Source organism: Amia ocellicauda, chromosome 7, assembly GCF_036373705.1.
Source record: "Amia ocellicauda isolate fAmiCal2 chromosome 7, fAmiCal2.hap1, whole genome shotgun sequence".
NCBI classification, from domain to species: domain Eukaryota; kingdom Metazoa; phylum Chordata; class Actinopteri; order Amiiformes; family Amiidae; genus Amia; species Amia ocellicauda.
The window spans coordinates 37,480,372-37,602,267 of NC_089856.1; the positions used below are offsets into that span (position 1 = coordinate 37,480,372).

At 40.4% G+C, this 121,896-nt stretch overlaps 9 protein-coding genes across 9 annotated transcripts in view; all 9 read left to right on the forward strand.

Moving 5' to 3' along the window:
- The window catches only part of LOC136753884 (vomeronasal type-2 receptor 1-like), a gene marked incomplete at its 5' end in the record, with an annotated part of 913 nt that extends 683 nt beyond the window's left edge, over positions 1-230 (forward strand). Inside the window, one exon of the mRNA XM_066710266.1 lies at positions 1-230. This exon is cut by the window's left edge and continues 683 nt beyond it. Coding sequence (XP_066566363.1) covers positions 1-217 — 217 coding nt within the window.
- A 20-nt stretch (positions 231-250) lies between these two features.
- Positions 251-2,134, forward strand: LOC136754126 (extracellular calcium-sensing receptor-like). Its single transcript, XM_066710456.1, has 3 exons — positions 251-495; positions 609-732; positions 963-2,134. The coding sequence occupies exons 1-3, from the start codon at positions 364-366 to the stop codon at positions 1,874-1,876; spliced, it is 1,170 nt and encodes a 389-aa protein (XP_066566553.1). The 5' UTR covers positions 251-363; the 3' UTR covers positions 1,877-2,134.
- An 11,800-nt stretch (positions 2,135-13,934) lies between these two features.
- On the forward strand, positions 13,935-17,215 carry LOC136754127 (extracellular calcium-sensing receptor-like). Its single transcript, XM_066710458.1, has 5 exons — positions 13,935-14,192; positions 14,427-15,242; positions 15,350-15,577; positions 15,690-15,813; positions 16,044-17,215. The coding sequence occupies exons 1-5, from the start codon at positions 13,935-13,937 to the stop codon at positions 16,955-16,957; spliced, it is 2,340 nt and encodes a 779-aa protein (XP_066566555.1). The 3' UTR covers positions 16,958-17,215.
- A 28,532-nt stretch (positions 17,216-45,747) lies between these two features.
- LOC136753402 (extracellular calcium-sensing receptor-like) lies at positions 45,748-49,460 on the forward strand. Its single transcript, XM_066709475.1, has 5 exons — positions 45,748-46,005; positions 46,234-47,049; positions 47,162-47,389; positions 48,206-48,329; positions 48,547-49,460. Exons 1-5 carry the CDS (start codon positions 45,748-45,750, stop codon positions 49,458-49,460), a joined length of 2,340 nt encoding a protein of 779 aa, XP_066565572.1.
- A 9,865-nt stretch (positions 49,461-59,325) lies between these two features.
- On the forward strand, positions 59,326-64,804 carry LOC136753885 (extracellular calcium-sensing receptor-like). The gene is made up of 6 exons (XM_066710268.1): positions 59,326-59,534; positions 61,059-61,350; positions 61,557-62,372; positions 62,478-62,705; positions 63,178-63,301; positions 63,524-64,804. Exons 1-6 carry the CDS (start codon positions 59,326-59,328, stop codon positions 64,435-64,437), a joined length of 2,583 nt encoding a protein of 860 aa, XP_066566365.1. The 3' UTR covers positions 64,438-64,804.
- Positions 64,805-82,791: 17,987 nt separating this feature from the next.
- Positions 82,792-85,778, forward strand: LOC136753886 (extracellular calcium-sensing receptor-like). Its single transcript, XM_066710269.1, has 5 exons — positions 82,792-83,049; positions 83,274-84,089; positions 84,193-84,420; positions 84,514-84,637; positions 84,865-85,778. Exons 1-5 carry the CDS (start codon positions 82,792-82,794, stop codon positions 85,776-85,778), a joined length of 2,340 nt encoding a protein of 779 aa, XP_066566366.1.
- A 1,451-nt stretch (positions 85,779-87,229) lies between these two features.
- LOC136753403 (extracellular calcium-sensing receptor-like) lies at positions 87,230-95,236 on the forward strand. The gene is made up of 6 exons (XM_066709476.1): positions 87,230-87,333; positions 87,669-87,957; positions 88,107-88,916; positions 89,004-89,231; positions 90,186-90,309; positions 94,323-95,236. Exons 1-6 carry the CDS (start codon positions 87,245-87,247, stop codon positions 95,234-95,236), a joined length of 2,454 nt encoding a protein of 817 aa, XP_066565573.1. The 5' UTR covers positions 87,230-87,244.
- Positions 95,237-102,709: 7,473 nt separating this feature from the next.
- On the forward strand, positions 102,710-107,983 carry LOC136753404 (extracellular calcium-sensing receptor). The gene is made up of 6 exons (XM_066709477.1): positions 102,710-102,768; positions 102,898-103,189; positions 103,338-104,153; positions 104,250-104,477; positions 104,884-105,007; positions 105,251-107,983. The coding sequence occupies exons 1-6, from the start codon at positions 102,725-102,727 to the stop codon at positions 106,162-106,164; spliced, it is 2,418 nt and encodes an 805-aa protein (XP_066565574.1). The 5' UTR covers positions 102,710-102,724; the 3' UTR covers positions 106,165-107,983.
- A 4,886-nt stretch (positions 107,984-112,869) lies between these two features.
- On the forward strand, positions 112,870-116,704 carry LOC136753400 (extracellular calcium-sensing receptor-like). The gene is made up of 6 exons (XM_066709474.1): positions 112,870-113,293; positions 113,423-113,714; positions 113,877-114,692; positions 114,789-115,016; positions 115,424-115,547; positions 115,791-116,704. Exons 1-6 carry the CDS (start codon positions 113,085-113,087, stop codon positions 116,702-116,704), a joined length of 2,583 nt encoding a protein of 860 aa, XP_066565571.1. The 5' UTR covers positions 112,870-113,084.
- Positions 116,705-121,896: the final 5,192 nt, after the last annotated feature.

Genomic DNA, 121,896 nt, shown 5'->3' on the forward strand with positions numbered 1-121,896 from the left:
ATCTCAGATGAGAATATACAACAATGTTTACAAATCAGTCTATGCTGTTGCATATTCTCTACACAATCTGATTACATGCAAAAAAGGGCAAGGTCCTTTTTCAAATCATAGTTGTGCAAAAATAATTCCATTCAAACCGTGGCAGGTACGGTTCAATACTGCAATACTGAATTGTCCTCATACAATCATATATAATTCAATGTATATCTCATTTTAATGTGAATGAAATATTTCTGCTTTGTTAAATAAACATTTCCTTTTGCACAGGTGCTTGAGTATCTGAAAACTGTCAACTTCACAACCAAAACTGGAGAGACAGTCTCCTTTGACCAGAATGGAGACCCAGTGGCGAGATATGAATTAATGAACTGGCAGCCAGTTAATGAAAGCAGCATACAGTTTGCCATTGTCGGTTACTATGATGCTTCATTGCCAGCAGATCGTCAGTTTGTCATGAATGACGTCAACATTGTTTGGGCAGGTGGTCAACTTGAGGTAACCTATTTACCTTTCTTTTTCAAGCTTAATATTATTATTAATATTATCTCACCTACCAATGCTGATTAATTGGTGTTTCCATGTAAACCTGTTTCACCTTCACTGTGCAGATTCCTAGATCCGTGTGCAGTGAGAGCTGTCTCCCAGGCACTCGAAAGGCAGTTCAGAAAGGAAAGCCAGTCTGTTGCTATGACTGCATACAGTGTGCAGCAGGAGAGATCAGCAACACTACAGGTAACTGGCAGTGTATTCAGAACAGAATAACCTGCTCCTTTTAAATATCAATGACGGTGAACAAACAATACAAAATAAAAAGCTGTATATTTGATGTAACATTAGAGTCATTAATAAATAAATTATATTGTGTTATCCATTCTTATTGTTCAGTATAAAACCTAAAATGTAAAGAGGATTAACTGTCAACAGTCTCTGATCACCATTACTTTTTATTTTATTTTTTGCAGATTCTATTGACTGTATCCAGTGTCCAGAGGAATATTGGTCAAATGAGAAAAGGGACAAATGTGTTTTAAAAATAACTGAATTTCTGAACTATGAGGAAATTATGGGAATACTGCTCACTATTGTCTCTTTAGCTGGAGCTTGTTTAACCATCATAATAGCATTGATCTTCTATAAATTAAAAGATACACCTGTTGTTAGAGCCAATAACTCTAAGCTCAGTTTCCTCCTGCTCTTTTCACTAACTCTGTGTTTCCTTTGCTCTCTTACTTTCATTGGCCAGCCCTCTGAGTGGTCCTGTATGTTGCGCCACACAGCATTTGGCATCACATTTGTCCTGTGCATCTCTTGTGTTCTGGGGAAAACAATAGTGGTGTTAATGGCCTTCAGGGCTACACTGCCAGGCAATACTATTATGAAATGGTTTGGGCCCACACAGCAGAGGTTAAGTGTGCTTGCTTTCACACTCATACAGGTCTTAATTTGCACCCTGTGGCTGATTCTATCCCCCCCTTTTCCAAACAGGAACATGACATACTATTCAGACAGAATCATTCTGGAGTGTGATCTGGGATCTGCAAGTGCATTCTGGGCTGTGTTAGGGTATATTGGATTCCTCTCTGCCATGTGCTTTGTGCTGGCTTTCCTGGCTCATAAACTACCTGATAACTTCAATGAAGCCAAATTCATCACATTCAGCATGCTCATATTCTGTGCAGTTTGGATTACCTTTATCCCAGCTTATGTCAGCTCACCTGGGAAGTATACAGTAGCTGTGGAAATATTTGCCATTTTGGCATCTAGTTTTGGTCTGCTTATCTGTATATTTGCACCCAAATGTTATGTCATTTTAGCAAGGCCTGAATTAAACACAAGGAAACACTTGATGGGTAAAATGTCCTCAAAATCACTATAAAACAGACATTTCTGTATCTTTTGTTGGTAAAGTGAAAAACATCCTGAAACATCAAAAACATATATTACAAATGATACAGGTAGCACAGGTGAAGGGCTGTAAATTATTTTAGAATGACAACAGTTTACTTCCACAGAGTCAGCAACCATGCAGGGCAGTACAGATGAGCAACAGTAGAGCACAGAAGCACAGGAGGATTACAACCACCTGATTGAAACACATGAATGGACTTCACATTCATTTATTTGCAAAGTTGCCGTAAATTTAATTAACCCACAAGAAACATGTTCACATATTCTTTATTTCCTTCAAACAGTATGTTTAAAATGCTTAAACCAAATGTATTTTCCTGTTTGACAATAAATGAATATGTGCTGTACACTCACACAGAAAGTCTAGTCTTAATGTGAATTTAATGAAAGCAATGACCCATCTGCTAAAATATAAATACAAGCCTTTTCTGATTGGCAGCTTTATTTTCTGTAAGATGCCTTTCTACTCATTATTGTAACGCCTATGAGGTCCAGGTTCCGAAAAAAAAAAAAAAAGTTAACCGTTTTACCTCTGAATAAGAATGTTCTTCATTTCATATTTTAACTTTGTTTACGTGTAAAAACAAAGGTAGAAATGCCTATTATATATTATTTAATATTGTGTTTTTAAGATGTTAAAATGCGCTTACCTTAAATCACTACTAACCACTCATGTGATTTTCATTACTCCAACCACTGTTCCTTCTTCCGGTAACTAGGAAAATGTCCACTGCACGACTCACTCATGAATGGGTGTCACCATGTCATCACTTGTTCCCTCCCTCAATGAAGATTCATATTGCCTTTGTTTTCCACAGAAGCAGGGACCTTGCATATATCTTCAACTAGTTTTGGAAGTTTATGAACAAATTGATCCATTATTTTATTTGTTGTATTGTTTTCTCCCACTTGAAAAATTGATTGATTGATTAGCCCTGCGCGGGAACACGGGAGGCGCCGTGACTGGGGGAGACAGTCACGGGGCCAGAGGACATAAATAGGGGTGCCCGCACGCTGTAGTCGGGGAGTAGTTCAGTTCAGTGGTAGAAGTGAGGAGTGTGCGAGAGTGTGCTTATCTGATCGACTCAGCAAGTTTCTAAATTTCCTTTGGAATTAAATCTTGATTACATTGCAAACCCGGGTCTCTGGATCAATGCCTTGATCAGTCACCTGTTTGATCATGAATGCTAATATGTGGGCATTTTGTGGGATAAAATGTGAATTATATTAACTAAATGTGCAGTTCGAGGGACAAAATACTCATTAGGTGGACAAATGCGTTTTGTGGATAAGGAGATGCATTTTAAATACTTTTGTATGTCACTACACTGTTTCTCTGACCTGCTCCAGCTCCTAGACAGACATCGTACACCAGTCGCCCCAGCACTGAACAATTGGCCACGGCACTTAGAATCTCACAGCTCAACCAATCAACGCTGGCCTGATACGCGCTGTTGAGATTTTGGAGGAGTGCGTGTCAGCTCCTCTGTGGGCCTCTGCGGGCTACGCTTACCCAGAAACCCCTGCTCTGTGTTGCTACGCAGAGACGCATACGCTTACCTACACAGAAGTATAAATCAGCCTTAAGAAGGCGCAAGCTATGGAAAAGGTGTGTTGCCACAGCACTTGAATAGGAGGGGCCGCTCCAAAACTATATACATAGCTCTCAAGACACAGGTTTAGGTTATTTGTATCCCCTGTCAATCATCATTAGCACTTGTTTGCACTGTTGTGTACTGTTTAGTTCTTACATGTTCAGTGTAGCTCTAGGTTTTGTTTCATTCTTGTTCATTTCCAACTCCCACTGTCATCTAGTGATGGGCAGAACGGAGCTTTCTGAAACAGCAAGCAAGAACAGCTCGAATGCCATCAGCTGGGAACAGCTGCAGTGATGCTCCAGTCTACTAGCAATCTAGGACGGAGCCACAGTCCTGCTGTTTACACACACACACACACACACACATATATATATATATATATATATATATATATATACACACATAGTGGGGTACAGGCCAGTTACATGCACCACCACAACATAATGCAATATAAAACTCTATACAGGGCAGCCTCATAAGGTAATGTACCTGAAAGCTGCATGACATACCCTGGGAAGACATCAGAGCCCGTAGGCTACTTGGGCTCGACTGTAGACCTGTAGAACGTGAGTGGTGAAGCCCAGGCTGCAGCCGCACAAATGTCTTCCAAGGGGGCGCTGAGGGCAGAGCAGGTGAAGCCGACTCTCCTGCTCCAAAGAGAAGGGAGGAGGTAGGAAACCTGGAGAGACTGTATTATGTTTTATATTAATAATAGTATACAGACCGAGCAAATTAGATTTATTAAGCTAGCAACAGCCACTAAGGCATATGTTCAGGCCATACCCTCTAGACATTCCTCTCTCCCCTGCAAATTCTGTTCATTATGATAATGAACACTGAAACAAATAAATAGCCTACAGTTGTCAGTTTGCTTAGTGTCCGTTTGTGGATTTCCTGTTCTTCTCTCAAGACTGAAGATGTTACATTATAGTGATTGATTACCTCATTTTCCATTGTTAAAGAAAAGAAAACGGGCAGTTTGTATGCCGTAACAGGAAGACAACCACGAACAATCCAAAGGCCAGAGACCTGGAGATCTTCCATGTCGAGGCCTTCCAGGCCAAGCATGTTAAATAAATACATTATCCTCTGTGCTTCAAGACTTAAATTCTTTATTATTATTATTATTATTATTATTATTATTATTATTATTATTATTATTATTATTATTTCTTGGCAGACGCCCTTATCCAGGGCAACTTACAACATAAGTGCAAGACAAAGTGCAAAAATACAGTTAAGTAAAAGCATCGATCATTACAAATTCAATTTACATAAAACATAGCAATTCAAAATATAATACATTTTACAACTTCCAATTTACACAGGCAAGTACAGTAAGTGAGGTCCTACATCCTGGACAGTAAAAGCTAAGTGCTGTCTAGATTTAGGGTCACAGTCAAGAGCTACGGGAAAGGGAGCAAGGAGGAACGCAATCAAAAACACAAGAAGCATAATAAAACTCTATCTAATGGGGATTAAAAGGACTAATATTATAAGTACTGTCTGAAAAGATGTGTCTTTTCCAAACAGGAACATGAAATACTATGTACTATGTATGTCTGCAAGTGCATTCTGGGCTGTGTTAGGGTATATTGGATTCCTCTCTGCCATGTGCTTTGTGCTGGCTTTCCTGGCTCATAAACTACCTGATAACTTCAATGAAGCCAAATTGATCACATTCAGCATGCTCATATTCTGTGCAGTCTGGATCACCTTTATCCCAGCACATGTCAGCTCACCTGGGAAGTATACAGTAGCTGTGGAAATATTTGCCATTTTGGCATCTAGTTTTGGTCTGCTTATCTGTATATTTGCACCCAAATGTTATGTCATTTTAGCAAGGCCTGAATTAAGATGTGTCTTGAGTAAGTGCCGAAATGAGGACAAGGACTCTGCTGTTTTGGCTTTGGTGGGAAGGTCGTTCCACCATTTAGGGACCAGGGATGAGAAGGAGTGGGCTCTGGAGGAAGGGGAGTGGAGAGGAGGTAGAGTTAGTTTTCTGGCACTGGAAGACCACAGTGGTCTGGAGGGGATGTATGGAGAGACAAGTGTCTGAAGGTAACTTGGTGCAGTGTGGTCGAGACAGCTGTAGGTGAGGGTCAATGTCTTGAACTGAATGCGTGCTGGTATGGGGAGCCAGTGGAGGAAGCAGAGTAGTGGAGTAGCGTGTGCGAAATGGGGCAGAGAGAATATCAAACGAGCCGCAGAGTAACTGCCAGTAGAGCCGTCTCAGTGGAGTGAGCTGTATGGAAGCCGGACTGCAGAGGATCAAGGAGTGAGTGTTGGGACAGAAAGTCAAAGAGCTGACGATGGACCGCCCACTCGAGAGTCTTTGAGAGGAAGGGGAGTAGGGAGAAAGGGTGGTAGTTCTGAGGAGAGGTGGCGTCAAGGGTTGGTATCTTCAGGAGTGGGATGACAACAGCTTGTTAAAATGCAGAGGGGAAACAGCCAGAGAGGAGTGAAAAGTTGAGGAGGGAGGAGATAAAGGGGAGTAGATCAGGAGTGGTCGATTGGAGGAGGCGAGAAGGGAGAGGGTCCAGGGCACACGTTGTAAGTTTGTGACGTAGGAGGAGAGCGGAAACTTCAGAGTCCGAGAGAAGTGAGAATGAAGAAAAGGAAGCTTGGTCAGTGGGAGGTTTGGGTGTGATGGGGGGGACTGTTGAAGAGCCTGCAGATGTCTGCAATCTTGGAGGAGAAGAAGGAGGCAAAATCATCAGCAGTGAGAGATGAGGGAGGGGGAGGGGGGCAAGGAGGGAGGAGAATGTAGACAGTAGAGAGCGGTAGACTTCGAGGGCAGCTGGGAGTTCGGTCCTTTTCCACTTCTGTTCAACGGCACACAGACTTGTTCGGGTTGAGCGGAGAACAGCAGAGAGCCAAGGCTGAAGAGGGAAGGGATGGGCAGGACGAGACGTGAGAGGACAGAGAGAGTCAAGGGAGGAGGTGAGTGAGGAGAACAAAGAGGAGGTAGCACAGTTGACAGATAGATGGGAAAAACAGTCAATGGAAGGTAAGAGAGTGAGGGCAGTGGAGGCAAGGGTGGAGGGGGAGGGGGAGCGGAGATTACGGCGGAAGGTGACAGAGGGAGTGGGTGGGGTGGGGAGGGAGGTGAGGGAAAGGGATAAGGAGATGAAGTGGTGGTCTGAGATGTCCATGGATGTCACAGAGAGTGTTGAAGGAGAGCAGCCTCTAGAGAAGATGAGGTCTAGCTGGCAGCCAGCCCTGTGAGTGGGGGAGACGGGGAGAGAGAGAAGTTAAAGGAGTGAAGGAGAGGAAGAAGTCCGGTACAGTGGGAAGGGTTGGAGAGGTGGATGTTGAAGTCTGCCAGGAAGATGGTAGGTGAGGACAGCGAGGGGAGGGAGTAGAGAAGAAAGTCAAGTTCATCCAGGAAGGAGGTGAGTGGACCAGGTGGACAGTAGAGAACTAGAAGGAAGAGGTGAGAGGGAGAGGTGATTTCCACTGCATGGAATTCAAAGCTGTGGGTTATGATAGAGGATGGGTTCTTCAAAAGCCATCAACACAATAGACATGTTGACATAAAATAGAGACATTATTTTTGAGAGGAATGCAGAGTTAGGCTGTAGCGTGACCGTGGAGCCATCTCCCGCAAAACGTACACATGCTGGGTGTATGGACAGGGCATGTAACTTGAGCCACCTTGGCGTGCAGCGGGGGCGCTGGTCTGTGTTTGCATCGGGGGCACACAACAACTGGGACGCTGCCACAACAAGTGGAGTTTCGCGTAGGCCCGTATGCTTAACCACACTGTGTGTCAGGGTTTCTGGGGACACCAAGTGACAAGGGTAGTAGGCCACCAGCCAAAGCAGGGCCTAGAACCGAGGCTGCACACACGGACGATGAAGCGTAGCAGAGCTCGATCCCAGCAAGCTGAGAGAGCAAGATCTCCTACAGCCACAGTCGGGCTGTAGTGCGGGCACAAGCCGGCGGAGGTGCCCCTCTCGCAGGAGCGAGATCACTTACGACAGACCAAGGCTTAGGCCAGGCGGCCTTTACTTCTGCTGATAATGGTCCTGCTGTGGAGGAAAAAGCCCTGTGGAAAAAAAACCAACACAGCAAGCAGTCGGATAATATAAGGCACTATATTAGCACGACTATTATTTTTAAAATGCTCTATTTGTAACCGAATCTGAAACTAAAAGCACAGCCAGACCTCCAGTGCGTGGACAGAACAGAATCGGGATTAGCTATCAAGATAACTAAACAATAACAAATATAGCAGGCACTGTAGCGAAAAACGGTGTTGAACTATACAGCCAACCAAAATACGCAGGTCTTATGTACAAACAAGACACAGAGAGCTCATGTTCTCGAGTCCAGCAAACAGGCAAAAGAGGAAGAACCTGTGCAGACGTCACCTTTTATACAAACAGGAAGTGGGAAGGAAATGTTTGAGTGACGGCACACGGGCCAATGGCAGCTTTGATAGAGTGACGTTTGATCAGGTTCCTAGGGAAGTGCACAGAAACCCCTCCCCCTTGGGCAGTGCTTCCAACGAGAGATAACAGGTGTCATTCAATACATGACAAAGTGTTCTGATATCCGGCATCACGTGACCAGAAGTGTTTTTGTAACACGTCTTGGAATGTTCTGATGCATTAAGTGTCGAAAAGATCGGGACATTATTGAGCGTGAGTGCTGAGCAGCCCATCGTTACTGTCATCCATTCCTGTAGTCAGCCACAGGGGAGGCCAAGATAGACAAATCAGATGCCCATGGGCTTACATTTACATCACGCAGGTTTGGGATTTGTATATGTAGCCGATGCAGGTCAGAGCTCAGGATTCAAACCATACACCACTCCTCCGAGCGCTCCACACTGCAGTGACAGTAGAGTGTTACACCAAAAGACCAGGGTTGCATCCCAATTTGCACACTTGCTCCCTATACCCTTCGACAAGTGTACACTTTGCATGACATTGTGCTGATGTCTGAGAGTATGTTCTTGAGTGAGTGACGGTGTAGGTCGCGGGGTTAAGCTAGAAGTGTTAAATGGGACACACTTCAGCACTTCTACCTTTGCCTTTACTGTCCTTATGCAATCTCTTCATTTCATATTGTAGTTTTAAAGAATGGAGACTGCTATAATAATAATGTGGAAATATATTGTTCACATATATCACCTCCTAGTTTTAGACTACTTCAGTAATTAATGTATTGATAGGTGCCAAAAAGTTTTTTCGCTATACTTTCTAATCATATATTTAAATCATGGTTATAGAATAATTGTATATGCTCTATCTATGTATTATAATTTCCTTGATAAATACTTAACAATATCTACTGTCTAGCTAGCAATATTTAGGCTACATTACATTTATATGCACACACCGTTGCCACATTTTCCCAATTTACTTGTCTCCGCAAAGAGTTCTGGGATTTCAGAGCTAAAACACTTCTGCATAAGTGTACTGTTTTGTAAACTCTATTGAGGGGAGAAGTGAAGGGCACAGATAGCTCAATTAGGCTCCCTTCACTCATTCCCTAAGGTATTGGGACACCCCTTAAGATGGCAACCATAGTACTTCTGCTCCTCAAGGGAAGGTAACAAGGGAGCAAGTGTGCAATTTGGGATGCAGCCCAGGTGTCCCGGATTAAAACTGTACTGATTTTCAGAGGAGTTATGTCACTTGTAACGTCCTCATTAATTTTTACTGAATGAGCCCTGTTACATATAGTCACACTAGGCTAGTCCACACGGGTGCCACAATGTGTAATTTTGGGCTAGACTAGGGGGGTTGTTAGGTAGATTAGTCAGTTTTCCCTAGCAGGACATATAGATTATTTGATTTGGCACCCTTGTTTACATCCTCCCTTTAGTCCATGGTGTTTGTTATAATTTATTATTGTATTTTATCCTGGGTATTTGTCCCCTACCACGGTCATAAGTTATTGTTGTCAAAGCAATAAATCCATCCATCCATTTTCCAAACCACTTATCCTGGTGAGGGTCGCAGGGAAGCCAGAGCCGATCCCAGCAGGCATACACCCAGCATGTTACACCAGTCCATCGCTGGGCAACACACACACAGGGTAATTTAGATTCACCTAACCTGCATGTCTTTGGACAGTGGGAGGAAACCGGAGTGTCTGGAGAAAACCCATGTGGACACAGGGAGAACACGCAAACTCCACACAGACAGGCACCCCAAGCCGGTACTCAAACCCAAGACCCCTAGAGCTGTGAGGCAGCAGTGCTAACCACCGTGCCACCATGCCACCCTCAAAGCAAAAAATATGTATTATTATTTTGTTGCCGTGGATCTGCCTTGCACCGTACGCTCATCACACCACATCTTTCCCTGTGCAGGCATGGTGTGTTGTGACTCCACCCCCCAAAACTTTCTACCTCTAGACTTCAGGAGGGGTTGAAACATCCATCAGCAACTTACTTTAGCCTTAAACCCACAATAAACCATTATCTTGCAGTTTTATATTGTGTTTTTTTAAGTATATCTATGATTATCTCAGTGGAATTTTGGTTTACATATGGAAATGGGAGTGTTTTCAAGTGTTTTCATAATTTTTATGTCATTGGGGGAGTTTACATACAGTGGTTTTCACTCATGAAATGATGATGCGCGTGCACGTTTGTCCTGAAAACTCTGGATAATCAGGTTTGTGGCCAAAAAAAAAAAAGCCACAGAGAAGGACATGGTCTATCGCAATGGACTATATGCATAACCTATAGCCTACATATTTCTGCTTAAATCTCAGCCAGCCTCTTTACTTCCAGTTCTGGGCTCTCCACATCTGTGAAAGATGTTGGGTGTGTTCATGACACTTCTGTTTTGGCTACAGTTCAGATGGGAGTCTGCACGTTATGTCACGGTCTGTGCAGACGGAGCGTGGACAGCTTTGGTAGAGGAACTACAGTCACAAGCAGAGTTGGTGTTGAGAGAAGTCCTAATCGCAGAAGAAGCTGATGCAATCGAAGTTCCCTTTTTGCTCCACCGGCTTCATAATTTACAGTGTAATCAGAAAATTTGATCAGTTTATATCACATTAAGTAGCTTTACAACCCTTTGTTACCTTTCATTAGAAACCTGCTCATCGTTGCTCATTTTTCCCAAATGAGCCTGTTGCATGTGCTTTGAGAGAAATAAACATGTAAAACATGTTGTATACATTATGTATTTCCTTCCCAGATGTGCAACTTACAAATGCACATAATACATGGAAATTGTATCAGCCTAATGAAGTTTTTTACTCACACTTTTAGCTTTAAAAATTTTTTTCAATTTAAATAGATAACATATTTACATTATTAACCTTTACAATTTCCCTTATAGTGAGTCATCCTGAGTTCCAGAAAGTAAAATTATTTACAACCTGAGGGCAGTAGTACTGTGTCTTATCGTGTGAGGCTTCCTCTAAATTAATCTCATCACACATATCCCCATATTCAAATCACTTTTACAAAACAAAAAAAATGGTGTACTTAAAACAAAACAAAGGAGAGGGTCACTAAAAGTTGGCAAGCTGTTTCAGCAAGGGTGGACACACAAAGGAAAGTACAGAGGTTAGGAAACCAAACATAAACTTGTATTAAATCTAGAACCAGCTATGCAGCCAATTAAAAAAAAAAAAAACGAATGTATTATTCAACTGCATTGAACCAACGTTGAGCAAAAAAATGTATCTTATTGTGTAAAAGTAAAACAAACAAACAAAAAATGGTACTTAAACGTTTCCAGATCTGCAACCAGCATTTACTGTTTGAAGTATCTGAATTTCAACGGCAAAGCATTAGCAGGCCTGCAACCAATCCAGTTGCTCAAAAACAAAAAGGAGTAACGCAGCAATCGGAAATCGAGCAGAGAATTTCAAGGCTGCCAATGAGACCAACTTGCTAGCTTGCTACCTTGCTAGTGTGACATGAAAAACCACTCGGGTAAGATCAGTTAAACAAAGTATTAAACAACAACACGCAAGGCACAAGCCACAGCTGTGCACTGTTTAATTTGCGTATGTAAACCAGCTTTTCTGGCATTTTCCTGTCAAAACAGCAAGAGAGCTGTACGTCGAGCCCCGAGAGGGTCATTTAATTTTTGTCTTCAGAATATTGTAATGTCAAAACACACATGTAAATTCCGCCACTTACTTGAGTATTTGGGATTGACCCTGTCCTTCTCCAATTATGTGTGGACATTAACCTGATTTTTCATGGTGTACATAGAAAGTGACACATGCAAAAGTATATCTTTCTGCCTTTCTGGATATGAGTTTTAATTTTGCTGGTTCTAAAATATCCCAAAAATATCAGCTGTTGAATTTTTACCTTCCCACCATCCTTTAACTGGTAAAGTGTCTCCACCGCTTTTGCTAGACTGAGAGGTTATCTTTCAAGTCGGAAGCACTGCCCAAGGGGGAAGGGTTTCTGCTCATTTCCGTAGGAGCCCGATCAAAAACGTCACTCTATCAAAGCTGCCATTGACCCCTGCACTCGTCACTCAGAACAGGTCCCTTCCCACTTCCTGTTCTATAAAATGTGATGTCAGCGCAGGTTCGCCCTCTTTTTCCATTTCGTCTGGACTCAAGAACGTGAGCTCTCTGTGTCTTGTCTGTGCACTAGACCCTTCATTATTATTAACAATTATTAATCTGTTGGTTGGCTTCATGACTGTGTTGTTCACCACCGTTTACTGTGTCTGTGTCTATATTTGTACTGTATTAGTTATTATTGATAGCTAATCCGACTCTGTTTCTTCCGTGGCCCGGGGCTCCGGTTGCGCTTTCAGTTTCAGTTTCGGCTACAAATAGGGCATTTTAAAAATAATGTTAACATAGTGCCATATATCATACGATTGCTTGCTGTTTTTTTGTCCACAGGGCATTTTCCTCCACAGCAGGAGCGCTAGCAGCGGCAGTAAAATCTGAGGCCTGGCTGCCCAGCCTGAGCCTCGGTGTGTCGTAAGAGATCTCGCCCCCATTTGAGGTACTCCTCTGCCAGCTTGGGCCCGCACTACAACCCATAGCTGCGGCTGTAGGAGATCTCACTCTCTCAGTTCAATAAGAATGAGCTCTGCTCTCCACTGTGCCACTTGCGGCCGACGCACCTTGCCTGCCTGGAGTGGAGAGGTCCTATGCCCCGTCTGTCTGGGCACCGACAGCGGGCGTGATTTGGCTACGACTTCCGGGTCTGTTACGGTGCACGTGGAGATCCGCCATTCCACTGGGCGGTGCCACAATCACCGCCGTGCCCTACGATCTCCCACTCCGGCAAGTGACGGGGGAGCGAGTGGGGAGCAGTCTGTGACCCGGGTTGCATTCACAACATATTGTTTTGTTTTGTTGTACGAATTGGAAACCTGTAACAAATGCACTGCTTGTCACATTTGCAGGAGAGAAATGGTTTGATTTTGTCAGAGTCAGAAATATTTCAATGGCAGAAATCGTGTCTGAAATGTCTGAAAAGCAGGCTGTGCCATTTAAATCAAAACAGTTGCATTGGGTATTTGGTCATATAATCAATTCCCACCATGCAAACAATTTCTAAGTCACAAATTTGGCAGGGTGACTACTGTGGAGCTGCTGCATGAACCTCAAATGATATAGACAGACATTTTGTTTCAATTCAATATAACTTAAATAATGTTAAGAACAGGGGTTTTGGGGTTTAATAAAAAAATAAATTACCACATACACACACAAATAAATATGTAAATATGTATCCTATATAGTCTCAGAGAAGACAACTGAGGCATTAATGAAGCACTATTGCAATTATGAATATAGTCTTTGGGGCACATTAGTGCAGATGAACAAATCATACCTGAGATGGCCAAGAAAACAGTAGTCTGAATCGGTCCATGTTTATCTAATAACCCCAGAGACCCCCTGTGTCATATAAACACAACAAGTGATGGTGCTTTGTCTCAAATCACAAAGACCTGTCCTTATGAGTTCTACGATGTTATTGCGAGCAGCAGCACTGGTGATGGTTATGGCTGTTGTGACATCAGCAGAACTGCCTGTTTGCAGGCTGCAGGGAACAGCGGCTCTTCCACACTTATCTAACGAGGGAGATATAATGATCGGCGGAGTGTTCTCATTTTATAGCAAAACTGATGAGAAAATACATCCCTTTACAGCTAAACCCAAGCCTTTGGAATGCAAAAGGTTAGTTCATATTTTAAAATAATCATGTTGTTCTTTAATGATATTTTAATCATCATTATTTTTGTTTTGTTTTTCTCCCTTTGTACATGAGCGTGTGTGTATTTTTACATGCAATACTATATATATATATATATATATATATATATATATATATATATATATATATATTGCTGTATATTTAATTTCATGGTAGTTCACTTTAATACCACGAATAGCCAGGCAGCACATATATGTAATGCAAATATTTTTCATAGGTTAAACTTTGGAGAATTTCTGTCAGCACACGCAATGATATTTGCCATTGAAGAAATAAATAACAGAACAGATATTCTTCCTGGCATTTCCCTGGGTTATAAAATATATGATGCTTGTGGCTCAATACCTGTGGCTGTGAGAGCAGCCATGGCTTTAATGAATGGATATGAGGAAACTCTCTCTGACACAGCCTGCTCCAAACCAGCTGCAGTTCAGGCAGTGATAGGAGGATCTGGATCATCAACCACAATTGTAATCTCAACTGCAGTTGGTTCTTTTCACATTCCTGTGGTGAGAAAAGCCTATGACTGCATGCATTAAGAAAAGGGAATATTAAAGCAAATGCTATAAGAAACAAATACAAGTTTAACACAATTCATCTTTCCTAATAAATTGTATATTTCTGAAAATCTGTAAAATTGTGTAACTGTATAATGATATTAATTAAAGTTACTAAATGTATCCAGAAAAATAAAAGAAGAAGAAAATATTTTTAAATAATGTGCTATTTTCTATCCTTTACAGATAAGCCATTTTGCTACCTGTGCGTGTCTGAGTAATAGAAATAGATTTCCCTCATTCTTCAGAACTATCCCCAGTGACTATTACCAAAGCAGAGCCCTGGCACAGCTTGTCAAGCACTTTGGATGGACCTGGGTTGGGACCATCAGGAGTGACAATGATTATGGCAACTATGGGATGGCTACCTTTGTGGAAGCTGCCCAGGAACTGGGGATTTGTATTGAATATTCAGAAGCCATTTATGAAACATATCCTTTAGAAAAGCTTCTCAAGACTGTAGCGATAATAAAAAAGAGTACTGCAAAGGTTGTTGTAGCATTTCTGGCCAGAGCAGATATGACTATTCTGTTAGCAGAGTTATTCCTTCACAATGTTATTGGTCTGCAGTGGATTGGCAGTGAAGCTTGGATAACTTCAAGAAACTTTGAAACAACAGAAGGTTATAAAGTGCTAACTGGATCTATGGGATTCACTATGATTAATAAAAACATCAATGGATTAAGAGAGTTATTCATGAATCTCCAGCCATCTCAAGTGCAGGGTAATGCTCTCATGAATGAGTATTGGGAAACAGCACTGAATTGTTCTCTGTCAAATCAAGATAGCACAACAGGTATAAAACCCTGCAATGAATCTGAGAGATTAAGGGAGTTAAAAAACAGATATGCAGACATATCTGAGATGAGAATATACAACAATGTTTACAAATCAGTCTATGCTGTTGCATATTCTCTGCACAATCTGATTACATGCAACAAAGGGCAAGGTCCTTTTGAAAACCATAGTTGTGCAAAAATAATTCCATTTGAACCATGGCAGGTAAAGCAATACTCAATTGAGCTCAGATTATCATATATAATTCACTGTAGATCTAATTTTAATGTGAATAAAAAATTGGTTGTTAATAAACATTTCCTTTTGAACAGGTGCTTGAGTATCTGAAAACTGTCAACTTCACAACCAAAACTGGAGAGACAGTCTCCTTTGACCAGAGTGGAGACCCAGTGGCGAGATATGAATTAGTGAACTGGCAGCCAGTTAATGAAAGCAGCATACAGTTTATCATCGTCGGTTACTATGATGCTTCATTGCCAGCAGGTCATCAGTTTGTCATGAATGACGTCAACATTGTTTGGGCAGGCGGTCAACTTGAGGTAACCTATTTACCTTTCTCTTAAAAAATAAGTATTAGTTTTACATCTCACCCCCAATGATCATTAATTCCTTTGTGATTCCATGTAAACCTGTTTCACCTTCACTGTGCAGATTCCTAGATCCGTGTGCAGTGAGAGCTGTCTCCCAGGCACTCGAAAGGCAGTTCAGAAAGGAAAGCCAGTCTGTTGCTATGACTGCATACAGTGTGCAGCAGGAGAGATCAGCAACACTACAGGTAACTGGCAGTGTATTCAGAACAGAATAACCTGCTCCTTTTAATTATCAATGACGGTGAACAAACAATACAAAATAAAAAGCTGTATATTTGATGTAACATTAGAGTCATTAATAAATAAATTATATTGTGTTATCCATTCTTATTGTTCAGTATAAAACCTAAAATGTAAAGAGGATTAACTGTCAACAGTCTCTGATCACCATTACTTTTTATTTTATTTTTTGCAGATTCTATTGACTGTATCCAGTGTCCAGAGGAATATTGGTCAAATGAGAAAAGGGACAAATGTGTTTTAAAAATAAATGAATTTCTGAACTATGAGGAAATTATGGGAATACTGCTCATTATTGTCTGTTTAGCTGGAGCTTGTTTAACCATCATGATAGCTTTGATTTTCTATAAATTCAAAGATACACCGGTTGTTAAAGCCAATAACTCTGAGCTCAGTTTCCTCCTGCTCTTCTCATTAACTCTGTGCTTCCTTTGCTCTCTTACTTTCATTGGCCAGCCCTCTGAGTGGTCCTGTATGTTGCGCCACACAGCATTTGGCATCACATTTGTCCTGTGCATCTCTTGTGTTCTGTTGAAAACAATAGTGGTGTTAATGGCCTTCAGGGCTACACTGCCAGGCAATAATATTATGAAATGGTTTGGGCCCACGCAGCAGAGGTTAAGTGTTCTTGCTTTCACACTCATACAGGTCTTAATTTGCACCCTGTGGCTGATTCTATCCCCCCCTTTTCCAAACAAGAACATGAAATACTATGCTGACAGAATCATTCTGGAGTGTGATCTGGGATCTGCAGGTGCATTCTGGGCTGTGTTAGGGTATATTGGATTCCTCTCTGCCATGTGCTTTGTGCTGGCGTTTCTGGCTCGCAATCTTCCTGATAACTTCAATGAAGCCAAATTCATCACATTCAGCATGCTCATATTCTGTGCAGTCTGGATCACCTTTATCCCAGCTTATGTCAGCTCTCCTGGGAAGTATACAGTAGCTGTAGAAATATTTGCTATTTTGGCTTCTAGCTATGGTTTGCTTTTGTGTATATTTGCACCCAAATGTTATGTCATTTTAGCAAGGCCTGAATTGAACACAAGGAAACAATTGTTGTGTAAAATGCCCTCAAAATCACTATAAAGGACCCACATATCTCTCTCTCTCTATCTATTGTTTGTATAGTGGCAAAACACAGCAAAACATAAACCTCCTGATGCATAAAACAGTTTTTTTTTTAATCTAAAACCTGAAAAGGTTTGTTTGTTTTTAAGCTTTCCCAAGTGATATTCTTCAAGCTGCAGCTCTCCCCATCATACCATCTTCCATCATATTATTTATTTGTCTGACACCTTTATCCAAGGTGTCACAGTTAACATGAATCGTGAAGTAAGTCTTTATATTTACAAAAATGTGCAGCCAACAGATGTTGGACAGTAGATTAATGCAGAATGGCAACAGTGTACTTCCACATAGTCAGCAGCTATGCAGGATAGTACAACAGAAAGACAATGACACAAGAAGCACAGGAGGATTACAGCATATACTAAAATATACATGTATTTGCATTGTAGTAGGACTTCACTGATTTCAAGGTTGCCCAATATTTTATTAAACCATAGGAAAATGTTAACATGTTCTGTATTTCCTTCAAATAGTAAGTTTAAAAGTCAAATGTGTTTTCCTGTGTTGTCAATAAAATAATACTTGCTGTACAACATTTTGTTTAGGCGTCATTTTGATAAAAGATGTTTCCGCCATCATTCAGTAAGTCTGGTCTAATTTGAATTTAAAACAAATGTTAAGCGTAAATTGTAGATAGTCCTTGGCAAAGAATGGATTCCTAAGCATTCATTATTTCTGTTAAGGGAAATTTATTAATGAGTCCTGTCGCCTCCTGGCAAAAACACCCACATTACACACAAAAGGTACCTCCACTACTAGGGGAGGCAACTAAGGAAAGGAACTGCTGAGTTTTTCCATATGTAGCTCAACTACGCGTGACTACCATGCAAGTCCAACCACCCTGTCGGGAGTCACCTATGCTCACGTTTACCCTACATGACATAAAACAATAACATAAACAGATAAACACATGATAGGAATTCAATTTTGCAGGGACCCTCACACACTGACAATGCTATGTGCCCTACCACTCCTGTTTCATAGGGCGTATTTCTATACCAACATGCAAGAAAATTGATCCCCAACAAGACTAATCATATATGGCTCGCCCTTTATAACACCTACTAGTTGGGAGTTGTACCCAGTCAGAAACAAGCCTAACTAACTTACATCCCAGTACAAGCAGAAACAAAGTACAATGGATATTTGGAAATTCTTCCGAAAGCCTAAAGAAGGCAAATCAAGCGAGAGGAAGAGCGGGTTGAGAGAACTGTGCAACAAGAGCACAAGGATAAGGTTCACAGGATGGTGGCTATAGTTGGCTAGTTAGCAGAAATATAAATTAGTTCAGCAGTTTTGATGATTTGAAACAATGAATAGATTATACATTGTCATTATAATTATGTTCCTCCTTGCAAATGCAGCACAGAGTGTATCTACTTACATAAAGGGCCATATTAAATAATTTCCATTATTTCAAATTTTTGGATTTAAATGTAAATTGTGCTTCTTACACTGACAGCGACAAGCTAGAAATGTGAGAAAATAGGACAGAAGAAAAAACAACAACTTTCTAAACAGTTTTAATCAAAAGTCCTTTCAGAAAAAAATAGAACCAATGAATACATTGAAACCAAAGGAACATTGTAAATAAAAAATGGGTGGGGGGTAATAGGGGTAGTAATAATTAATGACAGTGTAAATAAAGGCACTTACAATATGTCCAAGAACATTGGGAAAAACATGCATAATGGTCATTACATATGATATTTTATCGTGTCCATTTCTGGTTTAAATCCCCATTATGATGCATAATTGTAAATCATTTCCCCCCATCTTGCCAACTGTTAAAATGGCGTGGTATACACCATTATGCATACAAAAAAGGGGAGTGGTATGTCGGCAAAACAGCAACAACACATACATACAATACAAATATTACGTTTTTATTGTTGGACCCTAGTCACACAACTTGTATTTGCCATCATCATAGTCCATCACGGTATCAATACTTTACCCTATAAGGACGTTTATTTATTTATTTATTTATTTATTTATTTATTTAATGACAATGGGAGTGAAAAAACTCACAGGAAATATCTTTACTCGGTTCATGTCTTCAGAGTTTGCGCACGTGGCCTATATATTTCATCATTACATTCCCCAGAGTTTTGAGTTCACACCACCAACCACACAAATTAATTGAATATTATATTTATTGATTTTTAGTGGTCTCTTTTATTAAGTATGTGGTGTTTTTTGCCAAACAAAGGTCTCAGAATTTGTATCTTCTTAATTCTCTTTTGTTGACTTTAAGACTTTGGTGTTAACTTTATTTACTTAATGAGAGCATTTCATAAAATGTTTTGTGTTATAATGAAGCAATACAATAATGATTGTTTAATAGTACAATAGTCTTTAATAGCATAGGCATTTAGCCCCCCAATGGCTCTAAAGGTGATTAAAATGGTTAAAGTTTGACTTAAAACATTTTGTTTAACTCAATATATTGTGTTTGTGCATGTTCTCTGTCAAACCAAAAATTGTGTTTATCTGCGGATTTCTATGAACCTTAGTTGTTGCAGTCTCAAGTGAAGTGTTGGACCACGAGACCAGGCAGCACATCTCTCACTCTTAAAATAATGTTCTTGTAGGGTGCCTAAGAGGTGCAAAAAAGTGCACCAGATTGATATATTTAGCTGTTGAAAATATATTTGTTTTCTACTACCTATCAATGACTCTGGCAGTGACATATAGTAACATATAAGTGGCATACATTAATAGTGAATATTAAATACATAATTGAAATAAAGTGAAAACATTTATACATTTGTCCTTATGCAAAGCAAATGCATTGGCCAACTGTGGTAACACACCATACAGTTTAATGATATCAAAGTACAGTAACAAAACATTTAATATAATGTTTCAGTTCCTTCAAAAAGAAAGGAGAGGGGTCTTCTTCTACTCTGGGAATATTGTCATAACAACTGCAAAATCTAAAGAAATTGGGGGAGACATTTTTGCTGCCCTTCTTCCTACCTCCAGACAATTCATGGCCAAGTACATGTATACAGGCTAAATAAATAAAATTAAGTTGATCATATGTATAAATCATGTATTCAAACATGAATTCATAATTTAAAAAAAAAACCTGGTGAGCGAGTAAGAGGCTATGAATTCATTATGATTCATGGTAATTCAGGGTCTTTTTTTCTCCAGTATGTTACTCATAAATTCATGCCTAATTCCTTTGCAACAAATGGTGCTGTTTGAATGTTGTACACCTGAACAATAACGGCGACTTTCAGGCTTGCTTGGGTTTAAAAGGAGTTTATTTTCCTTTGCATCTGAAATCACAAACACAGGAGCACATGTAAATCAGCACTCCCATCGCACTGCAACCTCGGTCTACTCCTGATGACGCAAACTTTTCAAATAAAACCTGCAACATGACTTCAAATAAAACATATATTTTACACATTACAGATTATAGCACAGTAATACACACACATTTCAACACATACATTGTACACTTACAATGTTAATATTCTACATTAAACAGATGGTTACACCTTTTTACACAAAGCTAATTAGCTCGGCTTCACTCTCGGCAACTCGAACACTTCAGTAGCGACCTTACATTAAAGCTAAAGATTCATTTTCACTTTACATGTTCCCTTTTGCTTCTTATGTATATATTTGATACGAGTTTATATAACTTTTACATACATAAACACTCTGTCGCTCACCTGAAATCACAAACACAGGAGCACATGTAAATCAGCACTCCCATCGCACTGCAACCTCGGTCTACTCCTGATGACGCAACTGTGCACACCTTACCTATGACCTCTAAGCTGGCTAAACAATTCTGGAGTGACAATAACCATATTTTAATCTCTGAATATATCTGCATTACAAAATATGTAAAATTACATAGTCTGGTTTTATTAAAGCATTAAGCAAAATAACAAAAATTTATTAAGGGGGCATCATTATGAGGGGGGGTGTCAACTTTTATGCTCAACATTCTACCGGGGTCCCACACTCTCCCCTCCAAAGTTTGATGTCGTCCCGACATAACAAACGTGTTGTATTTCCCAGTACACTCATGTCTTCAACAGGTAAGTTATAGTTATAGGTTGACAGGAGTCAGTTTCTTCCTCTGGATACCTTTCTGTTCTGAGACAATAACACACATGACATGCATCTCCCTTTAACATCATGCGTCTGTAGCCGGTATCATCGTGCACTATGATAACCACTACTTTCACCGCCACTTATGCGGGGAGTATATCCACACTGAATAGGTTTTGACCTTTAACTTAACTATAACCCTCTATCCCTGACCCACATCTTGTACTGTATACTTTCTCCCATACTAGTACATCTCTATGTGTCTCTAAGGTCTAGTGACTGGTACTCAACTCTGAAACATAATGATCTTACAAATTTCTAACTTTGAACTGTTCGATAACTATAACTTCTGAACATAAAATGATCTCACTTAGCTTTACTTTTTGTTTTTACTTATATCTATGTGTGACTGTAGGATGACCTAATCTATTGTATGTGAATGCCTTAGTGGGATTTCTCTCTCTCAAAGGATATTTCCTTGTACCAGCTGACTGGGGCATGATGTCTTCATCATCATCTTCATCATCCTGCATTCTGCTTCCACAGGCTCCATGTTTTCCTCTCCCACTTCAGCTATTTCTTGTTCTTCTTCACTTGCATCCATCTCATCTTCCTCTTTGGTCTCCTGTTGTTCTGTATCCACCGTCTCCGGCTCCTCCATCACTGGTTGGGGGTGGAACTCCTCTGCTGGACTCTCTCTCGGTTGCGGGCTGCTGGTGTCATGGTGATGGCTCTCCAGTTGCCCTCATCATCTGAGCTGCCATCCTCATCCCCTTCCTTCGCTTTTGGGTGCTGCTGATCTCTCCTTTCAGTCCCTTTTCTGTTTGATTTTCTTTCCTTACTGGTTGGTGTTTTTGTTTTCTCAGCTTGGTGTTCTTCCAGTGGGAGAAAGTCACACGACAGCAGTAAGTTCCTATGAAGCACTCTGGTCCGTTCGGGTCCTCTCTCTGGTATGACTTCATAGACTGGACTGTCCTTGTGTTTCCTCTCCATCACTACATACACTCGATCCTCCCAGTAAGACCTCAACTTTCCTGGACCACCCCGTTCTACGCAGTTCCTCACTAGCACACGGCGTCCTGGTTCCAGGTCCATTCCATAGGTCTGCTGGTCGTAGTGATCCTTCGCTCTCTCCCTCTCTTTGAGTGCTGTCCTTGATGCCAACTTGTAGGCCTCATCCATCCATCTTCTCCACTTGGTTGCATACTCACTATACTGAGACACGCTCTGATCACTTGGCGGCAGGCCAAACATGATGTCGATGGGTAGATGTGGATTTCTACCATACAAGAGGTAGTAGGGTGCAAATCCAGTGGCTTCGCTGCACGTACAATTATATGCATGCACTACTTTCACCAGGGAGCTCTTCCAGTCCGACTTGGCTTCTTCCATCAGGTTTCTCAGCATGGACAGGAGTGTTCGATTAAAGCGCTCCACCTGGCCATTACCTTGTGGGTGGTACGGCGTGGTGCGTGAGCCTTGAATTCCACTGTACTCCTCCAGCTTCGCAAACAGCTTGTTCTCAAACTCCTTGTCTTGGTCGTGATGCAACTTGCCTGGGAAGCCAAACTTGAGCACAAAGTCACGGAAGATCTTCTCCGCAGTGGTCTTTGCTGCTTTGTTGGCACAGTCATACGCTTGAGCGAAGTGCGTGAAGTGGTCCATTACGACTAAGATGTATTCATGTCCCCCTTTACAGCTCTCAAGGTGAAGGAAGTCTATTGACACCATCTCAAATGGGTATGTAGTCACTACACTGCTCATTGGTGCTCTGGTTGGCTTGTTCGGTCTCTTTCGTTTCAGACAACTGCACACCTTGGTGACATGGTGCTCAACGTCTCTCTGCATATGAGGCCAGTAGAATTGGTCACGAATGAGGGACATTGTCCGCTCAACTCCAAGGTGCCCCATCTCCTCATGCAGCTCCCTGTATACCAGCTGGTGAAACTTCTTGGGCAGCACCAGCTGTTGGCATGTCACTGACCTTCTGTATAGGATGCCATCTTTGTCAATATACAGTCTGTACTTTTCTCTTATTAAGACAGTGGTGTCATCATGATGGTCTCGGCCCTTAACAACTGGCCACTGTCTGGTTCTGATGTACTCCCTTATCTTTCCAATCACAGGATCTTGCTCCTGCGCCTCTTTCAGCTGCTCACTGGATAGCTCGGCTACTGGCGATGACACTTGCTCACTGTTTTCCTCTGCACACACTGCTGCAATGGTTATAGGACACATCCAGGGCTCCTGCTCTTGGGACTGCAGATATAGTACTTGTGTGACACTGGTTATCACCTCTGGCTGCACTTCCTGTGAGCATGTGTCCATGAACTTCTCCATGTCAAGAGGCATCCGTGACAAGCCATCTGCATCGCCATTGCTCTTTCCTGGCCGATACTTTATTGAGAACTTGAAGTCGGCTAACTCGGCCACCCAGCGGTGTGTTGTTGCATTCAGTTTGGCTGTCGTTAGTACATATGTTAGCGGATTGTTGTCCGTGTAGACAATGAATTACGGAGCATAGTACAAGTAGTCACGGAACCGCTCACAGATCGCCCACATCATGGCTAAGAATTCTAACTAGATGGTAATTTGTTTCAGGGGCTGTTAGTGTTCTTGACCCATAGCTAATGACAACAAGCTTTCCTTTCTGCCTCTGATAGGGAACTGCCCCTAGGCCTTCCTGTGAAGCGTCAGTGTGGAGTACAAAAGGCTTCTCAAAGTCAGGATAGCCCAGTATTGGTGGGTGCAGCAAGAACTCAATCAGCTGGCAGAGCACATCCTGGTGTTCTGGTGTCCATGTGATTGGCTGGCTGGATGGTAATTGGTCTGACTTTTTGTTTTTGACTCCGCCTTTGTTCCTTCCTTTGAGTGTAATCCCTCCTGGTACTTTTTCACTTGATAGTAGGTTGTGCAGCGGCTTGGCAATCCATGAGCAATTTGGGATATAGGGACGGTAGTAAGATATAAATCCTAGCATCTTCCTTATTTCTCCCACAGTCACAGGTTTGCACTCCTTCAAGGCCTGTACTGGCACAATCTCAGCCGGGTCTATGGTGTATCCATCCTTTGATACAACCTTCCCCAGGAACTTCACCTGGTCCTTAAACACTTCACATTTCTTTGCTGTCAGCTTCATATTCTTGGTAACGTCGGAGCACTTTTCGGATATCACTCAGGTGATCTTCAAATGTTCTACTATGTACAAGATTGTCATCTAGATATGGTTGACATGTCTCATCTCTTAGTCCTACTAGACATTCCTCCATGCAGCGTTGGAATTCTGCTGGAGCTGAGGACAAGCCAAACGGGATTCTGACCCACTCGTACAATCCCCATGGTGTTATAAACGCTTTGAGTGGTTGGCTGCTTTCCTCGAGGAACCCTTGGTGGTACGCTTTGCCCTGGTCCAGGACAGAGAACCATGCACTTCCACTCAGGCTATTCAGCATGTCCTGTATACGTGGGATGGGGTGACAATCAGGAATGGACTTTTGAATCAGCTCCCGATAATCACAGCACAGACGGAGACTGCCATCCTTTTTGCGTACACAGACGATCGGTGAGGAGTATGGAGACCTGGACTTCTTGATCTATCCTCTGTTCAACAGATCTTCCAGATACTCCTTCACCTCTTTGTGTAGGGGTTTTGGCACTGAAGTATATGTGCATCTTACTGGAGTGGTGTCGCTCAGCCTTATCTTCAGTTGTAGCGAGGGGATATTTCCCACGTCATTCTCATCTCTTGAGAATGCACCACACTCCTCTCTCAGCTCCTGCTTCACCTTGAGTTGTTGTTCTGGTGTCAGATGGGCCACAGATACTGGAGGGTCCCACTTATCATCTTTTTGTGCCGTCACCCCCTGGTGTTCATCTTTTGGTCTTTCAGGGTTACTCAGTGTTCTGCCTATCTCCTTCTCTGAACTTGACTCTTCCCTACTCTCAAAACTGATTGGTTTAGCATCTACAGGGTATATGGCTTTAACCCTCTGTATATGCCCTAATACTGTTCGTGGCATGAGAGTGATGTCATGACCCATGTTGTGTTGACTGGGATGGTGAATCGGGACCAACTACCTTTCTGCAGGCAGATGATAGTTTCAGCGATATTCAGCCCATCTAGCCATCTGGGGTTCTCGTCTGGCTCGAAGAGGACTTCCTGTTTGGTGGGTAGTGGCCCTGTTCTTACGCTGCACCTAACCTCTTTTGTCTGGCCGGATGGGATCACTGCCCTGAGTCGTCCTGCTCTCACTATTCCTTTCTTGGACTCTTTATCACTGTCCTGTATGAGTTGCATCAACACTTTTGTCTTTTTGCAGTCAAAAGAGAACGCTCTGCTTACTCTTTTCAGGGTGTCATCTGAACTTTGTTCTACTCCACCTTTCAACAACTGTTCTATGACATTATAACCGATGATCGGCTCCACAGCAACTCCAGGGTCACACGCAACTAATACTGGCACCAACAGCTCTGGTTGTGGGGCTCCCTCAGTGCCGAGATGGAACCTTACTTCCACCCAACCTGTGAAGGGGATAACTGTTTGGTTCACTGCTTTACCGACCACTGTTCCGGATCCCAGAATTTCTACTGTGCTGCGCACAATGGTATGTGGGAGGTGGTCTCTTCTCCATTCCTCGTTGATGAGACTGACCTGCGATCCTGTATCCCACAATGCTTGTGTTGCAAATCCATCAAAGAAACAATTCACCATGCAGTTCTTTCCAATGAGGTTCAGTAGCTTTGAGTGACAACGTAGAGAGAGGTGGCTTACATAAGTGACCCCCTCACGGTCACAGGCGGACCTCTGCTGCTCTGATTCCGCAGTTTCCCTAGCCTACAGCTGTCTGATTCGATCACTGAGAAGCTCCTCCACGCTGCTACTCTGCTCAACTTGAAACTGTGACGTTGGGAGTGCGCATTTCCTCAACTTCTGTTTAGTTGTTTTACTACTTCATACAATTCAGAGTCTTTCTGACTAGCTACTACTGGCACTTTGCGATTCTCTGTCCCTTTGACAACTTGTGATAGAGGGTCTTGGACTCCCACTCTAGCCTCTGCTGCATAGTTGCTCTGCTGACAGGTTTGCACTTCTGTCTGTATCTCACTGACTTTAGTCATTTTGCTGGTGGTGTTTCTTTTCAGTTTGCTCTGTCTTTCCCACTCTACATTTGCTGCTTCATTAATCTTTTCAATTAGCATTTCATCTGTCACTTTTTGGTCATCCAGTTAGCTATTAAGTTGAAACTTAATATGGTCACTCAATAGCCCTGTACTGACTGATCTCAAGAACTTCTTCTGTATGAGCTCAGGACTGTACTAATCATCTGACCCTACCTCTCTGGCTGCAAGTAACAATCTCTCTTTTAACTCAATGGCACGGAACAGAAAGTTTGAGGGGACTCCCAACTGTCTTGACTAATGTTCACTAACCGGTGGTATAGGTCAGTGGAACTGTCTTCTTTGAAATGTCCTTTTAAGATAGTCTTAAGTTGGGGGAGGGTGAGGTCACTCTTGATTTCAAGCATATCTCTAATTCTAAGGCCTGGACTGATAGCCTTGACTACAGCTTCAATTATACTGTGTCCTTTATTCAGTCCCATATCGATCTGATGCATTAGGTTTGTGTATGAAAGTTTCTCTTTTTGACCTCGTTCCCCAATCTGTTCACATATCTTAAATTCTCTCCTAATGGTTATTATTATTATTATTATTATTATTATTATTATTATTATTATTATTATTATTATTATTATTATTATTTTTATTTCTTGGCAGACGCCCTTATCCAGGGCGACTTACAACATAAGTGCAAAATACAGAGAAGTACAAGGCATCAATCATTACAAATTCAACTTAGCTAAAACATAGCAATTAAAAATAATACATTTTACAAATTCCAATTTACAATTTACACAAGTACAATAAGAGACTTCCTACATCCTGGACGGTGAAAGCTAAGTGCTGTCAAGATGTAGGGTTACAGACGAGGGCTACGGGAAAGGGAGCAAGGAGGAAAACAATCAGGAACGCAAGGAGCATAATAAAGCTGAAGTGCTATCTAGCAGGGATGGAGGACTAATATTACAAGTGCTGTCGGAAGAGATGCGTCTTGAGTAAGCGCCAGAATGAGGTCAAGGACTCGTCTGTTTTGACTTCGGTGGGCAGGTCGTTCCACCACTTAGGGGCCAGGGATGAGAAGGAGCGGGCTCTGGAGGAAGGAGAGTGGAGAGGAGGCAGAGTTAGCCTTCTGGCACTGGAGGAGTGCAGTGGTCTGGAGGGGATGTGTGGAGAGACGAGTGACTGAAGGTAGCTTGGTGCAGTGTGGTCAAGACAGCGGTAGGTGAGGGTCAAAGTCTTGAACTGAATGTGTGCCGCTATCGGGAGCCAGTGGAGGGAGCGGAGCAGTGGAGTAGCGTGTGCGAATCGTGGCAAAAAGAATACCAGACGAGCCGCAGAGTTCTGGATGAGCTGGAGCAGGCAGGTAGTAGTTGCAGGCAGGCCGGCCAGGAGGGAGTTGCAGTAGTCCAGGTGGGAGAGGACCAGTGACTGGACAAGCAGCTGAGTCGAGAAGTTGGTGAGGAAGGGATGGATTCGGCGTATGTTGCTCAGGAAGAATCTGCAGGTGCGTGTCAGCATGGTGGATCAAGGGTGACTCCTAGATTTTTAGTGGAAGAAGAAGGAGAGAGTGTGGTGTATTTCAAATGGATTCAGATGGAGAGATCAGCAGAAGGTGAGGAAGAGTGGGAGGTAGGAGGAGAACCAGGTGAGAGCAGTCCCAGAGATTCCAAGGTCAGCAGGGCAGGAGAGGAGGATGGAGTGATCGACAGTGTCAAATGCTGCAGAGAGATCAAGGAGGATGATGACTGAGGAGAGGCTGAGGGAGTCAGTGACTGCCAGGAGGGCAGTCTCAGTGGAGTAAGCTGTGCTGAAGCTGGATTGCAGAGGAGGGGAGGGACGGACAGGATGAGACGTGAGAGGACAGAGAGAGTCAAAGGAGGAGGTGAGTGAGGAGAACAAAGAGGAGGTAGTGCAGTTGACAGATAGATGGGAAAAACAGTCAATGGAAGGTGAGAGAGTGAGGGCAATGGAAGCAAGGGTGGAGGGGGAGACGGAGCGGAGATTACGGCGGAAGGTGACAGAGGGAGTGGGTGGGGTGAGAGGGAGTGGGTGGGTACCGGTAGCTGTGTATTTACTCAGTGAAAAATGTACTGTTAATCATTTCTGAATCCCCCATTTTATATGGAGTTTTCATATGTGTGCATAGGCTATATGCAAAGGAAATAATGACTACACATCTCAGAGAAAGAACAAACTATTTTAAAAGTTTCTCTACTGGCAAGACACTTAATCTGAGATTTTAATTTATATAGTCCAATTCGTTAACTACACGACCTAGAAACCAAGGGAGCTTGCAAACCTAATTATTACTTCTCTATGTACATTTGGTTACTTACCCTTTTTATATATGTATTTATGTATTTATTTCATGACCATTATTAATCTATGAATCACTATTAAACTTTCACTTTCACACCTCTCTCGCTTTTTCTGTTGTGTCTTCTTACGTACAGTGTGGTGGATTATATACTGTTCATGCACCACAACTCTTTTTTTTTTTTTTTTAATTACTATTATTATTGTTTTATTTTTTATTTTTTTGAAGTGTTGAATTCAAATAACAGGCGAAATCTGGAGTTTTTTTACTTTTACATTACCGTTATATATATAAGAACATAAGAAAGTTTACAAACGAGAGGAGGCCATTTGAACCATTGTGCCCGTTTGGTGTTCATTAATATCTAAGTGTAGCATTAAGGGGGGGTATATTTTGATAGAGCATTCTAGCCCTGAGCTGGAGCTCTGATCTAAAGAAGACTTCTCCCCCGAAAGTTACCAGAATTCCTGAGCTCATCGGCCCATGAACTGTTCCATGTCAAAATGACAGTTTATGGAGTCGGCTCACTGAGAATGGGCCAAATGGCTTGGAATCCCTGCTGTGAAAACGTCTGGGGAATAGTCCCTGGAGGTAATAAAACCCTTTGAAGCGGGCGAGAGACGAAATCCCGAAACAGAGCTACGAACCCAGGCCAACCGACATTTCCAAAAGATGGCATGGATTGACATCAGGCATGAATTGAGCCTCCTCCAATAGGAGACTGGGGGCTGGCACAAATCCAACCTCGCAAACTCAAGAACCAATCACCTTTGATCTGAAGGCATAATAGGTAACGCACAGCACTCTCTCTCTCTCTCTCTTTCGCTCTCTCTCTCTCACCTGAACCAGTAACTCACTGCCTCAACTCAACTTAGCTCTGTTGCCAGAACCAGAACCGGAAACCAACCAAGTCTTTGCCGGCAACAGAAGAGTTTAACTGGGAGAAGGAGATTGTGCCGTACGAAGAATTCTTTAAAGAACTTTACTAAGTAAAGAACTTTAGAACCTGCACCTTCCCGCCTGTACCCACCTGATCAGTGGAGTGTATGCAGCTGGACAATTGACTAAGTCAACTGTAATACAGAAGTGTCTAGTGAAGAAGACATCCTGTGCACAACCTTGGAGCCTTCAAACCAGTGGAAAATCTGTTTGGAAAAGACTCTACTTTTGCGAAACCCCAACTTCCAGGAGCATCGACTGAAGTGGAAGTTATTGGACAAAGCTGAACCGGACTACCTTTTTTCCAAACCACACGTACCTCGTGCCGTGAGATTTTATCGGATCCCGAAGGCAGAGAGGCCTCTCTGCCACGAAGTTCAGATAAGTTTAAAAATGTTGAGTTTATTATTCATGACATTTGAGAAATCAATTATAAATGTTATTCTGTGATTCATAAACTTTAGAATGTGTAATATCATTTAGTATTTTCTTAAATATAAGTGCTGCATTAAACTGTTTGGTTTGACAATTTTAGAAATAAAATCTGTCAACGCCGAGAAATAGCGTCTCATTCCTGTTTAACTGTTTAGTCTGAAATTGGCACACATTAATAGAAACTAGATTATACGTTGCCCTGCCTATCCTTAATCATTGAACAGTAATCAATTAGGGAGAATTGTGTTAACAAGAAATGATAGAATCTTTCTCAGCACTCAAACGTAAATGAGACTGATATAACGAGAAGTTATTTGATGTCCGACTAACAATAGTAATGAGAGACTCACCTTCGTCTTACTAACCAGTATTGTAGTCAATGTGTTTGTAATTTTGTGCGTTATCATATGCGATTCCATGTTCTTTGATTTGGTCACGGAAGTGATTTGTCTTTGATTTGTTGATCTTGAGTGAATTTTAATTAGTTTTTCCCTAGTAGTGCTACATTTTATCTTTGTTTTTAATAAATTTGAGAATTTATATCTTTGGAATTGGTGTCTGCGTCCAATTATTGCAGAAATTGAGTTCTACAAGATTCTAGGATTCTTGATAAGGTGATACTTAAATTCACTTCCCTTAACTGAAATGTATAAGTGTACCTTACGCTACATAAGTGAACCAAGGATCCTATCCAGTCTATTTCTAAATGTTAACTTTCAGCTTCTACCACATCGCTGGGGAGTTTGTTCCAGATTGTGACAACTCTCTGTGTGTAGAACTGTGTCCTGTTTTAGTAGGATATTCCTTTCAGACCTGGAAAAATTCTGGTTGCTGTCCTCTGAACTGCCTTTAGCTCAGTGATATCCTTCTTGAAGTGTGGAGCCCAGAACTGTACACAGTATTCCAGATGATGTCTAACTATGCTTAACATTACTCCCCTTGTTCTCAATTCTACACTTTTCACAATATACCCTAACATTCGGTTTGCTTTTTTATTGCTTCCCCACATTGTTTGGATGGAGAAAGTGAGACCTAGGAGTCTATGTGGACTCCTTTCTCATGCGTTACTTCTTCTAGATCTGTACCTCCCATAGTGTAGCTGCCTCCTCCCTTGTGACGGCTTGGTTATACAGTAACCCCTCCCCCTTGGGCAGTGCTTCCGACTTGAAAGATGATAGGTTGTGAATGCAACCCCGGTTATCTGAAAAAGGAAGCACTGCCCAAGGGTTGCAAGGTTGAGCAGGAGTCCTGGCTCCCAGCAAAAGAAGACGAACTGTCACTGTGTGGAAGTTACTCCACTTGGATGTAAAAGGAGTATGCAAGCACGACTACACCATCTAATGATTATCCACAGGCACTAGGACACGCTGAGAGGTGGATAATTCCCCAAATATGTCCGGTCTACACAAACTACCTCTTAATTCTCCTTTTGATTTGGGTTCTTAAGCCAGGAACACACCACAGATCACACAGGACAGTACCATTAATCAAATTTATTACAAAGATATCCGTGTCAAAATCAGACAGACTTATTCAAGCTAAAACACAAATAAGAGATTAACCCCCCCCCCCTCCAAACAAAAAAATCAAATTATAGCGATTAGTCTCTTCAGGCAGCACCAGGAGCTGGAATGGGGCAGGCAATAGTCCACATGTCCTAACAAAGTAAAAATGGGCAGGGACAAACAAATCCAGCTTCTGCTCTCATCTCAGGGTTGGTGATCCAAAGAAACCACAGTGTCCATATACAGTCCCGGGAATAAAATGGCCAAATTAAAATGAAATAAAAGCCCTCGTTAAAAAGTTAACCAAAAACCCAATGCCTTGTACTTTAAATAAAGTCCATTTGTGGCTAAAAAATACTAATAAGTCCACCAAAGGTAAAAGTAAAATTATTGAAAAATAAAAGATCTCTACAATAATAAAAATAATAAAAATCTCTGCCTCTCAATCTCACTCTGCAATCTCCCCTCCCCAGCTCCAAACCTGAGAGCTTTTTACCTCTGGCCTTTCAAGTGTTCCTCATTGTCAAATATTGAAACTCGTATAACCTGGTGAATAAGCGGGTGCTCTCGTGAATGTGTGATTAGCCACGTGCGTATTTAAATCCAATCAATCAGGAATAAAACTCGTGCATATCAGTGAAAGAAGGGAGGAAAGCAAATTAAACAAACGTAACATTTGAGCAAATAAGAAAAAATAGAAGGGGAAAAAAGAAAACCAGAAGGTTAAATATCAAACATATCAATAACTGTCAAAAATATCAAATACTGCTTTAAACTGAAATAAAGTGATTCAGAGTTAGTAGAATGTCAAAATGAAGTCAGTTTTGTCATATTGAATTTATTGGCAAGTCAAATAAATTGAGAGTTAAGTTTACATAATTGATATATAATAAAGATCCAGAATCCATATTTGAGCAAAATCAGGAAATTGTAGAGGCTCAGGTGGAGACAGGATGAACACCAAGGCTGCAGCATGCCTGGAAAGAGCACAATTAACCTCTGGTCACTGCATTGCAGAGATCAGAATATTTTCTCCTTATCCTTTCCATGCTCGTGTTTCAGTCCAGGGTTTTGATATTTAAACAATAACATTATATTATAGGATATACATATATATTATGGTTGGGCATTGTGAGTAATGTAGTAGTTAACAAAAATGAGTACAAACCCTAATGCTACACAACACTTGACTGCTTGGTTCACAAGTATTATGCTTCAATGTCCCTTGGGCAATTGAAAAGCATAATGTGTAAATCTGACACATTATACGTTTGGTAATACTACCACTGGAATGTAAACATACAGTGCAGGTGAGGGGTTGACTATTCCCCCCACTGATTACAAGTGAACATATATTATTACTGGATCACATTTGGAATAATTGTCATCTTATTCTAAATTTAACTAATGCAGCAAATTGCACCATAGACATTGTTACAAAGAACACTTTGTATTCCTGTTTGTATGCATCTTGATGTCCCTGTGAAAATGTTAGAACAAACACAAATAGTCTTAATCTTCCTTGTTGTGTAATCCTTTAATACCACAAAACACAACATCTGTCTGAAGAAATGCACAAATTCAAAATCTGTTAAACAATGGTCCATATTTATTCTTTCCACTTCAAATTCTAAAAATAATCAATCCTGTTCAATTTTACACATCATGTTTTTTGTTTAATTTAATTCAGGCTTTCATAAAAAAAACATAACGTGTGCAAATATACAGAAAAACAAAACATAACTAGGAGCTAAAATGTCATCTTATTCTAAATTTAACTAATGCAGCAAATTTCATCATAGACATTGTTACAAAGAGCACTTTGCATTCCTGTTTGTATGCATCCCGATGTCCCTGTGAAAATGTTAGAACCAACACAAATAGTCTTGTTTTGTAATCCTTGAATCCAACAGAACACAAAAATAATCTGAAGAAATGCACACATTCAAAATCAGTTAAATAATTGTCCATATTTTTTGTTTCCACTTCAAGTTCTAATAATTAAAATAAGGAAATAATCAATCCTGTTCAAATTTTTTTTTGTGAAAAAAAAACGATGATGTCTCCTTTCATATGACTTAAAACTAATTTTGCATTATATTCTCATGATAATGTCAGTATGCTTCAAATGTATATGGTGAAGCATTTAACTAGTCGTTTTGTATAGGCCAATCATGTGTTGCATAGGTTACACAACACTGTTGTTTAACATGTTTTCTCATAATATATCCAGATGCATCTTTCCTCTGCTCCTTTTTGAGATGCCATTGCATTGTAGTTAACTTCAGTTTTATTGTAGTAATATACTCAGTTGGCCTATATTTGGTTTGTGGGGCTGTAACTAAAAAGTCACCTAAATCTATTCAAATTAAAAACAGTACACAGTCAAGATTGTTAACACAATTATGTCATATGACTCAGTTATTTACAATTATATTGAACTGTATTCAAGTGATAAAATGTATCCTTGTATAGTATTTGAGTAGTAAATTAATCTCTGAGTAGTTCTAATTATATAGAATTATTGAGTATTCAATCCCATTTCAATTGTATATATCATATTAAAGCATTTATTGATTCTTTAGTATGTGACTGCTCTGCCATAGCTACAATTTTAACCAAACCTAATTGTAAAATATCTACTTACTGGTTGAGATCCTTATATAGTCTATACATCTCTCAAAGTGATTTTGAAAGCATTTTACGCATCATGTTTTTTCTTGAATTTAATTCAGGCTTTAATAAAATAACATAACACTTGGGTGCAAATATACAGATAAGCAAACCAAAACTAGATGCCAAAATGGCAAATATTTCCACAGCTACTGTGAACTTGTCAGGAGAGCTGATATAAGCTGGGATAAATGTGATCCAGACTGCACAGAATATGAGCATGCTGAATGTGATGAATTTGGCTTCATTGAAGTTATCAGGGAGATTGCGAGCCAGAAACGCCAGCACAAAGCACATGGAAGAGAAGAATCCAATATACCCTAACACAGCCCAGAATGCACCTGCAGATCCCAGGTCATACTGCATAGTATTTCATGTTCCTGTTGGGAAAGGGAGGTGAAATTGTCAACCAAAGCACACAAATCAGGACCTGTATGATTGTGAAGGCAAGAACACTTAACCTCTGCTGTGTGGGCCCAAACCATTTCATAATATTATTGCCTGGCAGTGTAGCCCTGAAGGCCATTAACACCACTATTGTTTTCCCCAGAACACAAGAGATGCACAGGACAAATGTGATGCCAAATGCTGTGTGGCGCAACATACAGGACCACTCAGAGGGCTGGCCAATGAAAGTAAGTGAGCAAAGGAAGCACAGAGTTAATGAGAAGAGCAGGAGGAAACTAAGCTCAGAGTTATTGGCTCTAACAACAGGCGTATCTTTGAATTTAAAGAAAACAAGTGCCACAGCTGTGGTTAAGCAGGCACTGAGCAGAGAAAAAAATGTTAGCGTTATTCCCATGATTTCTTCAATCGACAGGAATTCAATTGCTTTTAACACACATTCATCTTTTTTGTCATTAGACCAGTATTCCAAGGGACATTGAATACAATAAATAGAATCTGTAAGAAAATGACACATATGGTTAGAAGACTATAACACACAGTTCTAATGAAACCAATTTTACATTGTAAATCATGAGTTCCCCAGGCCCTACTTCTTCAGTTCCTCATTCCCTCATTCCTCAGTCTCATGAAAATGTGGACTGTATATATAACATATACAGTGCAATTGTTTTATGATTACTAATACTAATATAAAATAATAAGAGTTTCAGCAATGATGGAATACACTTTCCAGTTACCTGTAGTGTTGCTGATCTCTCCTGCTGCACACTGTATGCAGTCATAGCAACAGACAGGCTTTCCTTTCTGAACTGCCTTTCGAGTGCCTGGGAGACAGCTCTCACTGCACACGGATCTAGGAATCTACATAGGGGCGGTAAAAATTATATTTAATAAAATGTTTAAACAATATTCTAAGTATTCCTTTAAAAAAATCTGTAAATAAATAGCTATTTTGAGTGAGTCTTCAATACATAGCACAGACATATAGCGGCAACTTGCGGTAGCATTTCATCCAAGTCTGCAAATGATAAAAGATTAAACATTACATAGTTTACCAATCTTTTTCATTGCAGCTGTCAATAATACTCTTTTTTTAAGAAACCTGCAATCTATTAATATTATATATGAATTACTTAATGCTGTTTATTAATTGCATACATTTAAAGGACTAAGCAAAATTGCAAACCTAAAAACCAGTGCTAATCTGTCACAATTACTCTTAATTTATAATCAATAATAAAAAAAAATACCTCATTCTGACCTCCTGCCCAGACAATGTTGACATCATTCATGACAAACTGATGACCTGCTGGCAATGAAGAATCATAGTGACCGACATTCGTGAACTGTATGCTGCTTTCATTTACAAGTTGCCAGTTCAATAATTCATATCTCGCAATTGGGTCTCCGTTCTGGCCAAAGGAAACCGTCTCTCCACTTTTGGTTGTGAAGTTGACAGTTGTCAGATATTCCAGCAGCTGTGGAGAAAAAATACTTAGATATAATCATACAAGAAAAAGATGATCAATTGATCAATTGTATATTATTTAATTCTGACGTAAATATTGTCATACCTGCCATGGTTGAGTAATTTTACCTCTAAGACAGCTATGACTGACATTAGGAGCATGCTTTTTTGTACATTCGAGTAGGCTGTGTAGAGAATATGCAACAGCATACACAGCTTTATATACATTATTTGATATTCTCAGTTCAGACACATCAGTGTATCCATTCTTCAATTCTCTTAAATATTCAGTCCCTGTGCAAGGGTTTCTACGTTTTTTATTATTGTCTTCTGTCAGAGAACAATTAAATGCAATTTCCCAAAACTCTTTAAGGAGAGCGTTGTTTGGATCCTGAGTTGGATGGACATTTATTAAGAACTCTTTCAGTCCATCAATTTTGGTTTTCATGACAGCAAATCTAATCGATCCACGAAGAATTCTGCAACCTTCTGCTGCCACTAAGTTACTGGAGGTTATCCAAGATTCACTGCCAATTAATTGGAGACCAGTAACATTTTGAAGGAATAATTATTTTAGTAACACTGTCATCTCCTTGACCTACAAATGCTATAACAACCTTTGCAGTGCTCTTTTTTTATAACTTTAATAACATTTAGAATTTTCTCTCTGGGAAATGTTTGGTGAATGGCCACGGAATAATCAATACAAATCCCCTCTTTTTCAGCAACTTGAACAAAGGTTGCCATCCCATTGTTGCCATAATCATTGTCAGTCCTAATGGCTCCAACTCAGGTCCATCCAAAGTGCTTGACAAGCTGTGCCAGGGCTCTGCTTTGGTAATAATCACTTGGGATGGTTCTGAAAAATGAGGGAAATCTTCTTCTATTGCTCAGACATGCACAGGTAGCAAAGTGACTTATCTTCAAGGAAAATAAATAACAGCATATCATTGAAAATAAATTAAAAAAGGGAATATAGTAAATTGTTTATTATACCACAAAGGCAGATATATATATATATATATATATATATATATATATATGTAATTTCTCACCACTGGAATATGAAAAGGTCCAACTGCAGCTGACATTGCAATGCTGGGGGATGATCCAGACTCTCCTATTATAGCCTGAACTGCAGCGGGTTTGGTGCAGGCTGTGTCAGAGAGAGTTTCCTCATATCCATTCATTAAAGCCATGGCTGCTCTTACAGCAGAAGGTAATGAGTCACAGGAATCATACATTTTATAACCCAAGGAAATGCCAGGAAGAAGATCTGTACTGTTATTTATTTCTTCAATGGCAAATATCATCGTCTGTGCTGACTGGAATTCTGCTAAATTTAAACTAAAACGAGAAGATATAATGTTTAGTTTGATTTAAACTAAAAGCTTCCTTTCATAACATACAGTGCAATCAAAAACAATGTATTATGAATGTAAACAAAGATGACTTGTTTTGTAAATGCAAACTAACCTTTCACATTCCAGAGGCTCTGGTTTGCTCCTAAATGGAAACATTTTTTCCACAGTATCACTGTGGATTGCAAACACTCCTCCAAGCATAATGTCTCTCTCATTAGATAAGTGTGGAACCATTACTCTTCCCTGTAGCCTGCAAGCAGGCATTTCTGCTAATGCCATAACAGCCACAGCTATCACCAGTGCTGCTGCTCCTAATAACATCCTAGAACTAATGAGGACACCTCTTTCTGATCAAACACAATGTTTTAGTCTTTATATGACACAGGAGGTCCCTGGGTGGGTTAAATAAACATGAAGTAAATATTAGAAACTCTGTGAAGCATGAGGTCTCAAAGGTTTGATTTTAATTCTACCCCAGGTCAAAAACTAAAATACTGAACAGTAATTACTCTTCTTCTGTTAATTCAATCACTTTCCTGATTGCAATTGTATAGCAAAGATAAAGAGAAAATACAAAATGAGAAAAAAACTTGTGTAACAACATCCCACAAACGTAAAAAAACACAAATGTAATACAAATCTGCAGCTTTTAATGTAATAATCCCACTAACATATTAAGTTTCCCACAAACATAATAGCAGTTGCCTACCAGAAATGTAATAAGTCATAACCATTACATTTGCAGGGATTTGTTTTGTTTGTGGGAAGGTGAAAATCTTCAGCTTTCCACAAATGTAATAAATCACTAATATAATCAAAATCTGCATCTTATACAAGTTTCTAACTCTAAATGTCTTCAACAGCCAATTACATTTCCTTCCCACATATTCTTGTCCTGTAGGTTCTTGCCTGTTTGGCCTGATCAAGTGTTTTTGCAATTAAACCCTATCATATTAATTCCAGATTTGTTCCAGGTTTTATTACAAAGCCAAGTGTAAAACATCTCAGGAGAGGCAATAACTATCATGTCACTCTAGCAATGAAAGATTTACAACCAATCATAGTAACCCTATACAAAAGTTTCATTACACACTCACCTGCTATACAATTAAACTATGCACAAGTAAATAATGTAAAGTATTGATTGTCAGTAACAGCTGGATATTATTTATCCTCATTACAGAAATATTTCACCCAGAACATGATTCTACCTCATTTCCATTCCTGTTTGGAGCCAATAAACTCATTTTTTAGAATAGTTTTTTCTTTATAAAGATTTTGTAGCGATCCTGCCGGGTGTCTGTGTGTATGTGCCAGTAGGGCAGCCCAAAGGTGATGGGGGGGATGTAAAAGTGTGTATGCAGGGTGTGTGTGTCAATTTGGGGCTTCTGTCTGTGTATATGTGTGTGTGCATGTGTGTGAATGTGTGTTACATGTGGGGTGTCGTTGTGAGGGATTAGGGAGGGGTATTTGTGTATGTTTGGCTCCCTCCCGTCTCGGGGTGGTACAGCCGGAAAGCAGTGATGATTGGACGGGAGGGAGTCTCCAGATAGGGGGTGTATATAAGGGCGTGGTGACGCGCCGGGAGGCTGAGTTGAGTGGGAGTTAAATGAAGAGAAATATCTGTATGTTTGGAGAGAATCTGAAGGAAAAAGGGGGAAAAAGGGAAGTACCTCTGTAACAGATTAATAAACCACAGATTTTGTTTTGGAAAACTCTGCCTCAAGTGCTTTATTTTATCAGCGACAAAGGCAAGGTGGAACAGACTACACATGTGGAACAGAAGAAGAATGGCCGTGCCACCGACAAAGGGAGAACAACTACTGGGAGCCACCCAAAAGGAGAGAGCGTAAGAAAAATATTAGAAGAAATACAGCGAGAAGTGGGGAGGAAGAGAGAGGAGCAACGAGACGCCGTGCAACGGTGGAGAGAAGAGATCGGCTAGGAGGCGCAGGACGGGACCAGGCCGACCACGTTGCCGCGGGCAGAAATACAACACCGGAAGAGCGGCACTTGGTAAGCCTACAGAATAGCAGCCTAAAATCAAGCCAGGACAAGACACGTGGACTGCCGATACCAAGCTTTTACAGCTGATCAAGAGACTGAGTTCCCCTGAGTTCACCCTGATACAGCCGCTAATAGAAAGAGAGCCTGTAAGTACCAAAACCGTACAACAATGCGTGCATGTGTAGCGGGGAGGGTAGATAAGCCTCGACATAGGCACCAATCTGATAGCGGTGGGGAAATAGGGCATTAGACTGTACAGGCCCAGACAGCACAAGGCGATGGAACCGCACCGCGGACCTCATCCCCGGTCTGCCCTGTGCCGATGGCCAGCCGGAAGGAGTTCTGCGGGCCTGCACCGTGTGCTTTGGAGAGGGACTGGTCCACCCTCTCCAGGCTGGGGGCCCACACCTCGTACTGGGAGGGACACAAGCGCAGCGGGCCCAGGCCGCTCCCATGGTGTCCTCCCCGAGACCCCCCCTTGCTGACGTAACTACTGCTACCACGGTCGCCAGGCAGGTATGGGCCACAAACCAGGAAGGCCTGCAAGAGGGACAAGGTGAGCAGCTGTGGACCCCGTTATTCGAGTTCCGCCACAGTTTCACCGCGTCTCCTGCACATACAGGCAGGACTCACGTTGTGCAGCATCATATTGACACTGGGGACGCCCGCCCCATTAAACAAAGGCCCCGCCGGATCCCAGTCACCCCGTCAAGCTGCCGCTGACCAGGCCTCAGAGGAGATGGAGGCTGCCAGCATCATCAAGCCCTCAGACCTCCCCCGTGGTCCTGGTTCCAAAGAAAGACGGGACCAGGAGGTTCTGTGTGGCAGCTTACCGGCAGCTTAATGAAGTGACAGTCAAAGATTCCTATCCCCTGCCCCGGATCGATGAGTCCCTGGATTTAATTGCCGGCTCCACCTGGTTCTCCTCTCTCGACCTGCGGAGCGGTTATTGGCAAGTGGCCCTGACTCTGGAAGCGCGGGCCAAGACCGCTTTTCTCCACCGGACGGGGACTGTGGCAGTTCTGCGCCATGCTGTTTGGTCTCTGCAACGCCCCCGCCACGTTCGAGCAGCTGATGGAGAGGGTGTTGTTGGGGATGCCATCAACAGAGTGCCTGGTCTATCTTGACGATCTCCTGGCCCATGTAAGAAGCTTTGACGACGCCCTCTCGACGCAATGGAAAGTGCTGGAATGACTGTGCCAGGCAGGCCTCAAGCTGCACGCAGAGAAGTGTTGGCTGTTGCGACGAGAAGTCTCGTTCCTGGGCCACCGAGTCAGTCAGGACGGCATCGCTACCAAGGAGGACAAAGTGGAGGCTGTGAGAGACTGGCACCCCCCTGCCAATCTCTGGCAGTTGCTGGCTTTTCTAGGCCTTGCTTCCTACTACAGGCAGTTTGTCCCCCGGTTTTGTTACAGTCACTGCCCCCCTTCATAGTCTGACCTGCAAAGGCACCCCCTTTGAATGGACAGACACCCGCAAAGAGGCCTTCGACGCACTGAAGCAAACTCTCTGCACCGCCCCTGTCCTCACTGCACCTGAACCCTCAGAGGCCCTTCATCCTTGACACGGACGCCAGTGATGACGCCATCGAGGGGGTGCTGGCTCAAGAAATGCTGGAAGGTGAGAGGGTGGTGGCATACTTCAGCAGGACGCTCAGCAAAGCCGAACACAACTACTGCGTCACCCACTGGGAGCTGCTCGCTGTTGTGGAGACAACCCGTCACTTCTTCCACTATCTGTGTGGGTTGCCGTTCACCATTAGGACAGACCACGCAGCGCTACGCTGGCTTATGTCTTTTAGGGTGCCAGAGGGGCAGGTGGCGCGCTGGATTGAGCAGCTATAGACCTTCTAGCAGCTCATCTGAACCCCAACAGCCTGTCCAGAAGGCCCTGCGCCGCTGATCCTTGTACTGGCTGTGCATGGAAGGAGGCCCGGTAGCAGGAGCTGACTGGGGAGGTGACACTCACCTGCCGGTCTCTACTTTCGTCATTGGAGCCTGATTGGCAGGCCCGCCAAGAACAGGACCCTGAGCTCAGAGAGGTCTGACAGTGGGTGGCCAACGCTTGCCGACCCAGCTGGGAGGAGGTCATCGCAGGGACGGTTAGCCTATGGAGCCTGTGGCCCCAGTGGCCAGGATTGGGTCTGCATGAGGGCGTGCTGCAACGCTGGTGGGTGGAGCCAGCCACCGGGGAAGAACGGCAGCCCCTCCCTCCCCCCCGGACCACACTTCGCTAGGCGCCTCCTCCCACCACTCTCCTCTGTGTGAGTAAAAGTCCGGGGCTGTTTTTTGGTCCCCGTCCGCCCCTGAGTAGCTGATTTGCTGCAAGAAGCAGTGATCGCTTTGGAGCAGCAGAACCAGGAAAGTCCAGCCCTAGCCAAGCTAGTCTGTTACATTTGATTTAATTATATTTCACAGCAGTAATGTGAAACTTATAAAACAAATAACATGAATTTTGGTATAGATTTGGTATACAAACATGAACCGAAAACCAACCCCTACATTGTATTTAATTTTGGCATTCTTCACATGGTGCCATCATGTAAATCACAACACTGACACATTGAATTGTTGCATTAAAGCAGGAACTGTATTTCCATTTCAAACCCTTTTCGTCAAAGAAACACTGAAAAAGTATTCTGACCGATTACATCATCACAGTGCCAAAGATACGGACTAAGAAAAACTGACTTTCAACTGAATAATTGTGTTGGTGAATTGTGTTAATATTAATATCTAATGTATTATTGCCACTAAAAAGTAAGTCACAAATATGCCAAGTTACACAGCTCTACTGTGGAGCTGAGGCACATTTAATCCTCAAATGATTAAGATTGAAAGATTGAAATAAACTTAATAAGAACAGGGGTTTTGTTAATTTTGTATTTATATATAAATCTATATTATTTTATTTATTTGTTATTATTATCCCCTAAAGTCTCAATATAAAGATGCACTATTGCAATTATAAAATATAGTCCTTGGGGTAGATTAGTGCAGAATAACAAATGAAACCTCTGAGATTTCCTAGAAAACACTAGTCTGAGCTTCACTCCATGTTGATCTAAAAACCCCAGAGACCCTTGTGTCATATAAAGAAAAGCGATGGCTCTTTGTCTCAAATCACAAAGAGCTGTCCTTATGAGTTCTACGATGTTATTGCGAGCAGCATCACTGGTGATGGTTATGGCTGTTGTGACATCAGCAGAACTGCCTGTTTGCAGGCTGCAGGGAAGAGCGTCTCTTCCACACTTATCTAACGAGGGAGACATTATGATTGGTGGAGTGTTCGCATTCCACAGCAAAGCTGAGGAGAAAATATATCCCTTTACATCTAAGCCTAAGCCCTTGGAATGCAAAAGGTCAGTTCATATTTAAAATAAAATACTTTTTACAATATAATAAGCAGTCTCATACTAATGTTGTTATTTAAAATACTATATATATATATATATATATATATATATATATATATATATATATATATATAATGTTATTGTTTTATTTTCTTCCAAAATGCAGTATTTAAAAATTGCAATATGCAGTAGCCAGACACTATAAGCAAAAACAAATATTGAAATTTTTCAAAATAGCATGAGTAGGTTACATTGCAAAATAATTATTAAGAATGGAAGCCTTTTGGATACATATGTTGAATTTGGTTTAACATAATGGCCTTAATGAAATACAGAATTTGAGCTCTTATCAATGGAGTGGAGGATTAACCATTAACTTTGCTGAAGTTAGCACTGAAGGTTACTATGGTTTTGAGAATATTATAATTGTAATAATTAAGTATAATACAAGTCAGAATGGTAATACATTAGAACATAAGAAACCTCATTTGAGTTTATTTCTTGCGTATGAGGATATCACATTTACAAAACAGCCTGGGAACCATACATTGGCAAACAGGTGCTATTTTAGTATTATTATTATTTTATTTATTTATTTATTTATTTATTTATTTATTTATTTATTAGCAGACACCCTTGTCCAAGGCGACTTACAAAATATAAGTGCAATACAAAGTGCAATAATACAGTGCAATTCAAAGCATAATACATTTTACAAACTCCAATTTACACAAGTGTATACGAGATATACAGTAAACAATCTATGAGGTCTTACGTCCTAGATTGTAAAAGCTGATAAGTCAAGGGTCAAGGGAAAGGGAACATAGGGGAAATCAAAATAAACAATATGAGTACTACTAAAGCAAGGCAAGTAGTATGACAAAATGTTGTATAAGTGCTATCTCATGGGAGAGTAAATGACTAAATTACAAGTACTGTATGAAAAGTACTGCCTTGAGTAAGCGCTGGAAGGAGATCAGAGACTCTGCTGTTTTGACTTCAGTGGGAAGGTAATTCCACCACTAGGGGCCAGGGAAGAGAAGAAGCAGTCTCTGGAGCAAGGAGAGTGCAGAGGAGGCAGAGTTATTCTTTTGGGACCAGAGGACTGCAGTGGTCTGGAGGGGATGTATGGAGAGACATGGGTCTGAAGGTAGCTCGGTGCAGTGTGGCCGAGACAGCGGTAGGTGAGGGTCAGTGTCTTGAACTGAATGCATGTTGTTCAGGAAGAATCTGAAGGTGCGTGTCAGCGTGGTGATGTGCTGAGTGTAGGAGAGCGCAGGATCGAGGGTGACTCCTAGATTTTTTGCAGAAGAAGACAGAGATAGTGTGGTGGATTCCAAGGGGATTGAGATGGAGAGATCAGCAGAAGGTGAGGAAGAGGGGGGAAGAAGAGATCAGATTTGGAGAGGTTGAGCTTGAGGTGATGTGAGTGCATCCAGGCAGAGATAGCAGACAAACAGGAAGAGATGCGAGAGGGGATGAGAGGGTCAGAGGAGGGGAAGACAGGAAGATATGCATAAAAATGGCAAGAGAAACCATGGGATGTGATGAGGGGGCCCAGGGAGCAAGTGTAGAGAGAGAACAGGAGGGGGCCCAGGACGGAGCATTGGGGTACACCTGTGAGGAGAGGTTGGGGGTGGATGAGGAACCTCGCCATGTCACTTGATAAGTCCGGTCGTTGAGGTAGGAGGAGAACCAGGTGAGAGCAGTCCCAGAGATCCCAAGGTCAACAAGGCAGGAGAGAAGGATGGAGTGACCGACAGTGTCAAATGCTGCAGAGAGATCAAGGAGGATGAGGAGAGGGAGGCCACCTGAGCACAGCTGAGGGAGTCAGTGACTGCCAGGAGAGCAGTCTCAGTGGAGTGAGCTGTGCGGAAGCCGGATTGCAAGGAGTGAGTGATGGGACAGAAATGCAGAGAGCTGACATTGGACAGCACGCTCGAGGATCTTTGAGAGGAAGGGGAGTAGGGAGACAGGGCGGTAGTTCTGAGGAGAGTTACGGTCAAGGGTAGGTTTCTTGAGGAGTGTGATCACAGCAGCTTGTTTAAATGTAGAGGAGAAAGAGCCAGAGAGGAGGGAGGAGATGAAGTGGAGTAGGTCAGGAGCAGTTGCTTGGAGGAGGAGAGTGGAGAGAGTGTCCAGGGCACACGTTGTAGGTTTGTGACCTAGGAGGAGAGAGGAAATTTCAGAGGCTGAGAGAGGTGAGAATGAAGAAAAGGAAGCTTCATCGATGGGAGACTATGTTAAATAAGTTAGTGTTAGTCAGAGTGACTTTTTATCTAGTCCATTTAATGTGCTGTTATATATAGATGCTGATATTCATGCATGGATAGTCCTGATGCAGTGGGTGACAAAGTCGATGAGTATTCCTGTTTATTTCATGTACTTACTTTAAATACAAGTTTAAGCAAAACTTATTTGTGCAAACGTATTCATTCCTTGAATCTGTTCACATTACATGAGTAACAATAACATTGGGTTATGCACCCCAAAAAATTGAAAATCACAAAGAAAAATTTTAAGAAAATTGGATATTGGGGGTGGGGCAAAATCTGAAATAGGGAGCGCTCTTCTATTAGGATGAATACGGTATACTCAAATATGTGACTGGTAGCAATGTATACATATTTTGTACTACACCTCATCACATGCATCCACATTACAAACTCTATCAACATATTAAGAAAATAATTCAAAATGTTTCTAGAGTTATGAAATGCATTTTTACTTGTAATTACATGTGTGCATATTTTATATGTGATACAATGTATAATATGTTGGCTTTATAGATCATATTCTGTTCATTACAGAAATAGCTGTGCCAGTAATAGCAGTGTGAAAATATTTAAGAACCCCTGATCTGAGGCATCTAATGGAGTGAGCTGCCACACCTGTCTCTATTACAGGAAACAAGTGGATACTGCAAACACTTGTATCACAGACACTTTCTATTGTGGTAACATATTTGCTTCAATAAGCATTTATTGTGTACGAATGATGTTTTGACGTAGGTATATATAGATATATAAAATATATTTTTCCTAGGTTAAACATTGGAGGATTGTTTTCAGCAAATACAATGATATTTGCCGTTGAAGAAATAAATAACAGCACAGAACTTCTTCCTGGCATTTCCCTGGGTTATAAAATCTATGATGACTGTGACGCTATACCTGTGGCTGTAAGAGCAGCCATGGCTTTAATGAATGGATATGAGGAAACTCTCTCTGACACAGCCTGCACCAAACCCGCTGCAGTTCAGGCAGTGATAGGAGGATCTGGATCATCAAACGCAATGGCCATCTCAATTGCAGTTGGTTCTTTTCACATTCCTGTGGTGAGAAAAGCCTAATATGCCTGCTTGCAATTATGAAAAAAGGAAAATTATATTACAAAACAAAAAATACATTAAAGAAATCTTTCCTATTAAATCTGATATGTTTAACTACATACTGACCTACAATCTATTTGGAATGTTAAAATTAATTCACAATAACAAAATTAGAAAAATGAACTACTTAATTAAATCCTCTTAATGTAATGTGTTATTTTCTATCCTTTACAGATAAGTCATGTTGCCACCTGTGCGTGTCTGAGCAACAGAATGAGATTCCCCTCATTCTTTAGAACTATCCCCAGTGACTATTACCAAAGCAGAGCCCTGGCACAGCTTGTCAAGCACTTTGGATGGACCTGGGTTGGGGCTGTCAGGAGTGACAATGATTATGGCAACTATGGGATAGCTACTTTTGTGGAAGCTGCCCAAGAACTGGGCATTTGTATTGAATATTTAGAAGCCATTTCTGAAACATATCCTATAGAAAACCTACTGAAGAGTGTAGATGTCATAAAAAGGAGCACTGCAAAGGTTGTTGTAGCATTTCTGGCCAGAGGAGAGATGACTGTTCTGTTAACAGAGCTATTCCTTCACAATGTTACTGGTCTGCAGTGGATTGGCAGTGAAGCTTGGATAACTGAAAGAAACTTTGCAACAACAGAAGGTTATAAGATCTTAACTGGATCTATGGGATTTGCCATCATAAATAAAAACATCAATGAATTAAAAGAGTTTTTCATGAATCTCCAGCCATCTCAAGTGCAGGGTAATGCTCTCATGAATAAGTATTGGGAAACAGCACTGAATTGTTCTCTGTCAAAACTAGATAACACAACAGGTATAAAATCCTGCACCGGATCTGAGACCTTAAGGGAGTTGAAAAACAGAAATGCAGACATATCTAGGATGAGAATATATAACAATGTTTACAAATCAGTCTATGCTGTTGCATATTCTCTGCATAATTTGCTTAAATGTGAAAAAGGGCAAGGTCCTTTTGAAAACCATAGTTGTGCAGAAACAATTTCAATTAAACCATGGCAGGTAAAGCAATACTGAATTGTCCTCATACAGTCAAATATAATTCACTGTATATGTCCTTTTCAATTAAGTGCAAGCTTTGTTTGTGGTGATATAAACATTTCCATTTTAACAGGTGTTTAAGTATCTGAAAACTGTTAACTTCACAACCAATACTGGAGAGATGGTCTCTTTTGACCAGAATGGAGACCCAGTTGCGAGATATGAATTAGTGAACTGGCAACCAGTTAATGAAAGCAGCATACAGTTTACCATCGTTGGTTACTATGATGCTTCACTGCCAGCAGGTCATCAATTTGTCATGAATCACATCAATATTGTCTGGGCCGGCAGTCAGCATGAGGTGAGAGTTCATCAAAATATCAGAAACAATACATTTAAAAATGAGCATTCAACGATCTATCAAAGAATTGATAATATATAAATGATTTAGCTTTGTCTCAAAGGTATGGAAGCATATTGATGCTACAGGAAAAAACAGTTTTTTTATGGGAGCGTATTGTTTCCCTGAAAAATAAAAAGTGTAAGACCATGTGTAGTTCTTATGGGTAATAATGTGATATGACAGAACTGGATAGGAAGAATAGGAACTTAATAAATGCTTAATTCTCCTGCAAATTGTTATAAAAACATGTTTCTTTAGTTAAAGGCCTGTTATATTTCATTGTGTTTTGTTTTCATAAAACATAAACAGAAATGGTGCAGTGAATTTTTGCACGAAGGAAAAAACTAAACAAAATGCTGCCACAATATATACTTATTAGAAACATGTACCAGACAAAATGTTAGTTGCAATCTAAACAGCAATGGCAAGTGTGTCAGACATTGTCCACTTTTACTCTAATCTTAGTCTTAGGCATCAATAAATATTACAATGCTTGAGCCACATAAACAGAACTGTGCTCAGTATGAGAACATTAAGAAGGATTTTAAAAGAAAAACAATAGTACCATCGCAAATTTATGTTAGATTTACTTAAATGCATTCAACACGGCTTTGTGGTAACTCAAGCCACCATCAGACGCCTTTTTCACATACTTGATCCAGAAGGAGTCATATTAGAATGACTCTCTAAATAGTTTAGATCTAACTTAGTAATTCATGTTCATGGCTTTGAACTGGTGATTCCATGTAAACCTATTTCACCTTCACTGTGCAGATTCCTAGATCCGTGTGCAGTGAGAGCTGTCTCCCAGGCACTCGAAAGGCAGTTCAGAAAGGAAAGCCAGTCTGTTGCTATGACTGCATACAGTGTGCAGCAGGAGAGATCAGCAACACTACAGGTAACTGGCAGTGTATTCAGAACAGAATAACCTGCTCCTAGTGTGTGTTTTATTTATCAATGACACTGAACAAGAAATAATAAATAAAATTTGATGTAATATTAGTCATTAATAAATAAATAATTATATTGTGTTCTCCATTCTAATTAAGTATGAAACCTACAATGTAAATATTCAACAGGCTCTAATCACCATATTTTCTATTATTTTCTTTCAGATTCTAATGACTGTATCCAGTGTCCAGAGGAATATTGGTCAAATGAGAAAAGAGATAAATGTGTTTTAAAAATAATTGAATTTCTGAACTACGAGGAAATCATGGGAATACTGCTCAGTATTGTCTCTTTAGCTGGAGCTTGTTTAACCACCATGATAGCTTTGATCTTCTATAAATTCAAAGATACACCTGTTGTTAGAGCCAATAACTCTGAGCTCAGTTTCCTCCTGCTCTTCTCATTAACTCTGTGTTTCCTTTGCTCTCTTACTTTCATTGGCCAGCCCTCTGAGTGGTCCTGTATGTTGCGCCACACAGCATTTGGCATCACATTTGTCCTGTGCATCTCTTGTGTTCTGGGGAAAACAATAGTGGTGATAATGGCCTTCAGGGCTACAATGCCAGGGAATAATATTATGAAATGGTTTGGGCCCACACAGCAGAGGTTAAGTGTTCTTGCCTTCACACTCATACAGGTCCTGATTTGTGTGCTTTGGTTGACAATTTCACCTCCCTTTCCCAACAGGAACATGAAATACTATGCAGATAGAATCATTTTGGAGTGTGACCTGGGATCTGCAGGTGCATTCTGGGCTGTGTTAGGGTATATTGGATTCCTCTCTGCCATGTGCTTTGTGCTGGCTTTCCTGGCTCGAAATCTTCCTGATAACTTCAATGAAGCCAAATTCATCACATTCAGCATGCTCATATTTTGTGCAGTCTGGATCACCTTTATCCCAGCATATGTTAGTTCACCTGGGAAGTTCACAGTAGCTGTGGAAATATTTGCCATTTTGGCATCTAGTTTTGGTTTGCTTATCTGTATATTTGCACCCAAATGTTATGTAATTTTAGCAAAGCCGGAATTAAACACAAGGAAACAATTAATGGGTAAAATGGCCTCAAAATCACAATAAAAGACCCACATATCTCTCTCCACATCTTTTATAATTTGTTGTAGAGTGGTAGAACACCCCTGCCATATTGTTAAATCTAAAAGCTGATCTTGTCTTAACATTCATTGGAAGTGCTCTTTTAGCTTCTCCTAACTGCACAATATATTAGTTACATCTTCTGTTTTTTATTTAAAAAAGTGAGTTGAAATTGTTTAAATTAAATGTATATTCCTGTGTTTGACAATAAAATAATAGGTGCTGTATAATATTATTTTGCTGTTTTGGCTTATGTTTTTGTGTGTGTATGTTTTCTTCCGATGAGTTATCTTTATGTATGCACACAAGGACATCACCAATGTATAACTAAAAAAGAGAGGTGAATGCAATTATACGGTAAAACATATATAGCCAAACTGAATATTATGCCGTTATTATGAAATTAATTATAAAGCATATATAACATTTACTATTTGTTTATTAGCTTATCCAGGGAGACTTACACCCCTTAGCCCCATCTGTTTTTTTAAAAAGATCTGCTTGGAATAGGGGGACCTTACTTATGTCACATTATCTCCCAACGTATACACAGCACAGGCATTGTTCAGGGCTTGAATTAAAGGTACTGTAACTGCTTAGGCATGACTAACACATTGTATTTGATGTAAGTCTTACTTGATACACACTCTGGAAGGAAATATACAAACCTTCTCACAAAATGAATATTTTATACATCTTCATGACCAGTTATACACTAATTATCTTTCAAGTTGGAAGCATTGCCCAAAGGGCAAGCCTGTTTTCACTGATACCTGAACAATTGTTTTTTTCTATCCAAGCTGCATAGCAGTAGTGTGGAGTAGTGGTTAGGACTCTGGGACAGAGGGTTGTGGGTTCAATGCCAGGTGGGGGACACTGCTGTTGAGCAAGGTACTTTGCCTAGATTACCCAGCTATATAAATGGGCAAAATGTAATATATTGTAACAATTGTAAGTCACCCTGTATAAGGGTGTCTGCTAAGAAATTGAGTAATACTAACAATATTGGCCCCTGTGTGTGTCACTTAAATAGTCCCATCCTGTATGTATACACCAATCAGCCATAACATTATGACCACCTGCCTAATATTGTGTAGGTCCCCCTTTTGCCGCCAAAACAGCCCTGATCCATCGAGGCATGGACTCCACTAGACTTCTGAAGGTGTGCTGTGGTATCTGGCACCAAGATGTTAGCAGCAGATCCTTGAAGTCCGAGGTGGGGCCTCCATGGATCGGACTTGTTTGTCCAGCACATCCCACAGATGCTCGATTGGATTGAGATTTGGGGAATTTGGAGGCCAAGTCAACACCTTGAACTCGTGATTCATCAGACCAGGCCACCTTCTTCCATTTCTCCGTGGTCCAGTTCTGATTCTCACATACCCATTGTAGGCACTTTCGGCAGTGGACAGGGGTCAGCATGGGCACCCTGACTGGTCTGCGGCTACGCAGCCCCATACGCAACAAACTGTGATGCACTGTGTGTTCTGACACCTTTCTATCAGAACCAGCATTAACTTTTTCAGCAATTTGAGCTATAGTAGCTCATCTGTTGGATCAGACCACACGGGCCAGCCTTTATTCCCCACATGCATCAATGAGCCTTGGCCGCCCATGACCCGGTTCACCACTTTTCCTTCCTTGGACCACTTTTGATAGGTACTGACCACTGCAGACCGGGAACACCCCACAAGAGCTGCAGTTTTGGAGATGCTCTGACACAGTCTTTTAGCCATCACAATTTGGCCCTTGTCAAAGTAGCTCAGATCATTACGCTTGCCCATTTTTTCTGCACATCAACATTGAGGACAAAATGTTCACTTGCTGCCTAATATATCCCACCCACTGACAGGTGCCATGATAACGAGATTATCAATGTTATTCACTTCACCGGTCAGTGGTCATAATGTTATGGCTGATCGGTGTATGTGCATATTGTCTGATATATTATTTTATTATTATATATCCACTAGGTGCTGTGGTTGCTTTCCCTTTGTTTGCAGGGTTTTTCTCCCACAGCTGGGGTTACGCACCGGTTGTAAATCCGCAGCCTGCTGCAACTCCCATACCATAGTGTGTGCCTGTGACTGGGGGATATCTCTGTCTCCCAGCTTGCTGGGATCGACTAAATTTTGACCCTGGGTTTTGCCCTGGGTTGTGAGACTGTCTGCTGCTGCGGCAGTAACCCCGAAGCCTCCTACTCCAGACAACGTGGTGCTCCTGTGGCATTTATCGCAAGCCACTTGCTAGGCCATCAGCACAGTGCCTCACATTGTTAAATGGTGTGGTGCTTCTGAACCTGTGGTGCTCGGTGCTTGGTGCTTCCGTGCTTCGGTGCCAGCGCCTGCCCACAACAGCAGCACCTAGTGCGGCTCAGTGTTTCAGTGTCTGGTCCCCTTGGTGTACCCCAGCGCTTCAGTTTGTAGTGTCCACTGCAGGAGGAACCCTGCAGTGCAATGAGCTTGCCATGCAGGGTGGTGTAAGCTTACACTGGATCCAGTGCAGTAGCATCTCATTGGCTGGACTGCTCGTCTAGTCTAGTATCCACACCAGCCAGTGCTGACTGCCCGCATACGCAGCTCCTGCCTTATGGAGACAGCATTCTCCTCCTCTGGGCGGATCCACCACTGTGCTACCTGCAGACGCCACACCCTTCCTCAAGAAGATGGCCACAACTCCTGCGTGGGGTGCCAGGGGCCAGACCACCTCCAGAGAGCACTGGAGGACACCACGTTCTGCACAATCTGTATGCAGTTTCAGCTGCACTCCAGGGCTAGATGCTACATCACCCACCTACTACCAAATTGGCAATCTTGAACCCAGGACTCCTGGGTGCTCCAACTGATAACAGTTGGCTATTCCCTGCAGTTTCAGATCAGTCTCCCCACTTCTAGGGTCTGGTGAGGAAGTGAGTGAAGGACCCATTGCAGTGTGCAGAACTCCCATCACAATTGATGTGCTACTGAACAAGAGCACAATCCCACTCTGCCGGATTTCTTCCCCTCCTTCACTTCTTTAACCCAGGAGAAGGGCAGAGAGGAGAAGAGTGAGTGAGGGGGGTGTGATGAATAAGTGGGTTAATTCAGCTCCCCCCCACCCCCATCAACTCCTCCTCTGCAGCCGAGACCACTCCACCTCAGTTTTACACGCCTCTCTCCGAGTGTGGAGCAGAGAGTTTTGGGCCTTCTCCACTTCCCCCAGTGGAAAGGCTGTGGGCAGCCCGGTAGAAGACTGGCCCTCTCACAGTAATATCCCTCCTGCCCCACTTCCCAGACGCTCTCAGGGGAGGGGACTAAAAGCAGTCTGCCCTCCCAGTGGTAGTGTGAGAGCCACAGGTCCTCAGGAGAGGAGAATTAGCACCAGTGTCTTCGATCAGGAAGACCTTCGGGCAATGATGACGGAATCACTGGTGCTGGGGGAGGAGGCCTGTGGCAGCAGACAGCCGGGAAGGGAGTGACCAGCTCCCTCCCCAGTAGTAATAAGATCATCGAGAGGGGTCTAACCAGTTGTCTCCTCGGTCACACACAGGGCCTCTGCTCTTCCACCTGCTCGTCAGGCCTTGGCTGCAAATGAACCAGGCAGAACTCCCAGCACCACGAGTAAGCCCCGTAATGATAGATCCAGCAGGGATCTCACTGCGTTCGTAGAGGACTTTGAACTCTGCGACGCAGGTCGGGACCTGGTGCCCTGTTTCACCTGGGTGAGTTCTTCTGGCTCCTCCTTATCCAGGATAGATCTCATCCTCCTCAGCAAGCCACTGGAGAGGACCGTCATGTAATCGGAGGGGGTCTTCTTTTCAGACCACAGGCTCCTGATGACAGAGGTGCTCATCCCAAGCACACGGGAGTCGGGGCCTGGGGTCTAGAAGCTTAACACCTTGTAACGATCACCCTGCATGACTGTTAAGTAGCCGCACTGTCCTCCAAATGGAGTGATCACTGGCCTATTTTATAAACAGTTAAACTACGTCAGCAATGGTGACAAACAGCAAACTCAGGGACGTCAATTTTATCAATTTTTAACAGTTACAGTTTATTGTGGGGATTCAGTATGACGGAAACAGAAATGGGATAGATAGGAAAGAAACCATTAAATAAGTAAAGGGTAGAAGGTACGACAAGAAAAACGACTATAGGATATAGATAGAGAAGAATTTTTAATTGATATATGATAAAGGATTTCGTAAAAGGTAAAAAAAGTACTGGGAATATAAGAGGAGAAAAATAAGTGTTGAGCTTATGGTGAAATTAATTGTGCTGCCAAGTAACAAAATAAATTAATAATGTCCAAGTGTTGATGAAAATGATCCTGGAAAAACAGAATGGGGTGAGCTCACCCAGCAGATGTCTAGTAAAACAGCAATGAAGGTTGAGGAGATTGACTGGAAAAATTGAGAGCGTTGCAATGGTCGTGGGGAATAATCCAGGAATGATGAGTGAAGGTGAATGCAGCAGTTGTGAGGGAAGTCCAAAACAAACCAACACACAAACTATAACACAACACTCGACAGGATCCCACTCTAAACAAAACAATAAACACCTACATAAACAACCATGCTACTAGAAAACAAAAAAAAAAAACAAAGAAGTATATAGATGTCTGAATGCACTGTTGTTAGGTTTGATCAAAGTAGACACAATATAAATAGGATGATATAGAAAGGTTTGCAAAACAACAATAGTAATGAAGTCAACGCAGCTATGACTACCCTATATACACTAAATGGGTGCTGGCTAGGCTGTGATTAGATAATGGAGGATTTGAATGAGCCAATGGGGGAAGAGATAGAACCAGAGGACTGTGGGGAGTGAAGTTTTCACCTGGCCAGGCTATTGTTATCTAGTTAAAGGGACAGGTGGGTGTTTAATCACCCACTTGTGTAATATTGTGAGTGTTACATATTCCCTACCTCCCCAACACTGGAGGTGCGAGGGAAAAACACTGTAGTAGTGTTTTAGCTTAACGATGTTTAAAGTGTCCTTTTTTAGAGAATTGAGTTCCCCCCACTTAAGAAAGTTTACAAACGAGAGGAGTCCATTCGACCCATTGTGCTCGTTTGGTGTCCATTTTAAACTGAGTGATCCAAGGATCCTATCCAGTCTGACTTTAAATGTTCCCAAATTTTCAGCTTCTACCACATCGCTGGGGAGTTTGTTCCAGATTGTGACAACTCTCTGTGTGAAGTGTCTCCTGTTTTTTGTTTTGAATGCCTTAAAGCCCAATTTCCATTTGTGTCCCCGGGTCCGTGTGTCCCTGCTGATCTGGAAAAGCTCCTCTGGTTTGATGTAGTCAATGCCTTTCTTGATTTTGAAGACTTGGATTAAGTCCCCACGTAGTCTCCTCTGTTCCAGGGTGAAAAGGTTCAGTTCCCTCAGTCTTTCCAAGTAGGATATTCCCTTCAGACCTGGAATAAGTCTGGTTGCTCTCCTCTGCACTGCCTCTAGAGTAGCGATATCCTTCTTGAAGTGTGGTGCCCAGAGCTGTACATAGTATTCCAGATGAGGTCTAACTAGTACATTGTACAGTCTTAACATTACTGGCCTTGCTTTAAATTCTACACTTTTGACAATATACCCTAACATTCAATTTGCCTTTTTATTGCTTCCCCACATTGTTTGGATGGAGAAAGTGAGGAGTCCATCTAGATTCCTAGGTCTTCTGAAAAAAAAAAACAGAAAAGTGGTGCCTGCATATGTATTCACCCCCTTTGTTATGAACCCCCCAAATAAGATCTGGTGTAAGCAATTTCCTTCAGAAGTCACATAATTAGTTAAATAAGTCCACCTGTGTGCAGTCTAAGTGTCACTTGATCTGTCACATGATCTCAGTATATATACACCTGCTCTGAAAGGCCCAAGAATCTGCAACACGTCAAGGGGCACCTCCAAGCAAGCGGCACCATGAAGAACAAGGAGCTCTCCAAACAGGTCAGGGACAAATTTGTGGAGAAGTACAGATCAGGGTTGGGTTATAAAAAAATATCTGCAACTTTGAACATCACATGGAGCACCATTAAATCCATTATTAAAAAATGGAAAGAATATGGCCCCACAACAAACCTGCCAAGAGAGGGCTGCCCACCAAAACTCATGGACCAGGCAAGGAGGGCATTAATCAGAGTGGCAACAAAGAGACCAAAGATAATCCTGAAGGAGCTGCAAAGCTCCACAGTGGAGATTGGAGTATCTGTCCACTTTAAGCTGTACACTCCACAGAACTCAGCTTTACAGATGAGTGGCCAGAAAAAAGCCATAGCTTAAAGAAAAAAATAAGGAAACACGTTTGCTGTTCGCCAAAAGGCATGTGGGGGAGTCCCCAAACATATGGAAGAAGGCACTCTGGTCAGATGAGACTACAATTGAGCTTTTTGGCCATCAAGGAAAACTCTATGTCTGGCACAAACCCAACACCTCTCATCACCATGAAAACACCATCAAGCATGGTGGTGGCAGCATCATGCTGTGGGGATGTTCTTCATCAGAAGGGACTGGGAAACTGAAGGAATAATGGATGATGATGAAAACAGGGAAACCTGTTTCAGTCTTCCAGAGATTTGAGAGTGGGACGGAGGTTCACCTTCCAGCAGGACAATGACCCTGAGCATAGTACTAAAGCAACACTCGAGTGGTTTAAGGGGAAACATTTAAATGAATTGGATTGGCCTAGTCAAAGCCCAGACCTAAATCCAATTGAGAATCTGTGGTTAAAGATTGCTGTACACCAGTGGAACCCATCCAACTTGAAGGAGCTGGAGCAGATTCGCCTTGAAGAATGGGCAAAAATCCCAGTGGCTAGATGTGCCAAGCTTATAGAGACGTACCCCAAGAGACTTGCAGTTGTAATTGCTGCAAAAGGTGGCTCTACAAAGTATTGACTTTGTGGGGGTGAATAGTTATGCACCCTCAAGTTTTCAGTTTTTTTGTCTTATTTCTTGTTTTTTTCACAATAAAAAATATTTTGCATCTTCAAAGTGGTAGGCATGTTGTGTAAATCAAATGATACAAACCCCCAAAAAATCTATTTTAATTCCAGGTTGTAAGGCAACAAAATAGAATAAATGGCAAGGGGGTTGAATACTTTCGCAAGGCACTGTAAAATATCAAATTATCTAACAGTTTAATTTCTGTTTGCTATTTTAATGCCCCTGTTTTAGGATTTTTATGGGTAAAGAATGACCCCTAGGATATTTAGGTTTAGCCTTGTTTCCTTGAATGATTTAACTATGGATTTAACTATGATTCTGGCTTTTAAGAAAAGACATGTTGGGCATATAATAACCGGGCCTGTTTGGTATCAGACTGAGGCAGAAACTAGCTAAAACAGCATTTATCAACCCCTAGCTTGTATTTGGTCTATTGTTACACTGTTTATAAATTAGATATGATAAAACTCTATAACCTTTTTTGTATTATTTAACAGTTCAAGGCGGGAATAACATTTAGCATTTAGGGGAGGGTTAGGTTTTTGTTTCCAGGATCAGACATGCTTTGTTATTGAAAACCAAAGACATCTCTTGTGCATAAAACACTTGGTTTAAATTTCTCAAATAGTTAGCACTATAAATGTGTGTGTGTGTTATATATATATATATATATATATATATACACCGATCAGCCATAACATTATGACCACTGACAGGTGAAGTGAATAACACTGTGTGAGGTGTGTGAGCACAAATGGATTGACCAGTCAATAATTTGCGTGTAAAAATAAAGATGTTTAACGTTTATTTATTACACGGGAAAATAAACAATAATAATAATAAAGCGACGTGAGGCAGGGAGTGCTGGAGTTAACCAAATCAAGGAGCCATAACATCTCAGTCCTCTTCGAGTGAAAACAAAAACCTGTAGACCCAGAGAGAAAAACAAACAAACAGAAATAAGGCTCCTGCCCTTCACAAAGAACAAACAGTACGTCCTTTTTTCAAAAGTGCTTCTCCATCCCGCCTTGTCTCCGCCTTCTGCCTAGGACCAACCCTGAACATGGTAGCACGTCCCTTTTAGTATGCAGCGCCCCGCCCCGGTAATCAGTGGAACACCAGTTGCAGACCGACAGGTGTTCTTAACCCTCACTTGACTCCGGCGACTAGGATTTACATACTCACGCTTTCGCCCCTCACCGAGGTGCCGCCCCTCATAAAGATGGCTTCGGCCATGATCACAAGACCTAGGTAAGGGAAGTCCCGGGTTAGTTTGATGCCTTCTGCTGTCGGGAGGCTGAACTACAGACTGAAACCCCTTTGATTCATCACACACTGATAATCACGTTATTATGGCACCTGTCAGTGGGTGGGATATATTAGGCAGCAAGTGAAAATTGTGTCCTCAAAGCTGATGTGTCCACTGCTGAAAGCGCCTACAATGGGCATGTGAGCATCAGAACTGGACCATGGAGCAATGGAAGAAGGTGGCCTGGTCTGATGAATCACGAGTTCAAGGTGTTGACTTGGCCTCCAAATTCCCCAGATCTCAATCCATTCAAACATCTGTGGGATGTGCTGGACAAACAAGTCCGATCGATGGAGGCCCCACCTCGCAACTTACAGGACTTAAAGGATCTGCTGCTAACGTCGTGTTGCCAGATACCACAGCACACCTTCAGAGGTCTAGTGGAGTCCAAGCCTCAACAGGTCAGGGCTGTTTTGGGACCTACACAATATTAGGCAGGTGGTCATAATGTTATGGCTGATCTCAACATCGTAAGTTTACTAAAAATGTAACTATAAAGAATTTTCCCGCTTTTTTTCCAGAGAGAGAGAGAGATTAAATAAATACATTAAATATATTAACATCTTAAGTTTAACTCTTACAAACTTTAAACATGTCAGAAGACGTTTACTAAAAATTGAAACTAACCAGCATTACCACACATTTTTATATTTATTTTTTAAATCAACCTTAGTATTATTATTAATCCTCAGACCTATCCTTAGGTGTTTCCAGAGATTTGAGAGATCCTTCTTGTTTTTTGAAACTCACTCACATGAGTTAACACTTTTGCACATCCTGACTTAAAGGGGTGTCATGAAACCTTTGATGGTTGGGACTTGGGAGCATCCCAGACGATAGGCCTTGTTGATCTTATAAAGGAAATCTGATTTCCTAAACCATTAATAATATAATGTGTTTCCAGAGACTTAGAGAGATGTCTTTTCTACCTTATCAGAGTCACTAATCAAGAGAGTGGGGCCCCCCAGAAACCCCCACCACTACTGTAAGCTCTGAACCATGCACACCACCAAGTTAGCCAACATGAATAAAGAGCCACTGACCTACAGAAAACATCTCACCCCAGGGGGCCACTTCTGACTTTTTTCTTTATTAAATGGGTTCACTTCCTTCTGGATATGACGTAGACATAATTAATAATATGATGTCACCAGTCATAAAACATTAGACTGTGCCCATGGAGCCCTATGATCTACTCACATACAACAAGATTTGCCCCCTTTAAAAATAAATCTGTAATGGCTTGAAATTAGTTATCAATTTGAATAATTATTATTTGCGTTAAAAAGTACTTCCACATCACACATTTGCAGGGTGACATAGCTGTTCTCTGGTGCTGCTAACAGGTTCTTGTTTATTTTGTATACTGTAAAATAAAGCAACTTTGTATTGGGGAAGACAATAATGGAAAAAAAAAAACACTATTACAATTATGAATATAGTCTTCAGGGCAGATTAATGTAGATTAACAAATCAATCCCTTGAGATTTCTACAAAGACTAGTCTGAACTTCACTCATGTTCATCTAATCACCCCAGAGACCCCCCATGTCATATAAACACAACATGCAATGGCTCCTTTGTCTCAAATCACAAAGAGCTGTCCTCATGAGTTCTAGGATGTTATTGCGAGCAGCAGCACTGGTGATGGTTATGGCTGTTTTGACATCAGCAGAACTGCCTGTTTGCAGGCTGCAGGGAAGAGCGTCTCTTCCACATTTATCTCATGAGGGAGACATTTTGATCGGTGGAGTATTCGCATTTCACAGCAACATAGAGACCAAAATATATCCCTTTACAACCATACCAGACCCTCTGGAATGCAAAAGGTTAGTTATATTTTAAAATGAAATATTTTCTTCCAATTTAATAAGCAGTTTCTCATTAATGCTGTGCTTTAAAATACAATATGTCTGATATTATAGTTATAATTAATTTTATATTGTTTTATTTAAGCTATGAAATGCATTTTTTTAATGAAGTGTGGCTCTTCAGCTAGTCTGAAATTTGCAGGAATAGAAAAAGTAACAATATCGGCAAGAGTTGCTTACATTGCAAAATAATTATTTGAGAAAGGGAGGGTTTTGGATTCACACGTTGAATTCAGTTTAAAAAAATGGCCGCAAGGAAATACTGAATTTCAGATCTTATCCATGAAATAATTGAGTGGATGATTTACCATTCATTTTGTTGAAGTTAATATTAGCATTAAAGGCTACGGTTTAGCACAGTGGTTCTCAACCCTGGTCCTGGTGGATCCCCTACACTGCTGGTTTTTGTTCCTACTGAGCTCTCAATGACTGGTAATCTCGTTATCATGGCACCTGTCAGTGGGTGGGATATATTAGGCAGAAAGTGAAAAAGTTCTGAAAAAGTTCATGCTGGTTCTGATAGAAAGGTGTCAGAACACACAGTGCATCGCAGTTTGTTGCGTATGGGGCTGCGTAGCCGCAGACCAGTCAGGGTGCCCATGCTGACCCCTGTCCACTACCGAAAGTGCCTACAATGGGCACATGAGCATCAGAACTGGACCACGGAGCAATGGAAGAAGGTGGCCTGGTCTGATGAATCACGAGTTCAGGGTGTTGACTTGGCCTCCAAATTCCCCAGATCTCAATCCAATCGAGCATCTGTGGGATGTGCTGGACATACAAGTCCGATCCATGGAGGCCCCACCTCACAACTTACAGGACTTAAAGGATCTGCTGCTAACATCTTGGTGCCAGATACTACAGCACATGTTCAGAGGTCGAGTGGAGTCCATGCCTCGACGGGTCAGGGCTGTTTTGGAGGCAAAAGGGGGACATACACAATATTAGGCAGGTGGTCATAATGTTATGGCTGATTGGTGTATATAGCTATATAGAGACATATTTCTATAGATAAATATATGGATTATTATTATTATTATTATTATTATTATTATTATTATTATTATTATTATTGAAATGTTTTTAACTTTTTTGAATTCCTCATAATCTATGGCAGTGGTTCGCAAAAACCCAAACCGTTCCAAATTCATAGCACATTAGTTGTTGGTCTGGAACAAATTTTGTCCTACACCCCAATTCATGCATCCACATTACAAAATTCCTTAAATAATATGCAAATAATTGTAAATACATAAAATGTTTCCAGTTCTAAATTGGTATTGAATTTTTATTTTTTCTTTGCACTATAAACTGATGTTTTTAATGTCATACAGGTGTGCAATAGGTAGATAGATAGATAGAAATAGATACAGCTCTGGAAAAAATTAAGAGACCAATTAACATTGATTTTTGAATTTGTGGTCTCTTATTTTTTCCAGAGCTGTAGATATCTACTACATATAATGCAAATATTTTTCCTAGGTTAAACTTTGGAGAATTTATGTCAGCACAAACAATGATATTTGCCATTGAAGAAATAAATAACAGCACAGATATTCTACCTGGCATTTACCTGGGTTATAAAATCTATGATGAATGTGGTGCTGTGCCTACGGGTGTAAGAGCAGTAATGGCTTTAATGAATGGTTTTGAGGAAACTCTCTCTGACACAGCCTGCTCCAAACCAGCTGCAGTTCAGGCAGTGATAGGAGGATCCGTATCATCAAATGCAATTACCATCTCAACTGCAGTTGGATCTTTTCACATTCCTGTGGTGAGAGAACCCTGATATGACAGCTTGCAATTATTAGTCAGATACTTTAATCTTTCCTATTAAATCTGAAACTGTAAAAAAAAAAAAAACCTCCATAATGACCCAGTAGAATGTTTAAGATAATGTACAATAACAGTAGAATAAAAAATAACTCAATCAACAAAATAAGAAAATATTTTCTAAGTAATCTTTTCTATCCTTCACAGATAAGTCATGTCTCTACATGTGCATGTCTGAGTAACAGAATTAGATTTCCCTCATTCTTCAGAACCATCCCCAGTGACTATTACCAAAGCAGAGCCCTGGCACAGCTTGTCAAGCATTTTGGATGGACCTGGGTTGGGGCTGTCAGGAGTGACAATGATTATGGCAACTATGGGATGGGAACCTTTGTGGAAGCTGCCCAGGAACTGGGGATTTGTATTGAATATTCAGAAGCCATTTATGAAACATATCCTAAAGAAAATCTTCTTAAGACTGTAGATGTCATAAAAAAGAGTACTGCAAAGGTTGTTGTAGCATTTCTGGCCAGAGGAGAGATGACTGTTCTGTTAACAGAGTTATTCCTTCACAATGTTACTGGTCTGCAGTGGATTGGCAGTGAAGCTTGGATAACTGCCAGAAACTATGCAACAGCAGAAGGTTATAAAGTCCTAACTGGATCTATGGGATTCGCTATCATTAATAAAAACATAGATGGATTAAGAGAGTTTTTCATGCATCTCCAGCCATCTCAAGTGCAGGGAAATGCTCTCATGGATAAGTATTGGGAGACAGCACTGAATTGTTCTCTGTCAAATCAAGATAACACAACAGGTATAAAACCCTGCACGGGATCTGAGAGATTAACGGAGTTGAAAAACAGATACGCAGACATATCTGAGATGAGAATATACAACAATGTTTACAAATCAGTCTATGCTGTTGCATATTCTCTGCACAATCTGATTACATGCAAAAAAGGGCAAGGTCCTTTTGAAAACCATAGTTGTGCAGAAACAATTTCAATTGAACCATGGCAGGTAAAGCAATACTCAATTGTCCTCATACAATGACATATCATTTACTGTACATTTTATTAAAATGTACGATTTGTTTGTGGTGAAATAAACATTTTCACATTTCAGGTGCTTGAGTATGTGAAAACTGCCAACTTCACAACCAAAACTGGGGAAGAAATCACATTTGACCAGAGTGGAGACCCAGTGGCCAAATATGAATTAGTGAACTGGCAACCGGTTAATGAAAGCAGCATACAGTTTACCACTGTCGGTTACTATGATGCTTCATTGCCAGCAGGTCATCAGTTTGTCATGAATGATGTCAACATTGTCTGGGTTGGCAGTCAGCATGAGGTGAGAGTTTATCAAAACATCAGTGACAATTCAGAGATTTTTCAAATAATTGCAATACAATAAAAGCATAAGAGACAAAACAACTGTATATACATTTGGAATTTCCTTAATACAGTGGACAAAAATAAAAAATAGGAAGTATTTTGAAACTGACTCCCCGAGATGTCTTAAAAAGAAAATACATGCTCTGAACTACATGTTATAAAAATGTTATTGCATTATTTATTGTTCAGGTTTTACAGAAAAGCAATGGCCTGTTATTTAATTATGTTTTTAATTAAGCTGTATTAATATGATTATAGGCTATACTTCTTTTTGATATTTCTCATCTACAAGATGATATTCTTAATGCAAGTGATTATGCTTAAAATCTCTCTTCCATTCTTTAAATAGCTTACTATGAGTATCAGCTAGTAATTAATGTTCATGAACTGGTGTTTCCATGTAAACCTGTTTTACCTTCATTGTGCAGATTCCTAGATCCGTGTGCAGTGAGAGCTGTCTCCCAGGCACTCGAAAGGCAGTTCAGAAAGGAAAGCCAGTCTGTTGCTATGACTGCATACAGTGTGCAGCAGGAGAGATCAGCAACACTACAGGTAACTGGCAGTGTATTCAGAACAGAATAACCTGCTCCTAGTGTGTCTTTTCCTTATCAATTACACTGAATAATAATGTTAAAAAGCAATATATTGGATCTAATTATCTACTCATAAGTAAATACATAATTCATTAGTGTTCTCCCCTCTTTGAATTATAAAATATAAAATGTAAATAGGAAACTGTCAGCAGGCTCTAATTGCATTTTGTGTTTTTTGCAGATTCTAATGACTGTATCCAGTGTCCAGAGGAATATTGGTCAAATGAGAAAAGGGACAAATGTGTTTTAAAAATAACTGAATTCCTGACCTTTGGAGAAATAATGGGAATACTGCTCAGTATTGTCTCATTGGCTGGAGCTTGTTTAACCATCATGATAGCTTTGATCTTCTTTAAATTCAAAGATACACCTGTTGTTAAAGCTAATAACTCTGAGCTCAGTTTCATCCTGCTCTTCTCATTAACTCTGTGTTTCCTTTGCTCACTTACTTTCATTGGCCAGCCCTCTGAGTGGTCCTGTATGTTGCGCCACACAGCGTTTGGCATCACATTTGTCCTGTGCATCTCTTGTGTTCTGGGGAAAACAATAGTGGTGATAATGGCCTTCAGGGCTACACTGCCAGGCAATAATATTATGAAATGGTTTGGGCCCACACAGCAGAGGTTAAGTGTTCTTGTTTTCACACTCATACAGGTTCTGATTTGTGTGCTTTGGTTGACAATTTCACCTCCCTTTCCCAACAGGAACATGAAATACTATGCAGACAGAATCATTCTGGAGTGTGACCTGGGATCTGCAGGTGCATTCTGGGCTGTGTTAGGGTATATTGGATTCCTCTCTGCCATGTGCTTTGTGCTGGCTTTTCTGGCTCGTAAACTTCCTGATAACTTCAATGAAGCCAAATTCATCACATTCAGCATGCTCATATTCTGTGCAGTCTGGATCACCTTTATCCCAGCTTATATCAGCTCTCCTGGGAAGTATACAGTAGCTGTGGAAATATTTGCCATTTTGGCTTCTAGTTTTGGTTTACTTTTCTGTATTTTTACACCAAAATGTTATATAATTTTAGGAAAGCCTGAATTAAATACAAAGAAAAACCTGATGGATAAAATGCCCTCAAAATCACTCTAAAAGACCCCATACCTTACCATATCTTTTGTTTGTAAATGGCAGAACACCCCCAAACATAAAACTCCTGACATATTGTCCGCTCTAATGGCTGACAAGCTCAAATGGTGTTTGATTGGTTGATAACACTCATTGTTTTGCTCCTTTAAGCACTCCTAATAATTTATTGTAGAGTATTGTATTTCTTCTGTACAGTTTTTAGAGTTAACAAGTGAGTGTAATTCTTCATATTTACAACACAAGTGGAGCTATATTGCTAGTAGAGGTGCAGGGCAATAGATTTATGCAGAATGGCAACAATGTTATTCCACACAGTCAGCAACTGTGCAGGCAGCACAGGAGAATTACAGAAAACAAATTAACTGTTTTCTATTTTCGTTTTAGTAGGACTTTATTATAAATTCAAGATTGCCCTATATTTTATTAAACCATTGGTAAGATATTAACATGATGCTTATTTCCTTCAAACAGTATGTGTAAAATGGTTAAAACAAATGTATCTTCCTGTGTTGACAATAAAATTATATTTGCTGTACAATATTACATTTTGTAAATGCATAATTGTATTTGCTATCTGCTATCACTCTGTAAGTCTGATCCTAATGTGAATTTAAAACAAATGTTAATATCTTTGTTGTAGAGCAATTAAACAAAAGGCTAGAGCAAAGGGCAGGATTTAATCAAAAACATTCGCAAGGTACGAATGCGAAAAGTTGTGGAAGAGTCGCAGTACTGAATCTCGCAGCACAGCTTCTATCGAATGAAGTCTAAAATATTAGGACATGCGAATGGATAGGAGATGTTCTACTGGTGTGGCTTCCGAGGTGGGCGGACAGCGCGACAGACACCGCGAGCCAATCACTGTGTTTGAAATTGGAGAGAAACCGGAGTGCGGAAGCCAGAGATGGTCATGCGAGAGACAGCAAGGGCACATGAAGTGATTTAATCACAACAATCTGGCGCTCTGTGCTATAAATCCAAAGCATTAATCTCCCCGGTGATGCAAAACTACAAGACTGTACTTCGTAGCTGTTACAAATATGAGTAGAAGAAAAAATATTAAAATATAAACCGAAGCCGCCATTGATGACAGCTGTGTAGTTATTATTATTATTATTATTATTATTATTATTATTATTATTATTGGCAGACGCTGTTATCTAGGCTTTATGTATTAGTAGATGGATTAATAGTGATGTGTTTTCGCTCATATGTGAATAACAGATCAGTGTAAATATTATATTCATCATCCACTTGTGTGTAGTGGTGCAGATTAAAAACAAACCCAGATAGCACAGCAGCGTCGGGCCAATGTTGGCCCGATGAGCAAAACGACAACTGCCCGACATCGGTCCAACGTTGGTCGGTATATACAGTATCTGTGTTTTGACCTGCAAATGCTCATCCCCACAGGTATCCTTTGCTCTTATCCTGTATCCAGTGTTGCTCGTCCTCGTTCTGTAGCCCGCAGTGTCCAGAGCCCGGTCTTGCTGTTGTAGACATATATTGCAGAAGAGCAGAACTACAGTCACACTGTCAGTGCTGCTTCGTTTTCTCTCTTCCTGTGAGGTACGCAGGCAGGAAGCTTGACAGAGTATTTCTAAAATTTGTATTATCCAATTCACACAGTTATTTAAAAAGCTGACGTCTTATACATGCTCAACAGAACCAAGCCCAATTAAATAACGCATTTAATATTAAATAAGTAAATGTGCAGTAGCCACTTACAGATCCCCAGATCAAAACGCAACAGAAAGACAAGTAAGGTCGTATATTCAAATCACTCAGCAGAGGCATTAAGGAATAATAAGCACCATTTTTATTGACAAATAGTAGATGAAACATTTAAAAGAATAAACAACAAATGTCTGATCTTGCTTCTCAGTGATCGAGTGCCTGAATCCTCTGGACACAATTCTAGATAAACAGATAAACAAAAAATAACTGTAAACTATAAGGCATTCAATAAGCCATATTCATTCTTATAACTGTAATTTTAATTGTCAGTTTTGACAACTTTTAAAATAGTTATGTGAGTGTTCCCTTCTGTCCTGTGGCCATTAAGTTACATTCGTGGCTAATTCAGTGTGCTCTTACAAATACAAACACACAACTTGTTTCTGTGGCATCTTCACACACAACACCTGTACTTAATGAAACCGACTCAATGAAGAAAAATACAATGTGGAGAAAATGTAAACACTTCTGTTTTTCACTTCTGACAAATTAGTTACAAATTCAAATTCAAATCTACATAATGAATGACCCAACTGGCTATATTGTCATTTACATTTTAAGCCATTCCGTGATACAGAAAATTAGTAGTCTATCATTGATATTTTAAAAATGTTATTTTGAAAACAACCACAGTTAATGTGTCATACATACAACCCGGTACTTCAGACAATTACATATTCTACTTTTCAGTACATTTAAACAGTACATTTAAATATTTTAATTTTAGTCGTGAAGGTGGCTCTTCGGTGTGACGTCATCTGAGGAGACGCCTGAGGGCTCGAGGAAGAGCGCTCGAGAGCTTTCACATAATGAAGCTGCATGTTGACAGCATCAAACATATATACTATGAGTAATATTCATACGTGTGATATTTTAAAGCTGTATAGGCCAATGTATTAAAACAAATTGCACTGATATCATATATGTCGGCATTTAGTCGGACATGATCCATCTCGCCGACCGTAACTTCAGTCCGAACATGCCAACCATATGCCGACTTCGGCCCAAAGTCCTGTGCTATCTGGGAACTGTGACGCACCGGCTAGAAAACTATACATATAGTGGTTACATTTATCATTAGAAGAAAATAACAACAAAAAAATAAGCATATTTACAATTGTGTAATTTTCCATTGCATGTCGAAGTGTTGATGTAATCAGAGCCCTGCTATAAACACCTATTGCAATTTGTATTATCATTGCTTGAAACTGAACAGTGATGTTTACATTAGTACAAAGTACATACTTTTAATATCACTCGATTCTATCTACTGTAAGAGGCAATAAGTACATACTTTTTGTTTGGTGTCTCAAGGGGCAATACTTATCCTGACAGCACGTCTGCGCACTCGTCATATTCTCACCAAAGAATGTGTGTACTGTGGCCACAATGTCATGCAGAAACCAGTGTTCAATGTGTAAATCTGAGTCCATATATAGAGAGAGATGCATTAATTATTTAAACTCTGTACTGATATGTCCAAACTTTGGTTATAAAATGCAAAAATCAGAATACACATTAAATCTGTAGTGAGTGTGTTGCAATACATGGTTCTACTGTATATATACACTGTAAGAAAGTATACATAGATGGATTTCTGTACCTGGATGAGATAACATTGAATGCTCAAATCGAGAACTGCTGTTATCTTTCAAGTCGGCAGCACTGCCCAAGGGGGAGGGGTTTCTGCGCATTCCATAGGAACCCGTTCGAAACGTCACTCTATCAAAGCTGCCATTGGCCCCTGCACTCGTCACTCAGAACAGGTCCCTTCCCACTTCCTGTTCTATAAAACGTGATGTCAGCGCAGGTTCGTCCTCTTTTGCCTCTTCGCTGGACTTAGGAACGTAAGCTCTCTGTGTCTGTGTTTGTAAAAAACATTCAAACTGGGTATTTCGGCTGGCTGGCTCACTTCATAGTGTTGTTCACCACTGTTTTCGCTACACATCATCTCTGTCTTGTGTGTGTTTAGTTATTATTGATAGCTAATCCCGATTCTGTCCCATCCACGCACCGGAGGTCTGGCTGCGCTTTCAGTTTCAGTTTCATTCACAAGTAGAGCCTTTTGAAAATAATAGTCATGTTTATATAGTGCTATATATATTCCGACTGCTTGCTGTGTTGGTTTTTTGTCCACAGGACTTTTTTCTCTACAGCAGGAGCGTTAGCAAGCAGCAGTAAAATGTGTGGTGTGTGGTAAGAGATCTGGCCTGCGTGAGGTGCTACTCAGCCGGCTTGCGCCCACACTACAGCCCGCAGCTGCGGCTGTAGGAGATCTCGCTCTCTCAATTCGCCGAGAACGAGCACTGCTAGCCCTCCCGGTCCGTGTGTGCATGCCTCGGTTTTAGATCCCGCTACGGCTGGTGGTCTACTACCCTCAGCCCCCACGGACCCGGACTCCACATCACCTGGTGTCCTCTGCTGCACGTTTCTCTGTGCACGCGCGTGTGTGCTCGTCTCGGCAATGAGCTCTTCTCGCCCCCGCCACTGTGCTGCTTGCGGCCACCACATCTTGCCCGCCTGGAGTGGGGAAGTCTTATGCCCCGTCTGTCTGGGCACTGACAGCGGGTGCGATTTGGCCGCAACTTCCGGGTTCGCTATGGTGCGCCCGGAGGTCCACCATCTTACCGGGCGCCACCTGTAAGGGCATCCTGAGGGGGCTAGTGAACCGTGTCTTTCCCTTCCACCGGACTATGCCTTCCAGTCAAGCACCCACGCGAGCTGCTCCTGGATGTACGGACAGCCCTGTCAATGTGTTCCCAGGGCTTGTCATGCGGCCTACAGGCATGTTGCCTTACAAGGCCGCCCTGTTTATAGTTCATTCATTATAATTTTGTTGTGGTGGTGCATTCGTTGGCCTGTACCCCGCTCTGTATATTGGTCAGCAGGTCTGTGGCCCGCTCTGGCTGTTTTATGCCATGGAACAGGGGACCGCTGCTGTTGTCCTCCAGCGGAGGGCACTTGAGTTGCTCTTGTAAGCGGAGGGCGTAAGAGTTAACCTCTGTAGCCCTGCTTTGTATATGCTGATTGCAGACAGTTTCCGGTAGAGCGTGACTACGGTCCTCACTCCTGGACGGCTAAAGTGCGGCCCTACGGGGCCCGAGGTTACAGTGTCTGGAGTTGTGTTGCCGAGGCCCCCTAGCGGTGCACCTCGGGGCAGGCTCCCTTATCAGTTCGTGCCTCTTCCCTTGTGACATCTTGGTTATACAGTTACCCCTCCCCCTTGGGCAGTGCTTCCGACTTGAAAGATAACGATAGGTTGCATATGCCACCCCGGTTATCTGAAAAAGGAAGCACTGCCCAAGGGTTGCAAGGTCACGTGGGAGTCCTGGCTCCCAGCAAAAGAGGACGATCCTGCGCAGACGTCACATTTTATAGAACAGGTAGTGAGAAGGGATCTGTTCTGAGTGAAGAGCGCAGGGGCCAATGGCAGCTTTTATAGAGTGACGTTTCGATCGGGTTCCTACAGAAGTGCGCAGAAACCCCCACAGCCCACTGTTTCTGTTATGTGTAAAACTTTAAACTCATGTCAAATGCATCATGAATAGAAACTTTGTAAGCATATAGAGGATTTCATTCAAATTTTAATGCAAAATGCAACATCATTATGCAATCCCACAATTGCTTAATCATATTCCGTTTATGCACACATTATTTGGGACAAAATTTAAATGAAAATCCAATAATCTAATTTGCATTTGCGTTTTTCACATATTGATCAGTATTCTCTCTGTCCCGATTCGCACACGCAACTCCACTGCTCTGCTCCTTCCGCTCCCTCCACTGGTTCCCAATCCCGGCACGCAACCAGTTCAAAACACTGACCCTCACCTACTGTTGTCTCGATCAGACTGCATCGAGCTACCTTCAGACCCTGACCTCTCCGTGTATCCCCTCCAGATCCTCTTCAGTCTTCCAGTGCCAGAAGACTAACTCTACCTCCTCTCTACTCACCTTCCTCCAGAGCAGCTCCTTCTCATCCATGACCCCTAAGTGGTGGAACGACCTTCCCACTGAAGTCAAGACAGCAGAGTCCCTGACCAGTTTCCGGCGATTACTCAAGACACACCTATTCAGACTGTATATTTTCCATTTCGCATTAACATTTGAATTAAGTCCTCTATATGCTCCATAGGAAACATCCCCCTTATATAGGATATAGGCTGAATATACATAACATTGTACGAGTGAGGTAATATTTATGCGATAGTAGGCACTAATTCCATGAAAGATTGGGTAAAACCAATTAACCAATTCAAGAGCAGAATAAACAAATTAGTGAATTAAACAAATAAGACATGAATAAATACGTTAAAAAAAAAAAACATAACCGAAACAAGCACTGACAGGTTTCTGAACAAAACATAATATAAAATTACATTCAACTGCAAAATATTTTCTCTCTGTGCACAAACAATAGGCAACATTTCATTTGTCTGGATGTTGAGTACAATAACTAATTTGTTAGCACACTGTACACCTGTATTGCGGTTACTATATTAATAAGCAGTTATTTCCACTGTTCACACAGGTATGTGAATAAAACCCATGGAGCAGCGCCTTCAAACCTGTGTCAACAGGGCTTTCTTTATATTTTGCCATAACCACGCAAGGCTTTAGACAACTTCTAAGTGTGAGAGCATTTTCAGGTTGTTTTCTTGTTTTCTCAGATATTTTCTTGATTTAATACAGCTAAAATGTGACCACTCCCACTGTATTATTGGACGGGATTAAATACAACTTTAACCAGATGCTAGCAAACTACAAAACTGTACATCATGGGGTTTACATAAACAATTGGAAGAAAGTAGCATCTAACTTAAAATGAAACCACGACTGAGTACAGTTGTACAGATTGCTAGTAGCTGCTCAGGTTGTGCAAGAAAAGAGCTGTGAGAAGGTCCTTTTGGGCCGCAAATCGGGTTAGATTTAATGCCACAAAAGTTTAGCAGCGTGAGATCCATTTGCTAGCATTTTGTATTTAATCCTCCCCCAGGTCAAGCTGATCATGCAGCAATTATGTACGCAAAAGCTTAAAATGCTAAATCAATTGAAAATAAAAAACTATGAAATATCCCTGTATCAAAACAAACCCATTTTACATCCCCAACCATCAGTTTTCTGGTTCCCTTTCACTGTGTAGGAAAAGGGAGAGGATTGGTATCACTGTACCAATTCAATTCAATTAGCAATATCAAAATTTGAAACAAGTCTTTCTGGTTTTTATTTGGCGGGCCTTACGAATTGGGGAAATTGTATAAAAACATAACAAAAACCATTCTAGTTGCATAGTAATAACATATTTATCAGATGCATACATGAATGGCAAATATTAAATATTAAATTGTATAATGGGCTAATTGTACAACCTGAAGGATTATATTTTAATAATAATGTAACGCTGTCCTGGCGGGAGACGGTGCTGTGTCGAGGAGGGGGAGGGCTCCTTCATCATTTGCATAAGGGACAGGGGCCCCCTTGTAGGAGATCCTGTTAATTCACTTCCTCTTCGGCTGTATTGCCATCACCATGCTGTCACCCCGTTTCATCTGTCAGCACTGAACCCCTACCGCAGTGCTCTCCATGCCCTGCTCGCATTAGGCAAGGAAAAGAGGGGCATCAGTCCACCAGCCCCCACACATGGTCCCATCGCTGCCTGCTATTGTGGAGAACAACTGGTGGAGTGTGGTCAACAGGCAGAGGTGCAGGCCTGGGCCCCGTGCTCTCAACCCCCAACCCCTAACCCCCAACCCCCAACAACCACCAACACTGTAGCTGTCCTGGCACGGTGGGAGCCACGCTCAGGGGCTCCATGCCCATGCCTCCCAGAAGCAGATGACAGCCCAACTGGCATCCAGCAACAGTGTTACCACAAGGGGGCTCCACGCGCTCTACCTCCAACACCCACCAGCACCACAGCTGCCCATCCGGGTCTAAGACAATGCCCACTGGCTCCACGGCAGCCCCAGCCTTCCTCCTTTGGGCTCCCCCGGTGTGCCAGTGTCTGGGGATGCAGAAGACCAGGACTACACCCCTGCACCCCCAGAGCAATGGGTTGGTGGAGAGGTTCAATTGGACTTTGGGTGAGAATACCCAAAGGGGCAGAACAAAAAAGAGTGAAAAATACAGGTTTTCCTTTCCTGTTTAACACACTATATCTCTGTGCAAATAAAAATGAATATGTAAACATAAAATATAAACTGGACTACTTGCTCTGAGAAAGTAGTTTAGTTTTCTACTGATCTGAACACTTCAACAAACGACAAAACCTTTCCTTTGTGTGTAGCTCTGTAGTTTTCTCACAGGTTTTGTGCAAGGAACACTAGCCTATCAACAGACTTGAGAGATGCCCTGTGGCAGGTTACAATGTTACAACTGCAACTGAAAACCCTCTCAGATGGTGTGCTGGTGGCTGGGACACAAATATATTCCTTCCACCACTTGAGAGGATCTGTATCACTCACTACACTGACTGACTCTTAGTATCTTGAAAGGTCATTTTAACTAGCCTGCCTCAGGTTGGTGTGTCAGGTTGGTGCTGGTGGTGGCTGTGCTCTTCTTAAAAAGCTTGCGAGTGTCTTCTTAACTGGTGGTGAAACAAATGCTGCTCCCCTTGGTCTGCAGGCATGGGCACAGTGGGCACAGCTGGTACAACTGTGTCAGGCTGAAAGCATCTCTGATCAGCCAGCAAAGACTCCACCTTCAAGACAGCTTTGTGCTTCAACATGTTCAACATCTAACTTTATTACATTTGTATTTATTTATTATTTATTTAACAGATAACACAATTTCTAATATGTGCTGACATCACTTAAACCAGTCCCTTTCTTCAAATTTTATATTTATATTATTATATATATATAATATTTATATATTTTTATTATTTTAAGACTGTTAGACAGTCAACTCCTTCAGCATACTCACCAATTGCAAGTGACTGGTGACCAAAGCACTTAAGAACATAAGAAAATTTACAAACGAGAGGAGGCCATTCGACCCATCGTGCTTGTTTGGTGTCCATTAATATCTAAGTGATCCAAGGATCCTATCCAGTCTATTTTTAAATGTTCCCAAACTTTCAGCTTCTACCACATCGCTGGGGAGTTTGTTCCAGATTGTGACTACTCTCTGTGTAAAGAAGTGTCTCCTGTTTTCCATTTTGAATGCCTTGAAGCCCAATTTCCATTTGTGTCCCCGGGTGCGTGTGTCCCTGCTGATCTGGAAAAGCTCCTCTGGTTTGATGTGGTCGATGCCTTTCATGATTTTGAAGACTTGGATCAAGTCCCCACGTAGTCTCCTCTGTTCCAGGGTGAAAAGGTTCAGTTCCCTCAGTCTCTCCGAATAGGACTTTCCCTTCAGACCTGGAATGAGTCGGGTTGCTCTCCTCTGAACTGCCTCTAGAGCAGCGATATCCTTCTTGAAGTGTGGTGCACAGAACTGCACACAGTATTCCAGATGAGATCTAACTAGCGCATTGTACAGTCTTAACATTACTTCCCTTGTTTTAAATTCTATACTTTTGACAATATACCCTAGCATTCTGTTTGCCTTTTTTATTGCTTCCCCACATTGCTTGGATGGAGAAAGTGAGGAGTCCACATAGACTCCTAGGTCTTTCTCATGCGTTACTTCATCTAGATCTGTACCTCCCATAGTGTAATTATAGTGTATTACCTTGCACTTGTCCACATTGAATTTAATTTGCCAGGTGTCAGCCCACAACTGAATATTATCTATGTCCTTCTGAATAGCCTGTGCTGCCAAGATTCTAAGTGCCGCCTCATACCTTCAAGGTTTGCTTTTCTAAAATTGTAGACCATTGTTTTAGACTTGGACCTTGTTTTTTGAAAGAATGCCTCAAAGCTAACCATATTGTGATCACAATTTGCCATTGGTTCTCTAACTACTGTCCCTCTGACTCTATCTTGGTCATTTGAAAAGATCAAGTCAATGCATGCACTCTCCCTGGTTGGTTCCCTGACAAATTGAGATAGAAAGCAGTCATTTGCCATCTCAACCATTTCTATTTCTGCTTCTTTAGTCCCCACTGGGCTTTCCCAATCTAAGTTTGGGAAATTGAAATCCCCCATTATAACAGCCACATCCTTGCTACATGCAGTCCTGATTACACTGTACAATGCAGCATCTTTCTGAATATCTGAGTTTGGTGGCCTGTAACACACTCCTACCGCTAATCCTCCAGATCTCTTGTTCGAAAGTTTCACCCACAAAGATTCTGTTTCATTACTGTGATCTAATACGAGTTCTTCTGCCTCAATGTCATTTTTCACATATAATGCTACCCCACCCCCTCTTCGATTTTCTCTCCTAAACTGTGTGTATCCTTCCAACTTGTATTCATCCCCATCATTTTCTGTAAGCCATGTTTCTGTCACTCCTACAACATCATAGCCACATGCTAGCACTGTGACTTCCAAGTCTAACATCTTGTTCCTTATACTCCTGGCATTGAGGTACAAACATTTCAGGACTTTCCTACTAGCAGTTTCTCTTGGTTTTCTTTCCTTAGAGGAACATCTCCCATTGTCAGAGCTCCCTGCTCCCTGGTTCCTAGTTTAAATGATTCTCAATTTCACTGCATTTACGCTCTCCCAATGCATTAGCCCCCCTTCTGTTTAGATGTAGACCGTCCAGTCTGTACAGGTCCCATCAATCCCAGAAGAAAGACCAATGCTCCATAAACCTAAACCCCTCTTCCCTACACCAAGATTTCAACCACGTGTTAAACTTTCTATTCTCTGCCTGTCTCCCTGGCCTGGCACGTGGTACCGGACTTTTTCAGAGAAAACTACCGTGGAGGTTCTGCTCTAACTCTTTAAATTTGTCTTGCAGAACCTCTGTCCTACCTTTTCTTATGTCATTGGTTCCAATATGGACCATGACCAGTGGATTCCCCCCGGCTTTGGCCAGTAACCCGTCTACTAGTTTAGGGAGATCTGCAACCTGAACACCAGGCAGGCAAGATACCATGTGGGTCTCCTTGTCACTAGAACACACTATGTGATCTACACCTCTAAGAATTGAGTCTCCTACTATAACTACCTCCCTCTTCTGGGGGAGAGTGTCACCATGGTGCTCTGGTGCTCAACTGAGCCCCCATCACCCTCTGAGCTGTCACTGTCCAACTCGGTGTCCAGCAGTTGGAACCTGTTGGGCAATTCTAGCTCTTGGGGTGTCTCTAGGGGTTGTGCACACCCTTTTCTGCGGTTACGACCTACTGTAAACCAGCAGTTCTCTACACTGTCCTTCTCTAAGGTCTCAACTCTCCTAGGTTTTGGCGTGCACACCATCTCTCTCATGGGCTGATTGACCAATTCTTCTATATCCCTAATACAGTGCAGATCGACAAGCTGAGCCTCAAGATCACAAACCTTGATCTCTAGGATTTCAACTTGTTGACAACGTTCACAAATGAAGCCTTCTTGGATGAGTTCATCCAGGAAGGCAATCATTCTGCAAACCTGACACAGTAGTGGCCACATGGTTCTAGATGTTATTTTTTTTATTTTTTATTTTTTACGTCTCTTGGTTTCTGCTGCCTAGTCAACTGCCTAACTTTTGTCAACGAGAAACAGCACAGCACAGAATTCCTGCTAGTCCTCGACAGAAACTCCATTCTACAACCTGGTTACTTTCACCAACTCAGCAGCTGAACTGAATTGACTTCAATTTAGGCAAACTACAGACAATGCTAACATCAATTAAGTCATCCTCAGCCACTTAGTCAGTTGCACCACTTTGACAACATTGGTCCCATGTCAGTTGTTATTGCAACCAGTCCCCTTTCGTCACGTTTCCAGCTTGTAAGGGCATCCTGCAGGGCTTCAGCCATATGCTCTCCGGTGTGGTCTTGGGGAAAGTAGCTTGTTCGGAGACATGAACTTTTCATCTCCCAATATTCAATAAAATGTACAGTCAAGCTCATATATGGCTCGCATGTTCTGCTCAAACCATATATCTGTTGTCAGTGTGTAGTGTGCCACTTTTGTGAGCTGGTTGGATAGTTTTTGTCTGACTTCACTGTACATTTTTGGTAGTCCTTCTCTTGTAAAGTAGTGATGGCTGGGCAAATCATATCATTGATCCATTGTTTTCAGCAGCTTTTTAAAGCCAGCTTGTTCAACTGTTGCAACAGGGACCATATCTTTAGCAATGTGGTAGGCTAGCACCTACATTATATCACACCACTTGGCACTTTTTTTTTCATAGGGCACACCCCGAGTAAATTAAGCTTGTAAAGAGGTTTGTTTTGGGGCAGAAGGCTTTTCAGTCTGGCTTGCAACAGCACGACCTCCATGAAGTTTAATACATTCCTTGTACTGTAGTTTATGTCGCTGTTCTAAATGGTGAAAGAGGTTTGTAGTGCTTCCAGCACTTGTTGCAACATGTTTATAGCACTCTCTACATATCACATTGTTCTGTTGCTCAGCTGACCTTTTAAACCTGAACCATCTCCAAATAATTGAGCCATTGTTTCTCTTTTTACAAACCAGCTCCTCTTTGCTATCTTGCCTTGTGGCTGTGTTGTCCTCCATGTTGCGAGTGAGTGGGGGTGGGGTTACGTGCGAAGTGTGACAGCGGAGAGATGCAAAAACTAGCGAGTTGAATAAGTTTACATAAGTTTTAATGCAACATCTATCTATCTATCTTTCTATCTCTCTCTCTCTCTATATATATATATATATATATATATATATATATCGATGTTAACGATATTGTCTCTATCGCTTTTGAAAATATATCGATATATCTCCAAAACTCGATACATCACCCAGTCCTAACCCACAGTGAAGGGAAATCAATATACAATCTACAAAATAAGATTTCAGAAAAAATGTGAAATAAGTAAAAAATCTAATACATAGTGAACAACATAATTAGTACTAATTGGCCAATTACCATTCATGGCACTATTATTAGTAATAGTCAGATCACATTATCAAAGCACTGGTGCCCAAAAAAGGGTCCCATCCTATCATAGCATTACTAAATACTAAAACAAACAAAAAATACCCTACAATGATACAAATAAGATGACTATATAACAAGAACAAAAATGCACAGATGTATTTTCCTGTTTCCTGTCAAACTTAGAATGACACTTTATTCTCACAGTATTTGCTCATGATTACACATCTAATTACACATCTCAATTAGTTTGACAGAAAAAGCCTGACCCACGTTTAATATGTTTTTCAATATGTTCAATAAAACTCAATGTTTTAGAAAATGGCAAGGTTTGAGAATCATGGAAGAATTTAATAGACTATTAGGAGAAGAAAAACACAGACAGTCAACACTTCATGACCCTTAAGAAAGTCACTGACAGGCATCTTGTGATCCTGTGGATAGAAGAGACACTGAGTTTGAGTCACTTTTGCTCACCGCAATTGAAGCACCAGAGTTACAGGTCCACTCAAAGACAGTTGTTAGGGAAATGTATTGATGCTACAGCTGTGAACAACCTGACAGACACCTAGTCCAATCTCTCACACTACAATATATATATAAAATTGCCGGTATTGATTATAAATAATTTTTCACCACAGTGACGGTATGACACGGCAGTGAGGCAGCACACCACAACTTGGTAAAATCAAACAGTGAACAGCTGTGGTTGTGCCTTGCATGAAGTTGTTTAAAATTGTGTTTTACTGAGCTAGCAAGCCGTGAATATAAGGGTTTTATAAAGTTAGGATTAATACACAATATAAAGTACATAACATTGCACAACAGACTCACAACAACTTTGTATTGTGCTTATATTTTGTAAGTCGCCCTGGATAAGGGTGTCTGCAAAGAAATAAAAATAATAATAAAAAATAAATAACAATGATAATAGAAAAAAAAAAAACATTACCATGAAATACACCATTGCTAACCACACAATAAACTGACCAGTTAGCTTGCGCTTTTATAATGTAGTTACTTAAGGATGTATATACGCTTATATCAGTAACATTTGCACGTGAAATGTGGGTTTACATATGGAAATATTTTTTATTTTTTTGTCATTTTTATTTATTTGGGATTGACCCTGTCATCATCCGTGGCCGTTTTTTTAGGCTGCAAACTTGATTTTCTGGAGTTTTTGGGCCAAACGTGCACGTGCATCATCACTTCACAACAAAAACACTACATTCAAAATCAAAATTAAAACTTGCACTGGGATTACAATGATTGTTGCTCCACAATTGCATGAAATGCACAGAAATAGTTTTTCTTCCACCAATATGGTGCCGGTGCTGGTGCCGGAGCTGTGCTCAGCCTGTGAACATAGGCGATTCTAGGGTATGTAGGGGCCCCAGGCAAAATAATTCCTGACGGTGATGCTGGGGGAGGGGGAGTGGCAGAGTTTTCTCCCATGGGGGGGGGGGGAGTTTACTTCCGTGAAAGCGGGGGGGGGGACCATGTGGGGGTGGGGGGCCCCTGGCAATTGCCTAGGATGCCTACCCCCTTGTGACACCCCTGCCTATGAACCAGCTAAACTTTTTGTGAACCGGCCTGCATTTCCACAGGTTTTGAACTGAACGCTTACGTAACTGGATGTGGGCATTCCCAAGCACGGAGTAGAAGTCAAGAAACACACGGCAATAATAATCACCACCATGGCGGACTACGTCCTTTATTGGCAAGCTTTACTACTGGCTTTGAAACCTATTGACCTATCCTAATTCAACTCATTTGGCGTCTATACACAGCACACATACGTTGTCAAAAAACTAAATCAAAAACACACACAAAACTGCAAGATCGCATGTAGACAAGCAGAAGTGAAAATACAATTATACGAATATGCTAAGCTAACTAATTTGCCAAACGTGTTTTCCACTCATTCCTTCATTACGAGGACATTAAGATGCTACATGGAATTAAAATGCTAAATTTGTAATCATAATCATAATCATAAAATACAGCCTATATAAAACATCTTACATTTAACACTATTTATCCTTCCATTGTACATAGGAAATTGTCCACAGTTGGAAACACTGGGGTTTATTCATGAAATGATGTACACCGATTCGCTATTTCAGACACTTTTACTGTATTAAATAAAATAAGCAAATTGACATGCATTTGTCACCGCGCATACAGTTATGGATATGCTTTGTATGAGTGGATATTTTTTCATTGATTTGTGTATCGTATTTTTACTTTTATTGTTGTTTAAAATTCAGTCGGATATAGAATTGGTGAAATGGAAAACCCATGACTATAGGCCATGACTACTGATTATGAATGCGGCTTGTTTTGGGGATATTTGTGGTGGGGAAATCTATAAACTGTTGGTTGATCTCGGGTGCTGTTGCCATTATGGTTTGATGGGAAAGGCTGTGATGATGGTCCCAAATCATTGTTGGATTTTCCCTGTTGCCAGACACCGCAGCAATGCTCTTATGTTTTGTAAGTCTGCTAACAAATTAATAATAATAATAATAATAATAATAATAATAATAATAATAATAATAATAATAATAATACATTGTCACCACCTGTGTCTCTGCTGGTGTGTGATCACTCGCTCATAGCGCAAAAGCACTTAATTGTCAATAGAACAGCGGTCTGCTGGAAACAGGGCGAGTTTAGTGCTTCTGCACAGCAGTGATTGTGTTTGTGCAATTCTGCATGCTAAATAGATTGTTTAAATACAGCAGCAACAACAAGTGTGTTTCTTCATGTGTTTAAATTAGTTACACTTTTAGGACATAAGCATTCCATGTACTCTTGGTTATCGTGATGTTACCTATTGTGAGAAATAGCGCATGGGGTCTTTAAAATAAATGGCTGACAGGGAGATAAACTACACTTCCCAGAGTGCTTAGCACTGGCTGAATAGGAAGGGTGGGGCCTTCTGGCTATATAAGGCAGACCGGAAGAGAAAGGAAGGTGTGGTGATTTTTTTATCTACTCCAACATCAAAAATACATAAATTCAATATTTCAATTGCAGCAGTTTTTCAATATTTTTCTCAAAAGCAGTTTGTTTAGTTATGATCAAAATAGTTGTATTGGGTATATGGTAATATAATAAATTCCCTACTACAACAATTATTACAACATTGCTGGACCCTAATATTTGGAAATAGCACTTTCACTGTTATACTCTCAATAGTTAAGTAGAACACATTGTCAGACAAAGATTTTACCATGATTCAATTAAATATAATAAATAACAACGGATATGGGAAGGCAGCGCCGCCCACTTGATTAAAATGCGGGCATCTCCGCAAGGGCTGTTGGGAAGCAGCCCGCTGGACATTCCAAGTGGATAACATGGGATGTCTGAGGTTTAGGGGATGTTTGTCAAGTTGCATTTTGTTCTCCTATGTTCCCCCACTGTGTGTGTCCCTCTGTCCAATGTTCTGTTTCCCCCCCTGAGTTTCTCGTCTGGGCTGGAAACCGCCTCCCCACCTTTCGTGTCTAAGTTCAGTTCTTTTCCACTGCCAGGTCTGCCTTTCTAAAGGCGGAGCGGAAGCGCACGTCTAGAAATAAAGAGCATGTTTGCCTCATTCTGGTGTCTGACTCCTTGTTTGGACCCACAAGGGTTCTAGCAGTACCTAAACTGTTACAATCCCATAATAAGTGGTTCAATTTGCAAGATATTTAAAAGGTGAATTGAAATTCTATGGGATTTTATCCATTATATCTCCACTTTTCCTTTCATTAAAGAAACCGTGAACATTGAACCTGCAGCCTCCAATGAGAAAAATTGCACAAGCTAGGCCCAATGACATAAAATAGATGAACACAGGGCCAAAAGTAACCTATGGACTTTCAATTTCAACACATTTGTGTTGGGTGAAGGATTTAATATTAATAGCTTAGTTAGTCTAAATGCATCTCAAAATTAGGTATTACATTAAATTATTTGCAGTACAAAGTATTTCTACAGCTCAAATGTGCAGGGTGACACAGCCCTACTCTGGAACTGCTAATATATTTTGTGCTTTATATATATATAATATAAAATAAACTACTTTTTAGTCTCCGGGAATACAATAATGGGATTTAAAAAGCACTATTGCAATTATGAATAGTCTTTGGGGCAGATTAGTGCAGATTAACAAATCAAACCTTTGAGATTTCTTACAAAACATTAGTCTGAACTTCAGTCTGTGTTTAGCTAATCACCCTAGAGTCCCTCTGTGTCATATAAAGACAACAAGCGATGACACTCTTTCTCTGATCAGAAAGAGCTGTCCTTATGAGTTCTAGGATGTTATTGCGAGCAGCAGCACTGATGATGGCTGTGGCTGTTTTGACATCAGCAGAACTGCCTGTTTGCAGTCTGCAGGGAACAGCAACTCTTCCACATTTATTTAACGAGGCAGACATCATGATTGGTGGAGTGTTATCATTCCACAGCAACATAGAGGAGAAAATACATCCCTTTACAGCTAAACCAGAGCCTCTAGAATGCAAAAGGTTAGTTCATATTTTAAAATAAAGTCTCTCAATAGTGTTGTTCTTTAATATAGAACATGAATGATATTTTAATAATCATTATTGTTTTGTTTATTTTTCTTTTGAAGCTCTAAAATGCAGTATTAAAAGTGTGTTGATGTTGAAATGGAATATGCAGTTGGCAGACACTATATAGCAATACATTACACTCTTCAGCTAGTCTATAATGTGTAGGACTAGAAAGGTATAAATATCAGCAAGAGTAGGATACATTGCAAAATAATTATTAAGGGGAGCCTGTTGGATACATACAGTTGAACCTAATGGCCTTAATTAAATACTGGATTTGATATTTTATTCATGAATTAAATGTGTTGAGGATTAACCACAAATGTTGTTTAAGTTAATATTAACATTAAAGGCTGCTATGGTTGAGGGAATGTTATAATTGTGATATTAATGTATAACATGTCAGCATGGTAATACATCCTCTTTAATGTTATTTGATGTTATTTATAACAATATTAACTTGTTTTAATTCTTAATTCTGTCAATATATCATTGATATTTAATATCTTGTTATTTAACTCCTAAAATTATGGCTCTTTTATTTTTTACATGATATGTAGTTACATTTCTCTGAGTATGATATGTAGTTACAATTCTGTGTAATTCTGATGTTCACACTGATGGTTTACCCTTTAAAGAAAGCACATATATATCATGTCAAGGGATACAGAGTGTTTTCACCTTTTTTTGTATTACCTTCTCAGAATATAAAGCTGTGGTTCCCAAACACAGCTCTGCAGACCTTTATCAATTCATAGCACATTAGGTGTCCTACACCCAATTAACTTAAATATTTAAATTAAAAATATTTCTGGAGTTCTAGAAAAGGTAATTACATGTTTGTCATTTTGTACCTGGGCATGTGTGAATGCTTTATATGCTATACCACGAATAGCTGGGCCACAGTGTGAAAATGTTTAGGAACCCCTAATCTGAGGAATCTAACAGAGTGAGCTGCCTCACCGGTCTCTTCTACTAGACTGTATCAGAGACAATCCTACTAATTATTACTTTTTCCTTTTGTGGTAAGAAAATCATTGCAATTAACAATTTATTTTCATGTATATATAATGCAAATATTTTTCCTAGGATAAACTTTGGAGAATTTCTGTCGGCACATACAATGATATTTGCCATTGAAGAAATAAATAACAGCACAGATATTCTTCCTGGCATTTCCCTGGGTTATAAAATATATGATGCTTGTGGCTCAATACCTGTGGCTGTGAGAGCAGCCATGGCTTTAATGAATGGATATGAGGAAACTCTCTCTGTCACAGCCTGCTCCAAACCAGCTGCAGTTCAGGCAGTGATAGGAGGATCTGGATCATCCACCACAATTGCCATCTCCACTGCAGTTGATACATATCGCATTCCTGTGGTGAGGAAAACCTAATATGACTGTGCAATTATATATTTGTTTTAATGTAAATGCTATAAAAAACACACACTTTCATATTTGATATTACATCTATACATACATACATATGAAAATCTCTACTTTTGTAACTACATGTTGACATTGACTAAGTGTACTAAAGTAATCCACAAAAATAATAAAAGAAAAAATAATTTTAAAAATATGTTATTTTCTATCCTTTACAGATAAGTCATGTTGCCACCTGTGCGTGTCTGAGTAACAGAATTAGATTTCCATCATTTTTCAGAACCATCCCCAGTGACTATTACCAAAGCAGAGCCCTGGCACAGCTTGTCAAGCACTTTGGATGGACCTGGGTGGGGGTCATAAGGAGTGACAATGATTATGGCAACTATGGAATGGCTACATTTGTGGAAGCTGCCCAAAAGCTGGGGATTTGTATTGAATATTCAGAAGCCATTTATGAAACATATCCTTTAGAAAAGCTTCTCAAGACTGTAGCGATAATAAAAAAGAGTACTGCAAAGGTTGTTGTAGCATTTCTGGCCAGAGGAGAGATGACTGTTCTGTTAGCAGAGTTATTCCTTCACAATGTTACTGGTCTGCAGTGGATTGGCAGTGAAGCTTGGATAACTGCCAGAAACTTTGCAACAGCAGAAGGTTATAAAGTCCTAACTGGATCTATGGGATTCGCTATTATTAATACAAAAATTGATGGATTAAGAGAGTTTTTAATCAATATCCATCCATCTAAAGTTCAGGGAAATGCTCTCATAAATAAGTATTGGGAAACCGCACTGAATTGTTCTCTGTCAAATCAAGATAATACAATGGGTATAAAACCCTGCACTGGATCTGAACGCTTAAAAGAGTTGAAAAACAGATATGTAGACATAGCTGAGATGAGAATATACAACAATGTTTATAAATCAGTCTATGCTGTTGCATATTCTCTGCACAATCTGCTTACATGTAGAAAAAGGGAAGGTCTTCTTGCAAATCATAGCTGTTCAAAACCAACTACAATTCAACCATGGCAGGTAAAGCAAATACTCAATTGTCATAATACATTAATATATAATACAAATGCTATATGTGTTCAATTAAGCTGTATTTGTAGTTTTAACATTTCCTTTTGCACAGGTGCTTGAGTTTCTGAAAACTGTCAACTTCACATCCAAAACTGGAGAAACAGTCTCCTTTGACCAGAATGGAGATCCAGTGGCGAGATATGAATTAGTGAACTGGCAACCAGTTAATGAAAGCAGCATACAGTTTACCACTGTTGGTTACTATGATTCTTCATTGCCAGCAGGTCATCAGTTTGTCATGAATCACGTCAACATTGTTTGGGCAGGCAATCAGGTTGAGGTAAACCTATTTACCTTTCATTTTAAAGCTTACTATTATTCTTACATCTCACCTACCAATGCTCATTAATTCATTGGTGTTTCCATTGTGCAGATTCCTAGATCCGTGTGCAGTGAGAGCTGTCTCCCAGGCACTCGAAAGGCAGTTCAGAAAGGAAAGCCAGTCTGTTGCTATGACTGCATACAGTGTGCAGCAGGAGAGATCAGCAACACTACAGGTAACTCGCAGTGTATTCAGAACAGAATAACCTGCTCCTAGTGTGTTTTTAGTAATGACTAAAAATAATAATAAAAACTACATATTTGATAATATATCCAACAGCAACAATAAAAATAACTATCTACATAATTAAACATGTGGTGCATCCTTTGCTATAGTACCAACAAAGCAAATGCAAATACGAGGCCTTGTTGGCCTCTGATTATTCTATTGATTTTCTTACAGATTCTAATTATTGTATCCAGTGTCCAGGAGAATATTGGTCGAATGAGAAAAGGGACAAATGTGTATTAAAAATAATTGAATTCCTGTCATTTTGTGAAATAATGGGAATACTGCTCATGATTGTTTCATTGGCCGGGGCTTGCTTAACCATGGGTGTAGCTTTGGTCTTCTTTAAATACAAAAATACACCTGTTGTTAGAGCCAATAACTCTGAGCTCAGTTTTCTCCTGCTCTTCTCATTAACTCTGTGTTTCCTTTGCTCACTTACTTTCATTGGCCAGCCCTCTGAGTGGTCCTGTATGTTGCGCCACACAGCATTTGGCATCACATTTGTCTTGTGCATCTCTTGTGTTCTGGGGAAAACAATAGTGGTGTTAATGGCCTTCAGGGCTACACTGCCAGGCAATAATATTATGAAATGGTTTGGGCCCACACAGCAGAGGTTAAGTGTTCTTGCTTTCACACTCATACAGGTCCTGATTTGTGTGCTTTGGTTGACAATTTCACCTCCGTATCCTTATAACAATACAAAATACTACAAAGAAAAAATCATTCTAGAATGTGATGTAGGATCAGCAGTGGGGTTTTATGCTGTGTTAGGGTATATTGGATTCCTCTCTGCCTTGTGCTTTGTGCTGGCTTTTCTGGCTCGCAATCTTCCTGATAACTTCAATGAAGCCAAATTCATCACATTCAGCATGCTCATATTCTGTGCAGTCTGGATTACCTTTATTCCAGCTTATATCAGCTCACCTGGGAAGTATACAGTAGCTGTGGAAATATTTGCTATTTTGGCATCTAGTTTTGGTCTACTTTTCTGTATTTTTGCACCCAAATGTTACATAATTTTACTGAATCCTGAATTAAATACAAGGAAGCACTTGATGGGTAAAATGCCTTCAAAGTCACAATAATATAATACATACTTAAGTGTGAACATATTTCTACAATATACTGTACATACTAATTGATAATGAGTAGATAGTTGGATTCTGAAACTGAAGAAGAGCTTTTGTTCACGTCCTTCCAATTTAAAAAATAAATACTCATCAGTTCCTTATGTCTACCTATATATTGATATTGTAACATAAGTAAACGGCACCTGTTGAAATGTGAATGGTGTTAATATGTTCTGGTGCCACAGTAAATGCCACAAAAAGCAACAGTACACGTACATGACAGTCATTCTGGTTTATAAGAATGCAGCCCATTGCTTATATACAATGTATTCCAAGGACTCAAAGTTAGAAGGCTTATTTTCACATGAATAGCTGTCTAGTGAGGTTCTACGGCAAGAGCAGAATGTAATCAAATATTTAAAATGGTATTTTAAATGTATATCTCTAAAAGCACATTAACATTTGTTTTTAATGCAATGTAAAGAGAATTTGAACTGTGTACCAGGAATGGCATTGCACCACAAGCTCCAGTTAGAAGTCTGAAATCTGAAGTCAGCATGCAGAATAAACTGGAGATGCATTTTTTGTGAAATAAAGGTAAAATACAGAACATCAATATTTTCAATGATTCATAATTCAAACACTTCAAATCCAATTAAAATCATATTATGGGTAGTATGTAATAGCAATCTTCATCCAGAAAATCAAGTATTTTTATGTGCTTGCTCTTTTCCACACTGGACATGAGACGATACGGATGTGATTACATGGTAAATGTAAAAACATATAAACTTAAATTGAAATCAATCAATCACAGCTGCCTAAAAACACACACACACACACAAAACTTTGAAGAAAACAAAAATATATATTTGTAGATAAACTGAGTGAATAGTTTATGGTCACATATTGTCTTTGTAAACATATTAATGAATTGTGAGATAAATCAATAAAAGTATGATGAAAATAATATAGCGATTGTTAATTTTAAATGTGTTGTGTACAAGCTGATTTAAAAAAAAATCAAACCTATGAGAATTCATGCTTAACTGCATGAACTGACACCCCATGTTTATCTAACACACCCCAGAGAACACCAACACAATATTAAAACAACAAATTGTGGCACTGCAATCAGTAAAGTGATCAAATCAACAGAAGCAGAGTAATTACTTTTCTGCATTTTTGTTTTTGTCCTGGGGTAGAATTTAGCATCAAACCTTTGAGACCTCCTGCTTCTCAGAGGGTCTTATATTGAATCCATGTTTATTTAATCTACCCCAGAGACCTCCCGTACAATATAAAGACAACACATTGTGCCACTTGTCTCTGATGAGAAAGCTGTCCTCCTGAGTTCTAGGATGTTATTGCTAGCAAGGGCATTGGCGATGGTTGTGGCTGTTTTGACATCAGCAGGACCTCCTGTTTGCAGGTTACTGGGAACAGCAACAGCTCCACACTTATCTGATGAGGGAGACATCATGATTGGAGGTGTCTTTGCAATCCACAAATACACCAAGGATAAGATATTTCCATTTACAACCAAACCAGAGCCTCTGGAATGTGAAAAGTAAGTCTACATATGATAATCAAGCCTTTTTAGATGAATAATTGTCACTGTCACCAAAATTATTAGTAGTATTTTAATCTACATATAGTTGTTACCATATGTAACTTACATTTTTTAATATAAATATTAAAATGTCAGGAGAAACTGACTCAATCTTTAGGATTTTAAGGTTTGTTTGTTTTATTCATGTAATGTAAGTAAAAGTAACAAGTAATTAATAAAAACAAACTAAAAAATACAATGTTATTCCATATACAATAATTTAATTAAATGCACTTATTATAATCACAGCAACTGATACATAAATCAACATTTCCTATCAATTTATTTTAAAGTTTACACTTAGGAGAATTCCAGTCAGCACAGACAATGATCTTTGCCATTGAAGAAATTAATAACAATCCAGATCTCCTTCCTGGCATTTCCCTGGGTTATAAAATCTATGATTCCTGCTCCTTACCATCTGCATTAAGAGCAGTCATGGCTTTAATGAATGGATATGAGGAAACTCTCTCTGACTCCGCTTGTTCAAGGTCAGCTGCAGTTCAGGCTATAATAGGAGATTCACGATCTTCACCCACAATTGCAATTTCAGCAACAATCGGCCCTTTTCAGATACCTGTGGTAAGAAATTCTAAATAATGCTTCTTGACTTTGCTGTAATGATTGTCACACACACACACACACACACACATATATAATTATGACATGCTTTGGTAATGTTTATTTTTCTTTTAAAGTAGTTCATCTGAAATATTTTTTATCATTTACAGATAAGTCACTTCTCTACCTGTGCATGTCTGAGTAACAGGCAAAGATTTCCCTCATTCTTCAGAACCATCCCCAGTGACTATTACCAAAGCAGAGCCCTGGCACAGCTTGTCAAGCACTTTGGATGGACCTGGGTTGGGGCCATTAGGACTGACAGTGATTATGGCAACAATGGGATGGCTACCTTTGTCCAAGCTGCTGAGCAAGAGGGGGTGTGTATTGAATATTCAGTGGTCATTCATGAAACATATTCCAAAAAGAAAATTCTTCAGATCAAAGATGTTATTGAAAAGAGTACTTCAAGGGTAATTATAGCATTCATAGGTCCAGGAGACATGATTGTGTTACTGAAAGAGTTATTCCTTCACAATGTCACTGGGCTGCAGTGGATTGGCAGTGAAGCTTGGATAACCTCCAGTAACCTGGCAACAGCAGAAGGTTACAGAATTCTGAGGGGTTCGATCGGTTTTGCTGTCATGAAAACCAAAATTGATGGACTGAAAGAGTTCTTAATGAAAGTCCACCCATCTCAGGATCCAGACAATGCCCTCCTTAAGGAATTCTGGGAATCTGCATTTAATTGTTCAAAATCTCACAATAACAATCATAGAAAACTTTGCAGTTGGTCTGAGAACTTAAGAGAAGTAAATAACCTATATACTGATGTGTCTGAACTGAGAATAGCAGGTAATGCTTATAAAGCAGTGTATGCCGTAGCATATTCTCTACATAACTTGCTTGGGTGCAAAACAAGACAAAGTGCTTTTACTAATTACAGTTGTGAAAAAAAAAATAACACTAAACTGTGGCAGGTAAGTCAGTACAATGTATTATTAAATGATTTATCATGCATGCAAATAATGCACATTTTATGTCAATATGTGTCTTATTTTGCACAGGTGCTTGAATATCTGAAAACTATCAATTTCACAACCAAAACTGGAGAGACGGTCTCCTTTGACCAGAACGGAGACCCAATTGCAAGATATGAATTAGTGAACTGGCAACCAGTTAATGAAAGCAGCGTACAGTTTACCACAGTCGGTTACTATGATGCTTCATTGCCAGCAGGTCGTCAGTTTGTCATGAATCATGTCGACATTGTCTGGGCGGGAGGTCAGCATGAGGTGAGAGCAGAAGCAAAGATTGTTGATAATTAAATAAAGAGCTCTGACAGGTCAGCATTCAGTACACTTAGATTGATTTTATATTTTTAAAATATTGAGAATTTGTGCAATTAATATATTATCTATCACTATCAATGGATTGCAAAGACACTTGTTGAGAATAGTACAATTTTTCTATATTTCTACTAGCACCATGATGGTTTTATGCCTCTGTATGTGTTTCTAATAATAATCAATAAGTAAGTGTTTGGGGTTTGATACCAGATTGATTCTATAATTTTAGCAACTTTTAACATATTTGTAACTCACCAATTAACAAAGGATGCCATAAGCCTAGAGCTGTGTCAGAGTTTCAGTATGTGGTGTGTACTAACTTCCTGGAAATGGGGAATAAACATGAAAAAAAACTACAAAAGCACTGGATTTGTCTTCACCACGGCAACTCGTCAAGTTATTTTTCCTTTGCAATAACAGAGGAGATCATCAGTGCAAGTAATCAATCCCACAAGATTATATATATATATATTAGTTATTTTAAATCATTATCATTTTCTGGGAACTATAGCACACTTTAGACACCATTATATGTTGAGTTTTAAATTGTAAAGTGTTAAACATTGCTTAAATGATAGAATTGGACTGGACAAATACCATACACCTTACTTATGCGTTACTTCCAGCACATAAAGACATATAAGAACATAATTTTAGGAAAAATACCAATTCCCCTTTCTATATTAATACTTTAAAAAATGCAATTAGTTCATATGTTTCACTATAAGAAAATATTTTACATATTTATATTTAAAAGTTACGCTTGTTGTCATGCTTAAGGGCTATGATAATCCTCATACCATTTTCTATGAAATAACATTAATAGAAAAACTTTTAGAGCTAAATCTGACAGATTACTTAAAGTTATCCATTGAAACTTGTTCTAACTTTGCTGTGCAGATACCTAAGTCAGTGTGCAGTGAGAGCTGTCTCCCAGGCACTCGAAAGGCGGTTCAGAAGGGGAAACCTCTCTGTTGCTATGACTGCATACGGTGTGCTGATGGAGACATCAGTAAAACCACAGGTAAATGACTGGGAATTCAAAATTGAAAGAGCTGTTCCTTTTGTTTTCTTAGTATTAATTACATCAGTTATATGCATTACATTTAATTAATACAGACCCACTGATTATTAAAAAAGACACAAATGTTTGATTTTCATCTGCTATTACCGGAATACAGTATAAATTAAGTATAGTTTTAGGTTATCTTCAATGCCCTGTTTTTTAGTTGATATTAATGTAGTTAGAAAGACAACATTATTCTTTATACCTTGCACAACATTACAGTAATTTAGCACATACTGTTATACAAAATAACGATAGGTTGCGTATGCAACCCCGGTTATCTGAAAAAGGAAGCACTGCCCAAGGGGGAGGGGTTTCTGCACACTTCCGCGGGAACCCGATCGAAACATCACTTTATCAAAGCTGCCATTGGCCCCTGCGCTCGTCACTCAGAACAGGTCCCTTCCCACTTCCTGTTCTATAAAACGTGACGTCTGCGCAGGTTCGTCCTCATTTGCCGGGAGCTTGGACTCCCACGCAACCTTGCAACCCTTGGGCAGTGCTTCCTTTTTCAGGTAACCGGGGTTGCATAGGCAACCTATCATTATCTTTCAAGTCGGAAGCAGTGCCCAAGGGGGAGGGGTTACTATATAACAAAACCGTCGCAAGGGAGGAGGCAGCGAGCTGATAAGGGAGCCTGCCCCGAGGTGCACCGATAGGGGACCTTGGCAACACAGACAGTAACCTCAGGGGCCCCATAGGGCCATACCTGAGCCGTCCAGGAGCGAGGACCGTAGTGACACTCTACCGGGAACTGTCTGCAATCAGCATATACAAAGTGGGGCTACAGAGGTTAACTCTTACGCCCTCCGCTTACAAGAGAAAGGCCGGCTGCTCTACTAGTGCAGCTAGGAACGAGACCGTAATCTACTTGCACAATGTCTGGCGCGGGCAATCAACCACTTGTGCGTCCTCCGCGCAATATCATGGCAGTGGACCCCTGATCCAATAGGAGAGGGGCCACAGACCCAATGAGAAAAATACAATATAATACATAGCTGGCTAGTCAACAGAGTAGCCGAGCTGAACAATACACAATACATATATATCATGTGACAGCAAGACCTTCATGCTGTCAGCGCACAGCACAAGAGCATCCAACTCAACTAAACAGTACAGAGTGGAAGAGCTCCATTGTGCTGACAATTTAGATTTTGTACAATGAACTATATACACCATGGGGTGCAGGAACGAAGTCATGCACCGCCCATGGAACACAGGAGCAGTTGACGCCTGCTGGTTAGACCGGCAAGGCAACATTAGCTCTACTGTGTTAACAAAGGAACTATATACACAGCGAGGCAGCGAACTCAAGTGTCGTCAGCTGGGAACAGCGGCAGTAAACTCCATTCTACAATTTTAGAATGGAGCCACAGTCCTGCTGTTTAACACATAATACATATATACACATATATACATCACGGGGTGCAGGAGCTGGCTCATGCGCCACACGTGGAACACAGGAGCAGTTGAAACCTGTCGAATAGCGCAGCTAACGCAGGACAACTACAGCTCTACCGTGCGAATAAATGAACTATGTACACAGCGGGGCACTGGAGAACTCAAGTGCCCTCCACTGGAGGACAACAGCAGCGGTCCCCTGCTCTATGGCATAATACAGCCAGAGTGGGCCACAGACCTGCTGACCAATACACAGAGCGGGGTACAGGCCAAACGCATGCACCACCGCAACACAATTACAATGGATGAACTATATACAGGGCGGCCTCTTAAGGCAACATGCCTGTAGGCCGCACAACAAGCCCCGGGAATACATCGACAGGGCTGTCTGTACATCCAGGAGCAGCCTTGTGTGGGTGCTCGACTGGAAGGCATAGTCCGGTGGAAGGGAAAGACATGGCAGGAGCCAGAGCCTGCAGGCTACTGGGGCTTGACTACAGCCAAAACCGGGTTCCCAATGGAAGGGACTGGTCCTGTCACATCCAACCTGTAGAACCTGGCAAATGTAAGCGGTGAGGTCCAAGCTGCAGTCGCACAAATGTCTGCCAAGGGGGCACCTTGAAAAAGGACCCACGATGTTGCAACGCCTCGAGTCGAGTGGGCCACCAGGTGATCAGGCACTGGGGTCCTGGTAGACTCGTAGGCCATGGTAATGGTGTCCACAATCCAATGCGAGAGGCGCTGCTTTGAAAGTGCCTGGCCCTGTGTCCATGCTCCGTAAGACACAAACAGTTGGTCTGAGCGCCAAATGTCCTTAGTGCTTTCCAAATAGCACCTGAGGGTCCGCACAGGGCAGGTGAAGCCGACTCTCTTGCTCTGAAGCAAAGGGAGGAGGATGAAAAGCCATCAACTCAATAGGCCTGTTGACATGAAATGGAGACAGCACTTTCGGGAGGAACGCAGGGTTAGGCCGTAGCGTGACCCTGGAGCCATCTCCCACAAAACGGACACACGATGGGTGTACGGACAGGGCGTGTAACTCGCTCACGTGTTTTGCAGAGGTGATTGCCAGCAAAAACACAGTCTTAAGTGACACCAGCTTCAGCTCAGCTAAGTTCAGTGGCTCAAATGGGGATTGGGAAAGTGCATCCAGCACTACATCAAGGCGCCATGCGGGCAGTGAAAGGGTTCGAGAAGGCCGTAGCCATCGAGCTCCCTTCAGAAACTGCATAGCCAGAAAATGAGACCCAGGAGGCTCGCCATCAATCCGAACATGACATGTCAAAATGGCCACCAGATACACTTTGAGCCTGGATGGGGACTTGCCCTGGTCCAACAGCTCTTGTAGAAATTGCAATATGACCCTGATGGGGCAATTAATTGGGTCTTGACCGCCGTCTTGGCACCAGGTGCTAAACATCCGCCAGCGGTAGGAATACTGCGATCTCGTAGAGGGAACTCTCGCCGACTGAATAGTGGCAACTACCGCGTCCGACAGACCCCAGGCAATCAATCGCTCCTGCTCAGGGGCCAGGCCCAGAGCTGGAGGAGGCCCAGATTGGGGTGTCAAAGCATGCCCTGCACCTGGGAGAATAAGTCCGCTCTCACTGGGAGCTGCCAAGGCTCTCCGTGGAGGAGGGCAATCAGGTCCGCGAACCAGAATCTGCGAGGCCACCGCGGGGCTATCAGCAGAACTGTTGCTTGTTCTCTCCTGACCTTCTCCATGACCACCGGGAGAAAGGGGAAGGGTGGGAACGCGTAAAGGAGACAGTGCGGCCACTTGTGAGCTAGCGCGTCGATCCCTAGGGTTCCTGAGCGGTCTTGGACGGAGAACCATAGTGGGCAGTGTGTGGACTCTGCTGAGGCAAAGAGATCCACGTCCGCCCTGCCGAACCGGCTCCACAGCTGTTGTACCAGAAGCGTACTTGTGAACGAAACTGAAACTGAAAGCGCAGCCGGACCTCCGGTGCGTGGACGGGACAGAATCGGGATTAGCTATCAATAATAACTAAACACACACAAGACAGAGACGATGTGTAGCGAAAACGGTGGTGAACAACACTATGAAGTAAGCCAGCCAGCCTAAATATGCAGTTTGAATGTTTATTACAAACACAGACACAGAGAGCTTACGTTCCTGAGTCAAGCGAAGAGGAAAAAGAGGACGAACCTGCGCTGACGTCACATTTTATAGAACAGGAAGTGGGATGGGACCTGTTCTGAGTGACGAGCGCAGGGGCCAGTGGCAGCTTTGATAGAGTGACATTTCGATCGGGTTCCCGCGGAAGTGTTCAGAAACCCCTCCCCCTTGGGCAGTTCTTCCGACTTGAAAGATAACTAACAATGACTTCTAGAATTAATGTAGCAACAAGTTTAAGCAGATTCACTGACAATAGGCTCTCAGTCTTGCATCTCCTCGAATGGATTTACTGCAGGAGCTTCATAGCCTGTCTTCCTTTGCATAAAAGATACCTATTTCATTTTTTAATATTTTGAAGTTGTTTAAAGTTTGTAAACTGCAAGAATATCAATAGGATTTGACATAATATTATTGTCTGTTTTTCTTGCAGATTCTAACGATTGTATCCAGTGTCCAGAGGAATATTGGTCAAATGAGAAAAGGGACAAATGTGTATTAAAAATAATTGAATTTCTGTCATTTAGTGAAATCATGGGAATTCTGCTCATGATTCTTTCATTGGCCGGGGCTTGCTTCACCATGGGCATAGCTTTGGTCTTCTTTAAATACAAAAATACACCTGTTGTTAAAGCCAATAACTCTGAGCTCAGTTTCATCCTGCTCTTCTCATTAACTCTGTGTTTCCTTTGCTCACTTACTTTCATTGGCCAGCCCTCTGAGTGGTCCTGTATGTTGCGCCACACAGCATTTGGCATCACATTTGTCCTGTGCATCTCTTGTGTTCTGGGGAAAACAATAGTGGTGTTAATGGCCTTCAGGGCTACACTGCCAGGCAATAATATTATGAAATGGTTTGGGCCCACACAGCAGAGGTTAAGTGTTCTTGCTTTCACACTCATACAGGTCCTGATTTGTGTGCTTTGGTTGACAATTTCACCTCCTTTTCCAAACAAGAATATTAAATTCTATGCAGAGAGAATAATTCTGGAGTGTGACCTGGGATGTACAGGTGCATTCTGGGCTGTGTTAGGGTATATTGGATTCCTCTCTGCCATGTGCTTTGTGCTGGCTTTTCTGGCTCGTAAACTACCTAATGACTTCAATGAAGCCAAATTCATCACATTCAGCATGCTCATATTCTGTGCAGTCTGGATCACCTTTATCCCAGCTTATATCAGCTCTCCTGGGAAGTATACAGTAGCTGTGGAAATATTTGCTATTTTGGCTTCTAGTTTTGGTTTGCTTTTCTGTATATTTGGACCCAAGTGTTACATAATTTTGCTGAAGCCTGAATTAAATACAAAGAAACGCTTAATGGGTAAAGTGCACTCAAAGTCTCTTTAGGAGAACCGTGTCTCCTATATGCACATTGTAAAATATCCACATTGCTTTTACAGCTTCTGCATCTTTAAACACTTTACTTAAGGTGAAGTTGACACTTTACAAACTCATTGTAGATGGTTTATTTTTTTAATGTCTGATAGATATACAGTTATGTCTGATAAAAAATACAGGTGTACAATTTATTAGAGATGTAATTTAATTTAAAAAATATGGAAATATGTATTATAATCTGAACTTTTCTTGGATCTGAAAATACCTCAGTTTGTATCTTATTATTTTGTAATTAAACAATTCAATTTTTGAAAACATTTCCAATCAACATTCTCTTTTTAAACTTGAAAGAATACTGTAACATAGAGTGAATGTGTTCATTACTGCTCAGTCTTATTTTCTGTTTATTAAAAACAAGTATTTTACATTACAAATAAAACCATTAAAATTTTAATGCTTTTAATTACAATTTTAAAATTAAATTCTAAAATAATTTCTAAAATGTTGAAATGGTCAAATAAATCATATTCAGAAAACAAAACCAAGTGATCAGGTGCATTCAAATAAAACAATAAATGCATGGAACTAAGTCAAGTGCAACAAGTCAATCAAATCAATAAAAAACAATCTGCTGCATTGAAAACTTAATGGTAAATGCATTAGACAAACAAAATACAACAAAACCCTCTGATGGATCTCCAGATTGACATGATCTTTAACCAGGATTATGCCCCTCCGTGTGATGGTCTTTGGGTCTGGCTCCTGCTTATTGAACAAGCAGATGTTCTGTCTCTCCCACAGGGCTTGTTTCACCATGCAGACGATGCGCCACCAACACCTCAGAGTCAATGTTGAAAGTCATCTGGCTGGTCCATAAAGTAGTTTAATAGTCCCCCCAATAATGTGAGCCCGGCTCCATAGACATAGTGGACGTGTCCCCCCCAATTCTGAAACCAAACCTATGCCACTGCATATACATATACAGGTGATCTATATGGGTTTACATGTGCAGATAACAATAGGTTGCAAATGCAAACCCTGGTTATCTGAAAAAGGAAGCACTGCCCAAGAGGGAGGGGTTTCTGTCCACTTCCGTAGGAACCCGATCGAAACTTCACTCTATCAAAGCTGCCATAGGCCCCTGTGCACATCACTCAAACAGGTCTCTTCCCACATCCTGTTTGTATAAGAGGTGATGTCTGCACAGGTTCATCCTCTTTTGCCAGGAGCAGGACTCCCACACGGCCTTGCAACCTTTGGGCTGTTTCCTTTTTCAGATAGCCGGGGTTGCATTCGCAACCTATCATTATCTTTCAAGTCAGAAGCACTGCTCAAAGGGGGAGGGGTTACTGTATAAATAAAATTTTACAAGTGGGGAGGAAGCAGCAAGCTGATAAGGGAGCCTGCCCAAAGGCATACATTACTCGTCAAACGTTTTAGAACACCTCCATTTTTCCAGTTTTTATTGAAATGTATGCAGTTTAATGTCTAAATGTCTTATTTCTACAATGGAAATCAAATATTGTTCGGAAAGTTCTTCCCAACACTGTTGCAAAAGTTCCCACAAATGTGTTGCATTTTTCTTTCACCCTTCTGTCCAGTTCATCCTATGTTTTGGGTCATTATCGTGCTATAGGATGAACCTCTGAGCAACTAGGTGTATACCAGAGGGTATTGAATGGCACTGCAAAATGCTGTTGTAGCCATTTTGGTTCAGGGTGCCACACAACTCTGGATCCCCAGACCATCACCTCCTCCATGTTTGACAGGTGGTGTCACACACTAAGGAACCATCCTTTCGCCTACTCGACAGCATACAAACACCCTGCGTGATGAACCGATGATTTCAAATTTTGATTCATCGGTCTATAAGACCTTCTTCCAGTCTTCAGTAGTCCACTGGCAGTGCTTCATGGCCCAGGCAAGCCTCTTATTTTTATGTTGCCATCTTAGCAATTGCTTTCTTTCTGCCACTCGACCTGTCAAACCTGCAGCTCGAAGTCTTCTCTTCACAGTTGAAACTGAGACTTGTTTACTTCAACCAGTGTTAATCTGGGCTTGAAGTACTTGTCCTGTGAGCCGCCTATCATGCAAGCTGTTGACTCTCAGAAACTTCTGATTCTGTTGTGGTTTAGGGTCTGCCAGATCTCTTCCTGTCAGTTTCCTCCAGTTTCCATGTGCCTTTTGATGGTGTAGGAAACTGTACTTAAAAACTGTGCTGAAATGTCAATAAAAACTGGAAAAATGGGGGTGTTCTAAAACTTTTGACTGGTGGTGTTCTGCTAGGGGGACTCAGTAACAGTAACTCCAGACGGTAATCCCAGGGGCCCTGTAGGGCCGCACCTGGGCCGCCCAAGAGCAAGTACCATAGTCATGCTCTTACCAGGAACTGTCTAGAATCAGCATATACAAAGCGGGACAACAGAGGTCAACTCTTACGCCCTCCACTTACAATAGCAATAGCACTCTACTAGTGCAGCTAGGAGCAAGGCCGTAATCTACAATATATGGCACGGGGCAATCAAGCAACCTGTGTGCCCTCCACAAATTAACATGGCAGTAGACCCCTGATCCATCAGGAGCGGGGCCATAGACCCACTGAAAATTCAACATAATACACAGCTGGCTAGTCAATCAGAGTAATAGCTTCACAGAGAGGTTTGGGTGTTTACAGATGCAAGCTCGCCACGATCAAGCATGCCGAGTCACAGTCACTCCAGCGTGCTGGAAGGTGCTCCATTGATGGCGGAGCCCTTACAATTTGACCCTCGGTGTGCCACTGGGAACAATCTGAAACCTAGTAGTGATGAAGAAAGACACAGGCAGGTGCACGGAGTCCGCACGGGCCCTCCATATCAATGTCCTGGAGTTACAAGTAGTTGTGTCATTTCCTGATAGTCCTATGGGACAGACATGTGCTGGTTTGGACGGACAACACAGCGGTGGTTGCTTATACAGTGAGGGAAAAAAGTATTTGATCCCCTGCTGATTTTGTACATTTGCCCACTGACAAAGAAATGATCAGTCTATAATTTTAATGGTAGGTGTATTTTAACAGTGAGAGACAGAATAACAACAAAAAAATCCAGAAAAACACATTTCAAAAAAGTTATTAATTGATTTGCATGTTAATGAGGGAAATAAGTATTTGACCCCTTCGACTTAGTACTTGGTGGCAAAACCCTTGTTGCCCACACTAGCTGCTCCTGGGTCTGTCATGCGGCCTCCATGTATCTTGCCTTACGAGACCGCACTGTATGTAGTTTGTTCATTATTGCATTGTGTCACGGTGGAGCATGTGTCTGGCTTGTACTGTGCTATGTATATATCACGTGTAAACATCAGGACTGTGGCTCCGTTCTAGCTTGAGTTATTCACTAACTCGCTATGTATATTGTTCCTTGGTCAGCAGGTCTGTGGCCCGCTCTGGCCATAGAGCAAAAGACCACTGCTGCTGTCCTCAGCGGTAAGCACTTGAGCAGGCTCTCGTGTTCCGCTGTGTACATAGTTAATGAGTTCCTACGCCCCGTGGTGTTTATAGTTCATTTGTACAACATTGTAGAGCTGGTGTAGCCTCACTCCTACCAGGGCTAGTGGAGCAAGCGGCCAATGCTTCCATGTTATGAAGTGAGTGCATTAATTGTTTTCCACAATGTTTATGGTTTGATTGTCATGGTAGATCCTGCTGTTGTCCTGCATTAGCTGCACTAACAGGTGACAACTGCTCCCGTGTTATGCGGTTGGTGCATGATCTACTTCCTGCATATCGCATTGACGGCACAATGGAGCTGGCCGCTCTGTACCGTTCAGTAAACGTGATTTCTTCTTTGCTGCATGAATGCAAGATGAATGTTCATGCTGCCATGCTGTATATACTGTTATGTTCAGCTGTGGCTATTCAGTTGACTAGCCAACTGTGTGTTATTCAGTGGGTCTATGGCCCCCGCTCCTGCAGAATCAGGGCTCCACTGCCACGTTAATGTGCGGAGGGCGCACAAGTTGTTTGATTGCCCGCGCCATATATTATGCAAGTAGATATATGGCCTTGCTCCTAGATGCATTAGTAGAGCAGCCGACCATGCTGTTGTAATGCAGGGCGTAAAAGTTGACCTGTGTAGCCCCGTTTTGTATACTATTATTATTATTATTTACTTATTGGCAGACGCCCTTATCCAGGACGACTTACAAAACATAAGCGCAATAAAAATGCAAAAATACATGCTGATTGCAGACAGTCCTGGTACAGCATGACTGCTGTTCTCACTCCTGGGCAGCCCAAGTGTGGCCCCTAGTGGTTGCCTCGGGGTAGGTTCCCTGATCAGCTTGCTGCCTCCTCCCTTGTTTTTGTTATACAGTAATCCCTCCCCCTTGGGCAGTGCTTCCAACTTGAAAGATAACAATAGGTTGCGAATGCTATCCCGGTTATCTGAAAAAGGAAGCACTGCCCAAGGGTTCTTGTCTGGCAATACGTACCCCTAGAATTAGCTCTGTCTGAATAAAACAGCTGTCTCCCACTATGAGTGTATGGATAATTATGATAATGTTGCCCAATATAAGTGTATAGATGTAGTCCAATACAATCTTGTGTTGTTTATATTGATTGCCCCTATGTCCCCTTCCCCTGAGCTCTAACTATGACTTCACATCTTGTCTGCAGTGATTAGCTCACAATTATGTAGGACCTGTATTAACTGTATGTATGTAACATAACCAATCTGTATGTTTACAGGTGACATTTTCTAATGCTACAAATAAAATAATAACACATCGAAAAATCGCAAAGTGTTACATTATTTTTAGTTCTAATTGTTCAATCAAGTCAACGGTCTTTTATTTCTCAATTATGACAGTAGGCTATAAACCGCTACTGTTAGTATTCACTGTTTGCCTGTCACATTTGCTAATTGGTAATTTTGCTAATAATATAATTTTCAATTCACTATTGATATTTCATCTGAATATATTAATTTTGTAAGACGTGTAACTTACTCTGCTTCTCGTCAGGGTCCAAATCACCCTATCTGGGTTTATTTCGCGATGGTGACTGTTTACTCTAACTGTATAACTGCAAACTGTATGTAATCCCTTTCTTAATTGATGTTCTCTATTTAGCAGAGGTAGGGGATTTGGATTGATAGCTATAAAATGATGAGCTATCGTCACTGTGCGACTAAAACAGCTACAATCACTAACACAGTGTCCTGACGGCAAGTGACACGAGCAAGCGACAACGACACTGTTCAGAGAATTACCTGAACATATCGATATAGGCAAAAATCATGAGTTATCAGTGTTATGAATTACAAGCTGGTCAAAACTGGTCAGAACTGGGGTTTTACACAACTATCAAATAATTATTTCAAACAATAATAGGTGGATGAGAGCTTGGATGACACTTAACTTAAATACTTTTATTTAAAGTAAATGTAACATATTATTTATCCTTTTCTTTTGTCTGGCAAATTTTCAGTTAAGTACAGGGGAATTCAGAGTCTTTCCTGCATTCACTGACATTAATTTAAGTTCAACTGATGTCAGTCATTAATTGTTCGCAAGCCTTTAATTTTTAAATCTTGAGAAATGTTTCATTTTCATTATTTCAAAAAATGAAACACTGTTCAAAATAAATATTCAAGTTTTTGGCTTTTGATATGCAGACACATTTTATTTAAATGGGTCAAACATAGGCTACTATTGTGTTTAAAGGGATACTCCACCCAAAACATGATTCTACCAAATTTTCACTCTCTTTTGGACCCAATATACTCATCCAGTTTTTAGAATTGTTTATTCTTTCTAAATATTGAATATCAAAATTATATTCATTGTTATCAAAAAGTTAGCATGTTGAAGGTAAACATATTTTAGCGACCTTGCCTTTTTACTGGTTGCTGATAAAATAAAGCAGAGGCAGAGTTTTCCAAAACAAAAACTGTGGTTTATTAATCTGTTACAGAGGTACTTCCCTTTTCCCCCTTTTCCTTCAGATTCTCTCCAAACACACAGATGTTTCTCTTCATTTAACTCAACTCAACTCAGCCTCCTGGCACGTCACCACGCCCTTATATACACCCCCTATCTGGTGACTCCCGTCCAATCACTGCTTTCCGGCAGTACCACTCCGAGACGGGAGGGAGCCACACAAACACAAATACCCACAACTTCCCTCCCTAATCCCTCAACATGACACCCCACATGTAACAAACATTCACACTTATGCATACACACAGATAGACAGACAGAGTCCCCGAACTGACTCACCCACCCTGCATACACACTTTTACATCCCCCCCCACCACCTTTGGGCTGCCCTACTGGCACATACACACAGACACCCGGCAGGATCGCTACAAAATCTTTATAAAGAAAAAACTATTCTAAAAAAATGAGTTTATTGGCTCCAAACAGGAATGGAAATGAGGTAGAATCATGTTCTGGGTGGAATATCAAATATTTGAAGCTGTAATGAGGATAAATAATATCCAGCTGTTACTGACAATCAATACTTCACATTATTTATTGTGCATAGTTTAATTGTATAGCAGGTGAGTGTGTAATGAAACTTTTGTATAGGGTTACTATGATTGGTTGTAAGTCTTTCATTGCTAGAGTGACATGATACTGTTATTGCCTCTCCTGAGATGCTTTACACTTGGCTTTGAATTAAAACCTGGAATAAACCTGGAATTAATATGATAGGGTTTAATTGCAAAAACACTTGATCAGGCCAAACAGGCAAGAACCTACAGGACAAGAATATGTGGGAAGAAAATGTAATTGGCTGTTGAAGACATTTAGAGTTAGAAACTTGTATAAGCTGCAGATTTTGATTATATTAGTGATTTATTACATTTGTGGAAAGCTGAAGATTTTCACCTTCCCACAAACAAAACAAATCCCTGCAAATGTAATAGTTATGACTTATTACATTTGTGGTAGGCAACTGCTATTACATTTGCTGGAAACTTAATATGCTAGTGGGATTATTACAATAAAAGCTGCAGATTTGTATTACGTTTGTGGTTTATTACGTTTGTGGGATGTTGTTACGTTTGCGGGTCTAACAAGTTTTTTTCTCATTTTTTATGTTCTCTTTATCTTTGCTACAAAATTGCAATCAGGAAAGTGATTGAATTAACAGAAGAGTAATTACTGTTCAGTATTTTAGTTTTTGACCTGGGGTAGAATTAAAATCAAACCTTTGAGACCTCATGCTTCACAGAGTGTCTAATATTTACTCCATGTTTATTTAACCCACCCAGGGACCTCCTGTGTCATATAAAGACTAAAACATTGTGTTTGATCAGAAGAGGTGTCCTCATTAGTTCTAGGATGTTATTACGAGCAGCAGCACTGGTGATAGCTGTGGCTGTTATGGCATTAGCAGAAATGCCTGCTTGCAGGCTACAGGGAAGAGTAATGGCTCCACACTTATCTAATGAGAGAGACATTATGCTTGGAGGAGTGTTTGCAATCCACAGTGATACTGTGGAAAAAATGTTTCCATTTAGGAGCAAACCAGAGCCTCTGGAATGTGAAAGGTTAGTTTGCATTTACAAAACAAGTCATCTTTGTTTACATTCATAATACATTGTTTTTGATTGCACTGTATGTTATGAAAGGAAGCTTTTAGTTTAAATCAAACTAAACATTATATCTTCTCGTTTTAGTTTAAATTTAGCAGAATTCCAGTCAGCACAGACGATGATATTTGCCATTGAAGAAATAAATAACAGTACAGATCTTCTTCCTGGCATTTCCTTGGGTTATAAAATTTATGATTCCTGTGACTCATTACCTTCTGCTGTAAGAGCAGCCATGGCTTTAATGAATGGATATGAGGAAACTCTCTCTGACACAGCCTGCACCAAACCCGCTGCAGTTCAGGCTATAATAGGAGAGTCTGGATCATCCCCCAGCATTGCAATGTCAGCTGCAGTTGGACCTTTTCATATTCCAGTGGTGAGAAATTACATATATATATATATATATATATATATATATATATATATATATATATATATCTGCCTTTGTGGTATAATAAACAATTTACTATATTCCCTTTTTTAATTTATTTTCAATGATATGCTGTTATTTATTTTCCTTGCAGATAAGTCACTTTGCTACCTGTGCATGTCTGAGCAATAGAAGAAGATTTCCCTCATTTTTCAGAACCATCCCAAGTGATTATTACCAAAGCAGAGCCCTGGCACAGCTTGTCAAGCACTTTGGATGGACCTGGGTTGGAGCCATTAGGACTGACAATGATTATGGCAACAATGGGATGGCAACCTTTGTTCAAGTTGCTGAAAAAGAGGGGATTTGTATTGATTATTCCGTGGCCATTCACCAAACATTTCCCCGGGAGAAAATTCTAAATGTTATTAAAGTTATAAAAAAGAGCACTGCTAAGGTTGTTGTAGCATTTGTAGGTCAAGGAGATATGACAGTTTTACTAAAAGAATTATTCCTTCAAAATGTTACTGGTCTCCAATTAATTGGCAGTGAAGCTTGGATAACTTCCAGTAACTTAGTGGCTGCAGAAGGTTGCAGAATTCTTCGTGGATCGATTGGATTTGCTGTCATGAAAACCAAAATTGATGGACTGAAAGAGTTCTTAATAAATGTCCATCCAACTCAGGATCCAAACAACGCTCTCCTTAAAGAGTTTTGGGAAATTGCATTTAATTGTTCTCTGACAGAAGACAATAATAAAAAACGTAGAAACCCTTGCACAGGGACTGAATATTTAAGAGAATTGAAGAATGGATACACTGATGTGTCTGAACTGAGAATATCAAATAATGTATATAAAGCTGTGTATGCTGTTGCATATTCTCTACACAGCCTACTCGAATGTACAAAAAAGCATGCTCCTAATGTCAGTCATAGCTGTCTTAGAGGTAAAATTACTCAACCATGGCAGGTATGACAATATTTACGTCAGAATTAAATAATATACAATTGATCAATTGATCATCTTTTTCTTGTATGATTATATCTAAGTATTTTTTCTCCACAGCTGCTGGAATATCTGACAACTGTCAACTTCACAACCAAAAGTGGAGAGACGGTTTCCTTTGACCAGAACGGAGACCCAATTGCGAGATATGAATTACTGAACTGGCAACTTGTAAATGAAAGCAGCATACAGTTCACGAATGTCGGTCACTATGATTCTTCATTGCCAGCAGGTCATCAGTTTGTCATGAATGATGTCAACATTGTCTGGGCAGGAGGTCAGAATGAGGTATTTTTTTTTATTATTGATTATAAATTAAGAGTAATTGTGACAGATTAGCACTGAATATACTGAAGCTGGTTTTTAGGTTTGCAATTTTGCTTAGACCTTTAAATGTATGCAATTAATAAACAGCATTAAGTAATTCATATATAATATTAATAGATTGCAGGTTTCTTAAAAAAAGAGTACTATTGACAGCTGCAATGAAAAAGATTGGTAAACTATGTAATGTTTAATCTTTTATCATTTGCAGACTTGGATGAAATGCATTACCGCTAGTTGACGCTATATGTCTGTGCTATGTATTGAAGACTCACTCAAAATGGCTATTTATTTACAGATTTTTTTAAAGGAATACTTAGAATATTGTTTAAACATTTTATTAAATATAATTTTTACCGCCCCTATGTAGATTCCTAGATCCGTGTGCAGTGAGAGCTGTCTCCCAGGCACTCGAAAGGCAGTTCAGAAAGGAAAGCCAGTCTGTTGCTATGACTGCATACAGTGTGCAGCAGGAGAGATCAGCAACACTACAGGTAACTGGAAAGTGTATTCCATCATTGCTGAAACTCTTATTATTTTATATTAGTATTAGTAATCTTAAAAACAATTGCACTGTATATGTTATATATACAGTCCACTTTTTCATGAGACTGAGGAATGAGGGAATGAGGAACTGAAGAAGTAGGGCCTGGGGAACTCATGATTTACAATGTATAATAGGTTTCATTAGAACTGTGTGTTATAGTCTTCTAACTATATGTGTCATTTTCTTACAGATTCTATTTATTGTATTCAATGTTCCTTGGAATACTGGTCTAATGACAAAAAAGATGAATGTGTGTTAAAAGCAATTGAATTCCTGTCGATTGAAGAAATCATGGGAATAACACTAACATTTTTTTCTCTGCTCGGAGCCTGCTTAACCACAGCTGTGGCACTTGTTTTCTTTAAATTCAAAGATACGCCTGTTGTTAGAGCCAATAACTCTGAGCTCAGTTTCCTCCTGCTCTTCTCACTAACTCTGTGTTTCCTTTGCTCACTTACTTTCATTGGCCAGCCCTCTGAGTGGTCCTGTATGTTGCGCCACACAGCTTTTGGCATCACATTTGTCCTGTGCATCTCTTGTGTTCTGGGGAAAACAATAGTGGTGTTAATGGCCTTCAGGGCTACACTGCCAGGCAATAATATTATGAAATGGTTTGGGCCCACACAGCAGAGGTTAAGTGTTCTTGCTTTCACACTCATACAGGTCCTGATTTGTGTGCTTTGGTTGACAATTTCACCTCCCGTTCCCAACAGGAACATGAAATACTATGCAGACAGAATCATTCTGGAGTGTGACCTGGGATCTGCAGGTGCATTCTGGGCTGTGTTAGGGTATATTGGATTCCTCTCTGCCATGTGCTTTGTGCTGGCGTTTCTGGCTCGCAATCTCCCTGATAACTTCAATGAAGCCAAATTCATCACATTCAGCATGCTCATATTCTGTGCAGTCTGGATCACATTTATCCCAGCTTATATCAGCTCTCCTGGCAAGTTCACAGTAGCTGTGGAAATATTTGCTATTTTGGCTTCTAGTTTTGGTTTGCTATTTTGTATATTTGCACCCAAGTGTTATGTTATTTTATTAAAGCCTGAATTAAATTCAAGAAAAAACATGATGCGTAAAATGCTTTCAAAATCACTTTGAGAGATGTATAGACTATAGTATATAAGGATCTCAACCATTAGGTTTGGTAAAAAGTTTAGCTATGGCAGAGCAGTCACATACTAAAGAATCAATAAATGCTATAATATGATATATACAATTGAAATGGGATTGAATACTCAATTATTCTATATAATTAGAACAACTCAGAAATTAATTTACTACTCAAATACTATACAAGGATACATTTTATCACTTGAATACAGTTCAATATAATTGTAAATAACTGAGTCATATGATATAATTGTGTTAACAATCTTGACTGTGTACTGTTTTTAATTTGAATAGATTTAGGTGACTTTTTAGTTACAGACCCACAATCCAAATATAGACCAAATGAGTATATTACTACAATAAAACTGAAGTTAACTACAATGCAATGGCATCTCAAAAAGGAGCAGAGGAAAGATGCATCTGGATATATTATGAGAAAACATGTTAAACAACTGTGTTGTGTAACCTATGCAACACATGATTGGCCTATACAAAACGACTAGTTAAATGCTTCACCATATACATTTGAAGCATACTGACATTATCATGAGAATATAATGCAAAATTAGTTTTAAGTCATATGAAAGGAGACATCATCGTTTTTTTTTTCACAAAAAAAAAATTGAATAGGATTGATTATTTCCTTATTTTAATTATTAGAAATTGAAGTGGAAACAAAAAATATGGACAATTATTTAACTGATTTTGAATTTGTGCATTTCTTCAGATTATTTTTGTGTTCTGTTGGATTCAAGGATTACAAAACAAGACTATTTGTGTTTGTTCTATCATTTTCACAGGGACATCGGGATGCATACAAACAGGAATGCAAAGTGCTCTTTGTAACAATGTCTATGGTGAAATTTGCTGCATTAGTTAAATTTAGAATAAGATGACATTTTAGCTCCTAGTTATGTTTTGCTTTTCTGTATATTTGAACACGTTGTTTTTTTTTATGAAAGCCTGAATTAAATTAAACAAAAAACATGCTGCGTAAAATTGAACAGGATTGATTATTTTTTAAAATTGAAGTGGAAAGAATAAATATGGACCATTGTTTAACAGATTTTGAATTTGTGCATTTCTTCAGACAGATGTTGTGTTTTGTGGTATTAAAGGATTACACAACAAGGAAGATTAAGACTATTTGTGTTTGTTCTAACATTTTCACAGGGACATCAAGATGCATACAAACAGGAATACAAAGTGTTCTTTGTAACAATGTCTATGGTGCAATTTGCTGCATTAGTTAAATTTAGAATAAGATGACAATTATTCCTAATGTGCTCCAGTAATAATATATGTTCACTTGTAATCAGTGGGGGGAATAGTCAACCCCTCACCTGCACTGTATGTTTACATTCCAGTGGTAGTATTACCAAAAGTATAATGTGTCAGATTTACACATTATGCTTTTCAATTGCCCAAGGGACATTGAAGCATAATACTTGTTAAACAAGAAATCAAGTGTTGTGTAGCATTAGGGTTTGTACTAATTTTTGTTAACCACTACATTACTCACAATGCCCAACCATAATATATATGTATATCCTATAATATAATGTTATTGTTTAAATATCAAAACCCTGGACTGAAACACGAGCATGGAATGGATAAGGAGAAAATATTCTGATCTCTGCAATGCAGTGACCAGAGGTTAATTGTGCTCTTTCCAGGCATGCTGCAGCCTTGGTGTTCATCCTGTCTCCACCTGAGCCTCTACAATTTCCTGATTTTGCTCAAATATGGATTCTGGATCTTTATTATATATCAATTATGTAAACTTAACTCTCAATTTATTTGACTTGCCAATAAATTCAATATGACAAAACTGACTTCATTTTGACATTCTACTAACTCTGAATCACTTTATTTCAGTTTAAAGCAGTATTTGATATTTTTGACAGTTATTGATATGTTTGATATTTAACCTTCTGGTTTTCTTTTTTCCCCTTCTATTTTTTCTTATTTGCTCAAATGTTACGTTTGTTTAATTTGCTTTCCTCCCTTCTTTCACTGATATGCACGAGTTTTATTCCTGATTGATTGGATTTAAATACGCACGTGGCTAATCACACATTCACGAGAGCACCCGCTTATTCACCAGGTTATACGAGTTTCAATATTTGACAATGAGGAACACTTGAAAGGCCAGAGGTAAAAAGCTCTCAGGTTTGGAGCTGGGGAGGGGAGATTGCAGAGTGAGATTGAGAGGCAGAGATTTTTATTATTTTTATTATTGTAGAGATCTTTTATTTTTCAATAATTTTACTTTTACCTTTGGTGGACTTATTAGTATTTTTTAGCCACAAATGGACTTTATTTAAAGTACAAGGCATTGGGTTTTTGGTTATCTTTTTAACGAGGGCTTTTATTTCATTTTAATTTGGCCATTTTATTCCCGGGACTGTATATGGACACTGTGGTTTCTTTGGATCACCAACCCTGAGATGAGAGCAGAAGCTGGATTTGTTTGTCCCTGCCCATTTTTACTTTGTTAGGACATGTGGACTATTGCCTGCCCCATTCCAGCTCCTGGTGCTGCCTGAAGAGACTAATCGCTATAATTTGATTTTTTTGTTTGGAGGGGGGGGGGTTAATCTCTTATTTGTGTTTTAGCTTGAATAAGTCTGTCTGATTTTGACACGGATATCTTTGTAATAAATTTGATTAATGGCACTGTCCTGTGTGAACTGTGGTGTGTTCCTGGCTTAAGAACCCAAATCAAAGGGAGAATTAAGAGGTAGTTTGTGTAGACCGGACATATTTGGGGAATTGACCACCTCTCAGCAGGTCCTAGCGCCTGTGGATAATCGCTAGGTGGTGTAGTCGTGCTTGCATACTAGTTTTATGTCCAAGTGGAGTAACTTCCATAAAATGTACAGTTAGTCTTCTTTTGCTGGGAGCCAGGACTCCTGCTTGACCTTGCAACCTTTGGGCAGTGCTTCCTTTTTCAGATAACAGGTTGTGAATACAACCTTGATCATCTTTCAAGTTGGAAGCACTGCCCAAAGGGGAGGGGTTACTGTATAACCAAGCCGTCACAAGGGAGGAGGCAACACTACTCCAGACCGTAACCTCAGGGGCCCCGTAGGGCTGCACCTCAGCCGCCCAGGAATGAGGCCCGCAGCTGACATAAGAATAGGTAGGACAGAGGTTCTGCAAAACAAATTTAAAGCGTTAGGAACAAAACAAAAGAGCAGAACCTCCACGGTAGTTTTCTCTGAAATACTTCCAGTACCATGTGCCAGGCCAGGGAGACAAGCAGAGATTAGAAGGTTTAACATGTGGTTGAAAGCTTGGTGTAGGGAAGAGGGATTTAGATTTATGGAGCATTGGTCTTCTGGGATAGATGGGACCTGTACAAAATGGACGGTCTACATCTAAACAGAAGGGGGGCTAATGCATTGGGAGAGCGTGTGTGCAGAGAAATTGAGAATCTTTTAAACTAGGAACCAGGATTAAATAGCTATTTGAGTCTTAAGAAACTTGACCCTTGGAACCAAACAGGTCCCTGCTTTCCTCAAAGACTTTGTCTTCAAATAAGTACGGTGAGAGATTTTCTTGCAAAGAAGATTTTGTGCACAACCTTGGAGCCTTCAAACCAGTGGAAAATCTGTTTGGAAAAGACTCTGTTTCGCGAAACCCCAACTTCCAGGTGCATCGACTGAGTGGAAGTTCTTGGACAAAGCCGAACCGGACTGCCTTTGTTCCAAACCACACGGACCTCGTGCCGTGTGCTGTTATCTGAGCCCGAAGACAGAGAGGCCTCTCTGCGACGAAGTTCATATAAATTTAACAGTTTGGAGTTTGTGATTCATGACATTTGAGAAATCAATTAGAAATGTTAATCTGTGATTCATAACTCTAGAATGTGTAATATCATTTAGTTTTGCTTAAATATAAATGTGTGTTGCATTAAACTGTTTTGTTGATAATTTTAGAAATAAAATCTGTCAACGCCGAGAAATATCTTCTCATTCCTGTTTAACTGTTTAGTCTGAAATTGACACATGTTAATAGACATTAGATTATTGGTGGCCCTGCCTATCCTTAATCATTGAATAATAATCAGTTAAGGGAAATTGTGGTAACAAGTAATGATAGGATCTTTCTCGGCACCTAAACGTAAATGAGACTGATATATATATAACGAGAAGTTACCTGACATAAATACTAACCTGCGTAGTTATTAATTGTCCGACTAACAATTCTAATGAGAGACTCACCTTCGTATTACTAACCGGTATTGTAGTCAATGTGTTTATAACCTTTTTTGTTTAACTAATTGTGTGATATCATATGCAATCCTATGGTCTTTGATTTGGTCACGGAAGTGATTTGTCTTTGATTTGTTGATCTAGAGTTTAATTTTAATTAGTTTTTTCCTTTTGTATAATTAGTGTAGTGCTACATTTAGTCTTTGTTTTTGAATAAATTTGACAATTTATATCTTTGGAATTGGTGTCTGCGTCCAATTATTACGGAAATTGAGTTCTACAAGATTCCAGGATTCGTGATAAGGTGATACTATAAATTCACTTCTTTAATTGAAATGTGTAAGTGTACCTTACGCTACATAAGTGATCCAAGGATCCTATCCAGTCTATTTCTAAATGTTACCAAACTTTCTACCACATCACTGGGAAGTGTGTTCCAGATTGTGACAACTCTCTGTGTGAAGAACTGTCTCCTGTTTTCCGTTTTGAGTGCCTTGAAGGCCAATTTCCATGTGTGTCCCTGGGTCCGTGTGTCCCTGCTGATCTTGAAAAGCTCCTTTGGTTTGATGTGGTCGAACTCCTTCCGGCTAGCCATCGGCACAGGGCAGAGCGGGGATGAGGTCTGTGGTGCAGGCCACGGTTCCGGGGCGGTGCCTTGTGCAGTCTGGGCCTGGACAGTCTCATGCCCTATTTCCGAGGCTTATCTACCCTCCCCGCTAACACATGCACGCATTGTTGTACAGTTTTGGTACTTACAGGCTCTCTTTCTATAAGTGGCTGTATCAGGGTGAACTCAGGGGGACTCAGTCTCTTGATCAGCTGTAAAAGCTGGGTATCGGATGTGTATCCACATGTCTTGTCCCGGCTTGGTTTTAGGCTGCTCTTCTGTAGGCTTACCGAGTGCCGCGTTTTCCACGTGGGCCGCATGGTCCTGCAGCCCAAGATGGCCTCTCTTCCGGTGTTGAATTTCTGCCCACAGCAACGTGGTCGGCCTGTTCCCGTCCTGCGCCTCCTAGCCGATCTCCTCTCTCCACTGTTGCATGGGGTCTCGTTGCTCCTCTCTCTTCCTCCCCACTTCTCGCTGTATTTCTAATATTTTCCTTACGCTCTCTCCTTCTGGGTGGCTCCCAGTAGTTGTTCTCCCTTTGTCGGTGGCATGGCCATTCTTCTTCTCTTCCACATGTGTAGTTCGTATCCTTTATTCTGACACCAAATGTAGTAACCTTGCCTTTTTATAGGTCGCTGATAAAATAAAGCACTTGAGTTTTCCAAAACAAAATCTGTGGTTTATTAATCTGTTACAGAGGTACTTCCCTCTTCCCCCTTTTTTCTTCAGATTCTCTCCAAACACACAGATGTTTCTCTTCATTTAACTCCCACTCAACTCAGCCTCCCGGCGCGTCACCACGCCCTTATATACAACCCCTATCTGGTGACTCCCTCCCGTCCGATTACTGCTTTCCGGCTGTACCACCCCGAGACGAGAGGGAGCCACACAGACACAAATACCCACAACATCCCTCACTAAACCAACACAACGACACCCCACATGTAACACACATTCACACTCATGCACACACACATATAGACAGACAGAAGCCCCAAACTAACTCACACACCCTGCATACACACTTTTACATCCCCCCCCACCACCTTTGGGCTGCCCTACTGGCACATACACACAGACACCCGGCAGGATCACTACAATATCTTTACAAAGAAAAAACTATTCTAAAAAATGAGTTTATTGGCTCCAAACAGGAATGGAAATGAGGTAGAATCATGTTCTGGGTGGAATATCAAATATTTGAAGCTGTAATGAGGATAAATAATATCCAGCTGTTACTGACAATCAATACTTCACATTATTTAATTGTGCATAGTTTAATTGATAGCAGGTGAGTGTGTAATGAAACTTTTGTATAGGGTTACTATGATTGGTTGTAAATCTTTCATTGCTAGAGTGACATGATACTGTTATTGCCTCTCCTGAGATGCATTACACTTGGCTTTGAAATAAAACCTGGAATAAATCTGGAATTAATATGATAGGGTTTAATTGCAAAAACACTTGATCAGGCCAAACAGGCAAGAACCTACAGGACAAGAATATGTGGGAAGAAAATGTAATTGGCTGTTGAAGACATTTAGAGTTAGAAACTTGTATAAGCTGCAGATTTTGATTATATTAGTGATTTATTACATTTGTGGAAAGCTGAAGATTTTCACCTTCCCACAAACAAAACAAATCCCTGCAAATGTAATAGTTATGACTTATTACATTTGTGGTAGGCAACTGCTATTACATTTGCTGGAAACTTAATATGCTAGTGGGATTATTACAATAAAAGCTGCAGATTTGTATTACGTTTGTGGTTTATTACGTTTGTGGGATGTTGTTATGTTTGCGGGTCTAACACAAGTTTTTTTTCTCATTTTTTATGTTCTCTTTATCTTTGCTACAAAATTGCAATCAGGAAAGTGATTGAATTAACAGAAGAGTAATTACTGTTCAGTATTTTAGTTTTTGACCTGGGGTAGAATTAAAATCAAACCTTTGAGACCTCATGCTTCACAGAGTGTCTAATATTTACTCCATGTTTATTTAACCCACCCAGGGACCTCCTGTGTCATATAAAGACTAAAACATTGTGTTTGATCAGAAGAGGTGTCCTCATTAGTTCTAGGATGTTATTACGAGCAGCAGCACTGGTGATAGCTGTGGCTGTTATGGCATTAGCAGAAATGCCTGCTTGCAGGCTACAGGGAAGAGTAATGGCTCCACACTTATCTAATGAGAGAGACATTATGCTTGGAGGAGTGTTTGCAATCCACAGTGATACTGTGGAAAAAATGTTTCCATTTAGGAGCAAACCAGAGCCTCTGGAATGTGAAAGGTTAGTTTGCATTTACAAAACAAGTCATCTTTGTTTACATTCATAATACATTGTTTTTGATTGCACTGTATGTTATGAAAGGAAGCTTTTAGTTTAAATCAAACTAAACATTACATTTTCTTGTTTTAGTTTAAATTTAGCAGAATTCCAGTCAGCACAGACAATGATATTTGCAATTGAAGAAATAAATAACAACACAGATCTTCTTCCTGGCATTTCCTTGGGTTATAAAATTTATGATTCCTGTGACTCATTACCTTCTGCTATAAGAGCAGCCATGGCTTTAATGAATGGATATGAGGAAACTCTCTCTGACACAGCCTGCACCAAACCCGCTGCAGTTCAGGCTATAATAGGAGAGTCTGGATCATCCTCCAGCATTGCAATGTCAGCTGCAGTTGGACCTTTTCATATTCCAGTGGTGAGAAATTACATATATATATATATATATATATATATATATATATATATATATATATATATATATATATATATATCTGCCTTTGTGGTATAATAAACAATTTACTATATTCCCTTTTTTAATTTATTTTCAATGATATGCTGTTATTTATTTTCCTTGCAGATAAGTCACTTTGCTACCTGTGCATGTCTGAGCAATAGAAGAAGATTTCCCTCATTTTTCAGAACCATCCCAAGTGATTATTATCAAAGCAGAGCCCTGGCACAGCTTGTCAAGCACTTTGGATGGACCTGGGTTGGAGCCATTAGGACTGACAATGATTATGGCAACAATGGGATGGCAACCTTTGTTCAAGTTGCTGAAAAAGAAGGGATTTGTATTGATTATTCCGTGGCCATTCACCAAACATTTCCCCGGGAGAAAATTCTAAATGTTATTAAAGTTATAAAAAAGAGCACTGCAAAGGTTGTTGTAGCATTTGTAGGTCAAGGAGATATGACAGTTTTACTAAAAGAATTATTTCTTCAAAATGTTACTGGTCTCCAATTAATTGGCAGTGAATCTTGGATAACCTCCAGTAACATAGTGGCAGCAGAAGGTTGCAGAATTCTTCGTGGATCGATTGGATTTGCTGTCATGAAAACCAAAATTGATGGACTGAAAGAGTTCTTAATAAATGTCCATCCAACTCAGGATCCAAACAACGCTCTCCTTAAAGAGTTTTGGGAAATTGCATTTAATTGTTCTCTGACAGAAGACAATAATAAAAAACGTAGAAACCCTTGCACAGGGACTGAATATTTAAGAGAATTGAAGAATGGATACACTGATGTGACTGAACTGAGAATATCAAATAATGTATATAAAGCTGTGTATGCTGTTGCATATTCTCTACACAGCCTACTCGAATGTACAAAAAAGCATGCTCCTAATGTCAGTCATAGCTGTCTTAGAGGTAAAATTACTCAACCATGGCAGGTATGACAATATTTACGTCAGAATTAAATAATATACAATTTATCAATTGATCATCTGTTTCTTGTATGATTATATCTAAGTATTTTTTCTCCACAGCTGCTGGAATATCTGACAACTGTCAACTTCACAACCAAAACTGGAGAGACGGTTTCCTTTGACCAGAACGGAGACCCAATTGCGAGATATGAATTACTGAACTGGCAACTTGTAAATGAAAGCAGCATACAGTTCACGAATGTCGGTCACTATGATTCTTCATTGCCAGCAGGTCATCAGTTTGTCATGAATGATGTCAACATTGTCTGGGCAGGAGGTCAGAATGAGGTATTTTTTTTTTATTATTGATTATAAATTAAGAGTAATTGTGACAGATTAGCACTGAATATACTGAAGCTGGTTTTTAGGTTTGCAATTTTGCTTAGACCTTTAAATGTATGCAATTAATAAACAGCATTAAGTAATTCATATATAATATTAATAGATTGCAGGTTTCTTAAAAAAAGAGTACTATTGACAGCTGCAATGAAAAAGATTGGTAAACTATGTAATGTTTAATCTTTTATCATTTGCAGACTTGGATGAAATGCATTACCGCTAGTTGCCGCTATAAGTCTGTGCTATGTATTGAAGACTCACTCAAAATGGCTATTTATTTACAGATTTTTTTAAAGGAATACTTAGAATATTGTTTAAACATTTTATTAAATATAATTTTTACCGCCCCTATGTAGATTCCTAGATCCGTGTGCAGTGAGAGCTGTCTCCCAGGCACTCGAAAGGCAGTTCAGAAAGGAAAGCCAGTCTGTTGCTATGACTGCATACAGTGTGCAGCAGGAGAGATCAGCAACACTACAGGTAACTGGAAAGTGTATTCCATCATTGCTGAAACTCTTATTATTTTATATTAGTATTAGTAATCTTAAAAACAATTGCACTGTATATGTTATATATACAGTCCACTTTTTCATGAGACTGAGGAATGAGGGAATGAGGAACTGAAGAAGTAGGGCCTGGGGAACTCATGATTTACAATGTATAATAGGTTTCATTAGAACTGTGTGTTATAGTCTTCTAACTATATGTGTCATTTTCTTACAGATTCTATTTATTGTATTCAATGTTCCTTGGAATACTGGTCTAATGACAAAAAAGATGAATGTGTGTTAAAAGCAATTGAATTCCTGTCGATTGAAGAAATCATGGGAATAACACTAACATTTTTTTCTCTGCTCGGAGCCTGCTTAACCACAGCTGTGGCACTTGTTTTCTTTAAATTCAAAGATACGCCTGTTGTTAGAGCCAATAACTCTGAGCTCAGTTTCCTCCTGCTCTTCTCACTAACTCTGTGTTTCCTTTGCTCACTTACTTTCATTGGCCAGCCCTCTGAGTGGTCCTGTATGTTGCGCCACACAGCTTTTGGCATCACATTTGTCCTGTGCATCTCTTGTGTTCTGGGGAAAACAATAGTGGTGTTAATGGCCTTCAGGGCTACACTGCCAGGCAATAATATTATGAAATGGTTTGGGCCCACACAGCAGAGGTTAAGTGTTCTTGCTTTCACACTCATACAGGTCCTGATTTGTGTGCTTTGGTTGACAATTTCACCTCCCGTTCCCAACAGGAACATGAAATACTATGCAGACAGAATCATTCTGGAGTGTGACCTGGGATCTGCAGGTGCATTCTGGGCTGTGTTAGGGTATATTGGATTCCTCTCTGCCATGTGCTTTGTGCTGGCGTTTCTGGCTCGCAATCTCCCTGATAACTTCAATGAAGCCAAATTCATCACATTCAGCATGCTCATATTCTGTGCAGTCTGGATCACATTTATCCCAGCTTATATCAGCTCTCCTGGCAAGTTCACAGTAGCTGTGGAAATATTTGCTATTTTGGCTTCTAGTTTTGGTTTGCTATTTTGTATATTTGCACCCAAGTGTTATGTTATTTTATTAAAGCCTGAATTAAATTCAAGAAAAAACATGATGCGTAAAATGCTTTCAAAATCACTTTGAGAGATGTATAGACTATAGTATATAAGGATCTCAACCATTCGGTTTGGTAAAAAGTTTAGCTATGGCAGAGCAGTCACATACTAAAGAATCAATAAATGCTATAATATGATATATACAATTGAAATGGGATTGAATACTCAATTATTCTATATAATTAGAACAACTCAGAAATTAATTTACTACTCAAATACTATACAAGGATACATTTTATCACTTGAATACAGTTCAATATAATTGTAAATAACTGAGTCATATGATATAATTGTGTTAACAATCTTGACTGTGTACTGTTTTTAATTTGAATAGATTTAGGTGACTTTTTAGTTACAGACCCACAATCCAAATATAGACCAAATGAGTATATTACTACAATAAAACTGAAGTTAACTACAATGCAATGGCATCTCAAAAAGGAGCAGAGGAAAGATACATCTGGATATATTATGAGAAAACATGTTAAACAACTGTGTTGTGTAACCTATGCAACACATGATTGGCCTATACAAAATGACTAGTTAAATGCTTCACCATATACATTTGAAGCATACTGACATTATCATGAGAATATAATGCAAAATTAGTTTTAAGTCATATGAAAGGAGACATCATTGATTTTTTTTTCACAAAAAAAAAATTAAACAGGATTGATTATTTCCTTATTTTAATTATTAGAAATTGAAGTGGAAACAAAAAATATGGACAATTATTTAACTGATTTTGAATTTTTGCATTTCTTCAGATTATTTTTGTGTTCTGTTGGATTCAAGGATTACAAAACAAGACTATTTGTGTTTGTTCTAACATTTTCACAGGGACATCGGGATGCATACAAACAGGAATGCAAAGTGCTCTTTGTAACAATGTCTATGGTGAAATTTGCTGCATTAGTTAAATTTAGAATAATATGATATTTTAGCTCCTAGTTATGTTTTGCTTTTCTGTATATTTGAACACGTTGTTTTTTTTATGAAAGCCTGAATTAAATTAAACAAAAAACATGATGCGTAAAATTGAACAGGATTGATTATTTTTTTAAATTGAAGTGGAAAGAATAAATATGGACCATTGTTTAACAGATTTTGAATTTGTGCATTTCTTCAGACAGATGTTGTGTTTTGTGGTATTAAAGGATTACACAACAAGGAAGATTAAGACTATTTGTGTTTGTTCTAACATTTTCACAGGGACATCAAGATGCATACAAACAGGAATACAAAGTGTTCTTTGTAACAATGTCTATGGTGCAATTTGCTGCATTAGTTAAATTTAGAATAAGATGACAATTATTCCAAATGTGCTCCAGTAATAATATATGTTCACTTGTAATCAGTGGGGGGAATAGTCAACCCCTCACCTGCACTGTATGTTTACATTCCAGTGGTAGTATTACCAAAAGTATAATGTGTCAGATTTACACATTATGCTTTTCAATTGCCCAAGGGACATTGAAGCATAATACTTGTTAAACAAGAAATCAAGTGTTGTGTAGCATTAGGGTTTGTACTAATTTTTGTTAACCACTACATTACTCACAATGCCCAACCATAATATATATGTATATCCTATAATATAATGTTATTGTTTAAATATCAAAACCCTGGACTGAAACACGAGCATGGAATGGATAAGGAGAAAATATTCTGATCTCTGCAATGCAGTGACCAGAGGTTAATTGTGCTCTTTCCAGGCATGCTGCAGCCTTGGTGTTCATCCTGTCTCCACCTGAGCCTCTACAATTTCCTGATTTTGCTCAAATATGGATTCTGGATCTTTATTATATATCAATTATGTAAACTTAACTCTCAATTTATTTGACTTGCCAATAAATTCAATATGACAAAACTGACTTCATTTTGACATTCTACTAACTCTGAATCACTTTATTTCAGTTTAAAGCAGTATTTGATATTTTTGACAGTTATTGATATGTTTGATATTTAACCTTCTGGTTTTCTTTTTTCCCCTTCTATTTTTTCTTATTTGCTCAAATGTTACGTTTGTTTAATTTGCTTTCCTCCCTTCTTTCACTGATATGCACGAGTTTTATTCCTGATTGATTGGATTTAAATACGCACGTGGCTAATCACACATTCACGAGAGCACCCGCTTATTCACCAGGTTATACGAGTTTCAATATTTGACAATGAGGAACACTTGAAAGGCCAGAGGTAAAAAGCTCTCAGGTTTGGAGCTGGGGAGGGGAGATTGCAGAGTGAGATTGAGAGGCAGAGATTTTTATTATTTTTATTATTGTAGAGATCTTTTATTTTTCAATAATTTTACTTTTACCTTTGGTGGACTTATTAGTATTTTTTAGCCACAAATGGACTTTATTTAAAGTACAAGGCATTGGGTTTTTGGTTATCTTTTTAACGAGGGCTTTTATTTCATTTTAATTTGGCCATTTTATTCCCGGGACTGTATATGGACACTGTGGTTTCTTTGGATCACCAACCCTGAGATGAGAGCAGAAGCTGGATTTGTTTGTCCCCGCCCATTTTTACTTTGTTAGGACATGTGGACTATTGCCTGCCCCATTCCAGCTCCTGGTGCTGCCTGAAGAGACTAATCGCTATAATTTGATTTTTTTGTTTGGAGGGGGGGGGGGGGTTAATCTCTTATTTGTGTTTTAGCTTGAATAAGTCTGTCTGATTTTGACACGGATATCTTTGTAATAAATTTGATTAATGGTACTGTCCTGTGTGAACTGTGGTGTGTTCCTGGCTTAAGAACCCAAATCAAAGGGAGAATTAAGAGGTAGTTTGTGTAGACCGGACATATTTGGGGAATTGACCACCTCTCAGCAGGTCCTAGCGCCTGTGGATAATCGCTAGGTGGTGTAGTCGTGCTTGCATACTAGTTTTATGTCCAAGTGGAGTAACTTCCATAAAATGTACAGTTAGTCTTCTTTTGCTGGGAGCCAGGACTCCTGCTTGACCTTGCAACCCTTGGGCAGTGCTTCCTTTTTCAGATAACAGGTTGTGAATACAACCTTGATCATCTTTCAAGTTGGAAGCACTGCCCAAAGGGGAGGGGTTACTGTATAACCAAGCCGTCACAAGGGAGGAGGCAGTGAGCTGACAAGGGAGCCAGCCCCGAGGTGTTCCGCTATGGGCCTCAGCAACACTACTCCAGACCGTAACCTCAGGGGCCCCGTAGGGCTGCACCTCAGCCGCCCAGGAGTGAGGCCCACAGCTGACATAGGAAAAGGTAGGACAGAGGTTCTGCAAAACAAATTTAAAGCGTTAGGAACAAAACAAAAGAGCAGAACCTCCACGGTAGTTTTCTCTGAAATACTTCCAGTACCATGTGCCAGGCCAGGGAGACAAGCAGAGATTAGAAGGTTTAACATGGGGTTGAAAGCTTGGTGTAGGGAAGAGGGATTTAGGTTTATGGAGCATTGGTCTTCTGGGATAGATGGGACCTGTACAAAATGGACGGTCTACATCTAAACAGAAGGGGGGCTAATGCATTGGGAGAGCGTGTGTGCAGAGAAATTGAGAATCTTTTAAACTAGGGACCAGGGGGGCAGGGAGCTCTGACAATGGGAGGTGTTCCTCTAGGGAAAGATAACCAAGGGAAACTGCTAGTACTGCTAGTGACTTCCTGTTCAATTAGAGATATCTGCAAATCATTTCAAGATCTCTTCAAATGACTTCCTGTATTTTGGCTGAGATTTTCACTTCCTGTTTCCTTATTCAGTTACATAGAAATGAATGAACAAGTTAACAGGAAGTGATATTCATGGGCTACATACAGGAAGTCATTTGAAGATATCTCTTAATGATTTGCCCAAATCTTTAAATTATAATTTGGTTTGCCATACGGTTGGGACTACAGAAGCAGAAATAGAAATTGTTGAGATTGGTAAATGACTGCTTTCTAACTCAGTTTGTCAGGGAACCAACCAGGGAGAGTGCATGCATTGACTTGATCTTTTCAAATGACCATGACAGAGTCAGAGGGACAGCAGTTAGAGAATGAATGGCAAATTTTAATCACAATATAGTTTGCTTTGAGGCATTCTTTCAAAAAACAAGGTCCAAGTCTAAAACAATGGTCTACAATTTTAGAAAAGCAAACCTTGAAGGTATGAGGCGGCACTTAGAAGAGGTACTTAGAAGAGGTAGACTGGAGCACACTGGATACAGAGTCAGTTGAAAATGGATGGGTATATTTTAAGAATATACTACTTCAGGCTCAGGAGCAATTTGTACCAAAACTTAGCAAATTGAGGACCAAAAAACACTGGCTAAAATGATTTAATAGAGGTATGCAAAAAAATATCAAGAGTGTTGCATTATGATGGGTGTATTTTGATAAGAGCATTTTAGCTCTGAGCTGAAGCATTGATCTAAAGAAGACCTCTCCCCCCCAAAGTTATCTCATCAGCTGGGAACTGGTTTACATCAAAGTGACAGTCTTTGGTGGATGGCACCGAGAATAGGCCAAATAGTTTGGAATCCTGTTGTGAGATGTCTGGAGAAGGGGGCCTGTAGGTAATAAAAACTCTTTGAAATGGACAAGAGCCGAAATCCTGACCCAGAGCTACGAACCCGGGCCAACCGGCATTTCCAAAAGATGGCATGGATTGAGATCGGTCATAAATCAACCCCCCCTCCAATCTCACAAACTCAAGAACCAATCATCTATTGATCTGACAGGCGTATAAAGGGTAGCCTCTCTCTCTCTCTCTCTCTCTCTCTCTCTCTCTCTCTCTCTCTCTCTCTCTCTCTCTCACCTGAACCAGTAACTCACTGCCACAGCTCAACCTGTAGCTCTGTTGCCAGAACCAGGACCAGAAATCAACTAAGTCTTTGCAGGCAACAGAAGAGTTAAACTGGGAGAAGGAAATTGAGCCGTATGAAGAATTCTTTTAAAGGACTTTATTAAATAAAGAACTTTACAGACTGCGCATGTCCACCTGTGCCCACCTGATCAGTGGAGTTTTACAGCTGGACAATTGACTAAGTCGACTGAATACGAAAGTGTCAGTCATTTAAATAGCTATTTGAGTCTTAAGAAACTTGACCCTTGGAACCAAACAGGTCCCTGCTTTCCTCAAAGACTTTGTCTTCAAATAAGTACGGTGAGAGACTTTCTTGCAAAGAAGATTTTGTGCACAACCTTGGAGCCTTCAAACCAGTGGAAAATCTGTTTGGAAAAGACTCTGTTTCGCGAAACCACAACTT

What these genes read in the sequence shown, in the direction of transcription:
- LOC136754126 (XM_066710456.1), top strand. Translation starts at nt 364, where the DNA reads ATGAACTGGCAGCCAGTTAATGAAAGCAGCATACAGTTTGCCATTGTC. An exon ending in GGGCAGGTGGTCAACTTGAG is followed by an intron (nt 496 to 608) that starts GTAACCTATTTA and finishes TTCACTGTGCAG; the next exon opens with ATTCCTAGATCCGTGTGCAG. An exon ending in AGAGATCAGCAACACTACAG is followed by an intron (nt 733 to 962) that starts GTAACTGGCAGT and finishes TATTTTTTGCAG; the next exon opens with ATTCTATTGACTGTATCCAG.
- LOC136754127 (XM_066710458.1), top strand. Translation starts at nt 13,935, where the DNA reads ATGATATTTGCCATTGAAGAAATAAATAACAGAACAGATATTCTTCCT. An exon ending in GTTCTTTTCACATTCCTGTG is followed by an intron (nt 14,193 to 14,426) that starts GTGAGAAAAGCC and finishes TATCCTTTACAG; the next exon opens with ATAAGCCATTTTGCTACCTG. An exon ending in GGGCAGGCGGTCAACTTGAG is followed by an intron (nt 15,578 to 15,689) that starts GTAACCTATTTA and finishes TTCACTGTGCAG; the next exon opens with ATTCCTAGATCCGTGTGCAG.
- LOC136753402 (XM_066709475.1), top strand. Translation starts at nt 45,748, where the DNA reads ATGATATTTGCCGTTGAAGAAATAAATAACAGCACAGAACTTCTTCCT. An exon ending in GGGCCGGCAGTCAGCATGAG is followed by an intron (nt 47,390 to 48,205) that starts GTGAGAGTTCAT and finishes TTCACTGTGCAG; the next exon opens with ATTCCTAGATCCGTGTGCAG. An exon ending in AGAGATCAGCAACACTACAG is followed by an intron (nt 48,330 to 48,546) that starts GTAACTGGCAGT and finishes ATTTTCTTTCAG; the next exon opens with ATTCTAATGACTGTATCCAG.
- LOC136753885 (XM_066710268.1), top strand. Translation starts at nt 59,326, where the DNA reads ATGTTATTGCGAGCAGCAGCACTGGTGATGGTTATGGCTGTTTTGACA. An exon ending in GACCCTCTGGAATGCAAAAG is followed by an intron (nt 59,535 to 61,058) that starts GTTAGTTATATT and finishes TATTTTTCCTAG; the next exon opens with GTTAAACTTTGGAGAATTTA. An exon ending in TTTCAATTGAACCATGGCAG is followed by an intron (nt 62,373 to 62,477) that starts GTAAAGCAATAC and finishes TTCACATTTCAG; the next exon opens with GTGCTTGAGTATGTGAAAAC.
- LOC136753886 (XM_066710269.1), top strand. Translation starts at nt 82,792, where the DNA reads ATGATATTTGCCATTGAAGAAATAAATAACAGCACAGATATTCTTCCT. An exon ending in CTACAATTCAACCATGGCAG is followed by an intron (nt 84,090 to 84,192) that starts GTAAAGCAAATA and finishes CCTTTTGCACAG; the next exon opens with GTGCTTGAGTTTCTGAAAAC. An exon ending in GGGCAGGCAATCAGGTTGAG is followed by an intron (nt 84,421 to 84,513) that starts GTAAACCTATTT and finishes TCCATTGTGCAG; the next exon opens with ATTCCTAGATCCGTGTGCAG.
- LOC136753403 (XM_066709476.1), top strand. Translation starts at nt 87,245, where the DNA reads ATGATTGGAGGTGTCTTTGCAATCCACAAATACACCAAGGATAAGATA. An exon ending in GCCCTTTTCAGATACCTGTG is followed by an intron (nt 87,958 to 88,106) that starts GTAAGAAATTCT and finishes TATCATTTACAG; the next exon opens with ATAAGTCACTTCTCTACCTG. An exon ending in ATAACACTAAACTGTGGCAG is followed by an intron (nt 88,917 to 89,003) that starts GTAAGTCAGTAC and finishes TATTTTGCACAG; the next exon opens with GTGCTTGAATATCTGAAAAC.
- LOC136753404 (XM_066709477.1), top strand. Translation starts at nt 102,725, where the DNA reads ATGTTTCCATTTAGGAGCAAACCAGAGCCTCTGGAATGTGAAAG. An exon ending in GAGCCTCTGGAATGTGAAAG is followed by an intron (nt 102,769 to 102,897) that starts GTTAGTTTGCAT and finishes TTCTCGTTTTAG; the next exon opens with TTTAAATTTAGCAGAATTCC. An exon ending in AAATTACTCAACCATGGCAG is followed by an intron (nt 104,154 to 104,249) that starts GTATGACAATAT and finishes TTTTCTCCACAG; the next exon opens with CTGCTGGAATATCTGACAAC.
- LOC136753400 (XM_066709474.1), top strand. Translation starts at nt 113,085, where the DNA reads ATGTTATTACGAGCAGCAGCACTGGTGATAGCTGTGGCTGTTATGGCA. An exon ending in AAATTACTCAACCATGGCAG is followed by an intron (nt 114,693 to 114,788) that starts GTATGACAATAT and finishes TTTTCTCCACAG; the next exon opens with CTGCTGGAATATCTGACAAC. An exon ending in AGAGATCAGCAACACTACAG is followed by an intron (nt 115,548 to 115,790) that starts GTAACTGGAAAG and finishes ATTTTCTTACAG; the next exon opens with ATTCTATTTATTGTATTCAA.